This window comes from Dermacentor silvarum, chromosome 2, assembly GCF_013339745.2.
Source record: "Dermacentor silvarum isolate Dsil-2018 chromosome 2, BIME_Dsil_1.4, whole genome shotgun sequence".
In the NCBI taxonomy this organism is placed as follows: domain Eukaryota; kingdom Metazoa; phylum Arthropoda; class Arachnida; order Ixodida; family Ixodidae; genus Dermacentor; species Dermacentor silvarum.
Genome location: NC_051155.1, coordinates 114265824 through 114410002, shown reverse-complemented (window position 1 = coordinate 114410002; position 144179 = coordinate 114265824). Strand labels below are relative to the sequence as shown.

At 46.7% G+C, this 144179-nt stretch overlaps 1 protein-coding gene across 1 annotated transcript; it reads left to right on the top strand.

Annotated features, from left to right (window-relative positions):
• Positions 1–55024: 55024 nt before the first annotated feature.
• Positions 55025–124430, top strand: LOC125943512 (uncharacterized). Its single transcript, XM_049662861.1, has 20 exons — positions 55025–55334; positions 69395–69547; positions 70453–70564; positions 72126–72243; positions 75819–75922; positions 83420–83521; positions 88898–88960; positions 92847–92912; positions 92988–93053; positions 94163–94266; positions 97079–97179; positions 104626–104747; positions 106902–106966; positions 108023–108182; positions 110113–110183; positions 110690–110822; positions 113622–113826; positions 118878–119000; positions 119418–119493; positions 124229–124430. Exons 1-16 carry the CDS (start codon positions 55042–55044, stop codon positions 110748–110750), a joined length of 1761 nt encoding a protein of 586 aa, XP_049518818.1. The 5' UTR covers positions 55025–55041; the 3' UTR covers positions 110751–110822; positions 113622–113826; positions 118878–119000; positions 119418–119493; positions 124229–124430.
• The last annotated feature ends 19749 nt before the right edge of the window (positions 124431–144179 follow it).

The following is a 144179-nucleotide window of genomic DNA, read 5'->3' as shown; positions in this document are numbered from 1 at the left end:
GTCGCCGTCGCCGTCGCCGTGAGGTTCCGTATGACGTCATTTGGAGATGAAATCGTCGCCGATGATAAGTGGTTCTTGAGGGAAAGGGAAAGGTTGGCGCTATCTTCTGCAGCCCTTGAGGGAGCACGGCTCAGCGCCAACGTCGTCGCCGATGATAAGTGGTTCTTGAGGGAAAGGGAAAGGTTGGCGCTATCTTCTGCAGCCCTTGAGGGAGCACGGCTCAGCGCCAACGGGGAGGGGTAAGTGGGAGCGAAAGAAGGGATAGAGTGGAGTCGCCATGGCTGGGCGAAGCAAAACCGGCAGGCATAGGCGGCACGTATCAGGCCGAGATGGAAGGCATTGGTGTGCTGCAGAGTCTGCAGGGGTGTTGTGCCAGGCCGGTCAGGCCCGGGGTGGGGTGGGAGGCCGTGAGGCCTTCCCGCTTGTAGAAATGTCCTTAGAGGCGTGCGGAGAGCCCTGACGAGTCAAGGAACTCCACGACGCCTCGAAGTGCAGAAAGGTGGTGTCGGCCGGGGAAGAGGAGATCTTCCTCCTTGCCAGAGGGGAGGCCCAGGCGGCGGAACTCCTGCAGGAGTGGGCCCCGCTGCTGGAGGTGCGCCGGGCAGGCCAGGAGGAGATGTTCGATCGTCTCCGGCTCCCCACAGGAGCTGCCGAACGCTGTATGTGCGAGTGAAAGGGCGCGAGGGGCGCGTCTTTCACGGGGAGTGAACGCACGGCGGAGAACAAACGCGCGTTCTGCGCCGTGCTCGCTTAAGGGCTGCAGAAGTAGGCGTCTCTTTTCTCCTTTACAATCACCATATATGTAGAGCAAACGCGCCTTCTTCAGACGCGCGAGAGGCCGTGGGGGAGGGAAGGGAGGCGACGTTTAGCTGCGGCACCAAGTGCCTATTTATATCAGAGGCTCCAGCAACAGTCACCAACGCCGCACGCATTTTGAGCTAACGCGGGCAAAACGCCGATGGCGTCGACAACAGTTCTGCGTGTTGTTGCTACCAAAGCCGCTCACCTTACTTCGTATGACATTCATTCGACTGTTCATTCGTTATCTTTCCCTTTAATCATGCGTACCGCTACCACCGGGACCATAGACGTGCCCTGAATGCCATACAGTACAGCAATTCCAGAGGTTGCTATCGCATTCATTGCTTCGCCCTTAGGGCGAAACTGTGACATTTTATTTCTCATTCTTTAATAGTTCAAATAACCAATTACACCATCACATCTTATTAGTCATAATTGGAAATACATATTTCCCACCATAGTACAGCTTTGCTGGTCTTCCATCTCCACCCCAGTGGAAGGGCTGACGCTTTTTTATATTTAGTGGGGGTTAATATACCTTGTGATTTCTAGCAATTTATTTACTGGGCTTTGCAGACGACCTGTTAAGTGATTTGCGTAAGAACGTGTTAGCTTCGTGAAAAAGGTCACTTCCTTTCTTTCTTTTACAGTTGCACTAGTGTAGGCGGCCTAAATTATTAAATCGACGGCATTGTCTTGCATTGCGAAGTCATTATATAGGGGATAAACAAAAGTGAACCAAGAATTCTACCTTTCGGCACACCGTATACGAATATTCGATAAGATGGTATCTGGGTTTTAATGCATACACTGGGACTGCGATTAGTTAATTATTTATTTATAGGGTCCAAAGCAACCTTTAGCATTGTTACTTCTTTATCATACTGTTGGGATGAATGCAGTCAAGTGCTTTCTAACCATCTACCGATATGCCTAAGGACAGATTTTTATTGCGATAGCAATTATATGGACACTCAAAAGCAGATTTCTGCCGTCGGCGTCGCCGTCGCCGTAGCCGTCGCCGTCGCCGTCGCCGTCGCCGTGAGGTTCCGTATGACGTCATTTGGAGAAGAAATCGTCGCAGTGCTTGCAAGCTCACATAAACTCCGAACCGGACAAGCGCAAGCTTGAAGAAGCAATTCGGAGCGAAGAACTCGCTCCCCAACTCTGGGCCGTCCAGCAGGTCCACGACGCCGCCAGGAAGCTCAACCTCCCGGTTCCGTCGTGGGAGACGCCCGCTCCATGAGAGCCCCAAAGCTCTCGTGGCCTGCACGACCTTTAATAAAGTTGATTTCCTTCCTTCCTAGTCGCCGCGCGCCGAACGCTGTATGTGCGAGTGAAAGGGCGCGAAGAGCGCGTCTTTCACGGGGAGTGAACGCACGGCGGAGAACAAACGCGCGTTCCGCGCCGTGCTCGCTTAAGGGCTGCAGAAGTAGGCGTCTCTTTTCTCCTTTACAATCACCATATATGTAGAGCAAACGCACCTTCTTCCGACGCGCGAGAAGCCGTGGGGGAGGGGGAGGGAAGGGAGGCGACGTTTAGCTGCGGCACCAAGTGCCTATTTATATCACAGGCTCCGGCAACAGTCACCAACGCCGCACGCATTTTGAGCGAACGCGGGCAAAACGCCGATGGCGTCGACAACAGTTCTGTGTGTTGCCGATGCTGCTGCATGTCCAAGTTTATACAGCTGATAAAGCTAATATCATTACTCCGTATAGCTCTCTACAAGTTTGCTATCGCAATTGATGCTTCGCCTTTCAGGTGAAACTGCGACCACTTTTTTAGATATATTCCACAGTTTAATTTCTCTTTGGTAAACTTGGCGATTGGTTTGATGAAGGTCGTTCCACACGGATAATTCCTCGCCTTACATTAGGAAGAATTCATGACTTACCTTACGCTATTATGTTGGTTCACCTCAACTGTATTGGGTTGCAGAAGACCAAAGTAGAATTCTGGGTTTCACGTGCCAAAATCGAGATATGATGATGAGGGATGCGGCAATACTCCGGCGGATGCAGAAGACGAAAGAATGCTGGATACTCGGCTACTGAGAAAATTCGCTGCATTGCTTGAATTCCCACTGTGTGGTCTAAGATATCATAGCTTTTTTCTTTCTTTTGTTTTGCTGAAGAACGTGTTTGAAGCATTTGTGCGCCACAAGTATGATCATGCTTTCTTTTCCAATGACCTGTGGTTTGACAGCACTTCAGTGCACCGCTACCAAAGTTTAATCACAGTTCACTGGCTTAAGAAAGTAAGCATTTAGCAGAACTGTCCAACAAGGTCATTCAAAATGGCAGAAAATCAGTTTCTTTGTTCTTTTGTTTCTCCTAAGCTTTCACCGCATGCGCTGGTGAAACTAAGCGTCCTGCGTTAAGAAAGAAACTGACGATCCAATTGGAAGTGCTGTACGTGCTCTTAACCTTCCTTTTTTTGCCTTGGCAGTACAGAATGGCAAGAAAGGAGTACACGCTAGACAGGACTTGCAAGCTGAGCAATATAGGGCGAGAAAGTTGTGCTGTGTCGTCGACGTGGGAGGGCGCACAGGAGTGCCACTCCGTCATCGGACGAGAACATTCCGTGGTGCAGAATTCCTATATGTCGACAACAAAGTAATTACGGAGGCGTCAAGTTCTTGGTTTATCTTTCGCGCGTCCCTTCATTAACGCGCTTTCACTATCACGTCCTTTCTTGTGTTCCGCCTTCGGCAGCAAGTAGCTTGCATTTATATACTGTTTTATTTCAAGCACCATAGAGCGCCGGTATTTTCCGCTTTCACTTCCCGACTGTTCATTCGTTATCTTTCCCTTTAATCATGCGTACCGCTACCACCGGGACCATAGACGTGCCCTGAATGCCATACAGTACAGCAATTCCAGAGGTTGAGTGGACAAAGCAGATAATGATCAAGGATGTGAACGGCAACACTTTGAAGTTAACTTTCAGTGTAGTCACGGTAAAGCATCTGGAGTCACGCTATCTATTGATGGGCACTTGAAAACTTGGCGCTGAAACGAAGCACATGGATACAAAAAAGTTTTTATATACAAGTAAAATGCTAGCAAGGGCGGGGATCCTGTGCCCTATCGGCGGCCCGGTAATTTGCAGTGCGTGCAAAATTTTTCTACAGTAGCCACTGCTATGCTGGACGATGAATTATTTATTTACATGATATTTATGCTTTTCTTAAAGGCCATTAAGGTCCGCACATAAGTTCCCGTATGCTGTCCTTGGTGTCATGGTTTGAAGGCGTCTTATGCTGACAATGCATATATATGCGAAGCACAACTTCGTGGTTATCTTAGGTCTATTTACTCAACAATATCGATTGGTTGAAAAAGGTCGGTCCACCGACCGAAACTGTTGGGTAAATAAACCTAAGATAACCGCAAAGTTGTGCTTCCCGTTTTTCTAAATACGCTTGGCCTATTGAAATATTCAGTTACTATATATATATATATATATATATATATATATATATATATATATATATTGTGTTTCACTTACCTTAAGCCAAACATTGAAATATGCAAATGCTACGTGGCTGGACAGAACCAAGGTAATGTTGTTGGCCGTCAATTTTTTTTGCATTCCGCTTAACTAGGTAATTAGTCTTAATTATTGAACCTAACAATTAATATGCTTAGATTAAAGTGTCAGAGAAAATTTTAGAGCGACATGAGAAACTTCCGATACAGCTTTCTGTTGCTCAATGCGTGGGCCATAAAAGTATTTTTCCAAGCGTGGAAGATGCCCGCGACTACAAACAAATTGCCTAGAACTGCCGATAGCCCGGCAATTTTACGTGTATTCGCGGGCATCTTTCGCACTTGGGAAAACACTTTTATGTAGCACTTACGCGTATTCAGCAACAGAAAGCTCTATCGGGAGTTTTTCATGTTGCTGTACAATTTTAACGCGAAAGCGTTAAGGGCCCCGTGTCGTAGAAAATCCGGCGTCGGCGTCAGTCTTGGCGTCGGTGTCCAAGAAAATGATACCCAACGACGCAGGGCCTCAGAATAAATTTAGGTATATGTATATGCCACGCCTTGCTATATGACGTGTGGCATATGCTGGTTATATTGCCACACCATTCCATCACTAATGTTGCTCATACCTTGTCTTACATTCTTCGCGAAGCTATTCCTGGGAATTTTGAGAATGACAACCCACAGACAAATGTCATGAAACAAAGCACCCACAGCTCATGCCTTTTGTGTTAACTCTTCTCAGACTGAAAAAGTAAAAGTGCGAAACAAACACGGGAACCTGAAAATGATGTAATTTTTTGGCGCGGTTGTGCATTATTTCCGGGATCAGCCCACGCAAGAGGCCGCATTTGTACCAGAAAGCTCGCCTTCATGCATAGTGTTAGGCGTCAGCGTTTCACAGTAACCATTGAGGTTGCATAAGCTGCAGTTGTCAGCAAGCGTAAGAAGCAGTCAGGGATCTTTGAATGCTATCGCGTTCCCCTCTTGAAAGTGAAGCTTAGGCGTCCTCAAATTTTTCGCATTCTCACTTTTCATCTAATTGTAATAATTGCAAATCCGAATAATTAATTAAGACTAATTACCTAATTAATTAAGCGGAATGCAAAAATAAGCTGAGTATCTCGAAGCGACGGCCAACAACATTACCTTGGTTCTGTCCGGCTGTGTAGCATTTGCATATTTTTTGTTTGGCTAAAGTTAAGGTAAAATCATATATATATATATATATATATATATATATATATATATTTTTTCTTAAACACATATAACGTACATCATCGTTCTCATTTGTACATAGCCATCATCATCCCTGTTCTTCTTCGTGTTTGAGCCCGAGTCGTGCCTGCGGAATAAACGGGTCTGCCAGTGCGGCCTGTCCTGGTCGTCATCCGTCTTTCTAATTGGTGGAGGCGCATCAAGATCCCGACGTCCTCCTGCGTTCCTGCCCTACCTGGAGCTACGTTCCGGTCGCCGCTTGCTCCCGGCCACCGCTACAGCTATGGCCACCCCTACGTCGGCCGCTGGCACTATCGCTGCCCCTAACGCTCCCACACCCACGACATTGGCTGCACTGACATCGTGCACCATTGGCAGCCCTCAACGGGTTCCCCCAGTCCTTACGGGTCTCCGCGGGGATGATGTCGACGACTGGCTCGACAATTACAACCGCGTGAATTCGGGCAATGTGTGGACCGACACACAGAAGCTGACTAACGTCGTGTTCTATCTGACCGACGTTGCGAAGACGTGGTATTTTCACCACGAAACTGACATCGCCGACTGGTCAGCGTTTACCTACCAGCTTGCGGCAAATCTTCGCGCCTTCATCTGACTGTCCAGAAGTCGCCAAACAGAAGCTCGCTGCGCGTGTGCAACTTCCACAACAGCCATATACATCGTACATCCAAGATGTCCTATGCCGCCGCGCCAACATTAGAATGGCGGAAACTGAACGCATTCGCCATATTCTTAAAGGCATTGGTTCCGTCGCATTCAACGCCTTAGCATGTTCAAAATCCTACGGCAGTCCAAGAAATGGCATCGACATGCCAGCGCTTGGGCGACCTTCGGGCACTCCGTATATATATATATATATATATATATATATATATATATATATATATATATATATACAGACAGGGTGTTTCAGCGAACACTTTCACAAATTCGTAAAGGTTGCCTGTGGCAGATAGGACAATTCTAGTTCATAAGCTGGTCTACTCGAAGAGGCGGACATTACTTGTACAAGAAATTGAAGTGCATAATCGAATAATTAACAAAAATTTACTAATTAAGCTTTTAACTAATTACTTGATGGCCCATATTGCAATTTACAAATTGTAACCGTGGAGCTCGCAAGGCGGATCTACTTGGAACGAATTCTCGGGATGACACCAGTTTCGAGAGATTAATTCCCAAACTTTGCGGAGAAATGCATTGGCGTTCCAGTTAGTATCTGAAGAAAAGTCGCTTTATGCATTGAAGTACAAAATTACCTGGAACGCCCATGGATTTTTTCCGCAAAGTTCGGGAATTCATATGTCGAAACTGGTATCATCCTGAGAATTAATTGTAAGTGGATCCACTTTGCGAACTCAACGGCTACTATTTGTAAATTGTGAAATGAGCCATCACGTAATTAATTAAAAACTAAATTAGTGAATTTTTGCTAATTATTCGATAATGCGTTTCAATTTTTTGTGTAATGTCCGCCTCTTTGACTAGACCAGCTCATTAACTAGAATTGGGCTATCTGCCACAGGCTACCTTAAATAAATTTCGAAAGTGTTCGCTGAAACACCCTGTATATATATATACGCTCTTTCAAGCCCTTTTATCCCCTGCCAACTTCTACCACGTGACGTGGTAGAAGTTGGCCGGTCATGTGGTAGAAGTTGGGAGGGGATAGAAGGGCTTGAAAGAGCGTAGATATATATATATATATATATATATATATATATATATATATATATATTGAGTCGTATACATGTTTATCTTTCACCGGTGGCCGCTTTCCATCGACTAACAAATGTTAAACGCTATCGCTCGACGCAGGACGCGCCTGTATCGGAAGTTTCTAGAACGTTATCGATGCTTCTTTCCGTTGCCTGTTTTCACCAACGCCTATGTTATCTGATTTTATGACCAACGCGAATTGTCTAGAACTTTGTGGAAGACACGCGGGCACCAGGGAAAAATCTGGAACATTCGATGACTCATGTACAAAAGCCGACGCGTTTCGCCGCTGAGGAGATTTTCGATGATCGCCGACTGTGTTCGCCGCTATCATTGTGCTTTGAGTGTAGCTTGCTTTTGTGGGCACAGGTTCGCCCAATAAACAACCAGTTTCGTCAGATACAGTTTTACGACTGTTTGCTTCACCGTCACTATACTACGTGACATCTGGTGGAGATGCTAGTGCGTTCATGCAGCGAATGCCCCCGCAAAGCCGCGATCCAAGCCCGAAACCGGAGGATAACGCCAACGTCGCCAAGGACCATCGAGCAAGCCATAGGCAGCAAGGACTTCTCCCGGAGTACGGACTTCTTCCCGAGAAGACCACAGCGATCAAGGCCAAGTCAACGACCCCAATGGCAGCCCCAGCGTCCCTCATCCTGCTCCAACAACCTCGGGAGCCACCGACCTTCCGTGGATCATCGGCTGAAGACCCTGAAACCTGGCTGGAGACACTCGAGCGGACCGCGACGTTCAACAAATGGAGCGACGACGACAAGCTGCACCATGTCTATTTTTCGTTGGATGACGCTGCTCGGACCTGGATTGAGAACAGAGAGACCACCCTGGTAACGTGGGACCTTTTTCTGAGAACTTCGTGAGGACCTTCACGAGCATCGTACGAAAGGAAAGGGCAGACGTTCTCTTAGAAACCAGAGTGCAATTGCCGAACGAGAGCATCACGATCTTCACGGAGGAGATGACTCGCCTTTTCCTCCACGCCGACCCCGACATGTCTGAAGATAAGAAAGTTCGGTTCTTGATGCGGGGTGTCAAAGAGCAAATAATCGCCGGATTGATGCGCAACCTGCCCAAGACTGTCGCCGAATTTCTTTACGAGGCCACAACGATCGAGAAGACGCTTGAAATGCGCGCCAGGCAATACAACCGCCGTGCCCTGACCAACTACGCCGATGCTCAAGCACTAGGCGCCGACGACCTGCGCGAGACCATCAGAGCAGTCGTTCGCGAGGAGCTGCAGAAGCTCTTTCCCGGGTCGCAGCCTCAAGTGGCATCTATCGCCGACGTCGTCAAAAAAAAAAAAAACGTTCATCGGTCACTTGGAGTTCCCGATGTGCAGCCGCAATAGCCGCAACCCCAGCCGGAAGCGCTGACCTACGCCGCCGTTGCCCGTCGTCAAGGCCTCCCTTCAGGCTCGCGCCAGGGCCCCGTAACGCCGCAGTTCCGTCGTCCACCGCCGCCACCGCCGCCGCCGCCGCCGCCACCGCCAGCACGCCCGCCCGTCGCCCAGCGTAGCTACCCAAGACGGACATATGGCGGGCCCCCCACCTCCGCCCGCTCTTCTATCACTTCGGAGAAGCTGGTCATGTCTACCGCCGATGCCCATACCGCGAGATGGGCCTACGAGGGTTCGCTGTCAACGCGCCACGTCCACAGCTTGGCGAGCGGCCACGTGACATCGCCGACTACATCACCGGAACGCAGTGGAGACCCCGACGTCCTACGCGTTCGCCATCGCCAGGCCATTTCAACCTGTCGCCGCAGCACCGACCATATTCTGGCCCAGCCCGGTGCCTGTCCGTGAGCCCCTATCCGGGAAACTAAAGGCAGCAACCGATTAAGGTGCGGTTGCTGTACGACGTAATGCCGAAGATCCTCCGCCGACGACGAACAAGATTCGCGAATCATCACGACGAGGTATCAGCACGCCGCCTGGAAAGAGCCTTGAAAACAACACTTTGCCGCCGCAAGACCGGCCGACGCGATGTAGCAGCAGCGGAGCAAGCCGACGCAGCCGTGATCCGACGCCACGACTTAACGGTAACGCTAGACGACGTTCTACCGACTTACACGTGCTAATCGATGGTCATAGCGTCACCGCTCTCGTCGACACTGGAGCCGACTATTCCGTTTTCAGCGGCCCGTTCGCCGCCAAGTTGAAGAAGGTGAAAACGGCCTGGCAAGGACCCGATATCTGGACAGCGGGCGGCCACCTAATATCGCCGGCTGGAATCTGCACAGCGGGAGTCACGGTAAACAACCGCACATACCCGGCGAGCTACGTAATCCTGCAGCACTGCTCCAGGGATGTCATCCTCGGCATGGACTTTCTAAATCAACACGGTGCAGTCATCGACTTAAGGTCCAAGTCGATAACGCTTTCAACGCACAACGCGATACCACCGGCTACAAGCATAAGTTACAATGCCTTGAATGTGCTTGAAGAACAAATCACCGTTCCGCCTCGCTCCAGCGTAATGATTCCCGTCGGTACGGAAGTGCCTGCAGACGTGGAGGGCGTCATCGAGGGGGATCATCCCTTACTGCTCGACCGTGAAATTTGCGTCGCTAGAGGCATAGCTGAGCTACGTGCAGGGAAGGCAAGGGTGATGCTCACGAACTTCAGCCCCGAATACAAGCACATTAACAAAGGCACCACGGTCGCCTACATCGACTAAATAGTACAAGCCAGCAGTGCTTTCGCCTTCACGGATTCCAGTGCACCTGCAATGACGACTATAATACCTGAACCAACTTGCGACGTCAATCAGAACCTCCCTAGGCATAAGAAAGAACAACTAAAAGCTCTGCTCCTGCAATACAAGGACTGCTTCTCGTCGTCGTCAAAAGTTCAACAAACCCCTGTCGCCAAGCACCGCATCATAACCGACGAAAATGTCCGCCCACTCCGTCAGAGCCCCTACCGAGTTTCGGCGCGCGAACGCGAGGCCATAAGGCAACAAGTCGACGAAATGCTACGCGACGACATCATCCAGCCGTCCAAGAGTCCGTGGGCGTCCCCCGTGGTGTTAGTGAAGAAGAAGGATGGAACCCTACATTTCTGCGTCGATTATCGTCGCCTCAACAAGATCACGAAGGACGACGTATACCCCCTCCCACGGATTGACGACGCCTTGGATCGACTCTACAACGCAAATTATTTTTCGTCGATGGACCTCAAAACCGGCTACTGGCAAATCGAAATCGATGAGAGGGACCGGGAGAACACTGCCTTTAGAACACCAGACGGACTGTTCGAGCTCAAGGTCATGCCGTTTGGTCTTTGCTCGGCACCTGCGACTTTCCAACGCGTCATGGATACAGTACTGGCAGGCTTAAAGTGGCAGACTTGTCTCGTCTATTTGGACGACGTCGTTGTGTTTGCCTCAAGCTTCGAAGAACAGCTGCGTCGCCTTGAAAGAGTTATTCAATCAAGCAAAACCTTTGCACTCACGTTAAAGCCAGAAAAGCGCCGCTTCGCATATGAGGAGCTCTTGTTTTTGGGCCACGCCATCAACAAGTCTAGAGTGTGCCCCGACCCGCAGAAAACTGCGGCCATCTCCAACTTTCCTCCGCCCGCTGACAAGAAGGCAGTGCGTAGATTTCTTAGACTGTGCGCCTATTACAGGCGCTTAGTCAAGAATTTTTCACGGATCGCTGAGCAACTGACGTATCTCACGAAGGCCGACGTCGAGTTCAAGTGGGAGACGCCGCAAGTCGGAGCATTTGAAGAACTGAAGCGACGCCTACAATCGCCGCCAATACTTGCGCATTTCGACGAAAACGCCGATACCGAAGTCCACACCGACGCAAGCAGCGGAGGACTCGGCGCCGTGCTTGTGCAGAGGACTGACGGACTAGAAAGGGTTGTAAGTTACGCTAGCCGGTCGGTATCGAAGGCGGAAGCAAATTATTCACCAACAGAAAAGGAGTGCCTCGCAATCATCTGGGCTACATCAAAGTTTCGCTCCTACCTCTATGGCAGGCCCTTTAAGGTTGTGAGTGACCGCCACACCTTGTGTTGGCTAGCTAACTTGAAGGATCCTTCAGGTCGCCTCGCATGATGGAGTCTGAGACTTCAAGCATTCGACATCACCGTCGTTTACAAGTCCGGGCGAAAGCACTCTGACGCCGACTGCTTGTCTCGCGCCCCCGTCGAACCGCCGCCACATGACGACAAGGATGACGACACTTTCTTGGGACCCATCAGTGTCGACGAATTCACTGAATAACAGCGAGCCGACCCGAAACTAAGGAGCCTTGTAGACTACCTGGAAGGCAAGACCGTCATTGTGCCGAAGGTGTTCAGGCGAGGATTGGCGTCGTTTTTCTTGCAAAACGACATTCTTCTAAAGAAGAACTTCTCGCCTCTCCGAGCCAACTACATCCTCATGGTACCCTCAGGATTGCGTCCAGAGGTTCTCCAAGCTCTCCATGACGACCCAATGGCTGGACACCTCGGTTTTTCCCGCACGCTCACGTGGATACAAGAAAAATACTACTGGCCTCGCCTCTCTGCCGACGTCGCCCATTACGTAAGGACATGCCGAGACTTTCAGCGACGCAAAACACCGCCGACAAGGCCAGCCGGACTTCTACAGCCGATCGACCCACCTCGCAGACCGTTCCAGCAGATCGGGATGGACTTACTGGGGCCTTTTCCGACGTCAACGTCCGGGAATAAATGGATCGTCGTAGCTACGCACTACCTCACCCGCTACGCCGAAACAAAAGCCTTGCCCAAAGGCAGTGCCGCCGAGGTATCCCGATTCTTCGTTGAGAACATCCTCCTGGGTCACGGTGCCCCAGAAGTCCTCATCACCGACAGACGTACGGCCCTCACGGCTGAACTAACTCAAGCCATCCTGCGCTACAGCGGGACAAGCCATCGCCGGAACACCGCCTACCACCCGCAGACGAATGGCCTCACCGAGTGCCTAAATAAGACCATCGCCGACATGCTGGCAATTTACGTCGACGTCGAACACAAGACGTGGGATGCCATCCTTCCGTACGTGACCTTCGCATACAACACGGCCATGCAAGAAACAACGCACTTGGCGCCGTTCAACCTGGTCTACGGATGGAAACCGGTTACTACGCTTGACGCCATGCTACCGGATGTCTCCGATGAAGAAAATATCGACGTTGCCACCTATTTGCAGCGTGCCGAAAAAGGTCGACAGCTCGCCTGCCTGCGTATCAAGAACCACCAGTGAGCCGGCAGCCGACACTACAATCTTCGACGACGCTACGTCGAGTACCAGCCCGGAGACCATGTTTGGGTCTGGACTCCGATACACCGACGAGGACTTAGCGAGAAACTCTTACGTAGCTATTTCGGACCATATAAGATCATCCGACGTATTGGCGCACTGGACTATGAGGTCGTGCCAGACGGTATTTCGCAATCACAGCGGCACCGCGCACGACCTGAAGTCATCCACGTGGTGCGTCTTAAGCCTTTCTACGCCCGCTGACGAACTTAGGTCCTTCGTTGCTTTGTTATTTTTGTCCCTTTCTGTACGCGTGGTTTTGTTTTCGCTTTCGTGTTTGTAGCATCGGGACGATGCTTTTTAAGGGGAGGGTATTGACACGTATACATGTTTATCTTTCACCGGTGGCCGCTTTCCATCGACTAACAAATGTTAAACGTTATCACTCGGCGCAGGACGCGCCTGCATCGGAAGTTTCTAGAGCGTTATCGATGCTTCTTTCCCTTGCCTGTTTTCTCCGACGCCTATGTTATCTGATTTTTTGACCAATGCGAATGGTCTAGAACTTTCTGGAAGACACGCGGGCACCAGGGAAAAATCTGGAACATTCGATGACTCATGTACAAAAGCCGACGCGTTTCGCCGCTGAGGAGATTTTCGACGATCACCGACTGTGTTCACCGCTATCGTTGTGCTTTGAGTGTAGCTTGGTTTTGTGGGCACATATTCGCCCAATAAACAACCAGTTTCGTCACACACAGTTTTACGACTGTTTGCTTCGCCGTCACTATACTACGTGACAATATATATATATACGCTCTTTCAAGCCCTTCAATCCCCTGCCAACTTCTACCACGTGCCCGGCTTCCCACACTTCGCAGACACATACTTTTTTCACAGTTATTGGCAGTGCAGATAGCTGCGTGTCTTGTTTAAAACCATAAGAGCAACAGCATTCGCATGATTAATTCCTTTATTCCTTTCTCTCTTTTTATCCCTCTCGCAAAATAGGCGAATATACTAGTTTTATAAAGTCTAGATCATATCTCGATGTGTACGTAATGCATACATCTTTTCTAAGGAATGAATTAAGTGGTCGACAAACCCTATTTATGGAACACAAAGTATTGCACAGTTTCATTAAGTGGCAAGCATTAAAATCCAACTGTCGGAACAAATGGTTCCGACATATGTCAAATTTATGTAAGAAATAGTGCATACTACGCAGCACAGCTTCCGTAGTTACCTGTGTTTACGGCATGCTGGCGACATGAAATTAAGCGAAAAGTGTCAAGTAATTGCAACACATGCGGAACAAAAACCTACACAAAATTGTTCCAACGCGAAGTGGTGGTGAAAGAGAAGCTCGAGCAACAAGAATACTTATTAAGTGATATAAAAAAATTACACACGTGTACTGTGCAAATATTAAAACCTTTCTTCTATTGCTTGCCAGGCTGTCACGTGAAATGTGGTGTTTGTCAAGTGGGTTGGAGACTTCGTAAATTTTGCGTATAGATCAGCGATTTCAGCAGCAAGAAAACACTGCGCTGGTGGGCACTTGTAACGATGCGGGATATTAAAGCCAGTCGAAGAGAATCCCAATCGAGAAAGAAACAAACACAGTTAATTTGTCTCTGAAAGGGTAATCCACTTTGATGTGACGTAAAGTCAGAAATCGAATTTTGCGATCAGAACTATCCTTGAAGGGGGCTAAGTGCGTCAGATGCCGAAAACGAACGGTGGAAGGCGCCGGTCGATTTCTTTATTTTTCGGCGCTGTGATGTGAAAACTCGCCCACGTGATGGCACAAACTGAAGTAAATTTATCCGAGGTGCCCCACTTTTTCTACATCGAGTGGCTGAAGAAAAAGAGAAAAGATGTGTGCGTTCTAAAAAAGTAAAATGTAACATGCACATAGTATTTGCCAGATTTAAGACCCCTTGCCTTCGGGGGTTTAAGAGATCCAATTAATTTCGAGTATGCACTCGCCCGGGTCTTGACTTTGCCGATTTTGCCCATCCCAGTCCCCTTGAAGGTAAGTGGTATTGCTCTGAAAAAGTTGACGTTCTCAGGAGGCCTCTACAGTGCAGCAAAGAGTCAGACGTTGAAAGAGAATCAAGCACACTTCTCAAATGGATGTTCCAATATCCATTAGGCAAAATTAGGTTCTCCATAGAGGAAGCACTTGCAGGTGCTTCTATATGGAACACCTTTAGTAGATTGGTACTTCATAGCAGCAAATTCACTGGGGCAACCAGGGCCAACGTAAATGCATTGATATGCGTAGGATGCCGCTTTCTGGCACGTGGGCTCTTGCTCCAGTGCACCGTAAAAGACGCGCGGTTGTTTTACTGGCCTCCTTCTCACACCATCGGTTGCCAACTGTTTCTAGCAAAATGCACAGACATCTGTAAATTCCCTCCATGGCCCTGGAATAACGCGCCGTCGAAATTACACTGCAGTAATCTCCCGTAAAAATGCAAATGTCCGTAATTTCATTCCACGCGCCGCAATACCTGGCCGTCGTCTTTACAATTTTAGTATTCTTTCTGTAAATGATCGCACTGTGATTTTGGATAAAAACGAACCTGATACATTTATTATTCATAATTATACGAGGATCCCGTGTACTGGAAAAGTGTCCTTCAATAAACTTGCTGCAGTGTGCTCTCGCCTTACCAGGTACGCATTAATTTACAGTTTACAAGTTAAACATTGCATCTGAAGCAATAAAGATCAGAAAAAGAAAACACTGAAAAATGTGGCTGGCAATAAAACCAAAGCAGCATCTGATGCTAACATGAAAGTATATTAGCCTTTCTTTGAAGTATACGTACTACTAAAAGTCTCTGTACCTCAAGAAAGAAGACGGGGAGCAGTCTAAGGGAACAAATGGGGCAATTTCACAGAAAGAGTAATGAACAAGTGTAATTTTCTGGTGTTAGGCTACAGTGCACCAATACTTATCAATATCCCCGATTGGAAAACTATGTCCGAGTATGCATTTATAACGATGTGTCACGTGTCTATCAATCAACCCACGGCATGTTGTAGCAAAATGTCATTGCTTATTGCTATATATTGGCAGTAATTTTACCGTATTCGGGTCTATACACAAACACAAGTGGACAGCAAGCTTTTTGTAAGTATACGCCCGACATACTCATCGCCATGAAAGCATGAAGAGGCACCGTGTTCTGAAATACTGACAAGTGCCGTTTGCATCAGCAGAAATGCTGCTGACGTAAACAGCTATGATAAATAAATGAGAAGGTAGAAAGAACTGGTTTATGGCACAAAACAAGTTCGCTGGCAGTCTTCAATAAAAAAAAAGACATTTGTGGCTACAATGAAGCTGGGGGGCTGAGAAAACAGTATAAGTTATTGGGCATGAAACTTTTTGCGCAGGAGCGCTTTCACCTCGCCATAATTCACTTAAATTTTCGACAATCGAAGAAAGATGCTTGATGTAGAAAAAATCTGAGCACACCTAAGCACATCTTGTGAGTCGTGAATGGAAAAGCATTGTGGTCCAATTGAACGCCGTTGAGCGGTCCTTCGAGTTACTAAGTCCTCGCGGGCAAGCGAGCGCGTTCAGATGCTTAGCGCGTTTTTATTTGCACTTACCGAGGCGCAGTTAGAATCCAGGCGAGAACATGCGCGAACAAGCAACGCGCGGATAACACAGGCTTCCCAGATCTAGGGTGACATGGCGTCGCGGCAATGCCCTCGACCCTCACGCTATACCGCTCCCGTTCTTCCACTCTTCTTACATTCTATCCCCTATTCCCCGCCCCTCAGATGCTGAGCCCTGCTCCCTATAAAGGCTGCAGAAACATGCATCTTTTCTCTTTTCCTCAACCTCTACTCAACCTCTACGCTATAGCGCGGCAGTAGCTGTCCCTTTTGGCTCACTCTGCTCCGTCGAGCCGCACGCTTGCCGTGGTGTCGCAGCCAATGGGAACTCCGTCCAGGCGCGCTGATCACGTGGTATTGCAGCAAATGGGAATTTAGGTGCCGTTTTTCTGCTACAGACGTCGGACGCCATTTTTGCTCAATGACCTATTTGACGCTTTCGTATGAAAATATATCATACCAAGATGTCGCAGTCGGCTTCGAAGATCCGATGCGCATGGCTCGGCACCTTTTTATGACCCGGTGGTTCTGCCGTTGATTTTCTGCTACGACCTGGGTCAATCCCAGGCAGTTTTATCGAAGGAAGTAAACCAAATGGAAGAGAAACTAGAAGTGGAAGTTTATAAATTTGTTAAGTATGATCCAATATTATAAAATTTGAGCTCTTAGAAAACAATTCCGATGAAAGAGAACAATGCGCACGAAAGGCAGAACGCTTCAATAATAAAAGGCAGACAGCTGATGTTGCGAAGAATACACTGACCCATTTGTTGATAAACATTTGTACGCTGAAACCTTAATTAAGCTAGAGTGAGGGACCTAACTTACTTCCCATATATACATGTGAAGTTGGGATTTCTGACAAGACGAACAAAATTCCCTTCAAGTAGAAAATTTTCAATAACTTTATCATTATTCCCACCAACTCGATCATGCATGCTCAAGTCTAAACAACTGCGTTTGTGAACCTCGTTTCTATGAGTGCGAAAAATATGTCCACGTAAATGCAGCATAAGCCACGTTTTCGCGAGAGAAGGAAGCAGAAGTGCAAGGTATCTATACGTGGAATTACAGCTCTCGTTATCGAAATGAGGAGCATATCCCGAATGGTTGTCACCCGCCTTGGTTGCTCCGTGGCTTTGGTGCTGCGCTGCTAAGCATGAGGTTGCGGGATGAAACCCCGGCCCCGGCGCCCGCACATCGATGGTGGCGAAATGCAATAGCGCCCGTGTTACGTGCATTGGGTGTACGTTAAAGAACCCTTCGCGGCCTTAATTAATCCGGAGTCCCCCAATAACAGCATACGGCCAATGACAGTTTTTTTTTCTATTGCCGGATGCGGCCATTGAAGAGTGAGCCCTTAACAGCTTCGCTGTAAAATACCTTTGTCGCTACACTAAATCAGAAATTTGTTACGTATTATTGCGATAGCAACTATATGGACACTCCAAGCGGATTTCTGCCGTCGGAGTCGTCGTCGCCGTGAGGTTCCGTATAGAGTTAAACGGTGATGAAATCGTCGCCGCGCGCCGTATGCTGTATGTGCGAGTGAAAGCGCGCGAAGTGTAAAGTCAAATTTATTGCAACAGTCATGTTGGAGTTAAATGGTGACATTATTACAGCAGGAGGTCTCAGAGCTTCGAAAAAAACTGTCAGGGGGACCTCCTATGATTACGTAAATAGGGTTATTATACAAAAAACAGCAAACAAGTATGGTCACGTGAGCAATAATAATAATAATTAGGTAAGTTGATCATCTATAACAGGTAATTGGATACATAGGTTAATTGCAATGATAATAATTGAAAAATATGAAAAATAATCGACAGCGTGGAAACAAACAGAATAACAGCAAATATTAACAAGTATAATTAATCTGACATCGCAGACCAAACTTGTATTATCAATAATAACGATTTCCTATACAAAAACAAAACGTATACAGCAACAAAAGATTGATAATTAATTAGGAAATTCAGATGAGTTGGTTAATTCCTGAGTGAAATATTTCTTGGTGCGTGCGGTGAGTGTATTAACGTTGTGTGATGATTTTGTTTCGAGAGGTAATGAATTCAATATTGCTATGCCAGAAAAGAGGGCGGTGAACTTGCCGTAATTCGTCCTTACGGCAGGTAAAACAAGGTTATTGCGTAGGAAAAACCGCGTACTGTCACCAACTGCATAGTGGAGAAGCTACCCAGGCTCGCTTCGCTCGGCTGCTCTTCTAAAAACATATATTATCTATGTTAGCCTTAATGGCTGCCTGACATTCTTAAGTATCACGCAATAAACAGGAAAGCTTCGGAGAATATGCGAACTGAACGAAATCTTTCTTTTTCTTTTGCGTCACAACGCTTTAATATGCTTCTATGGTTTCTCTTGTGTTGAAATCCTTCAGGTTTTCTTTCACGTGTCATCGGGGTGCGCGTTATTCGTGCAAGAAGCGCGCGAGATTGCTGCGGCGAGTGCAAGCGCCACCTAAAGCGTTATCAAAACGGCGGGCCAAAGACGTTATTATTACACGTGCAACAACGGATGGCATGGCTAAAAGAATCGATGACGAGGAGGAGGAGAATGTGTAGGATACTGCTAGATAAATAAACACAAATGATAAGGGTGCGCTAGCGGAAAGACTTATGGTAATTTTCCTTCGACAGCAGATTTGTGCTGAATAATCGTCTCCCGTTCGAGACGTGCTGCTGACGTGGCGCGCACAAGCACGTGCCCCCCATTTCAAGTGGCTTCATCCTACTTGCCTTCCTTGATGCCCCTGGCACGTTTTCCATTGCTTGCGTACGGCTTAATCTACATGAATTGCATCAGCTTTAGTCCTTTTTTTTTACCTATACATGCATGTTTTACATTTTTTCTTAAATTCTTAAACCACTCGAATCGGCATAGTCCGGGAGCCTGAGGCGGGACAATTGCGAAAACATCCATTTGCTTTTCGTCGAAGGAGCACAACAAAGAAAAGGAAAATAGAAGGGGCTTTTGTGTGCAATTTAGGAGCCAACAATTCTTTGGCTACGTTAACAAAGTAAACAAACTCTCTGTTGTGCATCGGTCTCCCTCCTCTCTTTTATACATTATTGCTGCTTTGTTATGGCCTCCTCAAGACTTATCGATCTCTCTTTGTTCCGGTTTGGCCTGCGTACTTGCAAACAATACCTTGCAACAGTGTATCTGCTTCGTAGGGTACTAATGCCACAGTTGTCGGCGTTGTCCGTTTCTTTTTAAGATTCAGTTAGCTGACAAAAATAGCAGCAGAGAGAGAAGCTTATAGCGTGTGAAATGTTGTTAATAAAAAGGTAGGGATAAAATTGAGACTGTACGCTTTTTATTCCCGTAACTTATTGATGAAAGTGTTATTTGTTTCTTATTTATTAACCTATGAACACGCACTTAGTGTTTTTCTTTTTAATTGTTCTTTCTTTAGGGGGAGGGGGGGACAAAATAGTATTATACCCTTTTTAAACGTCGCGCGCATCAAACATTGAACGCTTTTGAAGACCAACGCTCACTTCACCCGGCATGTAGCTTCTAGGAAACATAACTTGGCTTACTGATTTATTGCCTTATTTTATATACCAGGTATTTCTGCGAATGAAGACATTTTTATCAATCTTTATCACTTTTTTAAGAAGTACCTGGGGCAGGCAGCACAATTCTAATCCTTGAGCTGGGTTATTCAAAGAGGCGGAAATCCCTTGCACGAAAAATGAGAAAAGCATAATTGTCTAATTAACAAAAAGTCACTGATTATGTTTTATTACTAGTTACCATATACAGCACAGATTTCAATTTACAAATAGTAGCCGGGGAGTTCGCAAAGCGCATACACTTAGAACGAATTCTCAGGAAGACACCAGGGGCCGTATTCTGAAACACTTCACTTCGGCGATAGAATCGCCTGGGCGAAAATATCACCCTCCGGCACGCGCTGACTGGCTGGTTGAGCAAAATTCGATGACGTCGTGCTCAACCAGCCAATCAGCTCATCAAATTTTTCTAAAGCAGCCACTTAGCGCGCGCCGTTGGCCAAGGCGATAGTATCGCCGAGTTGGATCTCTTCAGAATACGGCCCCGCTCTCTAGATACCAATTTCTAAACTTTGTGAATAAATGCATTTTCGGTACAGTTACTTTTATGCTTCGATTCATTAAACGTCGTTTTGTTAAAAGAGTAGTTGGAATGACAATGCATGTTTACCGCAAGTTTGAGGGCACTTCTCTTGAAAATGGTTTCATCCAGAGAATTCTTTTGAAGTGGATACGCCTTGCAAGCTTAGCGGCTACGATTCGTCAGTTGCCTATGTGTGCCGTAAAGTAGTTAGTTAAAACTTATGCCTTACTTTTTTAATTAGTCGATGACACGCAATTGAAGTTAGCACGTGCAGCCACGGTGTTTAGTAGTAGGTTAATCCCAACGCTGTATTGAAACGTTTCTCAATTATTGGCACATGTTTGTGTTTCTAGTGGAACGCAAGCGCCAATGGCGGGCGGATGCTGCTAACCACGATGCCGAGCTAACTCGAGATATTGAACGCATGTGACAACGGCGAGCTGAGGAGCCGGCCTTGCGGACAGAGCAGGTGCGACGGAGAGAACTGACGGCGCTGCCAATGGCGCGCGCGCTTAGGCGCGACGTAGAAAACGACGTAACTGGCGATGCAGCCAATGGAGACGTTTAGCGAAACATGGGACGAACGGTTTTTCGTTTCGTCTAGCCATATACAGCTGTCGCTGTAATACGTCAAAAGGCGCAACAAATGCGGTGTACTTCTTTGTGTCCTCAGTGAACGGACTTTGCCAAAACCCCTTACAAAGAGCGATGCTAGAAAACCAGTGGCATTCACAAGTTTCGTCTATAATGGTATCTATTTTTGGCAGTGGAAAAGTTATAAGTTCCGTTTGCTGGTTAAGGGCTCCATAATCAGTGCAAAGACATAAGTTGCCATCTTATTTGCGTCCAATAGTTATGGGGGATGCAAACGGTGATACGGAAGGTCAAATAATATTAGCCTCTAACATTGCTTGCAATTCATTTTTCAGGCATATCTTCTTTTCTGTTGACATGTTGCTTGGAGCTTTTCGTACCACCTTTTTGTCAGCAATTTCAAATGGAACCGCATGTGACTTCATCGCTGGTGGGTAGTTCCCACACACACGAGCTCAGGATACGCAGCTCGTATGTCTTCATGTTTAGGAAAATAACAGCGCAAGATAGACAAGGGCACAGGCAAAGAAGAACACTACACTGGTGCTAACGCCAGTGCCAGGGTCAGTGCCAGTGTATCGTGTTTTTCTTTGCCTGTTTACGCCGTTAGTTTACCAAACGTGAATTCCCACCAACTCGCCCATGTTTCTCTTCTATTACAGTTCTTATGTCTTTGTCGCACTGAATTACTCATAGTGGTCTAGGTATCTCAGCATTTCCCTTCACTGTTGATTCTTACTTTAACGCGCACTTTGTCGTCCCAATAACAATTAATCTTGAGTTTCTTCATGTCAGGGCGAGACAGGAAAAGTCATATGTAATATCTGGGATCGCTAACACGTGGCTGAGTGACTGAGTGAAATAACTTTTATTGGTGGTCCGGCGAGGGCGCGAACTCGTCGCACCCCCGGCTAGTCCCACGTTCTCCCCCATTAAGGATGGGGAAGAGGGACCTACGCGTGCATAAAAACGCTGCGAAGGAAGGCAGTTCGAAGACAGGATCCCCTGTCGAAACATTGGTTCCAGTGACTCTCCTTGTTTAAGGACTGCTCACTAGTTTGAAGTAGATAAGTGTGTTATGTAAAGCGGTACAGGTAATGAATGCTAAGGTTTTATCAACATACGTTTTAGTTAGGAATGGATAAGCGCATAGGGTGACTAGGACGTGAAAGAAGACACACACAAGCGCTACATACATATAGTGCTACATAGAAACACATCGTTTGTATGAGTCTTCTTGGACGTCTTTGTCATTAAGGCGCTTAACCGTTCAGAAGTATGTCATACCAACAAGGCCGAACAGCCACGCTCGTCAAGCTTATTTTTAGGCTTGCATAACGCTACTCCCATTTTTGGTAGACGTAAAACCATGACGTTGTACTGTAACGGATGGGATGGATTTATTTACAAGAATGATGTATCTGGTTGGCGTAGCACGTACAAGGGACAAGACGGTCATCTAAGCCCAACAGGCAGCGGCCAGCTCCTCGCGCACACTTCTACTTCCTCTTCCTTCGGCTGCGCCGTGCAGCGTGACAATTTCTCCGGGGGCAGACGAAGCTCGCCGAGCGAGTTACACAGCAGCGTGACAATTTCTCCGAGGGCAGACGAAGTTCTCCGAGCGAGTTACATAGCCCGATGGTGGTATTGTTTGAGTCGGGCGACGTGCACGACTTGCGTGTTACGTGACCGCCGGTTGTGCGAAGTCACTCTTGCGATGACGTAGGTCACGTCACTCAGTCGTTTCAGCATGACGTATGGGCCAGTGTATTGAGAAAGAAACTTCGTGCAAAGCCCCTTTTTACGCACAGGTGCCCAAAGCCAAACAAAGTCCCCAGGAGCATATGTGACGAACAATGTCGAGCGTTATAACGAGTCTTGGCACGATCTTGAGAGGAGAGAGTCCTGAGGCGGGCCAGTCGACGCGTTTCTTCGGCACGGCATAAAGTCTGGCCTAATGAGTAGTCATAATGTAGCCGACCAGGGAAGGATGGTGTCGATAAAGCTTTGGGGGTTTCGAGCATAGAGAAGAAAGAAAGGCGCATAGCCGATGACTTCGTGCTTCGCAGTCTTGTAAGCGTACGTTACAAATGGTAAGATTGAATCCCAGTTTTTGTGATCGGTGGAGACATACATGGCAAGCATGTTGGTAAGCGTACGATTCGTGCGCTCAGTGAGTCCGTTTCTTTGCGGATGGTAAGGGGTCGAATGCCGGTAATCAGATCCACAAAGACGTAGAAGCTCTTCAACAACGTCCGCAGTAAACTGCCGTCCACGATCACTAATCACAACGCGTGGACCACCATGGCGGAGAATGACAGAGTACAGCAGGAACGATGAAACGTCTGCTGCTGTAGCCGAAGCGAGCGCCGCCGTCTCAGTGTACTGGGTCAAATAGTCCACACACGCAATAATCCAGTGACGAGCGGAAGTATACTTGGGGAAGGGACCTAGCAAGTCGACACCAACTTTTTCAAATGTCACGGTCGGCGGTTGAACTGGCTGCAAGGTACCCGCAGGAGGCGTCGTTGGCTGCTTATGGCGTTGGAAAATGGCGCAGCTGGAAACATAATGCTTCACCGTCTTCCAGAGCTTGGGCCAATAAAAACGCTGGCGCAGTCGGTGAAGTGTCCGAGCAAAGCCAAGGAGGTCTGACGTGATGTCATCGTGCATGGCGTGAAGTATCATAGGCCTCAACGTCTGCATGGGGACCCACGAGCAGAAGTGGAGTGCTTTCAGGAGGATAATTCTTCTTATACAATAAATATTCAAAAATAATGACAGGTGAGCCGCGTGCAGGTGACCGAGCGGCGTCAAGAATAGCTCGTATAGAAGGGTCATGCTGTTGTTTGGTCACGCTTGAAGGCGGTGACATCAGGGAACTCGGCGGAGATGGCAAGGAGGTATTCATCTAAGTCATCGTCCCTATCTCGCGTGCTTGCTGACGGAAAGCGAACAGTCAGCATCGGTGTGACAGCGACCACTCCTGTAAGTAATAAAAAAGTCGAACTCTTGAAGCCGTAATGACCACCGAGCTAATCGACTAGATGGATCGCGTAGTCCAACCAACCAGCACAGAGAATGGTGGTCTGTCACTATCGTGAAATGGCGGCCGTACAAGTATGGTCGAAACTTGTAGGTGGCGAAGACTACCGCGAGGCATTCCATTTCTGTTACGGTGTAATTCCGCTCAGCCTTGGTAAGAGTACGGCTTGCGTAGGCGATGACTTCTTGGCATCCGCTGTGTATCTGTACGAGTACAGCTCTAACACCCAGACCACTAGCATCTGTGTGAAGCTCAGTTGGGGCCTCTGGGTCAAAGTGGCGCAAAATTGGAGCTGAGGTGAGCAGAAATTTTAGTTGACGGAATGCAGACTCACATTCAGTAGTCCATCTAAACGGTGAGTCCTTGTGAAGGAGTGACGTGAGCGGATGAGCTAGGCGTGCAAAGTCCTTAATGAAACGGCGAAAGTACGAACATAGTCCCAGGAAGCTGCGGAGGTCTTTCACCGTCTTCGGCTGGTTGAAGCCACGAACGGCCGCAAGCTTCTGGGGGTCTGGGCGGATGCCTTTCTTGTCGACGAGGAAACCAAAAACAAGCGTTTGACGTTCGCCAAAGTGGCACTTTTTGGAGTTTAGTATCAGTCCAGCTCGCGGTATGCAGTCAAGCACAACTTCGAGTCGTTGGTTGTGCTCGTGAAATGTCTTGCCGTAAATGACAGCGTCGCCCAGGTAACACATACAGATTTCCCATCGATGTCCCCGCAGGATCGTGTCCATGAATCGCTCGAAGGTCGCCGGAGAATTACATAAACCGAAAGGCATTACATTAAACTCGAACAGCGCGTCCGGCGTTACGAAGGCAGTCTTCTCCTTGTCTGGCGGGTGCAGCCGTATTTGACAGTAGCCTGAGCGCAGATCGACAGAGGAGAAGTACGAGGCAGAATGTAAACAGTCAATGGCGTCATCTATACGTGGCAGAGGATAGACATCCTCCTTCGTTACTGCGTTTAGGCGTCTGTAGTCGACGCAGAATCGCCACGAATCGTCTTTCTTCTTGACCAATATGAGTAGAGCCGCCCAGGGACTATTGGACTCCTGGATGACGCCTTTCTGTAGAATGTATAACTTGCTCGTCGATCACATTGCGCTCGGCAGGAGAGACGCGGTACGGTTTCTGTCGTATGGGCCACGCTGTTCCAGTATTGATGCGGTGGTGCACACGGGAGTGTGGTGGTGGCTGCAGACGCTCTTGAGCAAAGTCAAACACTGACGCTTAGCGGGCAATGAGCTCTTGGAGCGCTTGTTGGTGGGAAGAGGGGAGTGATTTATTATTCATGCTCCTCAATTTTGCAGAGTGGTCACTGAGTGGCGGGCTTGCGTCCATCGAAATAGCAACCGCACGAATGCTCGCAACACTATCTTCTTCAAAGCGTGCTACCTTCAATCCGGCAGGCAAAACAACCGACTCGGAGGACACATTCACCGTCCAAACGTGAGCACATGCTCCTATGACTTCGATCAGTGACCGAGGGACAAGTACATTCTTCTTTAGAGTGTTGACGTATTCAGCTTCAATTAATACACAGCAGGAACCAGTACGGACGCGCGACGAGGTCACAGGGATGAACATTGCCGTCTGCGCCGGCAAAAGTACATCAGTGGACACGGAAAATATTTCTTGACGATCGGATGGAATGTCGTCTAGCGCGAATGGTCTGTTATCGCTGCTGAGTGAAATTTCACCAGCCCTGCAGTCTAATGTTGCCCCACACTCCCGTAAAAAAGTCAACACCGAGAATTATGTTACGCGTGGCGCGTGTTAGTACAATAAACTCGGTTCGAAATGCCTTTCCATCAATGGTAATTACGACGTAACATACTCCCACAGGACGTAACAGTTCACCGCCAACTCCACGAAACGTGATATTTCCATCACTTTCGGTCCGAGGCGATTCTTGAACTCAAGACACATCACAGACACAGAAGCACCAGTGTCTACTAAAGCCACAGTATTAACACCATCGACACAAACACACACTTTGTTCTTTACCATGACGACAGACGGAGGCATTAGAAAAAGTGACCGTCCTGCGACCTCACCTCCATCGGTCGCACCAGCTAGTTTCCCAGCTGGGGCGGCGTAGATGAGCGGCGACGTGGACATGGCGATCGACGTGTCCGAGTCGGCGGTGGAGTCAGGCTGCGGTCGGACACGGGGGAGTCATTCCTTGGCATGTATGTGTAGTCTCGATGTGGCTGGCGGAAAGGGACAAATGGTTGCCAGGATGTAGCGTCTTGCATGCGAGGCGGATATGCGCGATCTCGCGGAGCACGCTGTGGGCGACGGTGGAAATACCTCGCGATGTGTCCCTGAGCGCCGCAGCTGTAGCACAAAGGTGGGCTGCGATTTTCATTGATGTTGGGTACAAACCTCCAAGGCGCATTGTAGATGGGAGACGACCCACGTCGAGGTTGTCTGTCATGTCGACGTTCAAAACTCGTTGCTTGTGGCTGGATTATGGTAGTCTGGGCATGGGCGTTGTCGGAAACGGGGCGGTCACCGCAGGCAGGTCGCGGCCAGGCCGCCGGCGCCTCCAATTAGCGCTCATCAACAGAGCATTGGTGCCACACGCGGTTGGAATCTGGGCCTTGAAAATGAGCCAGTTCATCTCTAATTATTTGCCGTACCAAAGCAGCCAGGTCGTTAGAGGCAGAGACGTTCACACTTGCTACGTTGGTCACGTTGTCCATCCGACCAAACTTCGGAAGAATGCGGCGTGTCTTCAGAGCCTCGAACGTACGACAGTGACGCCTTAAGTCGGACGCGGTAGTGAGGTCGTCCTTAGAGGTTAAAAAATTGTACACATCTTCGGCAATTCCTTTGCGTAGGTGTCCGACCTTGTCCTCGTCGGACATGTTTGCGTTCACAGTTCCGCAAAGCTTCAGGATTTCTTCAATATAGGTGGTACACGTCTTTCCCGGTAACTGCGCTCGTCGTGAAAGTGTCTGCTCAGCCTTTTTCTTTTTCGAAAGTGGATCGCCAAAGCATTTCTTTATCTCTTCGACAAAGCTGTCCCAAGTTGTGAGGGAGCACTCATTATTGTCGAACCACATGAGGGCAGTTCCCGCAAGGAAAAAGACAACGTTAGAGAGCTGCGCAGCCGTGCTCCCTTCATTGTGGCGGCTCACCCTCTCATAGTGTCTCAACCAGTCCTCGACGTCCTTATTCGCTTTGCCTGAGAATGTGCGTGCTTCTGGATTAGCTGTCCTGTAACCGGCTTGCCTCGGGCGAATGCTGTCTGCCGCGATTTCTTCGCGAACGTCGCCTCCGTCCGAATCGCTCGTGTCGACGTCTCCCGGTGGTAGCCCCGCCAACCGTTTGCTGCGTCGAAGGGGCAGTAGAGCTTGGTCGTCCAGTGTGATCTACCCAGCACCTTCCACCAAATTGTAACGGATCGGATGGATTTATTTACAAGAATGATGGATGGTTGGCGTAGCACAAGGGACAGGACGGTCATCCAAGCACAACAGGCAGCGGCCAGCTCCTCGCGCACACTTCTACTTCCTCTTCCTTCGGCTGCGCCGTGCAGCGTGACAATACATATGACGAAATCAAAACTGCCATAGAAAATTTTGCCGTGTCATATCCGTAGTTCGGCAATAAAAACGGAACTCACTCAAAATTACTGAAAAATTACATTTTTGCTTAGAGCTCACTCGGGCCTTGACTCAATTGGACCGGGTCAATTGGACTCAAAATCACCAAAATTCAGCTCAGCCGGCCTCACTCGAACTCACTTATCATAATCAGATTCAGGGTCGTCTACATCCTTGGACTTTTTTCGGAACACCAAGGCAACGCTGACTGTGATGGCGGCGGCGGAAATTCACCTATAGTATTCGAGTAATTTATAGTATACTACAGTATACTACGAATACTATAGTATAGTATTCATAGACGGCGCTGCGCTGTCGTCTACGACAGCGCAGCTGGAGGTCCGGTTTCGCAGTTTAGCTGCTTGAGTTGTCGGACACCGCGCTAAGCGCTGAGAATTTCTCAACTCCTGACAAATAAATAAACCTCAGTTTTGTCACCCCCACTATACTTGCCATAAGTTTGATGCGCTGTTCTAACAGTGTACTTGCACCCATATTTCTTGTCAGTCGCGTTGAACAAGAGATCCAAGAAAGGATGAAGGAAAAGAACCCGGAGGGAGCTTCAAGTGACGATCTTGAAATGTAGTCATAAATGTATAATGAAAAATGGAAAAGTCTAATGAAAAATACGCCCTCATCAAGGTGCGCTGTTATCTATTTTCCGCTTTTGCGGCCGCAGAACAATGAATAAGGACACGTTGCTACTGCGAAGTTGGTGTATTGTATAATATTCATTTGCAGGTGACGCTGCAGCTCGTGTTTATTGTGGGGCGACGCACACGCAGAGCGTTCCTATATATATAGTATATATGTGGCACGTACTCCTCCCGTAGCCTACGACCTTACGACTGGAAGAGCGCCGAAGACGCACAACGAAACTGAAAACATTGTGTTACGGGCACCCGAGTGACACGGGCCAACCGCTCACGACAAAAAGCTGCCGCTTCGCCATTATGGGCTCTCATCGGCCGCTATGATCTCTTTTGAGGAAGCTTTAGGACGCGGTAAATAGTGCAAAGCTCCTCCTTGTCCGTAATACTTACGTATAGACACGTTTAGAAGCAGGGTGGCACGGCCAAGTCAGGCATTTCCTCGGCCATTAGCCCTGTCTCTCAAGGCACTTTTGTGCCGACTTTGCCTTGAATAAACTAAAGAAACACTATGGGTCAGACAAACGTGAGAAAGACGCTCTCGTGAGCATGTTTCCAGTGACATCAGATTTCCCGCATCTCAACTTTCCTTTGAACAACAAATGGTGCTTCACACGAAAAATTGTAGCAACGATTACGAGACTGCGGTGCCGAGTCTCCCCACTGAACTTTAACCTCCACAGGTCTGGTCTGGCTCTGTCACCTTTGTGCCTTTATTGCAATGAGAGTCAATCTCTGCAACAGTTCTGTGTGACATGCCGGTGGTTCATCATTCAAAGGAAAATATTATAGAAGAGCCCTTCCAAACCTTGGCTAGATTTTGACTCTTCCAGGACTTGTTTCCTTCGGGGCTACCGTACTGGGTTACAGCCACAGGAACGTCTGTGAAGCCTACTGCATCTTTCTGCGTGAAAAAAAAAAGAATGGCATGCTTTAATTCTTCTTGATTCTTATTATGCTTGCATAACTTTTTTCTTTATACTTAAATATTTGATCATTAATTTCCGTAACGGTATACATTAGGTGCCATTTACAAGATACTTATTTCATTTCAACTTACTTTCCTAAAAAATTAATAAGAGTTGTTTCACTGCCCGGTTCATAGCCGATCTTCCACAGCTGGTTGCGGCATTTCACTATACGGAAGAAGAACAAGAACAAGCTCCTAAACAAAACTTTGCAATATAGTGAAAGCGGTGTAGATCAGGGATCCTGCAACTCAAAGAGGTGCAACGTAAGCTAACGCATCTCTCTGGCATTTACCGCTAAATCGCCAGTGCGTTTCTCTATTTGCATAAAAATTACTCAAATACTATAGGTGAATTTTCGCCGCCGTCGTCGCAGTCATCGTTGCCTTGGTGTTCCGAATAAAGTGCAAGTGCGAAAATATCGCGGCCTCGTGCCGTTGCAAGGGTTTCCGTGCAACGGGGGGGGGGGGAGAGGGGGGCGAAGTATTGGATATTGATGTTAGGCAACGCGACATAGCTAATCACTTCGCGTGCGCGGTGTTCTCGCCCGCCTAGTTCGCGCTAAAGTAAGAGGCAGCAGGAAGGAAAATTAGCTTGCTGCTGCTGCTGCTCTTCATCCCGTTAGCATACTGCTAGCGAGTGTTCGCTGTTCTGAATTGAGATGTGTTCACATTTGGCTCTGTCTGCGCGCTTGACACAATGCTTGACAATTGAGTTAGCAAGCAATTGTTTTGCGGCTGTTAGTACGGCCGATAAAACTGCTACCCTGAAAGATCCGTACCGCTGTCCAATAATTTGCTTTTGCAATCAATGCTTCTGCCATTCGGGCGACACTGCGAACCTTTACAGCGAAGCTGTATCTGGCAGCCGATTCGTCTGACGGTTACCTGTACACTGAAAACTGTCATCATCACCAATGGCTCGAGCGTCGTCGTCTTCTTCCACAGCTGGCTCGTTGTCACCCCTCGACGCAACCGCGCGCACGCGCTCGTGCCCCTCCTCCCGCGTTCGTCGTCCTCTTCTTCCACAGCTGGCTTCGTGTCGCTCATCATTCCAGCGTAGATTTTCACTTCTCTTCTGTCGTCGTAATAGGGAGGCCACGTTTACGGGGTTATGAGCCACTGCTTAAGGGGATATGAGCCATTCATTGTCTTACGTGATGGACAGATTTAATTTTGAAGCAATCGCAAGCGGCAATGCAACAACGGCAGACTGCGGGCATACGTGTGTATACCGTCAGTGGCGTCGTACTCTGTGTCGCAGCCGAACGTGTGTGTAACCTCATTAAGAAACACAAAGACGCAACCAATAATCGAGAAAGACTTTAGTGAACTGTCGGGATTAACCCAGTGATAAACACCGGGGCCACACGTTTCAGCTTCGCTGGTTAACCATCTGTATGCAGTGCTTGGGCGGGGATTTTTCTTATGGCCCAAGTTTATTGAAAAACATTTTTAACGGCCAGTTCACCTGCACGAATTCGCACCATCATGGCCGATTGACAATAACTGTGCGGACGTCTTTTGTAAGTATCTATACGAGCCTCACACCATGATGGTAACTGTGCCTTGTCCGCATTGAAGTACCCAACAGAGGCTGAGAAATACCTCACTCCCAGTGCCTTAGGGTAAAATACAAAGACATTTTAAAGTGTGTACTTTTTAATTGTCTAACCCAGTGTCATGGTGTATGCTTTGCAGCTTTTTAATGTGCCAGCATTAGAGCTGTCATGCGAACAAAACTTGTCTGTTGGCTTGTGTGCTGCAAAAGAGGCGATAGGAGTAAAGATGAGGATGACGCAAGAGAGGAGAGAAAATGGGCGCGCACAGCGCGCTGGAATATGGACCCGCACTGTTTGGGCTCGGCCATAGATCAACTTAAGTATGGGATCAATGAGCTAGGCTAGTACAGTAGACGTCTCAGCCTGGAAGCACATGGCTTACCCCATCACGCGAAGGAAAACCTTCTGCAAAAGGTCAACAGATTGGCCTCAGATCTCGAGCTTCCGTCCCTTTCCGAGTGTGACGTTGAAGCCACCTACCACGTACCGTCTAAGAATGAGAGAAATGGCGAAAAACCTGCTGCTGTGATAGTCAAGTTCACGTCCTGCATAGTAAAAGACAGATACCTTGCTAATAAAGGTGAATTGCGGAATGCAAAGTCAACCATCTTCTTCAATAAAAACATCACGGCATAGCGAGAAGAAGCTTTTCTCGCAATTGAAATCCAGGGCACTTGAAAAACCCCGTTCGCATGGCACAAAACTAGAAAGCTCCTTGTGTGTTGTTGCGGCTCGAGGTGGCGTTTGGGCCAAGGAATCCACCAAGCCCATTGAGGAGTACATCCAGTAGTCGGAAATGAAGGAAAAGGTTTAATTTACATTATGTACACTGGCCCCTGGTACGGAAGCCGACTCCATCAGGAGCACATTCAACGTCTGAGTTCGTATCAGGTCACGTCAACACCCCCCGCACTGCACCACCAGTCTCCACTTTTAATCCCTTCGTCTTCCCTAGGAGACTCGGCTGGGGAATCTGCTGACCTTGGTGCGGCCAATCAGAGGGGTTGTATTGTTCACCCAACTCCTCCTCTACTGTGGCATCCTCGCCCTCGCCTTTGCTGCCACTGCGTGGTCACCTAGGAAACCGAGATTGTTGTCATTCCCACGGTAGTAATATCTCAAAGTTGACCTCTTGCCTCAATCCGGTCAACTCGTCATGGTCGGTGTTGGGCGGTAGCACCGTCTGGGCAACGCTGATGAAAGGCGCTGCCTCGGGGCAACATCTAAAGGTTCATACTCCCGATTTGGGGCGCTTGTCTGCCGGCCACCGTCGGTTTCGAGCACTGTCGCCGTCTGGGTGACGCTGATGAAACGGGCCTCCTTGTGGGAAATGTCCAAGTTATACGCTGGCCCAGGTTGAACGTAACAGCGTCTTAGCCCCGTGATCGGGTAATTAGAAAATTTAAGATAACTGCCTACATCTGGTGATTACGTGGTTATGGCAAGCAACCACAAATTACGCTACTACGATGCAAACTATTTCGCACAACTAAACTCCTTACGCCACCAAAAGCAATTATACTTGCTTCACATAAATTCGCAATTTTCGGGAGGCGCAATGCCGTAATAAAGACCGCACGGGTGCCGCGTTTCCTAATTCTTTGTATTCAACGAATAAAACTGGAATAGTACCATCTATTCTCAGACTCATTGCAATATTCATCATTAAAATCAGGCATGCATCACCACCGCAACCAAAAAAAAAGAAAGACAAACCTTCTCAGGGTACGTCTTAGTACAAGGAAGCCAAGCGTGAAGAAAAGTGGGTGAGCGCTATAAAACCAGAGAACAGGGTTACATTGGCGTTATTGCGCCTTCTCTAAGTAAACGTTGTGTTGCCGCTGCCATATTAGCGCTGCGTTTCCTCAAATAAATTCCCTTTGAGTTATTCTATACCGACATTACGATCAATATCGTGACATTTACTTTACTACTTGCGCAAGTTTCAAGACTAGTCTTGTATGGTATCGATTCCCGAATCGTAGGGAACCATGTAGTTTTCCTTTGCTACAGTGTGAGAAAGGCTCTTGTTCCTTGATTCCCTTGGCATTTTAAATCTCGGTTGAGCTCAGCAAATCGCAATTCTTAGAAGCAAAGACGAAGACCACAGAAGAAAAACAACCGAAACGATTATTGATCCCTCATTTGAATCACTAAACAAGTTTGAGTTCCCGGGCACAAGGACCAATTTCTCAACGAATTGACAGACTCGTTAGCAAAGACATTTCTGAATTTCCCGGCTACTCCAGTGCTGCCATCATTAGATTTCTACACAGGGGCTGGACTTCAGAGACAGATGAGGCCGCGTGGATTTTGTGCCCCGCCTCTAACAATCTTCCCAGATTTTGAGCACTTGTCACATTCTTGGAACAGTAACTCTGTCGAACGTGAGTACTTGAAATCGTAGTTTGCACTACTGAATACAATTTCTAAATTTTTACTTATACAAAGCTGGTCCAGCATCCACACCTAATGGATCTTTTAATGTGACACATGAGACAACAGATTGTTTTTTTTTTTCATAGCGTGTCGATGGTACTATAATTTGTTCAAACAACTTTGGAAAGCTAGTCGCGGATTCAAAGATCACACTTAACTGTTATGAAGTTCTTCACTGTTCTTGGGGACGTCGACTCTAAAAGAAAGCATCGGTGAGGCTTGCGCTGCCATCCAGTATTTTCTTGTCGGGTCAATGGCATTTCGACTAATGACATTTGGGCATGATGTCTGAAAAAAACCCGCTTGGCTTCCTTGTACCAAGACGTACCCTGACAAGGTTTGTCTTTGCTACATTACTTACGTTTGGCACAGTCACTGTTCCAAGGGTATCACAAGTGCTGAAAATCTGAGAAGATTGTTAGAGGTGGGGCACAAAATCCACGCGGCATCATTTGTCTCTGAAGTCCAGCGCCTGAGTAGAAATCTAATGATGGCAGCACGGGAGTAACCGGAACATGCAGAGATGGCTTCGCTAACCAATCTGCCAATTCGTTGAGAAATTGGTCCTTTTGCCTGGGAACTCAAACTTGTTTAGTGATTCAAATAAGGGAGCACTAATCGTTTTGTTCTTTTTTTTTCTTCTCTGCTCTTCGTCTTTCCGTCTGAGAACGGAGATTTGCGGAGCTCAACCGAGATTTAAAATGCCAAGGGAGTCAAGAAACAAAAACCTTTCTCACACTGTAGCAGAGAATTCCTCAATTTGATTCTATCAAAAATTTAGGCGTAATAGAATGCTACATGCGCATTTCTTTTGGACGATGCGAACGAAGAAGGCCAACTGCCCCTTGAGCTCGGTATGTCGGCTGAACTGGTTAGCGTTGCCGTTGCTTTAAACATATTTTAAATAGTCTTGAGTATATTTGATCACTCGCTCACATGGCAACATGATTCAGCACTAAACTGGCGTCATCACATCAATTATGTTACGTTTAGGCCATAGGGTGCTTGTGATGATGATGATGATTTATTGGCATCCCCTTTGAAACGGGGCGGCGACAAATAGTCACCTAGCCTGCTTGGTTTAATCAGGTATACTATACATGTTCTTTATCTTGCATTTTTGTATACCTATCATTATTTTTCTTTTTCAAAAATTTACCTTGTACCGCTGCCTATGATTTTAAGAGATCAGGTCGCATCCATCTTTTCCCTACTTTTTTTCCACCAGTACTCTAATCGTCTCTTGCTGATCTCTACGGCTGATCTGTTTATGTTTCCTTCCACTTTAAACCCAAGCGCTTCTGGGAGTTGCACGTTACCTACGGTTCTCGCTGGGTGGATCCCGTCGCATTCCATTAGGATGTGCTGAGTGGTCTCTGGATCTTTACTGCAGCATACACATGTCTCATCTAATTCCGAATATTTGTTCCGATATGTTTTCGTCCTTAGGCAACCGGCTCGAGCCTCAAATAGCAAGGCACTGCCCTTTGTGTTATCGTACAGATTTTCCCTTCTAATTTCTTTCTTCTCATTCTTGTAAATCTCCATTGTCCTTTTCGTTTCCATTCTTTGCATCCAATTCACGGTCTCTGTTGTTAGCTGAGGGACTAGCGGCACCTGTCGGCAAGCGAGATAAATACTTCGAGCGACTGGCGGGCGAGGCGGTAGAAAGGAGATCGCGTGACGACGAGCGTTCGAGGCGTGAAGACGCGCACGCCGAGATGCTGATTATGTAATCCGAATGCATCGTTAATAAATCATGTTGTTTTTGGTCATCGATCGAGCCATCATATGCGTCAACCACTGACATGCTCTTTGAATGACACGCAAACTCGGCCCCCCGCCACTCTGGAACACGCAGCAACACTCTCATCCTGACTTATCTCATCTGCGTTCCACCGATACTGCTATTTGCATGCGTACAACTCTGTGGTGGACCAGCACACAAAATTAACCGTGGTTCTTCTAGAGCAAGAGTCTCATAATACTTGCGTTGGTTTAGAAAAAAAAAAATATTTCAAAGAACGTTTTCTATTATTACGACTGGCCTCTGTGAAGAAAAATTTTGTGTCACGTTATCAAAGCCACGGCGGAAGTCCCGACGTTTCAAGTACGCCGAACCACCCACGACCGTGGCAAGAAGCCTATAGGAATCCGCAACGGCTAAATGACGTTAGCCTTTGTGCGCGCATTCTTGCCTCCTTCCCCTCTGCGTGCGCTCCTGTTGTGTCTTCAGCTTTAAGCTAATGAGCGTTTGTGGCGCTATTCGTCACGAAGCTTGTATAACTGATGGCTCTGTAGCGGCATAAATAAAAGTTCTTGTTGCTCGCTACGTCGTCGCCGTGTCCTGTGCCTGGTCCCCTCTGGACTCGTGAGCCGCTTCAAGGTGGAGTCAGCGGAACGATCGTATCAACTGGGCCCCTCTCTGCTGGTCAAGCTCCAGATCTCTAGACCCACGCATCCACCATGGCCCTGGCTGCTATCCTTAAAGAAGCGCGACTGCCTACTCAGATTACACATTCTTACAGTAAAATAGACATTTCGAGATTCACTAATCCCAATTATAAGATTTCAGCTTGTATTTATTAATGAAACGATATAAATTCTTGGTGAGCCATTGTCCCGCTTACATACACCACAGGTTCTGTTGGAGCAAAATCAGCTAAAGCTAGAGCCATCAATGCCCATGGATACAGCTTAGTTTTTGTAAAGTTTGAACGTGACTTTATATTTACGTTCAATGTTCAAATCTTGCCCACTTCATATTTAGGTGCAGCGTTACAATAGCATTTAAAGCAATTGTGAATCATTAACAGAATCGCGACAGATGCATCAATCTGTGAGGCGAAAGCAGGTATGGTTGTTTTCTCGGAGTCATTATTCTAGCCTTATGCATTAGGCCTACAAGATTTCGCGCCCGTACTCAAGGTTGACAGATATTCTAGCTATTATTCTACCACTTCTAAAAACTCTGTTCATTTTTTCAAAGGCTATTTGCATGGTTGGTACCACGTCAGTGTTCAACCTTATTTTGTGCAAACCTTCAAACATACTTTACGCAAAAAATTCACCGACAATTACGATAATCCCCAATGCGAAATTTAAGCGCAGCTCCATACGTGTTTTCATTTCGCGATATATCGGCTGGCGCGGACAACCTGTCTCACGCGGCACGCTGCAAACTGAGCGAAATGTGGGGCGACTGCGTCGCTAATCTGGAGATCGAGAGAGCCAGAGCGTGGGAGAAACGTGGGTGCGATTCACAGCAGCCGCCGCCGCCGACAGACCTACCGGACGACGCGTGCTACTCTGTGCCATCTCGTAACCATCGTCGCCCCACTACGCTTTTCTTCTCACGCTTTCGCCATAACCTCCTCCTCTTTCTGCCTCATGGTTCCTCTACAGCCTCCTCTTCACTTTCCTCCACGAGTCTTGCACTCCCCGCCGCACTCGGCTTTCGCTTTCATCTTTCGCTTTGCTCGTTCGCTCGTTACGACGCCGGCGCCGACGCACGCCGCAGGAACGGGCGCCTAAGAGCGGCGCTCTATAGCTATTTAGCGAAATGAATCGTGTTGCCGTTCCATACCGCGTTATTATTATCAATTCTTCATATTGCAGCATCCATCCCTTCACCTTCAGACAATAGTGTGTTGAATACACTCGAAGTTTTTAATTCTTCCAAGTTCTAGACTGGTGTGCTTGATATTGGCGTTAGGTAATCGTGGGTTACTTTTAAACAAAATATATCACAACGGAAGAATTTTGTCCAATATGGTGACATCGACTTATGTCACTGCGGCGAGGTTTTTGAAATTTGCTCTTTTCTAGGCTTATACAATACTGAAAATTGAACTCCGCATTTAGCCATTTGTTTTTTACATTGAACAATCACTGGTGTCTCACATGTGAATTGGATATTTCACTTACAAAACTTTCCTACCGTATCCCATAAATAGGTTTTAAACGCGCAGCATTTCATGGCGAACATCTACCACTTTAAGAGTACCCATCTATCTATCTAGCCGCGTACGTCTTCGTGCTGTCATTGTCATTTCGTTAACTTGGTACGTAACAAAATTGGAATCGTATGATAATAGTGTGTGACGAACATAAATGATAGGATATCATGCCTCGTCCCTTCGGGATCGGGAGCTGCCGCTCAACGCTGCCGTTGCGCTTCGACTTTCCGAGCCCGGAGTTCGGGGTCGGCTTGATAACGCCGACGTTCCACTTCGGCGTGCCGAGCCCGTGTTGCTTCCGTAGAAGTTTCCTGCCGACGTTGACGTTTACGTTCGGCTTCCCTGGCCCGAAGTTCGGGGTCCGCTTGCCGACGCTGACGTTTAGGTTCGGCTTCCCGAGCCTTCCTCTGCTCCGCGGCGGTGGCGCTGCCGCTGCAACTAGCGCCGACGTTGACGTTGTTCATGGAGTTTCGCACATCGTTGCACAGAGAGAGAATGACGGAAGCACAGCGAACGTGCGCTTTATACTGCGCCGCGACACTTGCGCCGCCTACAGGCGTACCTTTAGAGAGAAAGGGAGAGAGTGAGAGAGATAGTTATATGCAATGATTTGCTGTGCCACACCTGTGGCGGAGAGGGGGAGTGGGGAGGAGGAGAGCGCACACCTGCGCAGGAGAGGAGAATGAGGTAGAGTTGCGCATGCGCAGTATGGGTGTGGACGCCGCAGAACGGACACTGCCCCAAGCATAAGATGCTCTCGCATCTAAAAAGGTTATAAAGCCACGCTTGCAGAACATGCATTCATGCGAACCGTATGATTGCGTTCGAGCGTCGTCGTCTTCGTCCACAGCTGGCGCCTTCGCGCTCGTGCCAATGCTCTGCGGGGTGGACAGGTTTTGCGCGCTCTGCTCCGGAGCGAGATAAAGGAAATGATAGCTAGTGAGAGAGAGAGAGGCGCATTCACGGAGCGGGTCTGCTGGAACGCGTTGTCGGCATTGGAACGCGGTCTTGCTGTTGCAAGGTGCGCTATGCAACGCGCAGTGATGGCCGTAAGTCCGAGAGAGAGAGAGAGAGAGATACGCATTCATGAAGCGGGTCTGCTGGAACGCGTTGTCGGCATTGCAACGCGGTGTAGTTGTTGCAAGCTGCGCTATGCAACGCGCAGTGGCAGCCGTAAGTTCGAGGCGCGCAAAAAATTATCATCATCATGAGAAATAAGCTGAAAAGTTCGCGCGCACTTCCGGAAATGCTGGGCTACGATCGCTCAGCTTCGCTGTTTTAAGCGTTGCGCGGCCGAGCGCAAGGTTAAGCGTTTTTTTTTAATTTATACAGGTCTGCAATGGCATTGCGCCCTATATGTTATACCTGCCAGGAAGTTGGCACTATGGACCATTTTTTTCGTAACCTGCCATTGATTTGCAGGACATTGGGAAAGAAACAAGATATTTCGGACATTCATTCTAACAATTAGGTATCCATGTATATTCTTATAATATTCCATCCTTCGGGGTTTCTGTATCATGGTCATTTACGAATACCTCTGCGACACAAGGATCATTCCAGCTAATTTTTAAAATCAATATTTTGCTCTCTCAGAAAATTCCCGATTGTATTCTGTGCTTAGTATTACCGCCAAAATACTCGGTCTATATGAATCATACATCCTAAAGAAATTTGTCTCTCAAACCAGTACATTTCATTATTGTTTAAATATTTTCCGATTCACGCTGCCTTACCTCCTCTTCTAAGCTTGTTCTCCCCTTCGACGTTTCACCGCTAGATGCTTGACCAACCCAATGTAGTGGGTAAGTGCCATGGAATGAGGAGCTAGCTAGCAAGCAAACCGGCGCGTGGTATTGCGCCTCGCCCCAGCTCGCGACTCTAGCACCCGTTGTTTCTGGATATTGACATTCGCAAGTCTCAACCTCGAGAAAGACGTCTCCCACTCGATCGCTACCTGCCTCTCCGTTTAAACTCCCGTTTCTCTCCGACAGTCTCGCAACTCCTGAACCACAGTGATCAAGCCTGACGGCACCTTCGCGTTGAGCTCCAACCGGCTTTCGGTCAAGACCTTCGCCTCTCGTTGGGAAAGCTTCCCTGTGGTCCTGCTACTCCTTTCGTCGAAAGACTCAACTAGGAGCCTTGATCAACCATGAAACCAGATTCCTATCCTCAGCAGCAGGGTTATACGGTGAGCCTGATGAACTTTCTTCTTTATTTCATCCCAGTGGTGTGAGCACACAGATTTTCAAGAATGTCCATGCGCGTTAATAAACGCGTGCTGATCGCTCCGCATCCCCTTTTCCCTGGCCTTCTAATAAAGACGCAGCTGTTGCCTGCGGATACGTTTGGCTGTACCGACTAGCCACGACGTTTTGCTAGACCAATTCTATTAGCGGGAGAGGGTGTTGATAGCGTGCGTGTACAGTACGTGTTTCACACCAGCATGCCAGAGATTTAATGAATATGACGCGATGCGCGCATTTCAAACTTCTGTTTAATTCTAAAGCATCGTGCCTCATTAGGCGAAAATCTGGCTCGCCACCGAGCGATTGTACCAAAAATGGCCGAAGGCGCAAAGGGCAGGAACACGCCAAAATGCCCGGATTGACGTCAAAGTTCTCAGGGGAGGTTCCTGTAAACAAAGCAAATCAATGAGTTCAAAAAGAAAATGCGGCAGATTTAGGTCTGGGTGTGAATCGAACCCACGCTTACGGTGTGCGAGACGAGCACGCTTGCCCGACGCCACAGCTGCTTTTTTTTTCTTTATTGCCTTTATTCAATTCACACAGAAATACGGTGTACATTCATATCAGCACATCAAGGGCTGAAAAGGGGAACAATCAAAACTCGGGCAGTACATCAGCCCTTCTAAACTAGGAAGCCAGTCTGGTTCGGGTTCATGAAGTTTATACACTAAACCATTCTGCTAACAGATTCACGAAAGTAACTCCTTATTGGCCGCGCGTCAATATCTGCATGACGATAGGCCATTATTGACAACCAAATACTATGTAGGCCCAGGAGCATTATCATGTCGGACGCCACAGCTGCTCCACCGTTCTGGTTGACTAAAGTTGTGCCTAGTGCGTGCGTGATTGCACACTTCGCGTCGAACGGTGTGAACTAGTGCGTGCGTCATTGGGCACGTGATGGCATAACCAATGGGAAGGAGGTGGCGCCACGTCATAGGTGTATAAATTATGTATAAAATAAAAAAAATCACTGGCCCTTCCACTCCGTGAAGCTGGTCGAACAGCGAAGCTGTGTTAGTTGCACCGAGTGTTACATGTGCCTGTGTTGCACGTGATGCCAATTGCGCAGACACAAGTAAACACAAATCTACAACAGGAACCTACCTACATTATATGAAAACATTGCGAGGCGTAAAGAGGCAGCTACTTCCGACGCTGCTCCACGAATGTAGTTCTGTAGTCGAAACCTACCGAACCGCCGCCAGATGCGTCGGCTGCAGTAAGGAAGCCCGCGCGCGTTCGGCGAGAACGCGGCGAAACGCGGACGGCGTTGGCAGCAGCTCCACGCGTTTCTCGTTGCCCGAAAGGGGCGTGCCGCACAGAAACACTCTCTTATCGCCTCTCCTCCTCGCGCCCCTAGCGCGACCCTCTTAATGGTCGCCTCCTCGCCCTGCGAGCCTCTCCTCTTCTGCTGGTCACGTGACCTAGCTGCCCTCCCCCGGCGAGGTTCTCATCCTCTCCTGGACACGTGGCCTGCGTGACGCTGTTAAAGCATTATTGTCCAATTCAACGCTGCTGAGCGGTCATTTGAGTTACGAGCTCCTGCGGCCAAACGAGCGCCTCGAAACGCTTGGCGCGTTTTCTTTGGGCTTACCGAGGTGCAGCTATAAAAAACACCGCATATCCACGGGGTGAATGATGATGAGTGGGCGAAGCTCCGGAGGGAATCATCGGTAAACCGTGAATCTTCCGTGTAATTCGCCAAGTCTCGCCGCACGAAATGGAACGATTGACTTCCCCCAATGGCACGCGCCATATGTGACGTCATTCCTATTCTATAATAGCGCCCTTCATTATAATTACACCATCTCCCGCTTAAGGGGACGCTAGCACAAACGCGCTAGAAACGTGCAGTACTCTCTAGTAAGGGGGAGAGGCCACAGCGTCTTACGCAGCCGTTTACACATGCCGGAACGTGCACCGCGTTTGCCGATGCCATCACATGACTGCTGAGAGAGTGTAACCCCCGTATTCATAAACGCTCCTCGACTTGAACTTGACTTGCCACCGCCTTCAACGCGTTTCGAACGCGCTGCCCAAGGCGGTGGCAAGTCAAGTTCAAGTCGAAGAGCATTTATGAATACGGGGGTAAGGCGGAGAGGCCACAGCGTCCTACACCAGCTTCTTACACGGGCCGTAACGCGCTAGCACAAACGCGTTAGAAACGCGCAGTCTTTCGTTAATGTTGGGTATTTATTGTCATCGTGGTGCGTGTGTCCATGTGCGCTTCGTGGCGTAGTGGCTAGCGCCGCGCGTTCGGAAGCGAGGGGTCCCTGGTTCGATTCCGCGCTACGGACGCAACTTTCGAATTTTTTTTTTCATAAAAGCAGACGTGGCTACCTACTACGACGACGACTACTACTACATACTACAGAGGAGGGACAGACCCACACCCTAAGGAGCTTTGCCCCTAAAAAAAAAAAAAAAAAAACTCGGCGACAGCCTTTCTTGACATTGGAGCGAAGGGGGCTTCCGCACATTTGTGTTACTACGCAAGTGGTCCGGCAGCTTGCAGCCGATTTCAGTTCCAGTTTCGGTTTTCGCTAGCTCGCAGCGCTAGTGTGCTTTGCAAAACGTATGCATGCACAATGGGAACGTCAGAGTTAAACTTTGATGAGTGTGCATACATGCAGCTAATTACTGTGCTGTATATATACTGGTACACAGAAAATTTTCCGCTGTTCAGAAGGTTTTCCCAGCATTATTCAGCCTTTATAACAGTGAAGCTTAGGTTCCGTGTTCAGTCAACAAAAAGTGTGGCAGCCCAGGATATACGGGTACGCGCCACACGTGCTTCAATGTTAACGTTTACAGTATTAAGCCCTGGTACAGGCGAAATGGAAGGCTGGTTGCGGCACGATCCTGCTATGCGCGTCTTGTTTCAGTTTTGCTGTATTCGGTTTACGCCCACAGAGACTGTCAGCAATCATCGGCGCAGACTGCGCCTCAGTGTTCGAGAGGCTTCACAATTGTAGTACATCGTTTTGTTAGGATTGCGCGCAAGAGGCGAACAGTCAAGCTTATTTCAGAGTTTGCGCGACCACCAGTGATGAGGCTGGAAAGTTCGATGCGTGATGTATAAAAGACGGCGCGTCCCAATGATGATCAGCTTTTCTACGACCGATGCTGTACTCGCCGCTATCAGTGCCAGTGTGTATTGCTGTAATCTGACTTTCCGTTTACGGGCCGACTGCTGCCTTCGTCAACGTCACGACCCCGTGACAATATAATAGCTATGCAAATTATGCAAGGTGACGAATGTCGCCAAGCACACACCGCAGCTAAAATACGCAAGTACCATGATGCCGCTGAATGGGAAGATTTTGAGAGCTTACGATTAATTGAATAGAGACTGATACACATTCTTTTATCGAGCTTCGCTGGTCAAGCACCTTCATGTAGTGCGATGGCCGTCGATGTTTTTTTCATCCCTGTGCATGCAGTATGTAACAGGTATTGTCCATAACACCAATTGTGATTGGTAGAAAAAAAAGAATGCATACAAACAGATCATATCTTTTATTGCATCACAGCCATACGCGAAAACTCTCCAGGCCCGTGTATTTAGATTTAGGTGCACGTTAAAGAACCCCAGGTGGTCAAAATTTCCGGAGCCCTCCACTACGACCTCTCTCATAATCATATCGTGGTTTCCGGACGTTAAACCCCATCAATTATTATTAACATAACATTTTGCACTTGTGGCACAGAACGTGATAGCCATAACTTTTTGCTGGCACTCCATGTCGACATAACATTTTGCACTTGTGACCAGAACATAACCATATAAGTCGTGGCTGGAACTCTATGTCAAATTAACATTTTTGCAATTGTGGCACAGAACGTGATAGCCATAACTGGTTGCTAGCATTGCTTGCCATAAGAACCATTTATAATAAACAAATCAAAATAGGCAAGAGCAGGAACACATTGATAACGAAGAATGAGACGGTAGAATACATTAGGAAAGGAGTAAATGAAAAACAAAACAATGACAAGCAGCGGTAGCACACTTTCAGGTCCCATTCAGACAGCAATGAAACAAGGCATCAAACACTATTGGCATGAGATCACACAGAAAAAGGAACACAATTTTAAACACTTCAATCCTCACCTAAGAAATGTGGTTCTCGCTGATGCAGCGTATAATGTAAATGTTCACGGCCGTGATACATCATCACATCACAGCCGCCGTGACAGTACAGTGCAAAGTACACGGCCGCTGACACAAAAAGCATAGGTTGGAGCCTGTCGCATTTCGATGGGTCAGAAATGCCAGACGCCCGTGTACACTTGTTTCGGTGCATGTTAAACAACACCGGGTGGTCAAAACTTGTGCCACCCTCTAGCACGGCATGTCGCATAATCACATCGTCGTTTTGGTACACAATATCCCATCAATTATTATCACATCACGGTAACGTAACCAGAACATAAGCGAAGTGCAACGAAAGATAGAGAGATCAGCAGACTAAATTAAAATGATGTCAATAAGCAATAAAAGTGTAAATAAATAGCAGTGACTGATGGACCTCAAATACAATATCACAGTTTCTGGTTAAGCACGCGTGTAATCCTTTAGTTGAAGCTTTGAAAAAGCACACATGGAGATGCTCATGGGAGTTCATCAATTCCGCTCATGCTAGAGCTGCTCGACTCATCAGAAGTACTCGAATCTGTGCCCCCCAGAAATTATGAGACTTTCTCTTAGCTGTCTGTAATGCCATTCCACTCCCATGCCTCATCCTCAATCAAGCCTTATCGCATGAGTGCAGTCTCGGAACCAGTTTTGCGGAGTCACACCTGCGATTCCTTCCAGCAGCAGCTTCTCGACTGAATTGATCTTGAAGTCATTGTTCTTCGATGCAACATAGCCTTTGGCCTGGCTCCACACGAGCTCAATTGGACTGAGCTCGCAGTGGTAAAGAGGCAAGCGCACAACCTCATGACCGGCAGCGCTGGCAAGTATGTCAATCTGGTAAGCAAGGAACGTGTGCTTATGCTGCTTAACGAGCTGCAGCAGTTCGCACTTCAGTTGGTCATCCGAAAAAGGGATACTTTTCGATTTCAACCAGCACTAGATGTCGGCTTTTCCTGATGATGAACTTGGCACCTTTTCAACTTGAGCACTGTGATACGACGCATTATCCATCAGGATCACACTGCGTGGCTTGATGTTCGGTAGCAACTGTTAAACAAACCATTTTTGAAAACGCGGAGCATTCATTTCTGCGTGGTAATCACCAGCGTCCTTCTTGGCACGAAACACTAGAGCGGCTCCATCAACAAAGCCTTCCCCACTGTCAGCATGCAAAACAATTAGGCGTCCTCCTTTACCGCTCGGTGCACGGAGACCTGTTGAGAGGCCTTGACGAAATGCGTCTTGCCGGGACATCACTTTGGTGTCTGTCCATACAGGTCTCCTTAGAGTGGCCAGCGTTTACCCAGGTCTCATCAAGGTAGCATATGGCCCTGTAAAAGAAAAGAAATCGGTCGTGCAGTTGAGTGCTTACCTTTACTGGCAACAGCCCATTAATAAACCAGCGGCCTTGATTCAAGGTTATGCCTCTGTTACAGCGCGAAGAATCCACTGACAAAACTCATGTGAATACATATAACAAAGATGAGCAGGCGAAGCTCCCCTGAGAAAGACTGTAGCGAATGTTTACAAAACATGTTTCAGGCTGCTCATAAAAGCTAATTAAACCACATCCCCAATTATATGCACAGCATATTCGCTGAATAAAATTAGGTATTCTTTTCTTCAAGTCATTTATATTCCTTGCTCCTACGCAGAAAAAAGCAGTAAATCTTCCCAAACAATGCGACGGGAAATTCTGCGATAGCGAAACGCTCAGTTACATCTTCAGCACAGATCATCGCATCCTCGGCTGATACTATTTTCCACCGCACAAGCGCAAACATGAACAGCTACCTTATTTTACTGGGGAATTTCGCTGCGACTTAAGTTAGGACTATGTAAGGCTTTCGATCACCCGCGTAACAGCACACGTTGATGCAAAGCATACCTGATGCAAAGCATACCTCTCATTTTCGCTCACCGTTAGCTACAGACGCATACTCACCATTCGCCTCCACACTTTTACCAACAAGCACGCGCAACGAAAGTTTGCAGAAATTAAAAGAACTCAAGAACTTACCGCTGCTGCTTCCGCATTTCTCGGATTGTTCGGAGGTACTTTGGATGCCAAGTAACGATGTCGTCTTTTTCGAGCAATGCGGAATTGCTTTTTCTCTTTCGGAAGACGAACCCCAAGACGTTCAGCATTCGTTGCATCGTGCGAGTGCTGATTGTCGGCATGCCCATGTCAGGGTCACTGATCACCTCGTTGCGTAGCTTATCGGACGTAGGCAGTTCATTGCGCATGAAATAGCTGTGCACTTTGCGCCGCAATGCTGCCAACGCAAACGTGTCGTAACGCAGCAACCTCGTCTTGGCGGTCATGCGCTTCCCAGCTTCGCCCGAGAAATCCAGTTTCTTACGCTTTGGAGAGGAGAGTGGGGCCCGCAGAGCTTCAGCCTTGATTCGAGTTACCGTTCGCATACTCACTCCGGTGAGCTCGGCGACAGTCCGGCACGCAGAATTCGTCGACCCAGCTCGGGCTGACGGCGCCTTACTCCAGCGCAGACATTGCAGATAACCTGCTTGGTTTGTTTGGAGACCCACTTCTTGTCACATTTAGAGTATAGCCTCCTCGGAGAACAAAAAGGAGAGTTTGCAGCCACACATGGTACTGCCGGCACCGGGGACGCCTTGTTTACTGCGAGAGCAACCAGCAGGCGGTGCGGAAAACGTGGTGCCGTCCAAGAAATAAAAAAGAAAAAAAAATAAGGCGCAGGATTACCTTTTTTCCATGAACAGATTTCCATACTTGTTCTATATTTATAATTAAGAAAGTTTTATTCATTCGGGCCAAGTAACTCTTAGAATCAGAAAATAAAATAGGTACTATTTCCTGGCACGCGCGCATGCAGGCGGTTCGGCTCTGTAGCTTCCTCAGTGCTGTCAAGAAAACCGGTCGCCGAGTATAGAAAGCGGACAAGGAACACTCGGGGAAAAAAAACAACTAAATTGGGTGCCACCGAACTGTGTGTGTGTCGCATTGCACGCGATGCAAGTTGAGCGAGAAATGAATGGGCTTTTGTTTTTTGCTCCATCCGTTTGTCGACAGCGACTGGAGGAGGAGCGCAAGGCCAACAAGAAGACTGGCCCGTCCCCCATCACTATATTCCTGCTGCTCTCGCTCATACCTGTGATGTTCTGCACCGCTCTGGCCATCCGCTATGTCACCCGTGCTCCTCACGTTGTGCACAACGACAACGAGGCAACCACTACATGTAGTACTACTACAACTAGTACTACTGTTTCTTCTACTCCTGCTACTACCACCAAGAAACCGTTTATTCTGACTGTGCCATACAAGCCGACTCCTGGCACCGATCAGCATACCGGAGATTTGCCTGATGACGTCGAACCACTGCGCTATGACATCACGATTATCTTAAACGGTGAGGACGCCATTATCTATAGACGCCGGCGGCTTGCGTTCCGAACAAGGAGGTTGAAAAAAAAAGATTCTGGAGTGGCAATGCTGCTTTGAAAGTGAATCCAGGCCTCCGCCATCTTACTCAGGTCACGAAGAGACATCAGGGAATAGTGGAATATAGGAAACGCCTGCTTTCTGCCTCCTTCATATTGGACATGGATAATTTAGGTGTAAAGATCCTATTAAATGTGACCTTTGTTTCACAGGCTTTAGAAGCAAACCTGAATGCCGTGGTGCATTTTCTGAGAGTTCTTGATATCAAACTTTAGCCAAATATAATATTTTAGATAGAAACAACGTCCTTTTATTTTACAATTACCCTAGCGTTTACATTCCGACAACAAAATCACTTAAGGTGTGCGTGGACTGCAGCCTGCGCGGCACTGTTTCAGAGGTGAAGTCAGGGCAAGCGCTGGCTTCACCCCTTCTGGTAAACATTAGCGGGCGCCGCCACTCCAGAAGTTTTTTTTTTTTTTCAACCTCCTTGGTTCAGAGAAAACGTGGCCTATTTAGGCGAAAGCCTTCTATGTCTCATCATTCAGCCGAGCTTCAACGTTCTTGAGCGAAAACCGTGTTGTCGAAGTGCACGATGGCGACTCGGTGTAGTAATTCACTTACTACACCGACCCGGCATCGTGTCTTACCTATATGGAAACGCTCACGCAACAATTCTGATGGTGCGCCTGTCAAGCAAGCAGCACTCATGCAACAAATATAGGGGCGAAGCACCTTGGGGCCGAGCCTTGTCCCTCGTCATCCGTTGTCCGTCCGTAGCTCTGGTTTGCATGGAGACCGCTAGGGGCGCTGTGGTGCACAAGGGCCAGAAGCGCTTGGATTTAAAGTGGAAGGAAACATCAACAGATCAGCCGTAGAGATAAGCAAGAGACGATTAGAGTACTCGTGAAAAAAAAAAAAAAGCTGGGAAAAGATGGATACGACCTGATCTCTTAAAATCATAGGTAGCGGTACAAGGTAAATTTTTGAAAAATAAAAATAATGAAAGGTCTACAAAAACGCTAGATAAAGAACATGTATAGTATGCCTGAATAAATCAAGCAGGCTAGGTGACTATTTGTCGCCGCCCCGTTTCAATAGGGATGCCAATAAATCATCATCATCAGCTATATAATAGCTGTCTATACTGTACACATGCACAGTCTATATACATACATATACATATATTGTACATGTGTACAGTATATACAGTGCTTATACAGTATATACAGCGCCCCTTGTCCACCGCAGCACCCCTAGCGGTCTCCATGCAAACCAGAACTACGGACGCACAGCGGCCGACGTAGGCTCTGGATATATATATATATATATATATATATATATATATATATATATATATATATATATCTGTACGGGGGATTCACGGTTACGCGAATGATCCCCCGGTGCTTCGCCCACTCATCATCATTCATTTCATGGATATGCGGTGACCTTTTTTATGGTGCGCGGGTGACCGTTGTGATCGTGTTACGATGGTGTAAATTCAGGCACTCGAACCCACGACTTTCAATGAGAGTCGTACCGTCGAGCTTATGTGGCAGTCGAAGCCACTGCCTTTGGCGTTAAGGCGGAGTTAAGGCACAGATAAATAATATGGAGTTAATTATGGCGTTAAGGCCCAGTTAATTGCGGGACATTTTAATATTCTGGAGGTAATTAGGGCACTCGAACCAACGACATCTAGTGGGAGTCGCACCCTCTACCTTTGGTGGGGTCGAATCCACGACCTTTGGTGTTAATTCGCGTGAGGTTAAGGCACAGTTAATTAGGGTAGCGACAATTAAGCCACCCGAGTGCGCTACCTTTGGTCGGAAGAAAACAAGTCATAAGAAATAGCGCATTCGAATGAGAATGTCAAAGTAATTTGATGAATATCTCGTGAGGGCGCAGGCTTTCGCCTTCGCCCTCTTTCGCGTATGCTAAAGTGACTGTCAATTTTGCGATCGTTGAGCACCTATAACGATTGTTACGTTTCTGTTCTGCAGATATTTTGTGGAGAAATATTTGGCAGATGCAACACACATATTCGATTCTGCGGGAAGCAAAGCGTTCGCGAAACGCGTCATGAAATTCTATAAGATTGCCGATTTCCTTTCTGCGTCTTTAGCGTAAAGAATACTGGGGCACGCATATGCGCTCTCGAGCACCAGTGCTACGTAATGTCACCAGTGGTGATCATCTCAAATAGCCAGTTTGATATGGCACAATAGAAGTATACGTGTGGTCTTGAAGGCGTCCTTGTACTCTACTACATGGGTAACAAAAAAAAAGTTGCCTGAGGAATGATTGTACCCTAATGGTTAGAGCATCGTGCTCCTGCGCTGGAGGAGGGAGGTTCATTCCCAGCATCGGGCACGTAGATAACTTTTTTTGTTGTTTGAGGTATTCAGCACGTTAAAGAACCCCAGGTGGTCCAAATTCCCGGAGTCCCCCACTACGGCGTGCCTAATAATCAGATCTTGGTTTTGGCACGTAAAACCCCATTATTAATTATTAATTAATTTGGTATTCGGCAAGACCCCAGCATCACCAAGCAGCCACGGTCGGGAAAGTCCAGGAAGGTACGCAAAGAAACCTTCGCTTTAACATTGCTTATGGTTCGCGCCAATAAAGCCTATAAATAATCATAATTAGCGTGCGTAACTCTAAAGTGCTTGTTGCCGCAGGGATGTGTGTTCAAATCGCTGTGGCGACAATGGGGCTCACGTGTTGCCACAGTTCGTCGTCAGCATCCAATGTTTGGAATGCCGGAGGTGTTAGGCCTCTGTGAAGGAACCGTTGAATTTCAAGCTGCCTTCTATTTCCAGGTATATGCGCCATTCATATACCATGATAGGACTGTATAAGAGACCAAACATATGCTCACTGGCACTACCATTTTTGTTTCAAATGGTAGTTTGTTTCAAGCCGGCGCGCGGCGGCGGCGCGCCGCACTAGGACGTGGTGAGACCAAGGGACGTTCGCACTGCCGAGGAAGAAGACGCTTACCAAGAATCGCGGCTCGCTGCTAAGCGAGACTGCCAGCGTCGAGGGCGGTTGCACTACCATTTGTTTCAAATGGTATAGTGCCGCCGTTGTGGCGTAGTGGTTATGGAGTGGCGCGACTGATGCGGGCACGGGACTAAGCCGATGAGGGCACTGGACTGAATCCCGAGCGCGACGGTGTCGTTTCCATGGGGTCAAATGCAAAAACCCCCTTGTACTGTGCATAGGGTGCACGTTATAACAGGGTGTTCATTTTTAAGCTTTACGGTATCTTTAGAAATCACCTGTGGCAGGTAGCATAATTCTTATCATGAAGCTGGGTTATTCGATGAGGCGGACATTAGCAGCACGAGAAATCGAAACACATATGAACTAATTAACAAAATATCACTAATTTAACTTCTTAAAAAATTAAGGGGCTTTACGTGCCAAAACCGCGATCTGATTATGAGGCACGCCGTAGTGGGAGACTCCGGAAATTCGGACCACCTGGAGTTCGTTAACATGCACCTAAATCTAAGTACACAGGTGTTTTCGCATTTCGCCCCCATCGAAAATGCGGCCGCCGTAGCAGGGGTTTGATCCCGCGACCTGGTGCTCAGCAGCCCAACACCACATCTACTGATCAACCACGGCGAGTAATTAACTTTCTAGGAAATTACTTTACGACACATTGCAATTTGCAAATTGTAGCCGGTGAGCTTATCAAGCGTATCCACTTGCCATTAATTTCCAGAATGACACCAGTTTGGAGATATGCGCCATCAAACTCGCCTTTAAATATGCACTGTAGTTCGGCTCACTTTTTATTAGTGAAGCTGTTTCTGCCGAGCATAATCTGTCTGTCTTATACAGAAAAAACTCCGCGGAGCGATGACGTCACCTTGCGTTGCCTAGTAACCACACGGCGCAGGTGCGCGCTCGCTTCGCCCGACACAGACACGGCTCCGCCAGCTGCGTGCTACTGCGCATGTGCCGTGACGTCATCCTGGCGCGTCTGCGCTCGCCGCCCGTACACTGTGCATAGCTTTCACCCCACTTCCCCTACGACTACGCCACCAGCCGCGCACTACTGCGGATGCGCCGCGAGTCAGAAGTGACCTCACGACCGACTGTGCATGCACTTCCGTATGAAAGCCGGTGCGCGGCGGCGGCACACCGCATGCGGACATGGTGTGACCAAGGAAGGCTCCGATAAGATCCCGAGGTGAGAGAAGCCGAGAACAAACGATACAGGAAGCGATAGTTTTCTTAGACACACCATTCTTTACAGCCGTCGTGCGAGTTAAATGTATGCGAGACCCCCTGTATGACGTGGTACTGGGAAACATTGAGGTGCCCGTATAACTTAGCATCACTTCGTATAGTCAGGAGCAGCTAGAAACCAATCAGCTCCGCTGTGTCGTTAGCTTTGCGCCACTAGTGCAAGCTACCCGAATGTTATTTAACAAAATGCTGTTTTATACATTAAAGCACAAAAGTAACTGGAACGCTCATGTATTTCGTCCCACACTTTGGTAAATATCTCGTAACTGGTGTCATCCTGGAAATTCATTTCAAGTGGATGCGTCTTGGAAACTCACCGGCTACAATTCGTAGATTGCAACATTTGTCCTAAAGTATTTAACTATGAAGTTCATTAGTCAATTTTTGTTATTAGTTGTATATGTGTTTCGATTTCTCGTGCTACTAATGTCTGTCTCTTCCAGTAACCCAGCATAACGATAAGAATATTCTATCTGCCACAGGCGATTTTTAAAAAATCCGTAAAGCTTAATTTAGAACACCCGGTAGAACCGCACGTGGTCGAAAGTTATCGGGAATTCCGGACTACGGCTTGATAGGGGGAGCGGCTCCAGTGCGGGAACACCGCTAAGGATTTTTTTATTGAAAAGTTGGTGGCGCCACTGTCGCCTTCACCTGAATGAGCGGCCCCGAGTCCCGGCCGGACGCTTGTCACTTCACGAGGCCCTACCGCAGCTGCATGGAGCTTTGTCAGTCGTTTCACTCGGCAGCATCTAGTTTTGATACTCGGTGGCGGAAACACATTTCACTTACCACCTATCCTATAGTAAGTATAATGGAGACAGAGCGATAGACAGACAGACAAAGAACTTTAATGAAGGTGCTGAGAAGCTCCGTTGCCCCCTCTCAGCCGCGGGCCGCACCCACGTCGGGACTGGGAGACCGAAACAGAGCGATGCAAAAAAATCCAAACGACGCAGAAAAGACGGGGTGTCGAGCAGACGACAGCTACTCAGCCCATGAGCACGCCTTAGCCAAAGGGCGCAGCTGCAACAGCCGGAGCTTCAGGATAAGGCGACGGCAGCGCCACTGCAATTTCAGCGTTTTTTGCATCACCCTCTACGCTTTCGTAGGCTTCCGCTAGAGCAGCTCCCCTATTCTTGTGCACTCTACTATGACGTTCCTCATATTCAAATTGTTGTTTTGACACGTCAAAGGAAGGAAAGAAAGAAAGAAAGAAAGCAGGTGCGGGGGAAAACTGTGCACGCGCAGGATCACGTGACGCGCGCAACCAATCAGAATCGTTTGATGTGCGGCGGGGAGGAAATGGTAAGGAAACGGGGTTGGCGCGCGCTCCGCCGGGTTTCGCTCGCCTCATATCAGTTTCGGCGCCTGTATGGGAAGGCCCGCGTGCTGCTTTCCGCCGAGGAGCAGGCTGTGTTTGAGCAACGGCACCGCGAACGCGCTCGGTAAAGGACTCGTCGTCAACGTGCCGATTCTAGCGTGAGGGCTTTCGAAGCCAAGGTGAAACGTCAGTGAAGAGCCGCGGACCCCGAGTTGCGGGAGCGGGATGTGGCGGTCAAGCGTCAGCGAAGAGCCGCCGATGCTGAGTTTTGGGCAAACGAAGCGGAACGACTGCGACAGCGTCGTCTTGTCACAAGCTTCGCTTAGCCCCATTTCTCGACAAGGGAAGGGCTTTAGATTATTTTTACTCTCATCTCTAGCCTTTCACTCAACACGCAAAAACCAATTTCTTCCTTCTGCACGTTGTGTTTCACATCCCCGGCATCCGGTAAGCAGGTTACGAACACGTTCAGTGAACACCACTCAGCCCATGACCTACGTTTTACCAGTTCTTCGCAGGAGATGTCGGGCGTAGGAGTACAGTAGTAGAGTTACTGTATAGGCTCCCTTTAGGGAGACAGAGTTGCGCCAAGGTACGCCATCTTGGGTTGCAAAGTTGTACGGGAAAGCCGCTCTCCGTACGCGTAGGAGCCACGCTCGCGTGGCACTGCCAGTAACACTTTTTTTATTTCTTTCTATGCTTCTGCTAATCTGCTGTAATCTACTAATCGCAGTCGAGAATTTTCACACGGAGCGGGCTCGATAAGGGATTGAAAGTGGCCGTGTGAAACAAGTGTTAGGTGTGCATGCATGCGAACACGGCTCGCGACAGCTGAAAATGTGAATGCGTGATTCAACACGCTGTCGCGTCCAACATTCCTTGTGTTCAAGGTATGAAAGCTGAATTCAGGGGAATGACGCGAGCACTCTTAAAGCACCCTTGCATGCACTCTTAAATTCCTTGCATTGCGCTGCACCACTATGTTGATTATAATGATTGCAGTATAGCTTCCTTGTCGCGTTTTACACATCACGGACAAATTTATATGTAGTATGGGTCTCATCTAGCCGACACACGCGCTGACTAATGCTGCATGCGTTACGTATTTATAGTTCGTGGTACATTAAACTGTGCAACTTCTGCATTGCCGCATTTAGGTAAAAAAAAACATGCTTTTATTTCTTGCTTGTTGAACCAATACATCCTTATATCGCTTTGACAGGAGCATGCGAACAGCAGGTTTACTGAAGCTATCCCATAGCCATTTGCCAAGGATAATTAAGCGTCACAGTACAGGTGGTTTCTAAGAATTTTTACACACATGCTGAGAGTGCTGCTGATAACGCGAATTAGGATGGCCACCAATGTTTGTTAATGCTACGCCGCTATTGGAAATTGCCAACGAGCAAAGCAATAAGATGCATTTTATTGCAATTTCTGTTTTCCCACGCAGTGACGTGAACTAAACAAAAACAAAAGCACACTAACGAATCAGAGTCCTCGAAAGCCAACTAACAGGTGACAAGCAATGACGCAACAAACATCCCTATCACGATAAAAAGTGAATGAGACCAGCAATACGGCAACTCTTGATAATACAAGGTTGCTAACTGTTACCGTTACCCTGTAATTATTTTCATAAACTTCCACTCTGCGCTCCTAAACAAAGCAATTTTCACACTTCACCCGAAAGCATGAAGACAAACACTTATCCTAGACACGAGCACAGACTGAGCCTTGATACAGACGGTAATATCTATATGAATACAAGAACGACATACATATGGAGCAAAGGACAGTTAATGGCATATTCTAGGTCTTTTCGGAGTCCGCCTGTCATAACCCATAGGCAGCAGCCACTGGAGTAGGCTCGTGGCACTGCAAAAAACGCCTTGCAATTTTCGGTGCAGTTGCGACAGTTCGGCACTGTCAATGCGTCATATGACATTGGTTCTACAATTCACCTGGGAATACACTTGCGATCACGCGTCTCTCGACCAGCAGCACGTCGGAACCCGCGGAGTGCTGGCATCGCCTGCGAAGTGTTGTCTTCTCCACAGCGCAGCGGAACCACTTTTGACCACGTGATGGCGCTCGGCGAATAGTGGTGCTGGAATCACCGGAGGCCGAGCGAGCGGCGCGCGGAAAGCAGTGGCGCAACTCTCGCTCCCTATACAGTAACTGTATACACTAGTTCTCCGCTTGCACTTGCATAATTGCTAATCTGGTTTGTGACACCACACTTGTTTTTATGTTAGATGTGAACCATTTGCAAGGTCGGATGCAATTTCTCAGATATACATTAACTGCTGAGGTGAGCTAGCAAACACGCACAAGAAAATCTATCTGTGCCAGCACATTTACGCCAATTCGCCGCTGCCGTGAAGGTGCGTAATACCTATTTAAAAAGGTGGTGTAAATGTTATTCATTGAGGTAGTGGTGACAATAATAACTGGCAACAACAAATACAAAAATTTTCTCCAGAGTTTTTTTTTTCTCTTCTTTTTTTTTCTTCGTGGCAGGAAGAAGCCTGGCGGACGGCGCCATGAATGTGACTGGCAGGGGAGAAGCCTCGCTCAAGGTAACGAAGGCCACCTCGAAGTTGATTTTAAAAGCCAAGGCAGAGACCGTCAAGGAGATGAAGATGGCACTACTAGAAGTTCCAGCCGATGCGGGAGCAACGCCAAAGGGAGTGAACATCTGTACTCTGAGCACTAGCAGCCCCTACCTCATCGCGGGGCTGGAGAAGCCGCTGGAAGTAGGGAAGGCGTACACTTTGGTAACAGAGTACCACTACGACAAGGCCGCCCAAGGTGGACCAATCTCCCTGTCAGCCGAGTGAGTAGACCGTTTTAGACTTTGTCCGTACACCATCACGTAATGCCTTGTTACAAGCGATGTGGACGGCAGTAACTGTATGGTATCAACTAAAACAATTCAAAAAAAAATTTCACAGCATATCCACGGGGTGAATGATGATGAGTGGGCGAAGCTCCGGAGGTTCATGACTCTTCCCTGAAAATTCGCCCATCGTTCCTGATGGCCGATACCGTGACGAGGTTGTTGGCAAACCACAATCTGTCGCAGACATTGCAGCTGTGGCCGAAACTGTTGTCTAGAAAGTCGCGCTTGAAACGCGCGTCTGCGCCTTCGGGCAGAGCTCGCTTGAGGCGCTTGGCAGCAGCTTCCCGCGCTCGCGCAGCCTCGGGATCCGCCCGCCTGTACGCGCGTTTCCTCGCCGCTTCTCGGGCTCTCACAGTTTCTGGATCCGCTTCTCGGCGTCGCCGTGCACCTTCTGCTTCGCGGGCCCGAACGTCGGGATCCCTTTCTCGGCGCCTCCGTGCAGCTTTGGCTTCGCGGGCTCTCACCTCCGGGTTCTGTCTGCGAGCGCGCGCTGCAGCCGCTTTCCGTGCCCTCCGCTCCGCCGCCTTGTCTTCCATATGGCGCAGCGACTCCGAGCGAAAGAGGAAGCGCGCCAAGAGCGAGCGCATTTTATAGCTCTCACCCCTAGCGGTCTCCCATCGCACTGCATCGAAACATCACGAACGATCGCCTCCATCCACTGATCTAGTGATCGCTCATCACACTATGGGCTCCCATACATCTGAAAGGAGTGAGCGCCGCAGCGCCATCTCGTAATTTAATGCGTCAACTATGCTGCGCTAGCGTCATCTAGTGATATCCCGTCACACTAGCCTTTACCATGTATCTCTATGGAGCGAGCGCCACCAACGCCATCCAGTGATCACTTCACGAACTAGACGAGGTGGCTACGACGGAGGAGAGACTGACCCACGGCGTAAGGAGCTTCGTCCCTAAAAGGATGTGGGCACGGCGGCCGTATTACGATGAAGGCGAAATGCGAAAACACCCACGTGCTTGGATTTAGGCACGTTTCAGAACCCCAGGTGGTCCAAATTATTCCGGAGTCCTCCACTACGGCGTGCCTCATAATCAGATCGTGGTCTTGGCACGTAAGACCTCATGCATTAAGTGCATAGATGCATATGCGCTTTGTTTTGTTTCTCTTCATTGTGCTATTTAGTTATTTCGCATAACAACCAAACTCACCCAACAACACGCGTTGTAAAGAAAAAACTACGCTTGTACAGGAGTGGCAGATGAATTTCATGTTTAAACTAATTCATAAGGAGAGAGACGTTAAATAGCTGAATAATTATAGGCGCATGAGCTTGCTTTGAGTATTCCACAAAATATTCATTTAGGCTAGTTCCAATAAAACTAGGTCAACCCTTGACTTCAGCTAACAGCACAGGCTGGTTTAGAAAGGGGTATTCTACAATGAATCACATCCGTGTCATCGATCAGGTAATTGAAAATCTGCGGAGTACAACATCCGTTTTATGTCTTTCGCATATTATGAAAATGCATTTGATCCAACAGAAATACCACCAATTATGGATGCTTTGCGTAATAAAAGTGTGCAGGAAGGCTATGTGCACATTTTAGCAAGTATCTATGGGGACTCCATAGCTGCCTTGATCCGCCACAGACAAAAAAAAAGCTGGAAAATATTGGTCAAAAAAAGGTCAGCCAAGGAGACACAATCTCTCCAATGCCATGCACAGCATGCTTAGAACTACTCAAGCTAAACAAAGAAACATTAGGAGTGAGGACCGCAGGTGGAAATCCCAGCTACCTACGGCTTACAAATGATTGTTCGATTCAGAAGCAATGGGGGCGAACTGCAAGGCCAGATTCAAGACCTTAGCGGAACAGGTGTAAGAGTAGGGTTGAAGATTATTATTCAGAAGACAAAGGTAGTGTTCAATAGCCTCGCATGGGAACACAAATTGAGAATTGGATGTCAGCCTCTATAATCTATGCTGGAACATTTTGTCTAGGTTGATGTTTAAAAGGAAAACAGATAATGGGAAGGAAATTTACAGAAGAAAAATAGGTGGGAGCGCTTACGGAAGACATTACCAAATCATGACCAGCACGTTAGTGCTAGTCTTCAAAATAAAAAGTATGCACTCGTTGCCTTCTACCTGTACTAACATATGGGGCAGAAGCTTGGAGGTTAACGAATAGTCTTGAGTGATGAAAAAAAACGTGTTAGGTGTAACGTTAAGAGAAAGGAACACATTCGGGAGACAGGGCAGATAACCGGTGGCCTTTTAGAGTTATAGAGTGGGTGCGAAAAGAAGGGAAGCGAAGTCAAGGACGGAAGACTATTTGGTGGCATGAAAAATTGTAACATTTGCAGGAATAATTTGGAATCGTGAAGCTTAGGCAAGACAGCTTATTGGAGATCCCTGGGAGAGTACTTGGTCCTGCACGAAGCACAATAATAAATACGCTGATGATGATGATGGGTGAAGTAGTTGATGATGATTTATTGGCATTGTATTTGAAATGGGGCGATGACGAATATTCGTTTAGCCTTTTTGAGCTAATCTGGTATGCTACTATACTTGTTTTTCAGCCTAACATTTTGTGTACATCTCCTTAAAGGGGACCTGAACCACTTTTTATCGAAATGTAGAAATACATTTGAAGTGAAACTAGGTTATTTCAGAAGTACTTTGCCGCAAAAAGTACTTCAGTGTGTTCAGCAGAAGCAGAGTCATTGGCAATCAAACACGGCGTCCGTTGTGGTCCCGTTCCTCCTTCAATGCCTTGCACTGCGAAGGCTACGGCAGAGTGGGGCGTGCGCGCAGAGCTCCGCCTTCTAAATGTAACCGTGGCGCACCGTTCATATATCATCCACGACTTCCGATTTTGGTGACTACGACGCATTAAACGTAAGCCAAACGCGGCTGTTCTCAGCGAGCCGGAGTGAGCTTAGCCAGTGTACTCGTGGCGGCACCCCGCGGTGGCCGCGGTATCTACGCTGCGTAGCCGACCACAGCAACCAATAGTAGCCGTCTAAGGGAATGTGCTTTATGATAAATTTAAAAAAAATCACAGCATATCCACGGGGTGAATGATGATGAGTGGGCAAAGCTCCGGAGGAAATCATCGGATCTCCCGCTTAAGGGGACGCTAGCACAAACGCGTTAGAAACGTGCAGTACTCTCTAGTAAGGGGGAGCGGCCACAGCGTCTTACGCAGCCATTTACACATGCCGGAACGTGCACCGCGTTTGCCGACGCCATCACATGACTGCTGAGAGAGTATACCCCCGTATTCATAACGCTCCTCGACTTGAACTTGACTTGCCACCGCTTTGGGCAGCGCGTTCGAAACGCGTTGAAGGTAAGGCGGAGAGGCCACAGCGTCTTACACCAGCTTCTTACACGGGCCGTAACGCGCTAGCACAAACGCGTTAGAAACGCGCTAGAAACGCGGTCTTTCGTTAATGTTGGGTATTTATTGCCATCGTTGTGCGTGTGTCCATGTCCGGTTCGTGGCGTAGTGGGCTAACGCCGCGCGCTCGAAAGCGAGGGGTCCCTGGTTCGATTCCGCGCTACGGACACAACTTCGGAATTTTTTTTCTCATTTTTCTCAGACTGGTTACACACTACTACTACGACGACGGGTACGGAACGGGTGCCGCTATAAGGAGCTTCGCCCCTAAAAAAAACACACAGAAGGGAGTGAGGAACCTGGCTTCTGTTGAAACGAGAGCGTTTCAGAGAAAGATGACTTCGCGCTCCGCTTGTGAGTCCCACGCGTCACGCACGAGGGCAAAAGTTGGCCGAGATGTTCACAGCAGCATATGCCATCCGCTGAATGTGTTTTTTCTCCAGGCCCGAAGGGTGGTTCAGGGCCCCTTGAAGCTTTTTTTTATTGCGATAGCATTTATATGGACACTCCAAGTGCATTGTTGCCGTTGCCGTCGCCGTGAGGTTCCGCATAAAGTCCAAAGGCGATAAAATCGTCGCCACTCGCTGTGCGCGAGCAAAAGCTTGCGAGGGGGACCCGGCAACCTAATCTTAATCTCGCGCATGCGTGAGAGTAAGGCGGCCGGAAACGCACGGCCTTCGTTCATGCGCGAGGCATGAGGAGGATGCGACGGAGACAGGAGGAATGGGGGGTGGGGAGGGGGGTTGCGTTCTGCTCCCGCGGCTGCTGCTCACGGAGCTATCTTGAAGGCGATCTGCAATGCTGCCGAAGTGCGCGCCCGCGGGGCCCTCATCTTCAAAGCGATCTGCGATGGGACAAAGAGCATTCGCCGAGAACCGGTAGCGTCGTATGCCCTGCGCTTTCGACGTTTAGTTAGCGTTGAAGCGAGAGCCAGCGCGAAGGTCAATTTGCTCGCTTCTGCTGGCGCGCTTTCTCACTCCAGCGTTTTCACGAGTTTCCGCGGTCATCGAGTGAGATGTATTCATGTTTACCTGTGCACGTCTGACACAGTGCTTGTTTATTTAGTTAGTAAGCGAATATTTACAACTTTATACGGCCGATATAACTACTATCCTTACTTTGTATAACTGTCTACTAATTTGCTATCGCAGTCGATGCTTCGCCTTTCGGGCGAAACTGCGAGTTGTTTTTCTCTTCGCTAACACTTCTACATCAAATTTGCAGCGTTGCCTATGCCTGTAACGGATCTCATCCTATCACTCGTCCGTGATTTTAGTGCGTTAGCATTAGGAGTGTCAAAGCCGAAAAAAGGTGTCTGTGTGAGAACTGTGGCAAGCTGGTCCCGGGGTAGAGGTATAGGTGGATTATTGTCATGAGTGAGTGGACAGCGTCAAAGCACTGCGTAGGAGCGTCTGCGCCAAACACCATTGAGTCGCCGACAAAGACGATGTTGGCGGGTGGTGGCACGAGGGACCGGACGAGGGAGAAAGAGAATCGACCAATCAGTGGTGGACACGAAACCACAGGCTGTGGTACGAGGAATGAGCAGTGAGAAGAAGAGACTGGGACGCTCGAAGAGAGATCGCTCGGAGACGGGGTGCAAAGATCGCTTGTGTCGAGGTCGGTGTCGTCGGGGTCCAGACCCGAACCCGAGAGCCTCAACAGAACCAGCACGACCCTGGCTGTCCCTGGGGAGATCCGCCGAGCGTAGGGCTCGGTTATTCCTGCGGCAGCTGCTGCTGCTGGCGTTCGTGTTCTTGCTGGCGTTCCTGTTCCTGTTGGCGTTCCGGTTCATGTTGGCGTTCTGCTGCAGCGGCGCCGCGAACGCGATGCTAGCGCGAGGGCTTCCGAAGCCCAGGCGGAACATCAGCGAAGAGCCGCGGACCTGAATATAGGCCACGGAGGAACATTATTTAGGAGTACAAACTCCCGTCAGCGCGGGCGCTCGCGTGCGACCAGATAACGTCACATTAGTATGCGCCGACGGGGGCGCATGCAGTGGCGGCGCCTTGCGGCGCGTCATGCAAGCAGCAGCGAAAAAAAAAAGTTGGCGCAGTTTCACCTTAAAGGCGAAGCATCAGATGCGATAGCAAATTTGTAGAGAGCTATACGGAGTAATGATAGTAGCTTAATCAGCTGTATAAACTTGGACATGCAGCAGCACCGGCAACACGCAGAACTGTTGTCGACGCCGTCGGCGTTTTGCCCGCGTTCGCACTGAACGCGCGCGGCGTGTTTATATAAATACGCATTTGGTGCCGCAGCTAAACGTCGCCTCCCCCCCCCCCCGGCCTTTCGTGCGTCGGAAGAGGGCGCGTTTGCTCTACATATATGGTGATTGTAAAGGAGGAAAGAGACAGAGACGCCTACTTCTGCAGCCTTTAAGGGAGCACGGCGCAGAACGCGTGTTTGTTCTCCGCCTTGCGTTCACTCCCCGTGAAAGCGCGCGTCCCTCGCGCCCTTGCACTCGCACATACAGCGTTCGGCGGCGCGCGGCGACGATTTCATCTCCATTGACGTCATACGGAACCTCACGGCGACGGCGACGGCGACGCCGACGGCAGAAATCTGCTTTGGAGTGTCCATATAACTGCTATCGCAATAAAAGCCGAAGCCCGGTGGTGCTGCTCGGGCGCGTTCTCTTCGGCGGCGCCCGTGTCTCCCGCTCAAAGCAGACCACACGGGCGTTCGCTTCAGCGTGCACGCCTTAACGTTGGTTTTGTGGGCGTTTAAGTGAAACAGCAACTGTTCTTGTCGGTGTCTGTTTGAGGGCCGTAATACTTACAGCGCTGATACATGCAGTGTACCCTTGTTCGGAATTTGCTAGCCTAAGATGGGACGCAGGTAGGACGCTTGAGTGCCCTCAATAGAACTTGTGGCGGCGCGCGGCCGAACGGGAGCAACGTGCGCGGCCGCGAACGGGAGTAACACACGTGAGCGGTTGCCCTGGCAACCAAGACGGCAATAATTTCTTTCTCGGCTGCCAGGTGCCGCCAGCATGATAGTGGCTCCGCGGGCTTGTGACATTTTCTGGTTGCCGCAGCTGGCGGAGTTTCCACTCCTAAAGGTTTCTTGCTCCGTGATATAGGCCAAACGAAGCGTAACGCCTGCGACAGCGTCATCCTGCCACAAGCATTGCTTACCCCCGTTCTCTTCATAGGAGAAGGGCTCCGAATTAGAGCACTGCACGGGCCGATTTTTTCAGCCCGGACCCGGCCCAGGCCCAATTTTACATCGGGCGGCCCGCCCGAGCCCTTCCAAAAGTTTTATGGCGAGACCCGGGCCCGGTCCGGGCCCGGAAATAATCTACGTTACCCGCCCGGCGCGGCCCGCCACCCCTTTACCTTAGGCCCGAGCCCGGCCCGAGCCCGGCCTGAGCCCGGCCCGAACCCGGCCCAAGCCCGGCCCGAACCCGGCCCGAGACCGAAAAAGACCACCGAGTGGCATTAAAAAAATAAACTAAAGAAGAGAATGAAAGGAATTTATTCTTAAGGCATAAATACATTTAATATGCAATATGAACACAATTTGAGCAGTCTGAACGCTAATAGCAGTGCGCGAAGTAGTCCGAATGACCCTGCCGAGCAGTATCGCCAGCCGTTTCTAACGGGGCTACTTTGATACCGCGCAATCCACTTATATCGCCACGCCCCCACAGTATTTTTCCACGTCAGGCACCTCACTGCAGAGCATGCGCCGCCCCAGCCGCTCGTCCCACTCAACCGTATTGTAGCACACTCTAGCCGAAGCGCAGCCACGACAGGTCGTGAGTGCAGCGCATGGATGGAGTCAATGGAGAAAGAAAGCTTCTCGTTCCTCCATGGTGCAGCGTAATGAGCTGCTGCTAGGCGGCTGGTTGAGAACATGCGTGCAATCATGGATGGACGCAGTGCCATATTTCAGCCGCGTGACGAATTATCTTACCAGTCATGGCTTTACCAATTCGCCTTTGAAGAATCAGCAAGTCGCGAACGCGCTTACACTGCGCTGAAAGCATTAATTACATTGATTTAGGTAAGGAATACAATGGCATCCTTTGGTTTGAGGCGACTTCCGTCTTTCTGGACTTTTACATTCTGTTGAAACAGCGCAAAATATGATGGAAGAAGTAAAGGGAAGTACGCAGGCGTAGCACTGCTAGCTTCCAGCTGCGCCTGGGCAACATGTTTTTCAGAGTCGAGACGCGTGAGGATAACTCGCTGCACGTTACACACACCTCCAGAAAGTCCGAGCCCGGCCTGGGCCCGCGTCAAAATACCCGGCCCTGGCCCGGATCACAAAGCCCATGCCGTGCGCGCGCCCGGCCCGAGCCCGTAAAAAAACTGCCCTACCCGGCCTGACTCGGCCCACGGGCCGGGCCGGGCCCGGGCTTTCGGGTAAGCCCGAGCCCGTGCCGTGCTCTACTCTGAATTACTTGCTACTGTGTACTTCACCGTCACTCAAACAGGACAATATATATATATATATATATATATATATATATATATATATATACAGGGCAACAGGCATTGGACTGCCCGGAACACCGTCAGTTGCACTTCGCTCTTCGAAGAGGCAGGACGTGTGTCGAGAGCCCTCCTGCACAACAATTTGTAATGTGGTGAACACGGTTTAACTCATAAATCCGGAATCTCAAAAAGGTGCACGTAATGCTGCGGAATTTCTTTCGTATTTACCGCTAAGTTATTCCTTACGTCTTTTCCACCGATACTGTAGACGTTTCTTGGTTATTTCGACTGCCTGACCGCTAAATACTTCCATCCAATTTAAATACCAGCACTCGCGCTTCTCGCGCGGTGCTCTAACAATACGCTGAGGCGGTACTTCCGCCCGTCGCTGCCCGCGAGATAACTGCTACTGTTAATCAGGAACAATGTCCTGGCAGCTTTCAGGCATCTCAGAATGCTGGTGCGGTTACGGAGCGCTGCCACAGGCGTTGCAGGCACCACAATCTCAGTGGTGCACGAGATGAGACCGGGGGAAAACATACAGTGTCTGTAGCTTGAAGTTACTATCCGTTCGGCTCAGAGCAATGTATGCAGGATTGCGTGGTATGCACACAGTTGCCCAGCTGGAGCGCTGGTGTTTTCACGCAGAACGCACACGCCAGCAAGTGGAGCGGGGAGCGCTGGCTTGGCTATGCTGCGGAGCCGATTGAGAGGAGAGTGTTAGGGCGCGTCCAAGCGACTGCCTTCTTTCGCACGCGCTGAGCCGTGCTCCCTCAAGGGCTCCAGAAGATAGCGCCAACCTTTCCCTTTCCTTCAAGAACCACTTATCATCGCACCTAAGTGCCCTGCACCTAAGTGCCCTGCGGAGACCTTCTAGGCCTGCCTGTGCAACGCGCGTGCCCTGGATCACGTGACAAGTCGATGGCTCCGGCGAAATGGCGCCTCGTGCGTCTGTAGGTATAAAAATGCTTTCGCACTAAAATGCGCGCCTGTATTTAAAGCATCCCCACGTTTGTAGCCCATTGCAGTTTCATATATCCTGTCCTGCTCTGGACGGCACGGTCACTGCCGGAAGGATAAACCAAAAGCCTGACACAGGCGTGGCCGACCATAAATTAGAAGAAAAAAATGCGCTTATGTTGGGTTGCGTCATTTGCTAGATTCCTTCTTTCTGTATTTATTGCTGCTTCCTGATCCCCATTTTCGCTCACGTAGCAGTATAGTTTATGGTGCAAACATTGAGTGTGCGAACGGTTGCTAGTTTTCACGCCCTGATTGTGTAGCGATAGCCAATTTATTGGTCTGGTGTAAAATAACAAAAAAAGCTCCCTAAATAGCACGTATAAGAGGTTGAAATGTGGTGTGGTGGGATAGGTGGTTACATTGGTGGCTTAAATGGCTCCGTGTGCAAAATTTTGGCTAAGCGATAACGCAGACGGACGTGAATGCGCGCCGATTATGAAAGATCGTGGCTTGTTTTTGTAAGCAAGACGTGATTTAAAAAAAAAAGCTAAAGTCGAAGTGGGAGAAGCAGTGGAAATGATGCAATCAAAACACAAATATATTTAAAAATATCCCTGTGGCAGAGACCGCAATGTTTCTTCTTGTACTAGATTACCCGAAGTGACAGTCATCGCTATAGCGGGAATTCATGCAATAATACAAGTCTTACATATTTATTTATTTAGTATACCTTAGGGCCAGAGGCATTTCACACGGGGAGTGGTTATACAATCAACAAGAAACAATGAAGTGGGCTGTAGGTTAAAGTATACACAAAAAGCTTAGCTGCTAATACAATGCTAGAAAATTACTAATAACAAAAATTGTGAGTTTAGAGCCAATGACAAAAAAAATAAGCGAAGTAATGAGAAATATGCTGTGCGTAGTACAAACAATAACTATTTATACAAAGCTAGCTAGTGCTTGGGTATGGTTATCGTTTATTGAAAAATGTCAGCAAGAAGGTGGTTCCATTGTTTTGATGTTCGAGGTAGAAAATACATTGAGTTTTGCGTGTTACAAACAGTAATCCCGGGCTGAAGCGTCTATGGGCAGATGAATGAGATCGTTTCGCAGTATCTGGTAATGATAACCTATGGAATAGTGGTAATGTGGACACCTTGCTGCGCTGACTTAGTAATTGCGATGACAGCATAGTTTTCACGGCACTTATGCTTAGATTCCTATATTAGTTAGATAAAATGAAATGAACGAAGTTGTACTGAATTAGTTCAACTAGATGTAATAAGATTGCCAGGATAGTGGATCCCAAACTGTCCATGCAAAATAGCTAAATTTGTAAATGTAGTGTTAGAAAAGACAAAGACAAAGTAAGAGCACACCATGAGCGCTTATTGACAACTGAAGGTGTATTTCAGAAGAAGAAAATACATAGTAGGACTTACGTATGCATGCGGAGAAGAAATTATTACAACGATAACATAACCAGAAGAAGCATGAACATCAAAACAGGGCTCTATCACACACTGAACCAAGATACGAAAATGTGGTGATGATCCCGCCCCAAAATGTAAGAAAGACAGCCCTTTCTCATGTAGCACTATAATGGGTTGGCTGACACATATTCCCATTTTAACGCGAGAGCCTTAAGGGCCCCGTGTTGAAGAAAATCCGGCGTGGGCGGGCCGGCAGTCGTTGGTGGAAATAATCGTCCCGAACCACCCCGACCACGCAGGCCGTCGGCGTGGCGCAAGGAGTTAAGTGAACACAATTGAATGTTTCAAAGGAAAATTCGTCAGAAAAATCGTAAAATACATAACCACAACCTACAGACTTGACAGCGTGCGAATGCAATTTGAATATGCAGAGAACATAATTCTCTTACGCCGAAACTCAAACACAAACTCCTTTTCCAGCATTTCTACAATTCATACAGCGGCACGCCGCGGTTTCTTTCTCGCAAAAACACCATCCAGATGGCGCTCGCCTCCTCGGCAGTCGCGCGCGGAGGCGAAGTTAAAGAAAAAAAGCTGCAGTTGCTTGGAAGCCTGATAAGCAGCTAGGGATATTTGAATACTTTCGCGTTCGAATCTTAAAAGGCGAAGCTTAAGCGTCCTCCAACACTTTTCTTAATTTTGTACGCTTCGCTGTTTTTACGCGTGTTGTGGTCCACATGTAGGAACAAAACCGATATCCACCCAATATCTGCGGTGCCTCTGCAGTCTCGCCAATGTGCCGCCAAATGAGAGAAACACACAGGCCCTTTCGTTGCGTTAAGGTGCTCTTTCAGGCCCACATTCAAACATCGGCGAGTTCGTCCGACGTACACGTGGCTACACTCGAGGGGCGGCACATAGCTTTGGCGCATCTCAATTGGCGGCACCCCATAACCAAAACCGCGGATGCTCAGCAGACTTTGGGCGGACATGAGTTTTATTACTACACGTGGACCAGGGAAAACAGCGAGGTTTGCAATAAAAAGAAAAATGGGAATATATGTTGTGTCAGCCAACCTTCTAAAGCGCTACATGAGAAAGAGCTGTGTTTCTTAGATTATAAGAATTTCTGAATTAAAGCGACCCAGGAAATACACATCAGCGCTGAGATTTCACCATAGGCTGCATGCATGCCCAGGCCTTCTTCAATGATGACACCCCAAAACCGATGTCGGTAATTGAGGAAAAGGGAGGCTGCCTTTCTAGCGATATTGCGGGTTCCATGCTAAGCGTACTAGCCTAAGTACAAACGCCGCCAGCCCAAATAACCGTTGCGCTTTCAGGACAGGATCACGTGCTTTTGCGAATTGCAAAGTTTATTTACAAGACTGCACCTTAACTAAAAATTGGATACAGCACAATTCCCCATTGGACTACCATGTAAAAATCCTCGTGATCAGATTCCTTCTTGTTCCTGTGATGGTTCGTGTATATGATATCTGGCTAAGGTATCCTTGCGAGCATCATATTGCGATAGCGACCAGCACGTTAAATTGTTATGGAAAAGTTCAGCAGACTTGTGCGACCATTAAGTATCACAACCCATTTTACAGTGCATTCTTCTCAGTAATTCTATGAGCGATATCAGATACTTGTAATTACACTATACGTTGGTTTAATACGTGGCCTGCATGCTACCCACGTGTTTCAGATGTAGCCGGAACGCTTTAGAGTACTTCGTTAAACAATTTTAGCCAAAGATCTACTTCACCCACATATTCCTTAACTTCGCATGCACGTCATCCATAATAGCCTGCCTACAATTTCCACAAATTAGGTTTGGGCGGGATTTGTGAGGGAGTTTTAGATTTTGCGCACCCAAACAGAATTGTTGTACCCAAAGGGGCCATTGCGAGCCCAAAACGCCTCACCCTGCTTGTGTTCCTTCTTTTCCCTTTTGCTCTCTTTTGTATACCTTTTTGCATTGTTTCTTAAACACTGAAGTTTGTGTATAGACATCTCGGGTGCGAAAATTGAAAACTCCGTATTGTCCTCGAAAGATTATGGGTTAAATTCTGTCATTCCTAAAACAAACTGGACGAGAATAAGCGGTAGAAACACGGATTGTGACGCAACACCCCCGATAACTTTCATAGATAATATAAAGAAAATTTAATTCTGGTTTTTACGCGCCGATACCACGATCTGGTCATGAGGCACGCCGGAGGGGAAGACTCCGGACCACCCAGGGATTATTTAACGTGCACCCATCTGCCACACAAGCTTTCTTTTGCATTTCGCACCGATAGAAAGGCGACCACCGCACATACGTAATTTACTGCGACTACCGTAATTCCTGAAAATAAACATTCGGTCTCTGGCATCGTTTGGAGCTAGCGTACTCTTTCTATTTCATGAATACATTCTTTTCGCTGTTTCATTTCCGCATTTCGCATGTACTGTCTGAATTTAACAAAGCGAAATTTTGCTTAATTTGCCATTTCACAAAGTGACAATTCCCAAGCTACTGCGTGCTAACTTATGGGAATGTTTAAAACTAGCCTGTGGCAGTGAGCATAATTCTTGTCATTGAGCTGGGTTATTCAAAGAGGCGGACGTTATTATCACGACAAATTGAAACATATATAAGGCTAATTAACGAAAATTTACTGAATAACTACTTACTTTACGGCACATATTGCAATTTACCAATTGTAGCCGGTGAGTATGGAAGACTTATCCAATTGAAATGAATATCCAGGATAAAACCACTTTACAGATATGGTTTCTCAAATTGTGGGACGAAACACATTGGCGTTCAAGTTAGATTTGTGCTTCAGTGCATCAAAGAGCGTTTTGCTTAAAAAGAAAAACGTAACAGTGCACTTTTACTACGATTCTGATGGCGCATATCTGCAAACTGGTGTCATTCTGTAAATTCGCTCCAAGTGGATGATACGCCTTGCAAATGTACCGGCTACAATTCGTAAATTGTAATATGTGCCGTAAAGTAATTATTTCGGAAGTTATTAGGGTAATTTTTGTTCCTTAGTTGAATATGCGTTTCGATTTCTCATGCAAATAATGTCCACCTCTCTGAGTAGCCCAGCGCATGAACTAGAATTTGTTATCTGTAACATATTATTTTTAAAAAATTCCATAAAACTTAGAAATGGTCACTCTGTGTGTTTGTAGAGATGTAATGTGTTAAAAATATTTAAGGAGCAATTTGAGCTCAACGTCTCGTCCCGTGTCACGTAGCTTTGGGGAGAAATATGGCTCATATAATAAAAAATGTAGATTTGCAATTTCGATTCCCCTGAAGGGTACTATTGACTTAAGGTCTGCTCCTTCTATGAAAGAGCTCCAAACACGCTTAATCGACTCGCCATCTTCGATAAATGGGCTGCAACATTTATGCATTTTTGCTATTGAAATCAGGATTGTTATTCGCATTAGTATTTAAAGTCCTTTTGACTTACCGAATCTCTCGATCTAAAAAAAATAATTCGCGCGTATGGTCACCTTTGTTAAATCCAAGTTTAAATGTAATCAGACTGCAAAATTTGTCTCGAACTAAAGCTTCGCACAAGCATAAACGTATTTCAGCCACGACTGAAGCACCGATGCATCCTGTACGGCTTAAACTATCAGCGGTCAAACTGCGATTTGGCCGGTGACCACATTCTGTTTTCTTCTGCACTGAACGTGTATACATTGCGAAAACACTGGTAAAGCTTTACCGTGAAGGCAAACGTCCGAGTTGACAACGACCCAGGTTCGCCAGGATGGATCTTTACCCGGAAAAGGCGCACGCCGCCTTCCCATGCTTCGAGAAGGCCGGCTGGAACATTCCCATTGCGCTCACCCTCCAAACACCCAAGGATCTCGTCGCTGTCTCCAATGCGCCAATGGACGGACAGCCAACAGTGTGAGTCCACGGCAATCAACTCGCACAACTGCGGATCTGCCGCCGGGGACCATTTCAATGCCGCTGCAGCGGGCGTTCAGCTGTCCTTACCCTATGCTGCAGCCTGAAAAACATGATAGTTCCGGCGGCTCCTTTGTACCAGCGTTACTGCTAACCCTACCCTTCAAGTGAATTTAATTGCTTGAAGAACCCGATATTACTTGTACAAAGAAACTGAATGCGTATAGCTAAGTAGCTAATAATGTTTATTTACTTTCTTTTTTTTTGGGGGGGGGGGGGGGGGAGTCCTTACAAAATGTCGGTTAATTCACGAAGAACTTGTCTTTGGAACGAATTTTCAGGATAGTACAAGACTCCAGATATGTTTCCGAGGTGGTGCAACCAAATTAATTACGGTTTTTTTTTTGTCGTCCGATACCTCAGCATGGTACGTTATTTAAACAAAAGTAAGTGGAAGAGCTAATTCTATGCGAGTGAGACGGCGTTTACCTTAAATTTCGTATTTTTAATATTGTTCGATGAGGATCTATCTGTTTCAACTTGTAAAGTGCAGTGTGCGCTCTAAGTAACAAAAGGTCACAGTTGAAACTTTTCTTCAATTATTTAATTATGAAGTCTGAGTTCTTGCCCAAGTAATGTCTGCCTCTTGAAGCAGTCCAGCGCAATGATTGAGCCATATGCCACAGAATATTAAAAACATTGTATTAAGGTATTTTGAAACATTCTCGCTATTAACAGACTTCCGACCCACTGATGGGATTACACTTATCTCTTCTTCTTGTCGAGCCGAGTGAATGCACTTTCAGAAAATGGTCGCGGATAGGGAGGCTTCTGAAACCAAGCCATTACTCTCAGTGCCAAATACTAGAGACGAAAGTGTACACAATGTCCTTTTTTTTCTGTAGTACCGGAAACATGAACTCGCACAAGTTCAAGGCTACGCCGGCCATGCCTACTGATATGCTTGCCTGGGCCGTTTTCCCGACCAGCCTGAAGTTGGCCGCAGTCATTCCAAACGTACGTATAAGGTTATATTTGAGCAGATTATAAAAATGGTGCGACGCGTTATTCCTGAGCTTGGCCACCTAAAGTCACAGCGAAAAAAAAGGAGCGAGGGCGTGATATCTAGGTGGGTGAATCTCTTCGTCGAGGATATGTGTATTTGTTCTTACCTGCGAATGACAATCCACGAGAAGTAGCTTGGCGTCTCGGTTCCTTTATAGTGAAAGAGCGCAATCATAAAAGTTGTGAATTTTCGCCAGTGCGCAAAATACTCACACTCTAACAGTGCAGCATGTTAACAAGTCTAAGCGGAATAGCGTATCTCATTGGCTCTGCTGGTCCGTTTTATAGCTTTAGCTTAGCTCATTCTGCAAGTGTCGTTATCATACTAGAATACTGGCGCGCCGACGATAACGTTTCTTGATATATTTAAATGAAACTTGATATAGTTCAGACGAACAGCGTGGTCATTTAGTTTAGACTGCTGTTGTAATTAACTTCCTCTGAGGCATGCTTCTTCTATCCACAAGAAATTGTTGGAAACCCTTCATTTTACGAACCTTGTGTATATTCGCGATATTCTTCACAATAGTTATTTATTTCGCGATGTCCTTTTCCTTCGCCAAGAAATTTTACATTCACCAAACGCCCATTATTTGTCCTGATTAGTCGCCTGCGACCTAATGGTTAATATACGGGCAATGTCGTACTGTGTGCGTTAGTTGCAAGCTAAATGCCTCACGAGTTATCTTAGAGAATACTAAAGTTACCTTTTTCAGCCCAGATTTCTGAACAACGTATGTTTGAGTTGAACCACTGCATGGGTATTTGGTTTCTGTGATGCATTCTGTATTGGTTTGATGCATGTTTCGTGTTTATATATCTTTACATGTACAGCCGCTTCTGAAAGCGCCGTACACGAGCATTCAGCCCTACATTTCTTAGTTTTTATTCACGCCTTCTTCGCCCTGGTTTGTACTGTAAGGAATTTCATGCTATTTAACACATACTGATCATCTTTGTCTGAAATTTATTCTTTAGCGTCTGATATGCCTACTTCTGTGTGCTCCATCCATACCATACTCAAAAGCACCCGCTGTCACTCCTAGCCGCCTAAATGCCTTTCATTTACTCTACTCTATCTTCCCATCTGCGTTCTTTTCGTGATGCTGTACTCGTTGGCGATTCTCATGTCATGTCCTTCTTATGGTACTGTATACACTCAGCAATCCTGTTCTTCTAGTGAACATTTACTGTCGATATAGTACTGTGTAGCCCCTCCAGCTTGTGTTTGGTATTGCTTACTGTGTGTGAACAATAATTCGGCTTTGTAGCTCTCCAGATCGCTTTGCTAACTCGAAGCTCGCCTCGGAAGGTGGTAGAATGGAACAAACGTAGCGACGCGCACCGGTTCAACAACGAACTGCTCTATTAGGACGTGTATGTGCATTGAGCTTTTCACTACTTATTAGGTTACTGGTAGTAACGTGTACATTTAGCGAACTTCAAAACTTGGGCATCGCACTATTGCTATGCTTCTTTAATAGACCGTGCGTATTTATTCATCGCCTTCCAGAAGGTAACCACGTACATGGAGACTGAGAAAGAGGACCTCAAGGCATCGGCCAAGACGGCCTTCGAGTTTCTCCACAAATATTTCCAGGCTGCAGACACAGAACACGTCCCAAAAATTGGTATGATCGAATATCTATGCACCATCAACCCGAAGTTGAGATTACGTTTGGTTAAATTTTGCACGGCTGTTGTTACGGAATGATGTTTGCGTCTAAAGTGTAAAGTACTCGGAAACGTGCAGTATACATTGCACATTGTTCACTGCACTGTCTAATTGCCCCATAAAGATATACTGATGATGCATTGGGGTGGGCTCGGGAAAGAGGCTCCGTCTCTAGTATCGGCGTTACCATCGTTATGATAAAACAACTAGGATATAACAGGGAAAAAACGGCAACTAAGAAGTGAGACACAGCCATAATATGAGGGACACTTCGCTGAATACGATCTAAAAGGCTTATTACATTCAAAGTGACTTGCTAATCTAAAAAATTAAGGCGTTTCACTTGCCAAAATAACTATATGATATAAGGCATGCCAGACTGGAGTGCTCCGGAAGAATTTTTACATTAACGTTCACCTAAACAGAAATACCAGGCTGTGTCTTGCTTGTTGTCCCTATCAAAATACCATCGCCTCTGCAAGGATCAACCTTACGACCAGAGGCTTAGTAGCACAACGCCATAATCATGAAGCTACCACGGAGGGTAAGTTTTGCCCTTATAGTTGCATAAATCTCCAGTAACTGAAGTGATCACTGTAAAAGAGAAAAAAAGAAACCTTGTTCAACTACTATTGCTTATTTCAAGCCTTTATTATCCTGCGCGCTTGTCTTGTTCAAATGAAACGATAACCGAGTCCTGAAATAATCGCATACGTTTTCTTTTAGCGTGTTCAGTGTACTTGTGCCATGTATGTTGTCGAACATTCATTGATTCGGGCTTTACCAATATCCATCTGAATTTTATTGCGACAGCAATTATATGTACATTCAAATCAGATTTCTGCCGTCGCCGTGAGGTTCCGTATGACGTCAAACGGCGATGAATGCGTCGCCGCGTGCCGTATGCTGTATGTGCGAATGAAAGCGCTCGAGGGATGCGCGCTTTCACAGGGAGCGAGCACACGACGAAGAGCAAAACGCGCATTCTGCGCCGTGCTCCCTGAAGTGCTGCAGAATTAAGCGTCTCTTTCCTCCTTTACAATCACCGTATATAGAGAATCCACGACTTCTTCCGTCACGCGAAAGGGCCGTGGGGGGGAGAGGGAGGGGGGGAGGCGACGTTTAGCTGCGGCACCAAATGTGTATTCTTATAAAAAAAAAAGTTGTCGCAGTTTCACCCGAAAGGCGAAGAACCGACTGCGATAGCAAATTAGTAGAGAGCTATACGAAGTAAGGATACTAGTTTTATCAGCTGCATAAATTTGGACATGCAGCAGCACCAGCAACGCGCAGAACTGTTGTCGACGCCGCCGGCGTTTTGCCCGCGTTCGCACCTAACGCGCGCGGCGTTTTTATATAAATACGTGTTTGGTGCCACAGATAAACGTCGCCTCCCCTCCCTCCCTCCCGTCGCTTAAAGCCTGATGATAAGTGGTTCTTGAGGGAAAGGGAAAGGTTGGCGCTATCTTCTGCAGCTCTTGAGGGAGCACGGCTCAGCGCCAATTTCGCGTGACGGAAAAAGTTGCGTTTGCTCTCTATATATGGAAAGGAGGAAATAGATGCTTAATTCTGCGTCTTCAGGGAGCACGGCGCAGAACGCGCGTTTCCTCTCCGACGTGCGTTCGCTCCCCGTGAAAGCGCGCGTCCCTCGCGCCCTTTCACTCGCACATACGGCGTTCGGAGCGCGGCGATGGGCACATACAGCGTTCGGCGCGCGGCGACGGTTATCCCTTCTTTCGCTCCCACTTACCCCTCCCCGTTGGCGCTGAGCCGTGCTCCCTCAAGGGCTGCAGAAGATAGCGCCAACCTTTCCCTTTCCCTCAAGAACCACTTATCATTATCATCGACGATTTCGTCGCCGTTGACGTCATACGGAACCTCACGGCGACGCCGACGGCAGAAATCTGCTTTGGAGTGTCCATATAATTGCTATCGCATTAAAACGTTGCGAGGCAAGAAGGTGTTAAAGGCGTCCGACGCTGCTTGACGAGTGTCCTATTGTGATCTCGTCGAACACCTCTGAGCCGCCCCCACAGGCACCGGCAGCAGTCACAAACGCCCGCGCGCGTTCGGAGCGAACGCGGGCAAAACGCCGACGGTGTCGACAAGAGTTCTGCTCGTTGCTGGTGCTGCTGCATGTCCAAGTTTATACAGGTGATTAAACTACCACGGCCTCTACATAAATAAAAAAAACATTTTTAGGGGCGAAGCACCTTATGGACGAGCCTTGTCCCTCGTTGTCCGTAGCTCTGGTTTGCATGGAGACCACTAGGGGCGATGGGGTGTACAAGAGCGTTACAAGGGCGTTCGTTCTCAACGCGCGCTCTCTTTCTCTCTCGTCGGTAGCTAGTGGCGCTGCGGTGCACAAGGGTATTCGTTCCCGATGCGCGCTCTCTCTCTCGTTCCCGATGCGCGCTCTCTTTCTCTCTCGTGCGTAGCTAGGGGCGCTGCGGTGAACAAGGGCGTAGGGTGCCTCGATGCCCAGCGCCGCCGTCCAGGGTGGGGACAACCCCGCTGGCGCCGCCATATTGTGTCACACGAGCTGAGACTCAGCTACGCTTGCGTTCATAAAGTGTTACTCGCGGCGCGCTTCCAAGTGCTTTGCCTTGATGAGGATTTTTTTATCGGTGTCCCATCTGCATATCTTTATAACCAATAGCCGTTAACTCGTCGAAGGTCGAAGACGTAAATGTATGCCGCCGGGAACATGCCCCAAGTTGCCTAATTCAATCACATTTAATATGCCGTGTGTATGTTTAAAATACGCACTATTTTTTTTTGCGCTTCGACGCTTGGTATATAAGGTTTGCGACCCCCTGTGTGTGGAAGTTTTTCTTTTTCGCTGTTGTATTTTGGTTTACACGTCACGCCTCCTTTACCGTAGCCAGCCACTCGCACACGGCGGTTAGTTTCCCTTGCGTTGCGCGTGCTCTTCGCGTTCGTTGCAATTATTTGACGATATCTACGCGCAATTTTTGCTTTTTTTGCCCACAAAACTGTGTGCTGACAGGATTAAGCTGGTGTAAAAATAACTGCGATGTGAAAATAAGGTTTAGTTAGTGCTGTATAGAAAAATGTAACGTAACTTGTCTGTGTCAATCTTGCGTAGTACACACAAGAAACCAAACGATGCACAAAATACATTTACTTATAATGTCTAGTACAATCAATCATGAAAGAGATATGTACACGAAAAATTATATGTACTGTGTGGCGCCTGAAGGTTATGTTGAAAGACGAGATAAAAAAATTAATTCGCAAGGTAGGCTCGACACAGAATTCGGGATAGAGAGTTTTTTTTTTATTTATTCATTACATGGGGGGGGGGGGGGGTTAGCGAAATAAAAACGCTACGCACATTTGTGGGGTGTACCCAGGACCGTTGCATGCGAGATTGTTTAACGCCGGATCCCAAAGATAGAAAAGTGGTCTGTTCAGGCGTGGAGGGTAGCATCCGGACCTTGTTGTCTGATCTATAATCTCATGTTCTATTCTTGCTTGCTAGCTTAATTTTCCAAACAATTCTTTCAGACATGGTGTTCGCTCAGGCATCAGAGGAACAGGAGAGCCTTGGATTTATTGTACTGGACGAAAGAACTTCGGCCGATAAAATATGCAGAACAATTGCGAACCAGGTGAGCAGAGTACGCATACCAGGTGTCATGATAGGGGACTTGGTACTTATTTGATTAAGAACTTGAGAGGAGCTCCGGTAGCACAGCACATAAAGATAAACAGTAGGCTCCAAATCCCTCCAAGGTAAATGGGTTACAGTGCATAATAATTATACAGTTGGGACGCACATTTCAAAATGTACTGCGGATGCGTTCCTACATCACAGTCGACTCATGATCATAAAGCCCACTTTGCTGCCACCGGCTTAAATAAAGGAATACTATGCTTCGTATAGGATATTTGTATCATGCATGTATTAATAAGTACATTCGTGCATTGCGTAAACGTTCATGCAGTACACTTCAAAGGCGCCGTACGTACTTGCAGTCCAAGATGAAACAAGCTACTCGACGACTCGTCAGGCAATTTTATGTATTCATGTTTAATATCGCAGTTCTATCATTCAAATTTCACAGAAGCATTACAAACGGTTCTTCTGCGGCATTACAGCTACACTTGCTACACTATCAACACATCCTCATCTCCGTTATTAGCTGTGTTTTGAGCGTGTACAAATTATAGAGCTTATATTTTGCAGATACTGCAGCTAGTGTCTGCAGCAAGCTTCCTGGTGACATAACTTCGTCATCATTCATTCAATTTTTCTGATTAATTGGGGCAGTATTTCTTTCTGGTTTCTTGAATTTATATAAATTACTGAGAATAATGTCTTTCGCATGCGCATACTAAAGAAACGGTGCGAAGTACATGTATTCTTTGCGACTCCTGAGTGTTTTCTTTAATGATATACACTACTTTTAGTGCCCTTTTTCTCTGTGTTTGCTTATATTGTCACGTACGAGTTTGTACCGCTGTGGACAAAATGACGTTGGTTGGGGAAGAAGAGGCTGAAGTGTCTCGGAGCTCGGTAGATGGTGTCACCCTGGCCACAGAGCTACAACCCTCTAACGGTATATATTGTAAATACATATATTTTCTCCCCGTAACATTTTGGTGGAGGTGCGGGGTAATCTGTCCACAAGCCGGCCCTGGATCTTCGCAGCGGGCGTCACATCGCTTCCGCTGTTATGGCTACTGACGCTGCCTCCTACGCTGACGCTGACTCCTCCGCTCAGACACCGGCGGAAGTGGTACTAACCCAGCTACGTCACCAGGGAATCTTCACTGGCACTGGCAAGGTCGACGTCGAAGACTGGCTGACGTCGTATGAGCGCGTCGGTAAGCACAACAAGTGGAATGCCACACATTTGCTGGCCAACGTGATCTTTTACTTGGGAGAAACCGCGAAAGTATGGTTCGAGACGCATGAAACCGAAATTACAAGCTGGTACTCCTGCAAGGAAAACCTACGCGATCTTTTCGAAAGACCTGTGGGACGTCAAATGGAGGCCAAGCAAGAGCTAGCGTCTCGTGTCCAGACACCAACCGAATCGTACGTGGCGTACATTCAAGACGTTCTGGCTCTCTGCCGTAAAGCGGACGCGGACATGCTGGAGGCCGATAGGGTTGGACACATCTTGAAGGGCATCACGGACTGTGCGTTCAACCTCCTGCTTTGCAGGAACTGCTCAACGGTTGAATCCATCATAAAGGAATGCCGGAATTTTGAGCAAGCGAAGAGCAAACGCATCGTACAACGCTTCGACCGACTTCCCAATACGGCTGCCACTTCCTCCTGCAACGACCCTCCGGCATCACATCCGCCTGCCACGCCAAGCTTGACACAGGTCATCCGCCGCGAACTTGAGGCTATGGCTCCAAGTTTTTACTGTCCCCATACGCACGACAACATGACCATCTCGCTCATTCAAGCTGTTGTCCGCCAACAAATTGCAAACATGGATATCCAGTCTGCCGTCCGCCCATGTCCCACCCCTACCGCTCCTGTCATTGCCTCTGCTGCACCTCGCCAATCGTTCCCGTATCGATATCGGAACCCCTCTGAGTGGCGAACACCGGATGACAGGCCAATTTGCTTTGCTTGCTCCCGGCGCGGTCACATCTCCCGCCACTGCCGTAGTAGCCGCTGGTACTCCTCGCCTCGACCATACGCTGATCGCCGCTTCGACCGAGACCCTTTCTCTGTCGCTCCTTTCTGAACAATACCATGCCGGCCTTCCCTCTCGGGGAAACACCACTAGCCGCTCGCCCTCGCCGCAACGCCGTCAATCCCGCTCACCTACACCTCGCCGTCCCTCGTCCCTGTACTACGCGGGCCGCTTCTCGGGAAACTAAGCAATGCAGCTCCCGGAGGTGAGGCTGCGTTGACGACTCGGACTGCAAAACCTCTGCTGACCCCTGCTGCTCGACCGAACCTTGTTGAAATTTTTGTTGATGATGTACCCCTTCAAGCCCTCATCGATACTGGCACTCAGGTGTCGGTTATGCGATCAGATCTTCGTAGCCGTCTCCGTAAAGTCCTGACACCTGCCGAGCCGCCTGCCGTCCGAGTGGCTAATGGCAGTACAACACGCGTGATGGGAATGTGCGCCGCCCGTGTTACCATTGCCGGTCGTCCAGTGTTAGTCCTGTTCACTGTACTGCCGAGTGTCCCCACGAAGTGATTCTTGGAATCGACTTCCTGACTGCTCATTCAGCACTTATTGACTCTGCAACCGGTACCCTTCGCCTTGAACTGACCCAATACTTTGCCGACCCGACCGAAGACCACAAGTCCCGACTTCGTTCTGCTGAATTTGTTCGCCTGCAACCTGATGCTGCGACCTACGTCCTCATGTCGCCTTCTCCTCCACTTCGTGATGGTCCTTACGTGGTATCCCCACTTTGCGACGTTCTCCTGGCACGCCAAATAGCACTACCAAGCTCAATTGTTACTCTTGTTAACAATCGAGCGTGGCTTCCCCTTCTGAACTTTGGTTAGTGTCTGCAAGTGCTTCCTGAGGGTGTATCTCTCGCTTTGCTGTCCCCTTTGGAAGAGTGTGGAGTAGGTGCTCTTACGCCCGAACCACGATTCGACACTGCTGCAGCTTCCGACCGTCTTACTTCAAGCAACGACAAGTTTACGCCCATGATAGCTACTGACCTACGGCCTGCTTACGCCGACGCCCTTCGTCGTAATCTGATGTCCTATGAAGACATCTTTGATTTTGGAAATCGCCCGCTAGGTCGCACCCGTGTCGTCACCCATCCCATCCCATCCTCACTGGTGACGCTCCTCCTATACATCGGAGGCCCTACCGTTTGTCAGCGGCTGAACGCCAGGTAATCCAAACGGAGGTGGACAAAATGCTCTCCAAAGATATTATCGAGCCTTCCTGCAGTCCATGGGCGTCACCTGTCGTTTTGGTTAAAAAGACGGACAATACCTGGAGATTTTGTATCGATTACCGTCACCTGAATAAGATTACGAAAAAGGACGTGTATCCGCTTCTGCGTATTAATGACGCGCTGGACTGCTTACACGGTGCCAGTTATTTTTCATCGATTGATTTGCGCTCCGGCTACTGGCAAATCGTAGTGGATGAACTAGATCGCGAAAAGACCGCCTTCGTCACCCCAGATGGTCTCTACCAATCTAAAGTGATGCCTTTCGGACTGTGTAATGCCCCTGCTACCTTCGAGCGCATGATTGACTCTCTTCTGCGCGGTTTCAAATGGACCACATGACTCTGCTACCTTGAGGACGTCATAGTTTTTTCACCGACGTTTGAGAGCCACCTTCACCGACTCTCAGCTATTCTTGATGTTTTTCGACGTGCCGGCCTACAACTCAATTTTGCAAAATGCCATTTCGGCCGCCGCCAAATACGAGTACTTGGTCACTTGGTTGACGTGTCTGGCGTCCAGCCTGATCCTGACAAAGTTCGTGCCGTTGGGGAGTTTCCCCTTCCGCGTTCTCCTACCGATGTCCGCAGTTTTCTAGGGCTGTGTTCCTATTTTCGGCGATTTATCCAGAACGTTGCCGAAATCGCTCGTCCTTTCACAGACCTTCTGAAAAAGGACACCACTTTTCGTGGCGGACCCGACCAGGCTGAAGCATTTTCAACGCTTATCAGTCGCCTTACCTATCCACCCGTGTTGGGTCATTTTGATCCGCATGCCTACACCGAAGTTCGCACTGATGCAAGCGGCCATGGCATTGGCGCTATCTTGTCCCAACGACAGCGGGACACCAATCGCGTGATCGCGTATGCTAGCCGTCTTCTTTCTGCACCAGAGTGAAACTACTCGATAACAGAACGTGAATGCTTGGCCCTTGTTTGGTCCATCGCTATGTTCCGCCTTACGTGTTCGGTCGACATTTCACCGTCGTGACAGATCATCATGCCTTATGTTGGCTATCCTCACTCAGAGACCCGACAGGCCGTCTTGGCCGCTGGTCTTTACGCCTGCAAGAGTACACGTTTTCCGTGTCCTACAAATCTGGGCGGTTACATAAGGACGCCGACTTCTATAGTTGTATATTTGCTACCCAATGTGTAATTTCTCACTGGTACTATGCATGTGCGCACTTATTCAACTTTGGTGACGCTTTTTTTTTTGCGCAACATCAGGATGTAGGAACGTATACGCACCGCATTTTGAATTGTGGCGTTCAAACTATACAATTTGATCCCATTTGTTTTGAAATTTTGATGGTATTCTGTTCTCTTCTAGTCACGTTTAGATTAACAAAGAGAAAGTTTTCGCATTAACAATCTGGAGAATAAGGTTCATTGGCTTCCTCCACCGAATCTTGCTCCGTGCATATAAATGCACCTTCCTACCAAGCATTCTCTTTTTCGAGTCTGGGACGACTCGTTGGCAATCCAAACATAATTATGAAAGCTCTACAAGGCTTTCTTTGCTTGTAATGCTTCTCCTTGTAGTTCATTTTCCTTTTTGTGTCTTACAATTCCATTGTAGGTCTACCAGCGTGCTTTTAAACGATCAATAGAAGGTTTCGTCAGTTGGCATAGGCCACAAAGTTAGGTTGCTTTTTGTTTTTAAAAATTTTCATGGGAACCGTCTAGGCTTTCGAGCTTTCCCTAAAAAACACTTCTCACATGCCCAACATCCTTCTCGACTTTTTCTTGCGTTGTAGATGATATGAAATTGTTCTCTTAAAGAATCATTGTCGACGTTAGAAGTGGTCTTTATCACATTTTGTTGCATTACTTTGCTGTAAAAGTTTTCAGGAATCGAAGACGCCTGTTTCAAAACGCAGGGAACCTTCTGCTTCGCAAATATAATTTTCCGCCGGTCGCCGTTGTTCGGCAGCAGAGCCCATACTCTCAAGTAAATTACATTCTCCTGGGTATATTGGACGTCGAAACATCGTTTTTGCACCTTTACTATAAAATTTAGAAAATGTGCGCGTTCGCTAGCAGACCGCGCTTAGAATACCATTTAGATTATTTTAGGTTGCTAAAATGGTGTTCCATGTGACACATACACCTTGGGCGTATGTTCCACACCTTGGGTGTATGTTCCACACCTTGTTAGACCTTGGATGTATACACCCTGAGTCAGTTGAACATTTCGAACCAGTAAAAATGCACAAGTGTCTGTCTCAGAGCGGTTTGCGTGAAGTCACCGTTCGAGCACCTAATATGGCCCCCGTAGGCTATATATGTCTACGTGCTACTTCATCTACATGGCGTCCACGGTGGTGAAGTGGAAAGTCATAACTTTTTTATTTTACTCCCTAGCCTTCCTTTCTCTTTTTACCACTGGCATTGTTTAAGTTGTTTCATCCTGGTGATGTGCACACATCAGCTACCAATCGTCAGCGAGTCATAGCGCGTCAGCCAGTCATAGTTCTTCTGGCACATGTTCTTTTTGGTGTAGCATCTGGACTGGCCGATTACTAGGCACAGTGTGTCTTGCGATGGCTCATGCTGTATCAGTTGGAAAAAACATTTGCTGATGCATGCGCAGCAATCTTTTACCGATAAGAACACAGCATTTATTGTATAGGTGGCGCGCCCCAGCCGTGAAGGGGAAACACCAACTACTTTGTCCTCTTCTCTTCTTCCTGCCTTTCACGTCTTATTGCTAGCTTCACCTAAATTGTTTCACCTTGGTGCTGATTTATAAACTCCTGCACTGAAAAGCGCGGCTTCTACCTATCGGAGCAGGTAGAGGCGCTACTGCCATGCACTGTTACATTGCTGTATTATTCCCTGTGAACATGTAAGTGGAGTGGTTGAGAGGTAACACTTCCCACTGGTAATCTGTAGGGGCACAGTTAAAATCAAAACTGCGCAGCTTATGCTTTCATCACATTTTTATGAATGTTTCGTAACACACTTCGGGGTTACTTCGACAGGCATGCCGGAAAGACTAGGGTAAGGATAGAGAGAAAAATATCTATGTAAACGCAAGACCTAGTGTCCATTTCCCCAAAACACACAGTGTGGGAACGTGTGCAATTAAAAAAAATACCCTTTCAAATGGGTGCATTACTTCATCTAAACAGCCATTTATATTGATTAAAGGAAGTGAGTTAGAGACAAGAGACAATCCCCTAAGAGTTCATTTTCTTTATTGTGCAGTTTTCAAAACTATGCTTAATTAACAAAAAAAAAACAGTATCCTAACATTGTGTGCGTGCGTATTCAGTGCCCGTGTGATTCAATATTCCAGCGCTCTGTCTGGCCTTCAGGAGAATCTGCTTATATAGCCTATCGGAATAGGCAGTTCAATGTTACTAATCACCTTATAGCCGCGCATACTGATCCTTCAAATATGCTGGTATACCTTCCACAAAATTACGAAATTCAAAGAACAGTACTTCAATTACCACTGTAGCAAACATCCGCCTTCAATTAAGCGCACAAATATTTACCTTCCGAAAGGCTTTATCTGCCTTCGCTAAGGATTGCAGCGTCTGCTCGGTCTATTTCGCGCCAAATATATGGTCTGATCTAGGAGACAGTGCTAAGTACAATGTGTGAATCCCGGAATGGGGTTTTCAACAAAAGCAAGGATCAAGTAAGCCCTGTTGAGACCGCATGACAGAGCTTTCAGCTGAAATGTCCAGGAAATTTTCATCCTTGTGTGAGCTTTCACATCCTGGCTGTCATTACCTGCTTGTTCTTGGGAATACAGCAGACGGCTTGCAGTTCGATATTAAGGACAGTACTACTTGGGACGGGTGAGCTGTTGAAAGCTTATTCGCCGGAAAAGGCACGTTTGGGAGCGACGAGTTCGATTGTAGGGTCTCTCTCGATTGGAAGGAGTATGCGATGTTTTTTTTTTAACTTTTTTTTGTAGTGTATTTCCCGGTCTTAGGCCGTTTTTGAAAGGGCGAGCAGTACCGAACAGTAGTGTTCTGAAGCGACGATCTTCTATACTTGCACTAGCCATTATGGAGACTTCATAATCCATGCAATTTTTTGCGAGTGTCCCTGTGGAACCACTGTGAGCACCTTGCCTTCTTGTCATAAAATGCAAGTATTGTTGTATGTTGAGAAAAAACAGTGCATCTTACCCTATGCAGCGGTTGCAGATAAAGTTGCTCATTAAACTCCGGGTTTTTCCGATCATCACAGTGGACCTACAGACTCATGCGCCAGCCGATAACTCCCACATGGCTTGCCTCAGCTGGTGTTACCTACCTCTGCCGGCTGGCTGGAACCGAGGAAAGCAAGCTGGTGAGTGGTGCTTGTTGCGTATTCTCAATGGCAACTCTGAGTAGTGTGCACGCAACCGGCAGAATTGAACGATTAGGAAAGCGAGGTCTATTATGTTTATGCCTAAACTCATGCCTTGTACAAGCTCAGTGTTTTCTTCAAGAAGGCGTTTGGCGGTTGCTCCAATTTAATACGAATAAACTAAATTCTGGAGTTTTACATACCCATACCACGATCTCATTACGAGAAACGCCGTAATGGAGGACTCCGCCCTAATTTTGACCCTCTAGTTACCGTGCACTCAATGCGCGGCACACGGGGGTTATTGTATTTCTGCTTCATCGAAACACGGCCGCCGCGGCCGGGATTTGATCCCACGACCTCGTGCTTGTAATTTACTACGATGTTTGCGTGAATTATTTACAAGTTACATCGAGAGGAAAGCAGAAGCGTGTGTCGTCTCAGCCAACACTATTGAGAAATGCCGACGTTGAAGAAACGGTGCGGCAGCACCACCTACGGAAGCTTTAGCTCTGGACCAACTCAAATTTCGTTTTCAAATAGGCGTGCAGCATGTATATACTTTTATTAGTCAACAGGTAAATGGATTGGAATAATGAAATTTGTTGCATTTCAGAGAAAAAGCTAAATTATCGCACCTACAAAAGCAAAAGTTTCAATAATGGCGGCACAAAAATTACACAAAATTCGTAATTTAAGAAAATAGGAGCACAATGTTGATAAAAGCCCAATTCCGCGATAAGAAAAAAAAAGCAGAATTCTGTAAAGTCTAGCTGAGAGCATCTTGAACAGACAAGTGCAATTTCTAAATTTACAGTTCACTAGCATAGCATCAACGTTTTTGAGCGTGTTACAGAAGGCCTATTCACGAAATACTGGTATATATCAAAGCAGTGTCTAACACAAGGATTTTGCTCACTTGAGATGTGTAAGATGCAATTTGTAGAAATGTGATACAATTTTTATTGACGAGTTAGAATTGTAAACTTGATCCTTGAGTTTGTAAAGTTATGCAATTTTAAAGAAGTTAGAAGATTATTGCAGAAATGAAAGATGTTCTTGATGTGGTTTCTAGATTACAACGTCCCCTTTGAAATTCAACAACCCTCTACAAGATCTGCGCTGTCGTTGCGAAAAAATGGGATTTCTCCTTTTCCGTGTATTTAGAGAGGACCTATCGAGCTAAAGCTTCCTCTTTTAGGCTAACTGCAACAAAAATGCGTAAGAATTAAAAGAAAACGCTTGCATTATCGCTGGCCGTAAGTGACGCATGACCTTGAATGTTCGACTCCTCGTCATGACCTCCGAGCGCGCTGAGGAACAGTGGGGTCGACATGGAACATCAATCACACCAGGTGCCCACGTCGTCTGCTTAGGTGTTCTTTAGAGGTTGCTGATAGGAAAATTACACATTTACCAGCCCTGACGCTTTGCAACGGTTACTTTGATGGCTTATACTACTTATTTTTAAACAATTAGCCCACACTGAAATATCGCTGCAGTTGGCCTTTAAGCACTGCGCGCGGCTGTTCCATTGCTTTTCTGCGATCAGTTAGTGTAGCTGAAACTAGATGGCGTCATTTGTTTGCTTTGTGCAGGCTTCTATAAGTGGCCTTCATAGAGTTAATGTAACCAACGCTAGAGGAAGGACTTCACATGGCGCTTACGCATTGAAATCGGTAACCGCAAGGGTACGACCATGTTGCTACTCCCTTCAGGCGCGCCGGCACAGGCGACGAGGTATAATTCAGACGAGAAGCCCTGCCAACACAATCGAAAGTTTCCCTCAATGTGGTGGCGTGATCTACTTGAGGTGCCTGCAAACGCATCCTTTCATGGGCTGCTTATTTACATTGAATTGTGAGTAAAGGCAACTAGGCAACCAGTAGGTAAGCTCTCCCAAGTAACAGATACATAATACAAAAACGAAAAAGCATGGAAATGTCCCACTCAAGAGATCAAATAGAATTCGTTGAACTCTCAAGACTAATCGCCAAGAAGAAAGCAAGGGATATTCGAAAGTATGAGGGAAAGATTGAGGAAGCAGTAAAAAATGGCCGCAGCATGAAATCAGTGAGAAAACTTGGCATAAGACAAGGCAAGATGTATGCACTCAATAAAGATTAGCCGGCTAATAACACCAGCAATTTCGATGATATAGTAAAAGCAGCACAAGAATTCATTACTGACCTGTACAGTTCCCCATATCAGTCAGGCTACCTTTATTCGAAGTAGTGATGACAGGATACAGAGGCTCCTTCTATAACTAGCGATGAAGTTAGAAGGGCCTTACAAAACATGATCCGGGGAAAATCTGATGGAAAAGATGGAATAACAGTCGATTTAATAAAATACGGAGGAGATATCATGCTTCAAGTGCTTGCGGCACTTCAATACCTCGTTTTCTTCAAGTCTGGAAAAATTCCAACATTATACTAATCCATAAGAAGGGAGGCATTGAAGGATTTTAAGAATTATAGGCCCTTTAGCTTGCTTTCAGTATTGTAAAAAACATTCGCCAAGATAATTTCCAATAGAATCAGGGCAACACTTATTTCAGCCAACCAAGAAAACAGGCTGGCTTCCGGGAATAATATTCTACGATGAGTCGCATCCATGTCATCAATCAGGTAATCCAGAAATCTGCGGAGTACAATCAACCTCTCTATATGGCTTTCATAGAATATGAAAAGTCATTGGATCCAGTAGAGATAACCAGCAGTCAGAGGCATTGCGTAATCGAGGAGTACATGAGGCTTACGTGAATATCTTGGCAAATTTCTTTGTAGACCTTGGTTCTCCACAAGAAACGTAGAAAGTTACCTATGAAGACAGAGAACCGGCAAGGACACACAATCTCTCCAATACAATTCACTACATGCTTAGAAGAAGTATTGAAGCCACTAGACTGGGAGTGTTAAGGAGTGAGAATCAACAGCAAATATCTCAGAAACCTTCTATTTGCGGATGATATTGTCCTGTTCAGCAACACTGGGGACGAACTACAACAAATGATCCAGGACGTTAACCCAGAAAGTGTAAGAGTGCGGTTGAAGGTTGATATGCAGAATACAAAGACAATGTTTAACAGTCTGGCAAGAGAACAAGGACTCATGAGAAGTTACAGAAGAACAAAAATTTGTTATAGTTGATGCGGCAGGCATTGCGAAATCTTGACTGGGAGCTTACCACTGTCGTTGAAAAGAAGAGTGTGCAATCATTGCATTCTACCGGTGCTAACATATGGGGCAGAAACTCGGAGGTTAACAAAGCTCGAGAACAATTTAAGGACCACACAAATAGAGATGGAACAAAAAGTTTTAGGCGTAACGGTAAAAAACAGGGAGAGAGTGGTGGGGGTCGAGAACAAGTTAAGGACCACAGAAATAGCGATGAAACAACGTGTTAGGCGCGAAGTTAAGACACAGGAAGAGAGCGGTGTGGATCAGAAATCAAACAGGCATAGCGAATATTCTATTTGAAATTAAGATAAAGAAAATGAGCAGGGCCGGGCATGTAATGCGTAAGGTAGATAAGTGATGGACCATTAGAGTTACAGAATGGGTGCCAAGAGAAGGGAAGCGCAATCGAGGATGGCAGAAAACTAGACGGGGCGATGAAATGAGAAAATTTCCAGGTGGGAATTGGAATCAGCAAGCGCAAGGCAGGGGTAATTGGAGATCGCAGGGAGAGGCTTTCGTCCTGCAGTGGACATAATAATAAGCTGATGCTGCTGCTGATGATGATGAAATTTACATCAAGATTTCACAAACAGCCATGTGGTCTTTCAGAAACTATACAGAATTAAATTTACGCATTGTCTATATGTACTTCCTATGTGTAAATTCTTTTTTATTGCATCATATTTTGAATATCTAAGGCGTTGCGCTGCTGAGCACGAGGACGGGAGAACACGATGAGCATGTGGTATCCAGAAACTTCTCACTTTAGGCTATCTTGTACTTCATAGTACAAGTTTCATCGATATATGGTGCAGTTATAAAACTGCAGCGTCGTAAACACGAATAAATTTTCTGCCATTAAGTACTCTTCGTGCCCCCGTCCTCGAAGCCGTATATCCTTGATGTAGCGTAGGACAGGTTCTGAAACTTCACATCTTTCTTTGTTTGCCACGGAATCAACGTTGAGCGGGCCAGCCCCGCAAGTACCTTATAGGCCAAGTTTAGAAGGATGAGCTTCAATATTCACCAGAGGAATTTAATACCGCATTAATTAATACCGCAATATAAATACCGCATTATTGCAGAAATATGAAGACACGAACACCTCGACATGCACTCTTGGGAGCTACGCTTTGTTAGCTGTAGAATAAACTAACCTGCCAAGGACAGTAGTTTCAGTGTCTCTATTCAACTGGCTCTACGTAAGGCTAGCAGGCGCCATAGCACAAGCACTACTATGTGGTATGCCAGCTTTAACGTTACAAATAATTGAATAGCTGCACATTTTGTAAATATTCCATTCATATGCAGTTCAGACAGTCGCCGCCCATTTTCCGGGGCGTATAACACCCGCGGCTCTGTTCGCGGTCATATACTGTGGTGCCGAAGCCAGCTTTCCAAACACAAACCACATCCGGTGCACCCACGTGATCTAATATACATGTGCACATGCAGCGGTGATGCGAAAGGCCCATAATACTTTTCCACAAATCAACTGCTCTAATGACTGTCAAAGCTCGAGAAATAAGCAAGAAAGGAAAGTGTTCACAGCCTCCCAATTTTGACACCATAAGGCGCCGAAAATACCGAGTGGATGTTGCACCGCGTTTTGAAAGTACCTCCATCAGGTGCGCTAGAGGAATTTTAGGTGCACAGATTACTACACGTGTGCTTTTGGCACTTAAAGCGTGTTTACCAGTGGAAGAAACAACAACCTTCGCACAAAAGAGCGCTGAGCTAACCGAGACTGCTGGGCACCATTACATTGAGTGCCCAAGAAGCACAGCCATGGCCGTATAGCGCAGGTCAAACCTCCAATTTTTTTCCTTGGGGCAATGTCCAAAAATCTTTCAACAGCGGCGCATGATGATACAAATCGTGCATCTAAACCAAAATGCCTGTAAAGGATGGATGAGCAACATGAGAAAAAGGTGAGAGCAGGAGCCAATGTTTCGTCAAGTGAGCTTGACTTTTTTCAAGGCGACATACGCTCGTCTTGAATTTCATTCTCCCGCATTCTCCGTGTTTTCCTCGGCAAGGTCGGAGCTGCACAGTGCACCACCTTGCTTGCACTGGGCATTCAAGCTCCATTTTGTATGTATCCGCTTTAGAAATACGTGCACACACTGTTTCACAAGGCTAAATTCTTCAGAATCATTTTAACTTTTGTATTTATTCCTCTATTTGAAAACAGCCAGCTGCGTTCAAGGAACATCTAAAAGAATGTATGAAGGACAACCCGACGCCTGGCACAAGGGTGAGCTTCCTGTTGACTGTATACACGGATGCCTGCCGCAGTTGCTAGGCCAGGCTCAGTGATTCTTCGTTTCGGCCCTAAAGGCGATAGAGAGGTCCATGCCTATGCTTGTTGGCGAGTATTCCCCAGGTTTTGAAGTATTCGATAAGTAGTTGTACGGTGGACCTCGGCTAAGTATGATGGCCGCAAAACAATACCGTTCTCAGAAGGAATGGTTAGGCGATGTTGGGCGACTGATTAAGTATTGAGGCTAGCTAAAGAAAACAAATGGAGTCAAGGTGTAAACGGAACCAGTGCTAACTTGCATATCGGGAAATAAACTCGTAGTCTGTTACAGGTTTGATCGGAGGCTGTAGCAATACACATGTCAAGAAAATGCGCTGCCCTGGACGTTAAGCCCGAGATGAAAAGCTTTATTTCACACTGAGACTATTTTATGGCGAAGGTATTCTGTGCGAACGGGTGCACATTAACGCAGTATTTTTCATATTTCGCAACACTGTCTCTATTTGCCGTAAAACTTAAACACGCGATGTGTTCTTTGCTTGAAACACCTCATTTTGACGTGTTTTACGATTCTCTACAACCGCCTACTGAATATACTGACAATTAGAACAATGAAATTTATAAAAGTGCATATAAATAAGCAGTTGAATGTGAGTACTAAAAATTACTGTAATTTTATCACCAAGGTCGAAACAACGCGCACAGTCTTATTCACGTATTTATATCTGTTTATAGTTTTCTTTTTTCTTTTCAATTGGAATCGTGACAGCTGGGACACCCTGAATAGATGCAAACACAAGGTAACTTATGTTCTCAGCTCTGAGTGTAACTTCGACTGAAGTTGTCGGGGGCGAAGTTTGTGTTTGTCCTGTTTACCGTCGTCTCGTACTTTTTGCATATGCACTGATAAAAAGTACAAATTGCACTTTAAGATACATAGGGCCTATACCTGATGCACTTATTTTTCCACTAAATTGGAGTTTAATAGGCTGGAAGACAATGAAAAATTCACGTCACTTTGACTACGTTGGTGTGTTGATCCGAGTACAAAATTGTAGAGGGAAGAGCTTGACAGATATTTGGCTCCCTCGTAAAGTGAATCGGTTCTTGCTGAAAACGTGCAAATACCTAAGAAATGCTATTCTACCACCTACAACTGCTTTAGTACTCCTGTTCTATTTAACAACGCATTGAGCATAGTTCTAGCGGTTTGTTACACTCCTGGTTGTTCTGTTTCTTTCAATGCTCTTTTAATATAGTGCGTTATGTTTAAAAAAGTCCTAAATATACACGTCTCTTTCTTTACCAGCCTGTATGACTTTACCATTTCGATGTTCGACACTACAAAAATCAGCACAGTACGGTACGATTTCAGTACTGAGGTCGTTACACTGGGCACAGCTGCCTTTAAAACGCACCCGTGGATGCGGCAGCAAATAATGCGTGCAAGCGGCGTGATAAATCACGTTGTGAGACAGTGATTTACACTTACAGCGGAGTGGATCGAGACTATGCCTGAGCAGTAATTGAACAAGGGAACTAATCTTCGCATACGCCTGGAGACTAGAAATATGAGCGTAAATAACCATGATGCTGGTCATCGCGATCTTGCCAAGTTATATTTACGCTTGGGCTTGGGACCGTAACTTAAATACTACGGCCCCTTCAAGAAATTCCGCAGTTGTATAACGCAATCGAGGAGAGAGAACAAAGGTGGTGTGTCCGAACTATTCCACCTGAACTGATTACGTACAACGGATCTTTTTTAATATTTTGTTTCATCTGCTATTTCCAAGCCCATCACTGCAGTTTGGTTAATGAACGAGGCCAACTTTTGCTTAATCGTAAATGCAAAGTTTTGGTGCCCAACCTATTTAAAGCTATCTAAATAGTTAACCCTGCCACTAATCATTCAACTATTCTTTGTGGCACGTCATGCAAAGTGAAGAAAGTAGGTCGGTTATAATGAAGTCATATTCAGTGCAGAAATACAGGAACCACTGCCCCAATTTTTGTGATATACACCTTTTTTTATTTAATTTAGTAATTTTTTATTTCGAGCACATTCTTTTCTAAAGATCACCTGGAGCAAATGGCGCAATTCCGCCTACTCGGGTGGACTGCATAAGAGGTGAACGTTCCTTGCACGACAAATCACTAACAAAGTGGCAAGTCAATATATTACTAAATAACTTTCTCATTATTTACGAATGTTTGTATTGAAAAATTAGACCCGAGCACTAGTAGGTTGATGTGAAATTACAGAAATACTCAGACTCAATATTCATCCGAAAATCTCTCGATATAATTTCATCACGTTGGAGTTATCCTAAAAGCTTGGCGCAAGTTTTGCGGAAATATTAGATGGAATGCGAATGCATATACACATTTAGAGCCGGACCTGTCTAAAATGGTAGAAGTGTGGCAAATTCAGCTAAACGATCATGCGGCTTCCGTACTACTCAATCGCAGTCGTACCATGTGTATTAAAATGTTTAAATGAACAATTGAACTGTAAGTACGGTTTAGCTACCTGGGCATTTTAGTTTCTGATGCAGGAGTGCTTCCGTTTTTCAATAATTAACCAGAAGAGGTTCAGAAATGTTTTTTTTTTTGTCGCAGGCGACTTACAACTTTGTTTGAACAACACAAAAAAGAGAAAAACGCAGATGGCTATGTTTTTAAAATGTGGAAGACAAACCTTTGATGTTACATGTAACATTGTCTCTTACTAGGCGAGCTGATTCCCATTATCCAAACTATCCAATGCAAGCGTTTGGACAGAATAATTGGCCGGAATAATTTCTACACCTTCGCATACGAGGCGCACTTGCGCGATGAAAATCTTTGTCCTCAGTTCATTTTCACCTGATTAGATTTCTAATTACTTTGAATAAGTGATGTCTGGTATCTATTTCATGCTCGCATATGCTCCAACTGGTAAATTCAGTGGCCACGAATTCTTGCCATCTTCAAGGAATTTATTTTTAACACGAAAGTGTTTTATGCCGGGGTCCACCAAGACTTCACTGACGTATTTCCGTCACGGAAATACGTCATAGAACATAATACAAAGAAAGAAACCAGAAGAAAAAGTTCTACAAACATGCAAAATTTGGAAATCGAACCCACGACCTCTCGGTCCGCGACGATAGATCGCCGAGCGTTTAACCCATTGCGCCACAAACGCATTTGCAGAGAGCTACACAGACGCGCCTTATATATCTAACACTCCTCCGTGTACCCGCGCTCTTGCTCGGGGCGGTGCCGCCGCCTACGAGCAGAAAAGAGAAGTACTGCATTATGACACTAACGCGCACCGACAGTGAACGCTTCGGTGGTAGTATTTCCACTACGACGCCTCGATGCCAGCATTCGAAGGGACGCTGGCATCAAGAAGCACTACCAACGCCTAGGTGGCGTTCACCGTACTCAGCACAGCGGAGCGTGGCCTCCGCAATTAGCTCTGAAAATGTTTCTGAAGTTGATCGCAGAGGCTGCAATTACGACGCGCTGTACGCGCTGATTTGACTCGGTGACGATTCAGTTACGTGCTTTGTCTTGCGCGTTGTATTAGTGTGTCAGTTACGTGATTCGTCTTTCGCGTTGTGCTAGCGTGTGCAGCGTAGTGCAGCTTCCATATGCACGACGGTTGCTCATGGTCATCGACGTTCGTAGTCGTGATGGAGGAGACGTGCCACCAGGCGTCAGCGTGGGTGCATCAACGCCTAAGGGCGCTTTAGCCACAAAACACCAATAGACATTATATATCAATGTGCAATAAACATTACACTACTTCTGTGAAGACACGTTTCACTTTCGTGTTCTATACCGATTCCTATATAAGAGGGATCAACCACATTTTTTATCTTCTCCGCAGGACCTACTGGCCTTCCGTATGGTGCATATCATACTCGGTGACGCAGCCACCCAGCTTGCGATACAGGTATGCTAACTACATGCGCCTGCTGTTCCTGTCCTTGCGATCTTATTAAACAAGCCCACTTCGTTACACCCACAGAAATACGTGACCGCACACGTCTTCAAGAGCACAGCCACTGACGACGAACTGGGTGCGTTCGATCCGGTAAGAGCCCTTGCGTGGGAGAGCAGTTTTTTCGCCCCACTCCTCAGCATAGCTTCCTGAAAAAATTAGTAGATGGAACTGCGCCAATAGTATGTACCGGAGGGGGAAGTATGGCCGTTTGGAAATGAAGGGCAGTGTATGAAATTGCCTAAACGGGATCCTCTTCGTCTCAAGTGGCTCTGGAACATTGAAAAAAAATCGAGGCGTTGTAAATGCAACAATTTTCTACGTATATTTGTTTTCGCAAATACTTATCGACTTCCATCATATTTCTACACACCTTTCGATGTACTCGCTTCAGAGTTCTTTCTACTAATTTTTGTAGGAAACTGTTCTTCGAATGAGCTACAACCAGCGTAGAGACTAAATTGTGCAGCCTTTCTTCAAGTTCATGGTAGGCGTTGTGTACCGTATAGCGGTACCCAAACATACAAGTATAGAGGTAGGACCGGCACAAGATCTTTTGAATTGAATTCTGCGGTTTTACGTTAAAAGGCCACGGTCCGATTATGAGGCACACCGCAGTGGGGGACTCCGGAGTATTTCTTACCATCAGAGGATCTTTAACGTGCGCCTAATGCACGGGGCATCGCGTGATGAAATTAGGAAATTTGCAGGTGGACATTGGAATCAGCTAGCGCAAAACTGGTAATTGGAGATCGCAGAGAGAGGCCTTCGTCCTGCAATGGACATAAAAATTGGCTGATGATGATGATGAATTCACGGGACACGGGCTATTGTGCATATTGCCACCCTTCGAATTTCGGATGCCTCGGCCGGGATTTGATCCCGCGACCTCGTGCTTAGCAGTGCAATACCATAGCCGCTAAACTACCGCGGCGGAGGACATGATATTTTGGTGTTACGGCTTCGTTATAAACTGCGCAGGCCAACTGGCCCATTAGTTCGGCTTGTTACTTGCCTTCTCGTGTAATGTGGCTTCAAAAAAAGTCGCGTCAAATTGGTCGAATTCACGCTACATTTCTTAAGAACTATACCTGCCACTGAACGGCTTCCATTGCTCGTAATGTGCGGAGAGCCAAATAAAGACAACAGGTCGTTGTATGTCGTGGAACGCCTTTGGTGACAGGACGCATGCACCCACGCAGAGTATTTCCAAAGACAATCTGAAGGCCTGGGTAAAAGAATCCTTCAAGACAAAGCATCTGGAGAGGGCGCTCACACCCGTAAAGAAGATCACATGGAAGGAAGCGTAAGCGCATGTCTTGTACTTTTTTGAGCCCTTGTTTTACGCGCTTCGCTTGCAGAAAGCGTATGCAACCACCTTGCCAGCTTGCAAGTGCCATAGGCAGATTGCAGAAACCATTTTCTTTCTTTGCTGTCTCCTAGAAACGATCGCTGTTGCCTAAACTCTCCGGAGTCCAAACTCATTTGTGCAGCCGGGCTAAGACTCCTTGCTTCCTTCATGCTCCTGGTATTCTAGTTTTACTTGATAAACTAGCTCGTGCATCACGTGTTGCGTCCCAGACACCTACGTGGCCTGTCAATCAACATGTACCTTATTATTTTTCCTCCGAATGTGTCTCAGGGAGTGTCATCAATTCATAGGGGAATAACCAGGCTAATATTAATTCATTCTATTTATTTATGTGTTTTTTTAAAGTACCTTGCAGGTCTATATTTGAGTCATTGAATAAGTAGGGCTAGTAGAATAATATGGGGAAGCAAAGAATACACATAAAAATTGAATCACCGACACAATTCTAGCGTAAATTATTACGCTTCAGGTGAAGAAGCTATAGTATAATGTGCAAGAGCTACCTGAAGGTGACGTAAACGAAAAAGAAAAGTCTGCATTCTCATACGGTTCTTATAAGTAAGAGAACTAAGCTAATATAGAGGTCCACTGTGGATGGCTATTTCATGTTTACCAACGAGAATGAATCTTTGACAAAGAAACCGAAAAATTACCGATAAATTCTGCTGATCTATACGGTGTTTATTTAGCTGCACCAAACTTTGTAAATAGTCAATTCTAACCTTCGATCTCAATTACTCAATGAGCCACCGGCCATAACATCTACAAGAAATCGAAATGCCAAATTGAATATTTAACATAATTACGCTAATTAGCATTCTTTATATAATTACATTGCGGCATATATTTCAATCTACGAATTGTAGCTAGTGAGTGTACAAGGCATATTGATTGAGAACCAATTCTGTGGATGACACCGGTTTCTTGGAAAGCGCCGGCAAACTGGCGATAAGAAATCACTGTTATTCGAATTACTTTTTAGGAAACATGCGGTTTATGTATTAAAACACAACCGTAACCGTAACGCCAATGCATTTCTTTGGACACGTCAAAAATTATCTCGAAACTGGTGCAGTCCTGGGAATTCGTTATCAATCGAAATGCCTTGCATACTCACCAGCTACAATTCGTAGAATGAAATATATACCGCAATGTAATTACAGAAAAATGCTAATTAGCGTAATTATGCTAATTATTCATTTAGGCATATTGATTTCTTGTAGAACTAATGGCCTCCTCATCGAGTAATTTAGATCGATGTTTAGAATTGTGGTATCTGCCACAGGCAATATTTAAAATTTGGTGCAGGTGAACAAATGTCACTCTGTATGTCGTCCCGTTAAGTACGTTGTCAGAAGTTTGCGAAATATCCGATTATCAGCATTTCGTCAACTTTAGGTTCTACAAATTGTATGCCGTCACTAGTATTATGCTTAATTAAGTGACGAATACAGACAGAACAGGCGTGTACGGTTCACCACTGTACTACTCAACTGTTTAATTGATCCATAGCAAAAGTGGCTAAGGTGATCAATGTGCTACAAATAAGAAATGTGCAATTTCTTGGTGAGTAGAAAACGAGATAAATTTAGGAGGTCAAGCTGGCCTAACAAGTACCACTGTTACATTTTGCAGTGTACGAGAGACCTGCTCAAGATGGTTGTGCTTTGTGGCGAGTATTTAGGCATCGTGCGCTTAATACGCACTTGTAACTACGCTTTAAAAATTGGCAACTCTTACAAGAGCGAAAAAAATAGGAGTATATTATTATGCGTAAGTTTTCCATGTACTGCAGTGACAACAATAAGCGTCTAACTCGGCAGAGCGTTCTTTATAGCCTACTGCCATATTTCCGCCGTATTTCTGCTGATATACAATGCCTTGCGGATGTGGCTATACCAAGATGCACCGCCCGGGGTACTTTCTCTCTCGTGATTTAAGAACGATTACGAAATAATTGCTTCCTTGCCTACTGAAAGTACCCGTGATGTTAGGGGCCTGGAAAAACAATGGAATACCTCATTAGTGCACAAAATGACGGAACTCGCTAAATGCTTCAGGCTTTTCATAATTTCACATTCGGTTTCTGCGTTAAATAACCAGGGATATAATACAGGCTTGCGCGTAAGGTGCGAGGTGAATTTCTTTTATGTCCAAATACAAAGAAAGACGGGTCCTGTACATTCTGCACGGTAAAAAATACAGTTTCCTCGACTCTTAAAACATGACCGCAGACCATGTACTTTGGAGTTTCAGGCAAGGACTATACTTCTTATGGAAACCTACGCCCTCGATCGAAGCACATAGAATAACAAAAGTTATTGGAGTGAACTTACCGTTATTGTGTAAGGAATTTACTTTCTGACAAACGGCTTTCTCAAATGGCACTCATTTGACGAATGTTCGACAACCTGTGTTCGTGTTATAAACTCAAGAATTCGCAATAATTACGGATGTGCGCAGAGGCCTACTGCCACGCTGTGTTTGGAGAGCGATTAATTGGATATTTAGAAAAATATATTACTGTAAATAGCGTCACAATATCTGAAGCCCCAAGCATGGAAGTGAGACAATTGCGTCAAGTAACCACCATTCCAATGGCAGCTGAACAATCTCAACTCCAAAGTTCCCTCTAGTAACTTTTGTAGGCAGGGCTCCACCGTAGCGAATAGCGCACATAACGCAATGCCAAAGTTCTTTCGTGGCTATAATACACACTTCAGTGTTGCGGGGTTGCCTTCGGCAGAGACGACTCTACGACGCCTTTCGCCACGGCCACCGTCAACAGTGCCATCTCTCTGCGGGCGCCCACTCCAGTCGCTGTTGCTTGGGTGAAAAAGACAAACGGTAGGTGCATGAGCGCGGTCGATGAAGGTAACGCCAAACACATCCAATGCCATAACTGTGTGTTTTTTACACCGATGAAATATTCTGTGCTTTTTTGGAATTCAATGGCCACTAGATAACATGTAACGTTTTCCATCGATGTTCAAAAAATCAAAAATAAAAAAGGAATTGGAGTTCTGTCACCCTGCACAGTTACAACCTAATGTCCAGCGAGGCTGTTTATTTGGCGCAGTTTCAATGACAATGTCTATTGCCTCTAATCAAATAAAGTGTTCAAAAAGGTTGTCAGTGTATGACTGGTTTGTTTTAAATCTGGACCGCGTGTAACCGCTGTCGAAGACTTGTTAAAATTCATCCATACAAATTTTACTTGCAGACTTCTTCACAAATTTTTGCATCGCGCGACGACCGGCCAATATATTCCTCAAATTTGCACTATATGGGATTTTGCGGCATACGCATTTGCTGCAAAGGTCGTGGCTTGTACGTATTCTTTGAACATCCGCTACATAATTACCCTTATCCTGCCGCATACTTGAAATAAATATAAACAAGTGCCTTTCTTATTTCGCTTGGCGAAACCTGTGACGTAATCTTTCGTCATATATTGCACTTATAATGACCACTATTTCCACCAAACTTACACATGGCGTGCCGTAGAGTTATCTTGGTACATCGGTAAGAATACTGTATCTAATAACGACAGTTTCATACTTTCAAACACTTCCATAAGACATCTTCAGCAGGAAGTATTAAATCCCTATACGTTCCTATTCATGCGCAGATTCGCAAAAGCCGTTGCCCCATTTTTTGCTAAATTTTATCTTGGTGGCAATTGCAGTTCTGCCATGAAAACTGGCTAAACGCTGCGTGCTCATAAACCACCTGAAACGCTCCGAAGCGCTTGAAATATTTATTTATTGCAAATGCTGCAATAACTTCACCTACTTTAAACTTTGCCTGTACACCACTGATTATCTGGTCCTTACTTTCAGTGACCAAAGAAAGCGCCCCATTTAGTTCACCCAGTTTACCGGTCAAGTGTCAAAAACGCATGCAAATGTCTAAAAAGCAAGGGCGCGAGAAATTTTTACTACTTCTAATTAGGCCAGAAACTTTAACGTTTCGCGTCATATTGCAATTTATATGCCCGGTATTGTTCTTCAATATTAATGTCGTGAAACGCAGAGTTATTTCGGCAGGTCAAAACGTAAACCGTAGCGGAAACGGCAGCGTAACACTTTCTAACCGTTGTTTGCAAAATTTCTTGCAAGAACCGCATTTGATTCACACAGATTTCCTATAGCTAGGCCAGTTTTGCTATTTTCGAATTTTGTGGCACTTCTAGTTATCACTGGGCCACATGCTAAATTTCGGGCCACTCGCAAAGTCAGTCATGTGGCGCTACGGAGCGCTTGAATAGATAATTTCTTGCCCCGGCTGTCATTAACCTGCACACTTCGTATTGATAAACCATAGCATCTCCTTTATGTTCGCTAAATATAAACTCTTTGGTACATAGTTCCATTGCAACAATGACAAACATCGTTTGAAATGGCCATATATAGTTTTCAAGCACATGGTAATGGATTAAATTACAAACACTTTGTTTGATCCAGGTGCTTTTACATTCGTACAGGAATTCGCGAGAGCATTGCTCTCATGTTCGTTAAAGTTATCTTTGGGTCAATTCTATTTAAGGTAGGATTGCGTGTTAAATGTGGCGCCACTTCTAAAACACGCTCATAGCACTTCGGAGCACTTTCACGCGTAATATTTTCCGAAGGTCGCATTTATTGTGCGCAATTTTACCATTTCGTATGTTTTACCCATAATGTTCTTATTATTCTCGCTGAGTATGGACAATGTGCCATGTTTAGCTTATCGCCGACTCTGGAGAAAACAACTGCTAGCCTCGTATGATACATGAAAATAAGGAGATAACGAGTTTTTAGTAAATATTTGAACTCTCCTAATTAGGGCACCTGTTAACATTTCGCAACAGATTGTCATTGTCTAATTTCGGCTCAAATAAAATTTGTTTAGCACCGTTCTCTCGAAACTTAAGGAAAGGTATATAGCTGATCATGACAGCGTCACACTATACAACACTTTCATGAGAATTTATTTGCAAAAACTGTTTTTCATTACAACGCCTTAAACGTCCCACACAGCTTTGTCATAATAGTCATCCCAATTTCAGTAAGCTTGATTTTGGTAGCATTTTTAGTTAGTTCGTGGATGCGTTGGAAATTTTGCGCCATTCAATCACATACGCTTGGAAGTTTTTGATTACGTATTTTATTGCACAAGCGGCAAAACAATTAAAATTTTGGCAACGCGAAACCCATAACGTGTCTCATAATTTCAAGATATGAGACTTGTGGTAGATATAGGGTTACACAGGGCCACTGGGAAATATACCGTAAAATGGTGATGTAACACTTTCGACCCCTTGCGCAAAGTTTTTTTTTAAAGGATGTTTTCGATGCACATTCACTGACCTTGCCACAAAAATATGCCATATATATTCAACCGTTTTCAGTAAATATTATTTTGGAGGCATTTGTAGTTTGTAGGCCCGCAGGTTAAATTTCACACCACCCGTAAAACAAATTGACACCGGTCCGCAGCACTTGTATACGTGATTCATTCTAAAGGCCGCCATTAACACATACATCGTGAACTTTGCCTGTGCATATTACCCATCACGATTACTTCATTTATATATATATATATATATATATATATATATATATAATATATATATATATATATATATATATTATACCAAGGCAAAGAGGAGATAGAAAAGGAGGAGAACGAAGAACTCAGCAGCCGCCACGGCTACATTTCGGTGGCGACATCGTGGCGACCTGTTATCCATGCTGGTCTTCATCTGTGACTAAACATCGATCATCCGTAACAGTTTTTGGTGGAAGGTGCTGGGTACTCCCGACCACCACGCAACACGGACAGCAAGGTTCTCCAACCTCCTTAGTTGCCTCGAAGCCACCGAATCACTGGATTGGCCGCATTACTTCCGCTGTTTCAGATGTCCCACACCGAAGCCAACAGTCGCACGGAATCAGCGGCATCTTCGACCCAAACGATGGCTAGTCCGTGTAAGCGCCATCGGGTAGAGCCTCACACATTCGGAGGGAAGCTCGGCAAGGACGTGGAAGAATGGGTTAACCACTAGGAACGGGTGAGTAAGCACTATCGTTGGGACAGCGTAACGCGACTCTCCAACGTAGTCTTCTTTCTGATGGACACGTCGCTCGTGTGGTTCGATAACCATGAGGAAACTCTGACAACGTGGCATCGTTTCACGTCCGAAATCAAGGAGCGTTTCGGCGATTCAATCGCTAAGAAGAAGCAGGCCGAACAAACGCTCCTTCAAAGAGCACAAGTTCCGGGCGAGACGTGCACGACCTACATCGAAAACGTGCTCAAGCTATGCAGGACGGCCAATCCTCGCATGTCAGAGGAGGACAAAGTTGGCGATTTGTTGAAGGGAATCGCGGAGGACGTTTACAACTTCCTCATTGGTAAAGAGAACCTTGGCTCAGTCACCGACGTAATACGTCATTGACGTACCTTTGAGGCTCTCAAACTGCGCCGCATAATCCCGAAGTTTGGCTGGATAGCAAACGTCACATCTGTTGCAAGCATTGAAGACGACATCCCATTAGTCGATCTGACGACGACAATTAAACAGATTGTTAGCTAGGAGTTACATCGTCGCACGCACTTGAACAATGAGTTCCGTGATAGTCAACATCCCTACAATCCTCCACCAGCTCCTCTTTTCATCGCTGCAACGACTGTTGAGGAGTACCGCTCGAGAAGGCCAATGAGAACGCAACAAAACTACCACCGGGAAACCGGCCACGAGCGTGCTGAGGGATATGCCCGTTGTTCAGCAACGGCCTACTCGGAGCCACAGACATACCAATCCTACCCGAACGTTAGCCGCGAGCCTCCCGTGTGTTATACCTGCGGTGTCACAGGACACATCTCTCGATTCTGTCGTCAGTGTCTTTGGGCACCGAGGTGGTACGAGCGTCCTAACTTCGAGAATTCGTGGCCTCCATGCTCCTTTACTTCGTTGATGACCTTCCCCATCAACAGTCCTCGACAGAATCACCGCAGCGACTCGCCCGTTTCAGAGCCCTAGTCTCACTTCACCGTCTTCACGTGAACGTCGCTCTCCTTCACCGAGACGACGTTCATTCTCACCACAGCCGCCGGGAAACTAGACTGCGCGGCCGATGGAGGTGAGGTCGCCAGACTCGACACGACACTAATACCTCCAGCGGTTACAATGTTCAGAAAGAAAGTGCAACTGATAATTGATGGTATATGTACAATGGCACTGGTGGACACCGGGGCTAGGAGATCAGTTAATGAGCCTTTCTTTCAAGAACCGGCTTCGATGCAAAGTGATGTTTTCCCTCGACACGCATGCTAAATTCCGCAGAGTAAGCGGTGAAATATTGCGTCCCCTTGGCGTTTGTGCTGTAAATGTGTTATTGGCGGACAAGAGTTTAACAAAGTTTGTGATTTCGGAACGCTGCAGGCACGATGTTATATTAGGAATGGACTTTCTGCAGACCTCCGGGGCTTCATTCAATTGTGGTGCCGGCGAGCTTTCGATAAATAGCGGAAAACCTGGAGTCGATGCTTGTCAGGATCCGTCATTATCAGACCTCCTGGATCAACAACCCGCTGGACAAAAGACATTTGCCGTTGCTGAGGGAATGACGCTGCCTCCATGGTCTTTAGCACCGGTATCCGTCATTGCATCTTGTACAGACGCTTCATTTGACGCCGTGGTAAAACCCTTTGGCGACTCTCGTGGGAACAAAAACCTACTGGTACCCAATAGTATCGTATCTGTGAACAATGGTAGCACGTTTTTGATGACGTTAAATTGTTCTGCCGTCCCTGTGCGTATTCCCTAACACATGAAGATTGCTGTCTTCGACGACGTCACGTGCTGTTCATTGATGGTCGTCAGGGACGAGGATTCCACTCAAGGACGAGCCACTTGCCCTTACGAGCAGAAAATTCTACGCATGGTCTGCAAGTCTTTGTCTTCACGTGAACGGGACACCTAAGTGCAACTGCTATCCCAGTATGCTTCCGTGTTCGACTTCTCTTAAGATGAGCACCGTACAACTATCCCATCTTCGCGTATTCGTCATCGCATTGACACAGGATCGGCACATCCTCTTCGGCAGAAGCCTGACCGAGTGTCTTCATCAGAGCGCAAGATTATTGCGGACCAGGTACAAGAGATGCTGAGGAAAAATATCATTCAAGAATCAAGACCGTGGGCCGCACCTGTCATCCTGGTAAAGAAAAAAATGTCACAGTTTCGCCCTCAGGGCGAATCAATGAATGCGATAGCAACACAGCAATGTCATACGAAGTAAGGTGAGCGGCTTTGGTAGCAACAACACGCCGAACTGTTGTCGACGCCATCGGCGTTTTGCCCGCGTTAGCTCAAAATGCGTGCGACGTTGGTGACTGTTGCTGGAGCCTCTGATATAAATAGGCACTTGGTGCCGCAGCTAAACGTCGCCTCCCTTCCCTCCCGCTCCCCCATGGCCTCTCGCGCGTCTGAAGAAGGCGCGTTTGCTCTACATATATGGTGATTGTAAAGGAGAAAAGAGACGCCTACTTCTGCAGCCCTTAAGCGAGCATGGCGCAGAACGCGCGTTTGTTCTCCGCCGTGCGTTCACTCCCCGTGAAAGACGCGCCCCTCGCGCCCTTTCACTCGCACATACAGCGTTCGGTGCTCCCTCAAGGGCTGCAGAAGATAGCGCCAACCTTTCCCTTTCCCTCAAGAACCACTTACCCCCCTCCCGGCGACGATTTCATCTACAAATGACGTCATACGGAACCTCACGGCGACGGCGACGGCGACGCCGACGGCAGAAATCTGCTTTTGAGTGTCCATATAATTGCTATCGCAATAAAAAGATGGCTCGTGGAGATTTTGTATTGATTAGAGGCGACTAAATGCAGTTACCAAGAAGGATGTGTACTCACTCCCGCGAATTGACGACGTAATAGACTGCTTAAATTCTGCCTCCTACTTTTCGTCCCTCGATCTACGTTAAGGCTCCTGAGAGATACATGTGGATCCCGTCGACAAAGAGAAGACCGCCTTTGTTACACCGGATGGTTTATTCGAATTTAACGTTATGCCGTTCGGGCTCTGTAATGCGCCCGCAACGTTCGAGACATTCATGGACACAATTCTCCGCGGTCTAAAGTGGGAAATATGTCTTTGCTACGTGGATGATGGTGTTATTTTCGGCCGCACTTTTGAGGAGCATAATTAGCGCCTTAGCCTGGTTCTGAAATGCATGGAGAAAGCAGATTTGATTCTCAACTCTGGAAAGTGTAGGTTTGGAGAGCGACAGACATTGGTTCTCGGTCCACAAAGTTGAAGACTGGCTGGCACCTTGGCGCTCGTGAGGCGGCAGCCAATTGCGACAGCCGAACTGGACAGTTCACTAGGTGGACTCTTATAGAAAAAGTTGTCGCAGTTTCACCTGAAAGGTGAAGCATCAATTGCGATAGCAAATTTGTAGAGAGCTATACGGAGTAATGATATTAGCTTTATCAGCTGTATAAACTTGGACATGCAGCAGCACCGGCAACGCGCAGAACTGTTGTCGACGCCGTCGGTGTTTTGCCCGCGTTCGCTCAAAATGCGTGCGGCGTTGGTGACTGTTGCCGGAGCCTCTGATATAAATAGGCACTTGGTGCCGCAGCTAAACGTCGCCTCCCTTCCCTCCCCCTTCCTTCCCTCCCCCACGGCCTCTCGCGCATCGGAAGAAGGCGCGTTTGCTCCACATATATGGTGATTGTAAAGGAGGAAAGAGACGCCTACTTCTGCAGCCCTTAAGCAAGCACGGCGCGGAACGCGCGTTTGTTCTCCGCCGTGCGTTCACTCCCCGTGAAAGAGCGCGTCCCTCGCGCCCTTTCACTCGCACATACAGCGTTCGGCGTCGCGCGGTCATTGGCGCTGAGCCGTGCTCCCTCAAGGGCTGCAGAAGATAGCGCCAACCTTTCCCTTTCCCTCAAGAACCACTTATCATCATCGCGCGGTCACGATTTCATCTCCATTGACGTCATACGGCTCCTCACGGCGACGGCGACGGCGACGCCGACGGCAGAAATCTGCTTTTGAGTGTCCATATAATTGCTATCGCAATAATACCCCCCCCCCCCCCCCCTGCGCTGAGCACTGACAAAGCATCAGCAGTCGCTTGCAGGGTGCAGTGTTGTCAAAGAGAAAACCGCATATTACGCGTTCACAACACAGGGTCGCACTGTGCGTCGTCGAGCAATAACGGGAGCAAAGTGCATTTCCTGGCAATTGCAGCATAGGATAATTAATAAATACTTTTTATGCTGCACCTACAGCTGACGTGACGATAACGATAGACGACACGAAGCCGCTGTACGTGAACCCCTCCATGATGGCGTGCTACGGACTCAAGCTGGACTCTTTGTCTTGGTCACTCATCGGGAAGGACATGGAGGCGGTGAGAGCAGTTTTATTCTTCCAGTGAGATATGGTGTACGACAAAGGTTTGCGAGCGCATGTCTATATGATACAGAAAGCTCATAAATCATAATCGCTGGTTTTAACTGTACATAATAAAGTTTGACTATTCCTTAACGCAACTCGAATTTGGCGTAGTTCGTCCATTTTGGAGTTCTCACTGTGTAAAAACAGTTACAAGGTTCTGTGCCGTCTTTATCATGAAGTACTGCTGGCATATACGAAAGAAGCAAGAATAGGGCGGCATGGTTCACTGCATACGTAAATGTCTTATACAACACTAATCTCGAAGACACTGCATTTCACAGGCGACAGTACTTAACGCTGCTACAAATGTTTAAGCGCCGACGTTGTTGCTGGTTATAATTTTGGTATAAAATTGATTTGCACCAGAGAGTTGTGCAGATAATGCAGCTGCCACGCAGACGGGCAAGGACAACGATATAACTGAATTTAATACTAACAAGAGAGGTGTGTGCGCCACTTATTCTATGAAGAAATGAGCTACGAATAAATTTTTACAGTCTTAGTACACATAATTTTGTGTTCAATCTAACTCAATAAATACGAGGGTGAAGGCTAATGGCTAGCTGTACTTTATGGTAACTGGCTTCCAGTGTTCACATGCTTGACAGTTATTGATAATGTGGCGCTCTATAGTAAGTAGTACGAGCTTGTTTTAGGACGGCTCCGCCAGGACTCAGTGACGATTTAGCTTGTGCATGCCGCTTATAAAACATAACCGAAATTCGCATTTATTTCTTCTTTTCGTTTTGTAAGTTGGCACACAAGAACACCGCATTTAGTAATATAGCGTGAGAAATGTTCAAATCAAAACAAAATGCCACTCTTATGTTGAAGTAGTTGTTAAAACGTGCTAAAACCTCAACCTTCACACGTGATGTAGCTTACGCGTCAGTCAGCCTCTGACCGTAGGTGGCGCCACCGTGTGTCCTCGCAATGCTTTTTATAAATCACTGGGTTTCTTAATGCGAACAAATGAATTATTTCAAGGAGGTATGTCCTTTGTCCGATACTTGGGTGCGAAAAGATGGGTAAATGTATTCAAAAGAGGGCGGGGCGCACCCTGCTGACGCAGCCAAAGACGACGCGCTCTGAAAGACTCACTACCTCAGTATCGACGGGAGGCCCCAGCCCGCCCTCACAGGCCTGCATCGAGACGGCTGTACCAGTCTCCAAGGCAAAGTCCGACAGGGACTGTACAGCTGTCACGGTCACCTGTATAGGAAGAAAGATCTACTCCTCCGGAGAGCTTGCAGTGCCCCGATGGTGGTTCGGAGCATCCTGGAGGCCTGTGCGGTCTCAGAGCAAGGGGTGAATGGTGGGCGGGGGTGTCGACCTTAGCATGTCGAGTACTTAGCCCTGGGTGGTTGCGTCGTTTTGCGCAAGTGGTATGCGCTTCGCCACTGAAGGTGCCTTTGATGCAGTGCTATATCTTCGAAATGCAGATTAAGTGTAAATGAATACCGTGAGGCGAGCTGCCGCCAGCGCGTGAGTGATACGTTTAATATGAAAATGTAGCTCTTTATGGTAGTTTCACTCTACTAGGCAAGCACCTGCTGCGTGGTAAATTAGCCGAAAAGTCTGTAAATAACAGGAGTCGTATCATGTTCACATTTTTTTCAGGCTAATTTCAGGGCGAAGCATTGCGTTCGTAAGAGCAAGATGTCCAACATCACGACTGGCCGGAACGCCCGACTATTAACAAGACGGGGCTTATATTATCTTAAGACTATTGTTTCTGAATGCAGACCTTCGTTTCGCATTCTGAGCCTGTAATGCCAATACAAAAGACCCACCACAAAGTTTTGTGGCTCGGTGCGCATTGGAAGCCTCGGAACGAAGCTGCTTTTGAGAGTGGAGCTCAAGCATCACAAACCCAAAACGCATGACACGGCAAGCTGCGACAATGCAGGATATATCTCGGCGCTGGCATGTTCGTCAGTCAATTCGAAATCAGTCACGCTTAGCACAAAATTTCGGGCTAATAGCGGCGGGAACAGAAGACATGCCTTGAGTTAATTTGCGCAAGGATGCCGCCCATTATTGCCTCACATAAAATCACTGTAACGCACTTAGAGCTACCTATAATGCTTTGAAACATTTCTTTCAGACCCCTCCGGACGTCGTCAACGGTTGGTACCTGCTGGGCGAGGCGGCGAAACAATACAAAACAGTGTAAGCGCTTGTGAATTGTGGTTTGAGTTGCACCATTACATTTACCAGTATCCCCCTCCCACGACATATTTTGACCACCTATACAGACCTCCTTTTTTAGCCCTTTCCTATGTCAGCGTATGTTGTAGAGTTGAGAAGTGATGTGTTCTTTCTTTACAACAGCAATTCGCTACCAAAGGAAAACACTATTTTTATCAGGATTGTAGCGTTTGCATTAGCTTTCTTGCATCTGCTTTTTGCGCATTGATGTACGTCTGAAGCCTCACTGCTTGATGCAACAAATTAGAGGGGGTCAAGGATCCCTCAAGCAGCGTCTGTGCGGCTTTTTGTCGACATCAACATTCATAAGTTGTGTATACAGAAAGTAAAAAATAAAGCGCTGTACATGTTAAGAAATAAAACGTAGTGTATGGGGACAAAGTGCTATCGCCAAGAATTTGACAATGTAGGTGTTTGCCATTGCTTTCTATATACAAGATAAACCACTGATCCTGTTTTTCCAACGCGTAAACTTATGCAGGAAGTTGAAAAAAAGTGCTGCAGTTTCACCCGCTAAGGGAAGCATCACATTGCGATAGCAAATTATTAGACAGCGTTAATATGTAAGGATAATAGTTTATCAGCAATGACAACTTGGAAACATTCGCTTAATAAGAAAATTAAGAGGCATGTTTAGAAGCATTTGAAGAACAAGCACATTTAGAGAGCTAATATGCTCTCTCAGCCTGATGCTCAGACACCTGCCACTCTGGTCTAAGTACCGTCTGCCATAACTGATTGGGATCTGTTACACAACCCCTTGCACACAGGACACAAACAGAATGTCACAATGAAACTTTACGTTCACAGTGCAACTTTACTACCCTGCCCAACTTGCCGCATTTGACAATAAATTGCCAGCTCAATTTGGTCATGCCTCGTTTCTATAAAGCGAGCGCACACGGCGCATTCTCGTTCAGTAGTTGAGCGTTATGTTTGGGTTTTGCAGCTTCAGGCTCTAACTAAACATAGCGCAGTCTCACCACCGCGGTGATTGTTTTGTTGTGCAATACTCAGCCAGCGGCCGGGCGACTTCAGCGGCTTCATGTGGACATGGGCGGCGCTGAAGACTGGCAACGAGCAGCTGTGGGACGAGCACGTCAAGCAGTTCATCGATACCGAGAGCCAGGCCTACTCCATGCTCACCGGCGACGAGACGCTCGAGGAAAAGTACAAGGTGCGTTCTTGCACTAAGCGGACGGTCAGAATGGTTCATTGACCATTCACCTGGTGTAGGACTAGAAAACACAAAGAGCAGTGCGTACATCATGCCGAGACGATCATTCTTGAAACGTATTACACCGATGTAAGTACGTAGGCAAAAAAAATGAACTCCTGGGACGATTACGAGTGTTTAAAGCAATTGTTCAAGCATTCGCTCAGGTGACTGCTCGGTGTTTTCACTTCCGCTCTGAAGCTCGCCGTATCAATTGGTCGTCTGAAGGGGTAATTTCTTCTGTGACATTCCAGTGTGAATGATGGTTTTGTTTTAAACGACTACGCCCGCGTTCCAATGCTCGAGTGCTGACTCGTAGAAGCGCATTTCACTTACGAAGCAAGCACTGGCGCCGCCGGGCCACGGCAGCACGCCGAGTGAGGCAGCCGACGCCATCATTTTAAGCACTATCTGGCTAACTTGACGTGGCCCGCGCCGCCACCGACTCGCAAAGGAAAAAAAAATGCGACGCGGGACCACGTAGCTATGACGTAGCAGCGAAATTCCAGAATACTACCGGGGCCAACGATAGCTTTCGCTGACCGTGAAGCGCGACACTGCCACAAACTGCCGCGCCGCTTCGTTTACGATTACTATCCAACTAAGCGAATAGCCGAAATGCCTCATGTATGTGGCAGGCGCTGCAGGTGGACTCCCTTCTCCTCTAATACTTAGACGAGCACTGCACGCGCTCGGGCTTACCCGAAAGCCCGGGCCGGGCCGGGTAGAGCAGTTTTTTCAAGGGCTCGAGCACGGCGTGTGCTTTTTGACCCGGGCCCGGGCCGGGCTCGGGCTTTCTGATGGTGCGAATGTAACGTGCAGCGAGTTATTCTCGGGCGTCTCAACTCTGAAATACATGTATTTTTTGGTCTCGGGTCGGGTTCGGGCCGGTTTCGAGCCGGGCTCGGGCCGGGCTCGAGTCTAAGGTAAAGGGGTGGCGGGTCGGGCCGGGCGGGTAACGTAGATTATTTCCGGGCCCGGGCCGGACCCGGGTCCGCCATAAAAGTTTTTATCGGGCTCGGGCGGGCCGCTCAATGCAAAAATCGGCCCGTGCAGTGCTCTAGCTTAGACAGGAAGCTTCCTTCAATGGTCGCCAGAACTTGCAATACTACAAACATCGCTTTGGACACGAGCGATGCAAGCTCACTGCATCGGCGATTTCGAGAATTATCGAAGATTAGTCTAAACGACTAGTGACGATCACTTGTACCCTTGTTTAGGATATAGAGGGTGGCATATTAATTTTATTAATTTGATTTATTTTTCAATACTGCAGACATACGGTTCAAGGACGGTGGACAATACAGATACAATTAAGTCGCACAAAAACAACAACAAAAGAACAACATCAATGCAGGCTCAAAAATTTTATTGCGCATACTTATCACTTGCTTAACTAAGGCAGTTCCATTCACGTATAGTCTTTTTATAATTGATACCTTTGAAACTTTATGCACGGGCTGTTTCTTTTCCGGCATGATGTCCTAGCTTACAAATTTATCTCCTGGTCCTGGTCAATATATACGAAGAAGTCATTTAGTCTGAATGTCGGGACGCGCAATGACACTTCCGTTATGAGAAGGGCAATCGGACTGGCGTTCGGCAGATTTACTGCCACTACAGTGTAAAATCGTTTGGTGCAAACTACTTCAGTTTTATATCCAATGTTCTACCTCCAGATAGCACATGCATTTGCACATGTATAAAAATACGTCAGTATCATTTCAGCCGTTTATTCAATCACAGAAATATTATAAACATCACGTTTAAGGTCGATGAAAAGTGTACCTGAGCCTTTCAAAATGATCCGTATAAGTAAACTTTCGCAATAATGTCCAGTAACGGCGCAAAACAAGTGCAACGACGATGTAGTTCATTTTCCTTCCTACAGAATCGCATCATCGCCGTGATAGCAGCCAGGCTCAAGGCCATCACACAAGCGAACATCATTCCCGCGAACAGGTGAGAGAAAAACATGCTGGCGAGCTCTATCTATGTATTGTTGAAATAGCACACTTACATATATACTGAGATAGCAGGGAATATACTTCATAGAACATCTGGACACTCTGAGTGGTCCGAGTGGCAGGTGTGTTTAAGGGCGATGGATCCTTTTGTATTAATCTTATTTGCTGGTAACGAACTTTACGGTGGTTCGAACATATAGGTATGTCTCTTATGGGCTGCGCACTCCTGCTGCAAGAACTTTCATTGCGTTCTTTCACTCAGTTATGTTAAGAGCTTATACACTTGGGACGTCGTCTTTGAGTTTTTTCACAGTCGCTTACAACACGGTCATGCGACGTAATACCGACTACGTCTTCTCTTAGCCAATGATGTTCGCTTTCTTTTGCCATCAATGCTACTTTCTGCATTGGGTTCGTGTCGATTACGACGCGTAGCCAATTTGCTCGGAAGCATGCATGCCTTTCTCGATAGTCTTATTCCTTCTTCCACTCTCCACACAGAGAAAAACCTTCCGTCCTCCTCGCCAACCTGGCATGTGCGATGAAGATGGCCAGTATGTGAAAGTCTTCTGCCAACAATCACCAGCACCGCCATCAAAACCAATGGCTTTGTCATCGGCAAAACGTTTGTGCAGTGAGTAAACCAACACTTCAGCAGCTTAAACTGGCAGCGTATCGCTCCTAAGTTGCCATTGTTTTTTTTTTCTGGTTAGGTAGCACCTGATATTCATCATCGTGACTATGTGATTGTTGACTAACGGGCTTCAAAACTGCGGTACTTCTGTGAATCGCGTGTACCTTTATTATAGCGTTGTTTAATGAACACGATAACACGAGCTGGTAAAAACTATTCAGGAGCACTCCATTATACAGCATCTACAAAAAGTGCTACCTACGTCACATAAGACAGGATAACAAAATATCATGCATAACAGAACTACAAGGCTCTCAAAATGCTCGTAAGTGTCCTTCAGTGTTCACGCTCATTGCAAACAAAAGTAAGCCGACTTTGCATTAATACGGTAGTAACGCTCCGAAATATGATTTTAACAGTCAAAATTACGTACATTACCAAAAATGTAATCTTGCACGATGCGCAGTGCAGTGTATGTAAAGTTTGTGCGACATCGTTTATCATCGTTTCCGAGGATTGCCGTGTAGTCATATCTAGCAAAGCCTTATTCGAATACTAATCTCTTCAACACTTTAGTGAAGGAGTGCTACCTGCAGGCGCAAAAGTAAAAGATATCTGTACATAATTTGAGTCTTTATAATGCGGCATTTCTGGCTAAATGATTTCGGTATATACACTGAATGACAGGCAGCCAGCGTTATTTGTTAGAGTAGGGATAAGAGACGAGGAAGAAGTTGGGCTCGCGACTCACTCTTCATGAGGGCACTGGTTAGAGAAGAATGATGAATGCAATATCACTGGCTGCAGTGTGGTATAACACAAATAAGGCAGAGGAAATGCAGGACACCCTTTGTTTTCGATTCGACGAGAACTGGTTGTACAGGCATCAAATGAAGCTATAAGTGGCTTGGGGTGAAGCTCCCATTTTGTGTTTTGCGTTCTGTTTGGTTTTGCCTACACGATGCAATCCAACTACCGAAAACTTATTCGCAATATTTTGATAGCGGTGCATCTCATACTTCGGAAGTGATTGTCGACGTTAGCGCGATTAGCAGTCTACAAATCACATGGAAGTATAACTGGTGCCGATGGTGGACTGGTTATGCGTAATTACCAGCGGCACATACTCAGTGGCAAATACTCGGAAAGAGAAAGCGAGCTGTTCGCCCATGGCCAACGGAAATGCTCACGTGTCCTAGTGACAAGCGGCTCAATTTACCCTCGGCTATTCAGTTCATCCACGCTTAGGGGTTATGTCGAAAACCTGTGAGAAAGACTTCCAACTGCTGAGAGGTATATCACAATAACACCTAAAGATAGCGAGAAGTGTGGACCCAAACCGGCTCGGATAAATTCCAAATGACCATAACTGATTGACATAGAGAATAGGTCCACGACTGTTAGCGCACGTGAGCACCGCCTGTTCACTGTGAATTGACGAAATTTGCCAATAGACCCTCTGTAGATTTATTATGGGCAATAAACAAATCTATAAAAGGACTCTCTAAATTCACTTTTGCTACAGCTGCCCTTTCGCTCACAGTGTTCATGAGAAAATTTCATCTTTACCCTATAGGGCCAAATACTGCTAAAACAACAAGAAAACGAAAGGAAAACTTTCTTCCAGCGTAAATTAAAGAAAAAATTTACGAAATGTAAGAAAAAGTGTATTTTAATTCATGACACATTTTTGTTGTGAAAATGCAATTTTGAAAAAACTTATTTTTAATAGTGTACTTCAAACTATTCGTGTCCGTACTCACGTGCCAGCGCTTGCGTAATCTCTACGTCACAATTTTTGGCCTGAGATAAGGCTTTTAAAGAGGGCAACGCGAAGCGAATCAATTTTTGCACACGCTCGCCGTGACGACATAAATGTTGGTCTACTAAGACCTAGGAGCCTGTGAATCGGTGAGGCAAAACTTTATATTGGAAAGAAGAAATGCTTTACCTAACAACCTATTTTAAAGGGACATTGAAAAAAAAACATATGCAGTCGAGCTATATTGTAAAATTAGGCTTCTCAAATAATTCCTCATTCGTAACGGGAACAGAGTTTCTGTAGCGAGAAAATGTGGAAAATACAATATCAGAGCGGCGCCACCTGTTGTAGACTATGGCAACTCTTCTATGTTATGTCAGCTGGCTGATTCACAGAGAGCGGCTTCAAGATGTATGTCCCATCACTGCGAGCCACATAGCTTTCCTCTTTACAACTGTCCGAGGCGGTAATCACCCTCGTCCTCTGCGGCCGTTGAGAGTCAAGTGACCATATTCGATATCCTGAACACTAGCAAACCCGCAGAGCGATTCACGCAAGCGGCCCACCCGGAGCCTCCAAGCAGTACGGTTGCTATGTAGGGGGGAGGTTATGCAGAGATGACGTCCAACTCACCTGTTTTGGTGCAGATAGTTCAAATTGCGGAGCAGCAGGCAGGAACTTTCGCAGCAATTTTGTACGCAATGAAGGCGCAAAAAAAAAACGACGACAGACTTCTACACCAATACTGTAATATTCAAGCATGCACGAATAATATTTTTGGTTAGTCTCACCTCAGAAACTTTTGGTGTGTGGAAAATGGCCAAACAAAGGAAAGTCACTTGCAATACGTATATACTATGTACACTCGCTGACACATGATGGAGTGGCCATAAGGGAATCGCAGTGCACTTGCGAAATCAAAATTTGGCCCTGCTACCATTCAGTGCTGATCATTGACTTCCATTGGTGAGACACCCGGGACTTTAAATCCGCTGTTTTACCTGATTCGCGCCTTGTCCGCTACATTTCTGCTGCAGGAGTTTCACCGACCCTCTGTCCCCCGAGGCTGTGGCGTGCTATCTCGGCTCCAAGGTGACACAAGAAACAGAATTCGACAAGATTCTACCGCCGAAAACACAGCCACAGACATCGGCCGCAAACGGACAACGAAGCCTCCTTGACGGTTCGCCTGGCCTTCTGCGGCTGTGTTCCCAGCGGGGTAGCCGAGGCCAAGGTCAAAGCGTAAGTGCGCTTCTTTGGGTTTGAAAATATCGCTCTTTTATGAACAGACACTTTTGTTTTTCATACCTTAATGTTATGTTACTAAAACATCAAACACACAAAACAAAGAAAACGGAAAGAACGTTGGTGAGTAAATTTTGGACAAGGAAGCAATTGTATGCTAGGGACACCTTTTTTTTATTATGTACACGAGTTCGGGCGCTCCTGATTATGCAGTAAATACAGTTCAGGAGCTCACTCGACGCCCGTCCTGCTTCTTCTAGGAGCGAAGTGCAATTGATGGTTGTCCGGAGAAGACCTTGTCCGGAGAAGACAACCGTCAGTTCCGCACACACACGCACGCACGCGCGCGCGCACACACACACACACACGCACACGCACGCACGCACGCACACACACACACACACACACACACACACACACACACACACACACACGCGCGCGCGCGCGCGCGCGCGCGCGCTCTTCTATACTCTCCCATCGCGCTCCTGCTTGGGCCACTTACCCGGCTTTCCACAATTCACACACGTGTACCTTTTTCCTCTTTGGCACTCTATCGTGCTAACATATTAAAAATGTCGGAAACATCATGCCTTTTACCGTGAAGGTGTACTGAAGAAATCAGTACAGGGTGACTGCTACGCATAGTGAAAATTCAAGACCACAATTGATGACACCGGATTAGGCTCCCTTGAAAGGATAGTGTATTAAACGCAAATTGAGAAACACACTTTTCCAAGACTGGTACGGGCACCGTAAGTCTGGACTTTTAATAAATGAAAAATGCCTTTCTATGTAATATTTACTGGAGTGTCTCAAGAGAACTTGACAGAACACCCCATCAGTAGTCTGAACAAAGACCGAGCGAGCGCAAGACATGATATCAGCCATCGTCGTTTCCCGTTTTCACAGTGCGTTTTGTCTCTGCTACTGGTTATATTTTTCGGTGCTAGGACCCACCGTGGTGGCGTAGTGCCTATTGTGTAGCGCTGCTAAGCCCGAGGTGCGGTATGTAATTCGTACCGCGGTGGCCGCAATTCGATAGAGGCTAAATGTAGAAACACCCGTGTACCGTGGACTGGGTGCAGGTTAAGGTACCCCAGGTGGTCAAGTTTAATCCGGAGTCCCCCACTACGGCATGCCTAATAATCATATGGTGGTTCTGGCACGTAGAATCACAAAATAAAGTGTCATTAGGATTTACAGGCTGAAAACGTGCACCTCGGTTCTTCTGTGTTAAATACTGTACAGGCAAGTCCGAACCAGCAGAATTACCGTACTACAATGGTGTCAGCTTAAGTCGGGATGGTAGGCACATACGGGTTGTCCGCGAATTTGTAAATTTTTCTCGTTTTTCCTAACTAAGAATTCTTACAAGTCAGAGGTGCTTAGAAAAGGCGTTCATCATTACTCAAACAAAGTTCGTACTAAAGATATTGAGGAGTGTTATATTTGTAAGGTTTCATATTGTTACGGGGATTATTTACTTAACAGTAAACGGCTAGCACTTGTCTAGTCAAGACATGCCCAGAGCGCACAGGTTTCAGCAGGTTTTCAGTCCGACAGGAGAGCCTCTGACCCAGCCTCACTACAACGTCTTTGGATTCGCCATTGATCGTTACATTATCCCCGGCCGGTGAAGCACCGTCCTGGTGCTTGTTGTGTTTAAAAAGGGTTATTACTGTTGTAACGCTTGAGGCGGGCAGAATATACGATGTCACTTCGTGATGTGGCAGTCGATGAGGTAGATGCCATGGGAGTTCTCATAGGTGACAGGAGTCACCTGGCACAGCACGCGGTAGGGCCCAACCTACCGCGACGTTAACTTTTCACAGAAGCCGACACGACGAGATGGGAGCGAGAGAGCGGCGAGAAAGCCCGGTGGAAAATCAGTATCCATGTGGCCGACGAACAACGTAGAGATTCATCGTTGCTCTCTTATTGACCGTCTACAATCCGGCACCCTCGACCCTTCCATCAACATGTTCTCACTTCGGGATAACGTTCTTTACCGCCGCAACATGCACCCCGACGGCGCAGAACTCCTGCTCGTTGTCCCGCATCATCTGCGCAGGGATGTCCTCGTCCAGTTTCATGACGCACCGACTTCCGGGCTCTTAGGTGTCTCCAGAACTTAAGATCGCATACGACGATGTTCTTTCTGAAAGGGCCCTTATCGTTCCATTCGCCGCTACGTAACATCTTGTCACCTCTGTCAGTTGAGTAGCAATATCCATCCTTTTACTTCTTTGATCAAGGAGCATTTAAACAATAAATAATGAACTGACTGCGTTGAAGCTTTGAAGAAATGAATTTTTAGGAATTAAAAAAATCAATCACGTTGTATTTCGTCTAAAATAACATTTTCGACACTGACATCTTTGTATAAGAACATTTGGAACAGGACATTTTCATTTAAGAACATACTTAAGATAATATAAATGTTAAATTTCATGAGGGAAATAAGACAAATTGCAATAATTGGGCAAACCTAACAACTTAATTTTTTAATTGCAGAGATAATGTTCATTTTCTTCTTATTATTATTATTATATATTATTAATATATGAATAATGATATTATTATTATTATTATTATTATTATTATTATTATTATTATTATTACTATTATTATTATTATTATTATTATTATTATTATTATTATTATTATTATTATTACTTCAAAGGGGGCAAGTTGGCACCATTTACTGTGATCTCAGCAAGGCTTTTGATGTAGTCAGCCACTCGCTGCTTCTTATCAAGCTTACGCACCTTGATGTTAACTCGTCAGTTGTGAATCTCTTGCGCAGTTATCTTCTTGATAGATCGTGTTATATTAACGTCAATGGCCAAACATCTTCTTCCTACTTGGCAACTAGCGGCATCCCTCAAGGGTCAGTATTAGGACCACTCCTTTTTTTAATTTTTATTAATGACGTTCTTTCTGTTATTCGGAACTCTTCTTTCTTTCTATATGCCGATGACATCAAGATTTTTAAGAAAATTCACACTGTTGATGACTGTCACGCCCTGCAGTCTGACCTGTTTTCCTTTTCTAAATGGTGCAAGGATAATAACCTTACCTTGAATGCTGCTAAGACCAAAGTCATGACTTTCACACGCAAAACAGCAAGTATTTCTTTTTCTTATTCTATAGATTCTGTGCCGTTAATTAAGGTCTGCGAGATCAATGATCTTGGTGTACTTTTTGATGCAACCTTACACTTTTCGGCTCACACTAAACGTGTTGCAATGCGGGGTATGCGCTCTCTTGGTTCTGTATGCAGACTGTCGAGGGAATTCAAGTCTCCTACACCGTTCCGCAATATATACACAACCATCTGCCTTCCTCAACTCGAATATGCGTCGGTCGTCTGGAATGGCTCTTCTAGATCCAACAGTGACATTATAGATCGTGTCCAGAAAAAGTTTCTAAGCATATATAATCACCGCTTTGCAAACCTGGACATTGCACCCTGTACTAGCACTGTTGGATTGTCATTGCCTTCGCTTCGCGACCGACGTAATCGCGCTGACCTTCTGTTTCTCTTTAAACTCCTTCACGGTAACCTCACGTGTCCCGAACTTCTCAGCTGTGTCATGTTCCGCATCCCACGCAAGATCACCAGAGAACATAGACCTTTCCATGTGCCTGCCTGTCATCACGAACACTCAACTGTCCACAGAATACAGAATCTTTATAACGCTTACTTTCGTGAACTTGATATCTTTCATAACTCCTTGTCATCGTTCTTGTCCGAGCTTTGCCTTGTATTATAATATCATGTATTGTTCAAGTGTCCTTCTCCTCCTTTTTCTTTTGTATTTACTTTGCGCTTTGTTGTCCGTACTCTCTTCTTTTCACAATTTTTATTTTTATTCATTTATTTTTTAATGATTTTTCCCTGAGTGTCTTGTTTTTGGTTTGTAATGTATGCGTGCGCCAGCACTCAGACCTTAGGGTTGTTCCTGGGCACGTTAAATAAACATGATTGATCGATTGATTGATTATTATTATTATTATTATTATTATTATTATTATTATTATTATTATTATTATTATTATTATTATTATTATTATTATTATTAAAGTGTTTAAGAAATCGCGTGAAAGTGTTCAGTTGTCAAACGTCTGGCCCAACAGTTATCAGGAACATAATTTCTCACATATTTTACCTGTAATTTCATTGCAACATCTGTCGTGGCATTTCAAAGGAATTATTTGAAGTAAACGTTGCAGTAAATTATCCATAATCTGACGTTTTACAGGAGGAGGCCCGAGGAAAAAATTGTTAGGTAGAGCTCCTAATAAAAAGTGCTCAAGTAGATTGCATAAATGGCTGACTAGTGGAAATATATCAGCATTAAAATTATCGAGAACAAAACGTTGCAACAGTAAGTTACTCTAGCTTTCCTGTTTTGATTGCTTTCGAGCAACTGAGCCGTCAGCAACATTCATGGGGCTTGACCTCGTGAGCGGGGCTTGACCACGTTGTTGACAAAGGTTAGGCGTATCGGTTTCAGCAGAAATTACGCCTTTTCTTGAGGTTTTATACAAAATAGGGCACACCTGCATTCTGAGCGTTGCACGGGAATATGACAGCTATGATTTATTAAATATTTTAGATAATTTTAACTTCGATGAGCGAAGTGGCTAATGCGCAAAAAGCACAGTGCCACAAACGATCAGTAATGTCATTTTCAATGAATGTTAAACTATGAAAAGCCAAACCCAGGTATAAAGTAAAGATAGCAATTATAAACGCAAGAAATACAACTTTTTCATCTTTCTAGCTCTTTTGGGTGGAGAAAGAGGTGTGTGAAACCGCTTTGAAGACAGGACGATTTTTATACGGAGGAGATAAGTTTGCCGGCTCGTTTGAAGCGCTTATGGTGCTCGTTACGGCTTGAAATCTGCAGAATATATTCTTCTATAAATACAAGTATAATTCAGTTGAAAAAAATAGAAAAATCTTTATGAATGTAAATGCCTACCATCCCCCTTAAGAAATTGCCGCGTGGTGAGAGTTACAGATATTGCTTTGTTCGCAGAGTCTACGATGAGGTACTCTTAGCAACCTGGACCGATATTACTGCCGCTGCCGTCCGAGTGCCGTATGGCCTGCGCAAGAGGACGCGGGAGATCCTGACGGCAGCTTCGCCGAAATTTCCTGCGTGAGTGTTTGTGCTTCCATATTGGCACTGATGAACCATTGCGCGCGTACGCGCACACATCGGATAATTAATAAGTTTACACACCGGCTACTCATCAGAGAATTCAAGGCGTGCCTCGGATGCACGAAACGAAGCAAGCAATCAGGAAATGGTAGCTAAGGAAGGTTGCAGAATGGTAAGTAAACGCAAGCTCTGAGATGTTTGTACATGCGCTTGCGTGAGCGTACCTCTCGGCAATTCGCCGCAGTGCCGTATTAAAAAAAATCGTGCTGTCGATTTTCTCAACAGTTATAAACCCTACAGCGCAACGTTTCTGTACTGCACCTGCGAAAGCGATGCAACCCTACAAATAATTTTTGGGAGAAAAGTCCAAACAATGTCCTAATACTAATTATATTCTTTTTTGTGTGTGCACAGGTCGCAGGAATACCAAGTCGCACTGAATACCGCTGCTATCCTCAACCTCCTTCGCACGAGGGCCGATTTCGATGCGGTTAGTACCTCTTCGCGGCGTGCGAACTCCGGGCTACGCTGAATACGTACATTACTGTGTGGCATCACTACATAGCAATGGAATGGCTGCCCGCGCAAATATCTGGCACATAGTTGACAGACATCCGAAAAGAAAGCTAAATAAGCAAGATAGCTCGTCCAACAAAACCAGAAAGTCAGCGGAATGTTTCTTATGCTGAATAAATTCAAAATTACGATTTGGTTATGGGAAAGAATATTTGCGCGTCATGTGCATGGTTAGAGAGATGGACTGAATTTAATGAATATTCTGGACGAGAAGTCACGATAATGTGATTGAGTAAATTCTGCTTTTGGTGAAGCAACGCGAGTTGGTACTTACTTTCTGAGTGACAAATATCAAAAGTAGCAAAATGCGAATTCTACAAGTGGCATCAATAGTCGGCAAGACAATTTCTGTCGGATAGGAATGTCAGCTTCTACCTAAAACGCACATGGTAGGCTCACGTAACATGTGTTAAATTTGTGTATTTTATTTCGTTTTAAGTGATAAATGATATTTTGAGCTCAAAACAAAACCAGGGCAGCCAGAATTGCTCATAAAAACAGTACTAGTCATCTCGGTGCAGTCAGTCTGCGATTGCTGCCTTCGACTAGTCTGGATACTAGAGTACTTTAACAATAATCTGTAAAAATTAGTGACGCTGGAGTATGGATACAAAGATCTAAATGCCAGGGAAAGAATTGAAGCAGAAGAATCTTGAACGAAAGTTCTTCAACGCAAACAGGAGCATGGCAGGAATAATAGCATGTCTGATTTTTTTCCTTTTTGCAGCATTGTCTATCAGGTGATTATTCCTGTCCCGGTTTGTATGTGGAAGAAACCTTATGTACGAACATCGTGTGCTCTGTCACAGTGTTTACATTTGCTAAAACAGCGCGTGTGAAAGCTTTTTATTGCGATAGCAATTATATGGACACTTCAACCGGATTTATGCCGTCGGCGTCGCCGTCGCCGTGAGGTTCCCTATAGATAAAATCTTCGCCGCGCGCCGTATGCCCGAGCGGAAGCGTGCGTGGACGGGCGCTTTCACGGAGAGCGAACGCACTCAATCTCCCACGCGCAAGCAAGGAAGCGGGAAGCCAGCGCTGGAGGGAGCGGGAGGGGGGGGGGGCACTTTTACTTTGCCAACAACCGCGCTCGTCGCTCGCTCGCACCGTTGCTTATCTCCACACGGCTCTGACCTTTATGCGCCGTGCATTCGCCGCTCAGTTTCCGTTGAAGCGATAGACCGCACGTACCTTCGCCCGCTGCGGCGTATATGCGCTTGCTGCCCGCGTTTTGACAGTCGTTGGCTGCAGTCATTCAGTGTGATCTATTCCTGTTTGTTTGTGCGCGCTCACACCACGCTTGTTCATTCAGTTAGTAATAGTCGGGCCACATTTTCCAACGCACCCTACGCATGCAATGCTGCCCGGGTCGGCAGTGCAGCGCATCAGGTGTGTCCCTTCGCACGCGCTGCCCACGGGAAGCGCTTCTCATCAACACCACCGTTTCACACGCGCCTTCTCGTGGTCATCGAGTCTCTGTTCATGTCGGTCTACTTACGACGCAGCACACCTGCTTACTTAATCAGCTCATGTTTACTACAATTCATATTGCTACCAAAGCCGCTCACCTTACTTCATATGACATTTCTGTGTTGCTATCGCATTCATTGCTTCGCCCTTAGGGCGAAACTGTGACATTTTTTCTGCACATTCTAACATCAAACATTAAGAGTACTACAGCAGGACGCTATAAATACCGTGTGACTAGGCGTCCGCTATTATTGCATCAGTTTCAGTCCTATCTTTTCGCTTTCTTTCATAAACTTGTTATATGTGCATAAAATATGCAAACGTTATTACAATAACACGAATAATTACCATTAGCATAAATTCGAAAAATGTTTTCTTGCTACCAGTCGCGGTTGCTCAGTTCACTAAGGCGATGCGCTGCTGAGCACGAGGTCGCGAGATCGAATCCCGGCCACGGCGGCAGCATTTAGATGGAGGCAAAACGCAGAAACGCCCGTGTGCTTGCGTTGTAGTGCACGTTAAAGAACCCCCGGTGGTCAAAATTGATCCGGAGCCCTCCACTACGGCGTGCCTCATAATTAGAACTGGTTTTGGCACGTGAAACCCCAGAAAGAAGAATAATATTTTCTTGCTGCTATAATTACCTACAGAGTGTGTGAAACCTCGTGGAACATAAGAGAAAACTCCGACAGCAGACGTTCGTAACAGTTCCACGGCATCCTTTAGGAAACTTCGCGCAGGCGTGGCTGCAGAGTTCTGTCCTGTTAGCGTTGCGAATAGCTCCTCAGTCCCAGTTATTGTACTACCAGAGCGACTTTGAGTTCGACTAGGTATCAGTGGAGTGGCTCGCTCCAACAGGTTAGGGCATTCCCGTTGGAAAAGGCTAGGGCATTCACGTCAGCACTGAACTGTGGTTGCTGCATTACACAGGTTGTCGCAACTATCATGCACCAAGATTTTAAAATATGCAAATGCCACGTAGCTGGACAGAACCAAGGTAATGTTTTTTGCCGTCGCTTGGAGATACTCAAATTATTTCTTCCATTCCGCCTAACTACATAAATAGTCTTAATTAATCAACCTTTCAATTAAAATTGGATCAAAAGTGTCCATGAGAAAATTGCAGAGCAACACTACCTGTTGCTCAAGACGTGCTAAATAAAAGAGTTTTTCCGAGCGTGAAAGACGCCCGCGAATAAAGTCAAAATTGTCGCGCGACTGGCCGCTCGACACACCTTGCGTGTATTCGAGGGCTTCTTTCACGCTCGGAAAAATACTTTTATGTAGCACGTACTCAGCAACAGAAATCTGTATCAGGAGTTTTCCATGTTGCTCATACAACTTTCTCATTAAAAATTTCCATTTCATTATAATATTTGAGAAGTTGAATCATTAGGACTAATTATATAATTATATAATAATTCAAATATTACTTCAATAATATAATTATTTAATTATTTAGTTATATAATTATTTAATTAATATGCGCCGAATTTGGCAACGCTCTGCTCCTTCAATGATCGGCTTTCACTGCTCCAGCTCGGACCCAACGAAACCCTCTCCCCTTGTGCGTGCTCCTCACCTCTTGTCAGCCAATTAGATAAGAACCTGTGAAGATGGCAATGCTAATCGCATTGAGAGCAAAGGAAAGGGAGGTCCTATAAAGGAGGAGGGTGTTTTATTGGACTGTACGAACAACACCGCGGGTCACTGATCGATGCTTGCGCCGGCTGTTAAGTGAATTTCACGTCAGGAGATTTAGAAATTGTAACAATGAAATAGTCGTTATAGGGCCCATGGCGTGCTCCTAAAACAGAAACACACGAACAGGCGCCCATACAACTGGATGCAATCGTCCGCGTTCGCTGCTTGAAGCACAAGCTTTCACCGTTTTGAAGCGTCCGAAATGTCCCCGAGGCCCGAACGATGGTTTGGAGCACCTAGCATTGTGTATGGCCACATCACATGACTAATCAACTCGTATTTATTCGGTACATGAACAATCAACTTGGGTTATAAGAAACGGTACTCAACCCCTCGAGCATTAATGGCAACATTAGACGTACACTAAGGATTGTATACGAACAAATCTGAATATTGAATTGCGCACGTCGGAAGCAGCATGTTATTGAAGCTTTTTAGTGGTAGAATGATTACATCCGACGTGCGCAATAAAATATTCAGGTTTATTCGTGTACAGTCCTTATTGTATGCAGCTTCGCCAGGTATTAACAGCAGGAAGAGCCCCGGGCAGTGACAGGGACAGATCTGGCAGAGATAAGACGTCCTAAAAGCGCTTTAGCAGTGGAGCGCTTATCTCTGATAGATGTAAGTCACGAATATGAAAGTCCACGCAGTCGCTACATTGTGCTGGCATACCTGTAGCATTCGTATTTCCAAAGCTGCCATTGCCGCGATTTCTGCACTTCGTAGACCAAGCAGCATCGGGCGAAATGCAGAAAACACACGTGTACTTAGATTTAGGTGCATGCTAAAGAAACCCAGATGGTCCAAATTATACCGGAGTCACCCACTACGGCGTGCCTCATAATCAGATGGTGCTTTTGGCACGAAAAACCCTATAAATATATTATAATATACATTAACCTTTGTGAGAGTGAGAGGATCGCATTTCCAGAATTTTCAAAGTGCAAGCAGTGGCCAAAGACAAGCAAGCTACAGGACCATTATTGTACTAATGTCTTAAATTGCTGTCTAGTGTTTTATGACTTTGCCATCTTTTTTGTCATCTTTCTTGTGCACACGTTCATAAGCACCTAGGAGGTTCAGCAAAAAATGTTTTGCTGAAAGTCGGTAATGTTTTGAAAACATTACCGACTGATTATTGATAAAACCTAAACTTGTAGCCTGCTAAACCACAATTTCCAGCGCTTGTGGTTGGTAGCCATCTTTTGCCTGACACCACGCGAACTTGCGCAATGAGCGGCCGAGCTGTCTGCCGCCAGTGTTCGCTCGTTATAGCTATCGTCACCCATGGCGCCATAAAACCAGTAGTTGCTGCTCAAGCCTTGCCAACAGATGGTGACAGAATCTGTTCTAAGTTGCGTTTCACCGCACAACTGATATAATTCAAATAAATTTGCACGCCTGCTTAAGTATTTCTATTTGTGCTACCTGTCCCAACAAGGCGTGCTCATTTTGTCGTAACACCGCAGGCTAAGGCATACGGCACGGCAGCTCCTATAGGCCTGACGAATGATGCTTTCCAAGCACTGGAGAAACAGCTCGTACCGGACAATCCGGACTTCAAAGCCTGGATCGACTACTTACCGGCACACACCTGAGTGCACCTGCACGAAGATGGCCAGCTGCTTGACGATGTCCACTGCCAGAGACCTCGTTTAAGCCGGCTTGATGCTTTATGGCAGTGCAAAAATAAACAGGCCAATTTCACGCATGTCATGTGCGTTCTGTGCTCGCTTTCTGCCCTATATCTACACATACCACAGAATACCCCCACAGGTGACAGATGAAACCCTACGGATGATTCCGGACTGAGCTGAAAGTTTCATGCTGGCCTGCAGAACGACCTGCCCAAACGACGTAAACACGAGTACCAGTGTGCTGCGTGATAGCTGTAGCAAAAGTTATTCTATACTAGTCACATACTAAACTTCTGCCTCTTTCGAGCTATTTCTGCAAATGCGAATATCCCGTTGATTTCCACTTGCCGCAATAAACAGTGTATGCGCTTGCGGTACCAAATTGTGGCATATTAAAGGCAACGGGCCTCTGAAAACATTTACCATGGCCCCCAGTTATGTACCTCAAAAATTGTTGCCATTGCAATGGCAACACGACTTTCGGAACGTCGCCACAATTATCAGCGCATTACAAGTTCACAATCTGGTCTTACAGAACATGTCGATTTCAGGAGATTGCGACGAACTTCACGTGCTGAAAACTCCACGTACGACAAAATGGAAAACTTGAGGCAGCGGGCCACTCTATCGGAAATGCGTATGCAACTTTTTAGGAACATCGGGTAAGTACAAGTTTTGTAACTAACTTGTTGATCAACTTCTCGAAAGAGTTATACAGCTGTTACCCAAAAGATAACAGTCATGTTCTGGTGGGTTATTTGTAGGAGGAGGGTTTGGCTGCCAGCGGCGGTTGGCGGTAATCTAGAAAGAGTAAAGTTCTTTTCGTCCACTTTTCGTGGCCTAGTCATCTTTTGGCTTCATGTGGTTGAGACTAGCATAAATCTGGCCCTTCGTTCTACCCTACGTTTTAGCCGCCATGTTTCCATGAGCCCTATGCGACCTCTACGCCACACAGATCATTTTCGCTTGAAATCGGGCTCTTTAAACGGCGAGATAGTGAGAATTTCCGGAATAATTATGATATTACAAAATGACCGCCGATTATAATTTATTCTTCCCATTATCATGGCTTATGTGCAACAGGTTGGTTCCTCGGTGTCCTCATTAAGATAAACGAGGCAGTATTTTTTATATTTGGTGAAAATAAAGAGCAGGTTATAGGGGACGAGTAGGTGAAGTTGAAATTGTGCTTGCTTACAGCCGCCTATATACTGTTTATAGAAGCGCCAAGGAGCGTTATGTGCAGGAGTCTAGAAAACAGCTAACGTGTCATGGTTGAACTACAAGTACCATTAGGATCAATATTAGAGAAAATGGGGGAAACATATTGGCCAATGTGCATTTGATATTGAACATGTATATAAAAATTACAAACGTTACACCATTTTGAAAAACAGTATCTCGAAACATTACCTAAACGTATATTTACGGATATTGCAAAAATGTTGCTGATGGTGTGTATATGGAAAATTGGAAATGTGTGGAATTGTTTGGTCTTAGCAGTAAATATCGGATGTACCTCTCGTCAGTGTTTCAACTGAGTTTTACCAAACCGCGTATTATGCAGCTAGCTGCAAAGGGAGAACCAGAACCACCTGTCGAGATTAGGTTTGCTGAAAATGAGGCAATGTTATGGCTGATGTGCACAGAATGTTAAACGTGTATGCGCCAAGTCAGGATATCGCTAGTAATTCCTTTACAAAGTGATCAAGAGCGAAATATGCGGGCTCATTTGAAAACGTTCCAACAGTCCAACAGCCTGAATTTTTATTGCGATAGCAATTATATGGACACTTCAACCGGATTTCTGCCGTCGGCGTCGCCGTCACCGTCACCGTCGCCGTGAGGTTCTGTATAGATAAAATCTTCGCCGCGCGCCGTATGCCCCAGCGGAAGCGTGCGGGGACGCGCGCTATCACGGAGAGCGAACGCACTCAATCTCCCACGCGCAAGCAAGGAAGCGGAAAGCCAGCGCCGGAGGGAGCAGGGGGGGGGGGGGGGGGGCACTTCTCTGCCAACAACCGCGCTCGTCGCTCGTCCGCACAGTCTCTTATCTCTCCCACGCGCAAGCAAGGAAGCGGGAAGCCAGCGCCGGAGGTAGCGGGGGGGGGGGGGGGGCGCACTCATACGCTGCCAACAACCGCGCTCGTCGTTCGTTCGACCGCACCGTCTCTTATCTCCACACGGCTCTGACCTTTATGCGCTGTGCATTCGCCGCTCAGTTTCCGTTGAAGCGATAGACCGCACGTACCTTCGCCCGCTGCGCGGCGTATGCGCTCGCTGCCAACGTTTTGACAGTCGTTGGCTGCAGTCATTCAGTGTGATCTATTCATGTTTGTTTGTGCGCGCTCACACCACGCTTGTTCATTCAGTTAGTAATAGTCGGGCCACATTTTCCGACGCACGCTACACATGCAATGCTGCCCAGATAGGCAGTGCAGCACTACAGGTGTGTCCCTTCGCACGCGCTGCCCACGGTAAGCGCTTCTCATCAACACCACCGTTTCACACACGCCTTCTCGTGGTCATCGAGTCTCTCTTCATGTCGGTCTACTTACGCCGCAGCACACCTGCTTACTTAATCAGCTCATGTTTACTACAATTCATATTGCTACCAAGGCCGCTCACCTTACTTTGTATGACATTGCTGTGTTGCTATCGCATTCATTGCTTCGCCCTTAGGGCGAAACTGTGACATTTTTATTGGACCGCTTTTAAGTTAGATTCACTTGTTATTACTCATTTTATATCCGCAAATTTTGAAATACTCTCTACAAAAATTGTTTCTTATCATTGCTTTTAAGGCGAAAGCCTTATATGCCCCATAAAGCGAAATATTAGGCGAACCTCCGACGTTAACATTGGATGACAAGAAAACTCACGTGACCAAGTCAAGATGTCACGTTCCCGGCACTGGACCTTCTGCCAGCTCGGACTGTGAAATAGAGATGGGCAAAACGGCTCACGTCAGTGAGCGGCTCGGAACGGCTCAGCTCACTGAAATCAACCGGTTCACTTAAATGTTTAACCTGTGTTATGCATATTGCATGGTTATTTGGCTTTGAAAATAAACGATATGTGGGTAATTGAATAACCGTGTTATTGGTATTTTTTCTATGTTTAGAGAGTATTTTACATATTTTTGAAGCGTGAGATTTTAGTTGTAATGAAACTTTCTTTTCTGTTATGTGGGAAAATTTTTATTATTCTGTAACAGGCAGAATGCTACGTACTTGTTTCAGAAAAAAATATGCAACATCATCGTCATTACAGGAGCTTTTCTGTTTATGTGGTACTTCGGTCAAACTAAGAACAGAAAATTATTGTACATTTCTTTCAACTTTGTTATTTATTCACGTACGCACGCTCACTATAATAGGAGTGAGATGTAACGCCATGCAAAATGAATGTCGACATCATTTCAATGAAGTACAATGCAAAAATCATACGAAAGACCCACAAAAGTGCCGCACGTACCTTTCGTTTTTTTTCGTGTTTTTTTTTCTCTTGGACTTACCTCTCCCACTATCGTGCGTGACTCTCGCTCAGCCGTCACTAACTTCAGCAAAGGCCGTATTTCCCTCAAGCTCTTCGTATCCTCCGCCAGGCACCACACTTAAAAGACAGCATGATCTCCCTGACATGGATCCCGGCCCATGCGAGGCCTAGTCAACCGCGCCGGAGACACTGGAGACGAGTTGGACACCAGGGACAATATGACCACTTATAGCGATACCGTTAAGGCATTTTCCTCAGTCGCCGAACCTTCCCCCCATTTCACGTTCAGCCGGGCGCAGGCTACCACCCTGCGTCTGCTACAAACATACGTACCCTTCACCCGCCCACCTCCACCTTATATTCCCTGAAGTGTACAATACCCCCAACAGCCGGTGCTGTGGCACTCACCCGGCTACGCTTCCCCATATGCTGTGGGAGTGCCCAGCACAGTACACACACACCCTCTCGTCGAGGTTGCTTGAGGCTCTGCGGTGCTCCGCCCTCGACGACCAAACCTGGACGACCTAGCACGGCCGTGAGGCGGCGGCGATCGAGGCAAGCCCTCGACGTCCCCTCATGGGAGACTTAGGCCCGGCCATCATAAAGGGCTGGTTCTACAATAAAAGTTTATTCCTCCTCCTACTCTTCTCTTGAGCAAACGCGCTATACTGGCGATCATGCCATCATGCGCCAGAACCAAAAAAAAGAAAAAAAAGAAATGAAGTTCTATTACAACGCAACAGATCACTGGCCTCGTTTTATTGAAGTGCTAATGATACACTCTCAGAAAATGCACAGAAGTGGATCGATACCATGGGCGACATTTTCATGACTTGAATAATTAGCCCAAATGAAGACCAGGACGTTAAACCTACGTTCACCTGTTGTCTTTAAAGACACGGCAGACCATCTTCGAAGTGTCGCACCAGCGCCCTTTGAGCGATCGGTGAGAGTCGTGAGACATCATTCGAGCAGCAGCAGGCAACGAACGATAGCATACTTTGCCAATTAAGGCTTCTTCACTTCTCCCTTCGGTGGCATCGGGCGCCACACCATAAGGACGCACAAAAAACCAAAGGGACTGCTGCGCACACCACACACTGCGAGCGAGTTCGAGTAGTGCGAGTCTGCCCACGCCAGCCACCACTCGTCGGTCAGAAAACAAAACCTCAAAACCCAGCAGAAGATCCGGCTCTGATGGAAAATGGTTCGGCACGGCTCACTGAACGAGAGAGAACCGGCTTCCTCTCTCCAAAAGAATCGCCGCACACTTACTGAACCACGGCTCACTCGCTCTTTAATAGAGCGGCTCAAAAGATCCGGCTCGCACCTGAGCGACCCATCTCCAGGCGGAGTGGTTCATCACGGCTCACTGAACGAGAGAGAACCGGCTTCCTCTCTCCGAAGGAACCGCCGCTCACTTGAAGCACGACTCACTCGTTCTTCAAAAAGAGTGACTCAAAAGACAGCCGAAGGCGAGGGGAGGGAGTCAGGAATAATTATTTTTCTTTAGTGTGGTTTAATCATGCATAATCAGTGTGTACACGTTATATCATATGGGGAGCTATCGCAGGTTTTCGTGACGTCGCGTGAAAGACAGACGAAGCTGGGAGTGGCTCGACAATGTTTTGACCAATCGTGGTGGGCTAATTTCAGAATTGGAATAGAAAAGTTTGGAATAGGTTTACGTTATAGTGCCCCATATGTGTGAAATGTGCCACGCAATAGCGACAGTTTTTCTCGTGGAAACACTTATACCAAAAAGGGGGCTTGTGTGCAGTGCGTGACATGGTGCGGTGTTTGGAGACAAACAAGAAGCCGACGACAAGCAATGTGCGCGCGGAGGCTAATTCTATGCTGGTTGAAAGACGACAACGTCGAAGACCATCCTGCACGTGAACACGCGGCGCAAAAAGAAAAAAAACAAAAGAAAAAAACAAAAGGTCAGAAAAACAAAAGAAAAGGACATCCAATTGCAAGAGACCACGAAGCTTCTAGCGGCCAATGAGCAAACGACGAATCGGCCAGAGCGGCAGAAAAGCGAGGCGAAATTGGCAGAAGAGGGGAGTTCCAGTAAGCCACGCCAGGAGAAGTTCGGCCACCGGACCGGGAGTTGAAGATGGGCCGGCGGGTTCCAGGCCCGAGCCACCAGGACTTCACCTGACCGGGACCTCCTGTCAACTCGTTCCTGGGCGTCGCCACTCTACCCGATCGTGTACTGCTGCCCGAGGCCGGTGAGCTTCGGCGCCCGTGGGCAGAAGGTGAGCAGTCGGGCTACAGGCCTGAGTTCCACGCCCAGCTGCCTGGCTAGAACGCCGCCGCGGTCTGCCCGTGCCGCCAAGATGCCTGCCTTCTCTCTCCAAACAAGAGCTGCCGCGCTGTGGTAGCCTAGCCAATGGTCCAAAACACCGACGTTTGGTAAGACGAATGCCACGTCTTTCATTGTTTCGCCGCCTCCCATCCTCTGCGAACTAGTACGCGCCCTCACACACGACCTCAGCACAGACGCACCTGCTATTCACACCGTGAGTGTGCCTTGAGCGGTTTTGCCAGTGATATTTCTTTAAGTGTATTTTATGTATTTTTTAATTCTTGTCCTGGTTACATTAAAAGTTTTGTGTGTGTGTTCTGCAAAAAACGGCTTTATCCTCAGTTGGGTTCTCGGAGGTTCCGGCTCAGAGAATCGGCTGAGTCATTAAAGAAAAGAACCTGCATCACAACATCACGGTCGGTGTGCTCTACGACTCTAAGAGCACTCATAGACAGTTGTGCATAACAGCGGCCGATTGCATGAAGATGCTGGTTGCTTGTCGCGCCCTCCAGTAGACCCACCGGAGCTTCCGGACAGTTGCGAGTATACCTGCGTGCTCTCGCTTACTGCGTTTCAGAACATCGGAGATCAGCAACCCCATGACCCTCATTGCGAGACGTCATTCTCCAGCTGACTGCTGAGACACCTTCCCCTTCTTTGCATATGTTTGTGTTTCAGGATGGCGTATTGTACCGGTACAACATGCACCCGGACGGTCCTGCAATGCTCTTGGCTATTCCTACACACATGCGTCAAACTGTCTTCACACAGCTACATGAAATTCCTACCGTGGGTCACCTCGCAGTATCTCGGACGTACGACCGTGTTCGACATGGCTTCTTTTGGCCCGGCATTTACCGTTCCGTCTGCGTTACGTCGCTTCCTGTGAAAAAGTACCAGTGCCATAAAAAACCAGCAGTACTCCCAGCTGGCCGCCTTCCACCCCTTGACGTGCCATCGCAGCGATTCTTTAGGGGTGGTCTTGACCTTCTTGGCGCTTTCCCGCTATCTGTCCGCGGAAATAAGTGCATAGCGGTCGCTGCTGACTACACGACCCGGTACGCGATCACTCTGGTGCTTCCAACCACCTGTGCAACCAATGTCGCCGACTTCCTGCTCGAAGACGTTATATTTCACAACGGTGCTTCTCGACAGCTGCTCATAACCGGGGCCGCTATTTCATATTGAAGGTTGTTCAGGACATCTTGCACTCCGGCGCTACGAAGCACAAGTTGACAACGGCGCACCACCCTCCGACAAACGGGCTCACTGAGTGTCCTAAAGGAAATATCAAAGACATGCTTGCTATGTATGTTTCCACCGACCATCATGACTGGGACGCCGCTCTGCCCTTCATAACACTGGCCTACAATTCCTCCCGACATGTCTCTGCGGATATTTCTCCGTTTTATCTCTCGTACGGAAGAAATCCCACGCTGCCATTTGACACACTCCTTCCCGCCGTTCTTGACTTGTCCTCAGAATACGCCCGTGGCGCCATTTTCAGAGCTGTAGAGGCACGCCATATTGCACGCCTGCACCTTACCGCTTCGCAGGAAACGCAACGACGCTTCTATGATGCCCGCCACCGCGATGCCCACTTCAACCCTGGTAATATGGCCCTTCTTTGGACACCGTCACGGCGAGTTGGCCTTTGCGACAAGTTGATTTCGCCCTCTGGCCCGTACCGAGTCTTGTGCCAAATGACCGATGGCACATATGAAATCACGCCCGTCGAATCCACCTATATCTCGACCTTCCACCGATATCGACCACGTCATGCGCCTCAAGCGATACCACTCGGAGGATATAGCAAGCACCGGGACGGCGCCTTCGCCACCGGGGGTCATGTCACCAAGCACTGCATGAGACAAAGCTGAGGACACTACAGAAGACGACGACGCTCTCTGATGTCGAGCGGACGAATTTACAATTGTGTATGCATCGCATGCCAGTGGACGAATTGTAAATTTCCTGTAAATATAATGTAAACCTGTCTTTCCTCGTAACAATATAATGTGCTGGCCGATATCCTTAAATTTGGTTAGTCAATAATGTGGCCGCCAATACGAAGCTCCCTATTTCTACTGAAATATTTCCACAAACAGTGTTTAATGACACACTGATGACTTTATTAGGCTTGGTTTAACATGGACAAGTTGAGCACTGGAACGTGAACTCACACGCAAAAACACCAGCATTTCAATTGATAAGATGCATCAGCCATTATTACTTTATGTACATGCAGCATCAGCTTCTTGGCTTGGAAGAATTTCTTGCACTTTCTGAAAATAGCTATTCGCCCTTTATAATCAGACGAAATCTTTGTGATAGCCTTTGTCAAAAGCTTTGTGAAGCAACGAAACTCTTGATTTCGCCCAAGCTCAGGTTAAGAAAGAAAATTGCTAAAGGCCGACCAATTTACAAAGTAACGAGATAATACTTGGACAACACGACAAAAGGCTAAACGAACTTTACAAAGCGTCCTGGTAATTGTGCAGACATTTTAAGCTCTGTGATTATGACACCGCTTTTCTTCCTCCTTCTCTATTTCCTGACCTTTATTTCTTGAAAAAAGTTGAATTTTAGTAAAGCATAAATATCCCGCAGCTGGGGATCTATGGGAAGTATACTCAGAATCTGGCCGCAGAACGGCGAAGAAAAGCGACAGCCATGTGAAGACATGGCATAAAGGATAAAGGTTGTGCCCAGAATTCGGTGTGCGCGGAGAAAAAAAAAGAAAGACACGGAGCATTTCAGTGACCACGTGCAAGAACGGAACTTCCTGCCGCACACCACGGATAGAAAAGGTGCTAAAGAACGAAAAACTTAAGTGTAGGTGGCACAAGAACGAAATAATCTTGAAATCAGGCTGCGAGGTTATGCCGTGAAGCTTGCTCCTCGAGTAACGCAAAAACCGGGAGCGGGGTCGCTTCGGCGGAAGCGGTTCAACCCCAGCAGGGCAGAGCCTATCAAGCGCGGCGCCTCCGCTTACATACGACGGTGCTCTCTAGCCGATTTATATTTCCTAGAGCGCGCCTACCTAGGAGAATAATTTATGACGTGGAAATAGGCTAAAGCGTGTGTGTAAGAGCCCAGAGGAATAGAGCTCACCGATGGGATTGGGTAAAGCAGGAAAGAAGAGCACGCGTTTAGTACAATCGATCTCGCGTGCGGGGCCTTCATAACATATTGGACCTCAGGGCCTTCAACTTATAGCCCCGGCATCCCTGAAACCTTTCACCTTCGACGTCCCCGAACCGTCACCTTCGGGAACAGAGATAGTGCTTCGCGAAAATTGCAGCTCCCTTACGTCGTCGCACTCAGCTATGTCGAGAGAAGACTCAGGATGAGGTCGTAGAAGGGGGTGGTGAAGTTGAAGTTTTTGAGTCGGGCGGTTGATTGCATTGTATCACAGGAAGATTTTAAGTGCCACCGGATGATTTGGGTTATGAGTGAGTGAGTAATAACTTTATTGTACGATGAGGCGAGGTGTAAGGGAGGCTGACAATGTCTTGATTACACAGAAGGGAAATCTGCAGAGCAAACTGCGAACTATTATACCCTGCATCAAAATATTTCCACTGTTTTTATAGGAAAACTCGATATGGTCATTTCTATAATAACGAAAATGTGTCTAACAGAACAATATGGAGAAATAACCCTCTTTATGGTCAGGCGAAGCTTAAGAGACAACTGTGCTACAGTCTGCAAAACCCTACCACTGTGTTCGCTTAGAAAAAGTGCCGCCGCACAAGAATAACGATGTTGTCTCGTACGCAGAGTTCACAATAAGGTACTCAAGGAAACACCAATACGACTGCCACTGCTGTCCAAGTGCCGGCCAGAATAGGACGCAGGAGATCCTAGTTTAAGGCAGCCTCACCGGAGTTTCTTGTAGCAACATCTATACATGAATAGCACAATTCCTTTCTTTAAGTAAACCTTCCTAACCTTTCTACGCCTACTCTGTTAAACATTAGGTAGGCACAAAATTCCAAGTATCAATGTCTTGCAGATTTGCTTGATGCGCTTTTTGTGACGTATGTACGTGGAAGAGTTTCTTGGTCAAGCTCGGCATCAAGCACTTTCCTGTTAGAATTTACGATGGCCCTTCCTGTTTGACAATGAAAGCTTAACGAGTTCTTGTCTTATCCGCCATGCTTATTTCATGACATTTACTGCAACAGATTAGCCATGAAAACTTTGCTTTCGCTAAACGCACGTTACTGGAAATGCCTCAGTGCAGTTTACTGCCGAGCACTTCTTGGGGAGTAAAACTGGCACTATTATGAAGAAAGTGTATTTACCTCAAAACATGCTCGGAAAACAGGTGCACTCAGTCAAGCAAGTTTATTATCTGCAGCAAAGAGAGAGAGAGTGAGTCAGGCAGGCACCAATGGTACAACCATCGGGTTAGTACCGTGAAATTGCGCTGAGCACTTTTTTCAGGAGGTACAACGGGTGTTTGCCGCCTAATGAATCCAGTGCACTCAGCGGATGGCTTACACGGAATATAATGGCGTTGTCTCTTGTGATTACCCGTTGTACTTTTACTCTGTACTTTCTTGTTTTCAGGACGTCATACAGCTTCACGTCCGCTTAACATGATAATCAGCATTGTAAATAGTGAGCGCTTAACTTGACTGCATTCCGCCTAGTGAGACGGGGCTGTAAGTGCCCGGGACGCTCTCTGTTCTTTTCTCGTGCTTTTATCCTCGTTTTGCGTGGGTACAAATTTGCAAATAAAAAAAAGGTATCTGCGTCGCCGCGCGACTTATCGCGACTCGCTTCATGGCGTTCGCTTCCTCAGGTATGGTAATTCCCTCTGCAACGTGTTGTCTGCGTCTGCCATGCTCCTTTAAAAGCCTATTTGTTTATTTACTTAACTTCCTGGCCAAGTCAGAGGTGTTGGTGCATTCCGAGATAGCTCGTGAGCTTTTTGTTTATTTGTTAACGCCCACTCAGAAATTCAAAACACTACATATCTTTGCCAGCAGAAAACAAACAAGGGGAAATGGCATTTGTTTATCTTGCAGAACACGTAATGTTGTTTGGTGCAGCTGGCCTGCAAGGTATGACATAAAAAATGTTTGTAACAAGCTTCGTAACGTATGCCGTTTAGAGAGTAAGTAGAGCTGCTGCCAAAGAACCACCTTTCAAGAGAGATAATGAACAGATTTTTGTCATAGCTTCGCAAGAACCATCAGAAAGAACATTAACACAAGGATATGTACCAAGGTGTGTACATATCCTTGTACTACGTATTTACTACGCCGAAGCAGATGTGCTGCTTCGGCGTAGTAAAAGTTACTCAAGGCACAAAGTGAAATGTTTCACGAAAAAGGAACAATGATTGCAGACTTGGTTGTACAAGCGATAAGTAACGCACCCTAATTTTCCCCTAAACGACAAAGTATAAATCCTAACTAGAGGCAGATGTGGTTAACATGTGCACTTTTGCCTACATCATTGTTCATTGACGTGGCTGAATCCATGATAAAATTTACGTTGTGAAAAGCTTTACAATGTTTATTATCCTATACCAAAATATTTTGGTGTGGTACTCATTTCTTGATTTTAGGTTGTGAACAAGCACATTACAGAAAAAAAAAACATTTCGCCACTGAGAAACGCAAGACGGCAGCAGGAAAAAGTTCAGGTAAACGTTTGGCTTGCGATAAGGCTTCAGCAACTTTTGGAAACAATTGCGCGAGTGGTTCCTATAAAAATTCAGCAACTGATAATTATTATATACCGTGCATATTTTACGTAAAATATAATCAGTCTCTTTTTGAATTCGATAGACATGTCTGCTTATTTTATGTACCCCTAAATTATTCTTTGGAAACTATATTTTCAACTGTATGTTAGACATGTAGTAGACAATGTGCGCGTGCTGACATTAAAAACATTTTAAAGTAATATCGCTACTGTACAATCATAAGCAGTCTAAAACACTATGTTTAGCGATATTTGATTCTATATTGCAGTTTGAAATACGTATAGCATGGTCTGTGTATCGAAGGCATTACATTCAGCACTCAAACCGCACTGTGTGTTTTGCCCGGTTATGTGGACGACGCTTCTAGGTAAGTATGTAAGGGATAATCATTAACTTCCGAAACGCTTAAATTCGGTAATATGCCGGTACCCGTGTCTGCGAAGATGGTGAGCAGCACAAGTGCAGAAAAGCTCGCCAGAAAGATTAGGGTTGCCGAAACCAGGGAGAAACTCGAAACTACATGGATAAAAAATGAACACAGGATGAACTTGCTTCACAACAGGTAATATATATCGTTCATTCGGCGGTCTATTTTTGTTATAGTACTCCTTTATTTCATGGAAGTGATCATCAGGGTGCTGCAAGAGAAAATCAGGGTGTAGCGTGCAAAAAGATTGTGCAAACTGAAAGCTGACGACGGTATTAAGTTGCATGTCTAAATATGAAAAGAAGTGCTGGTTATCAGATTTATTAGATTACTGCGAAGATAGAACAGGAAATGAATATCTGAATATGAAATTTAAACTTTAAAAATCGCGGTGCAAGGCCTCCTGTAGAACTGGCGATGCATTCAGAATGCAGGAAGAAAATAAATGGAACACCGGACATTTTCGAAGGAGATCGCTGCACACGCTGACTGGCTTGAAACTGTGGAGCGAAGAATGACGTGGAATTTCTTTCAAATGTGGCTATTTTAAATTCAAGATAAAGAAGAGAAAAAAATCGGGGACGCTTGAGACAAAAATATTAAACCTAGTAATTCCATGCACTCCTCGCCAAGCGCCTTGGCAATCCAAGCTTGCCGTATCAACGCCTCCGTGAGCGGCATCAGCAGCATGAATACGAGGGACGACTTCCGTTCTTAGTTTCGTGCCGGAGCAGCGAACTCCACTGCATCATATTTGCGCAGTGTATCAAAAAGTCCTCCGCGAATGAAACATTTATATAGCAATCTTCCGCTTACCCCAGCTGGGAAAATAGTAGCTATCACAAGTTTCACTATTGATCAGCTTTTCACTCGCTACAGATATTGTTAGATCATGACAAAATATCATTCTCTCCTTTTTTTCAGTTTCAGGAAGGCAGAACAGTGGTCAGCTTCGTATAGTAAAATGAAACTAAGCGATTGTGTGCGTCATTGCACTGCACTCTAAAAACTTTTTACCCGCTTTGGGACATATCGTTGTCCAAGAACAGCAATTGTCATCTGTCTCGCAAGCGTTTCCGTTCTTCAAAACTCTACACTCACTACTACGCTGATAACATGCATACCATTCGTGACCTGGAAGTATCGGGCGCCCATTGCTACAGAAAGGAAGGCACTCAAAATATACGACGACCAATGTTGAGGGAGAGATAGCGATAGCGAGAGAGAGAAAGAGAGCAAGGAGAGGAAAGGCAGGGACGTCATCCAGACGAGCGTCCGGTTTCCTACCCTACACTGGACGGGGGGAAATGGAAAAGGGGAATGGAAAGAAGAAAAGCGGACGAACTGAGTGCACCTGGGATGATGCACAAAGACGCTATAAGCAGTCTCTTAAACCGGTGCACTTCAAGTAGTTTACTAGTGAACGAATTACTTTTTGCGCCAGTGACAGCTGTAGCCACGATCCGAGTATCTTTGACTCAAAAAACGCTCTCGAGTCGGTTAAAAAGTTTCCTGAGAGAGAGGCGTTGTACGTCGTAACGAAGACAGGTACACAATAGGGACCAAAGTGAGCCCAACGTCTATATAATGTATTAGATAGTTCGTGTAAATATGGAAAATTTTTCAGAAGCATTTAACCACAGTAATTTGATAGCTATCTTGTTCTCAAACAAAAATCTAAGGGGACAGAGTGAGAGAGAGAAGCATGCTTTAATGAAATGCTGGAGGGGAAACCTTTTAATGTAGCAGTGTAACAGCGTGCTATGTAGTTATGCACGTTAGATTATGGAATGGTAAATCAATAGATCGCTGAAACTGACACCTAACATTCATGACAACTGCGAGATGGGATATCCTAGTACCACTTAAGGAATGTGCTCGTGATAGTAATTCAGATTCTGCTGTTGGAAGTCATATGGTCAAACAACTTCACAAATTAAAAATAAATGGCAGGGTTTAACGTGCTGAAGCTCCAATTTGAATATAAGGCGCGCCTTAGATAGGGGGGACTCCAGTATACTTTAACCTTCTCTGGTTCTTTACCATGAAGCAAAATCTAAGTACAAGAGCGGTCTTGCAATTCGGCGAAATACGACCACTGTGGCACGGATCGAACCGGCATGCCTCAAGCTCAGCAGCGCAAGCGCGACTAATATGTTATCGCACAGAATTGCCGCATGCAATTTCTACGCCACATACACTCGGAGTTTGGTCGTGTCAATGTACGTATTTTGAAGGCTAGATCAGGAAAATAGCAGCAAACGAAGATGAGTTGCTCTCAAAAAAAGGTGATAGCAGCCATGAGGATCTGTAGCTGTCGCAGTGAATACGCTGAAAACAGGAGCAACCACTGAAGTTGACCTATTTATTTCATAAACCGACATTGGTCTGACTCCAACTTTAAAAACTTATGGGGTTTTACGTGCCAAAATCATGACCTGATTTTGAGGCACGTCGTAGTGGGGGATTACGGAATAATTTAGACCACCTGGGGTTCTTTAACGTGCACCTAAATCTAAGTACACGTTTGCCTAAATGTAAGTAAGTGTTTTCGCATTTTGCCATCGAAATGCGGCCGCCGTGGCCGGGATTCGATCCCCCAACCTCGTTCTTAGCAGCCGAACACCATAGCCACTACGCAACAACGGCGGATGACTCCAACTTACGGGCGTCACCATCTGTCATGTTTTTTTTTTTCCTGTGGTTTTCGTCATAATCCTTCCTTCTGTAGGCACTGACAAGTATGAATTTTGTATCATAATTATGAACAGCTGGGCAGGTTGGTACGCTTACATTCCCAGAACCCGCGCAGTCTTCACGCATTTACACTCTCCCTAACTCACCGTCATCCTAGCTCACACTCGTCCCGTATTTAACTGCGCAGCTTTCAAGAAAATAATTTTGCCTCGTGCGCCGATATGAGTGCTATCGTTGGTGAGCCCACCGGGTGTCAATATGAAAAATAAGCGTGGAATAGAAAATATTTGTGAACAACGTTTGAAGTTGATTCAGAAGAACAAGGCAAGAAGCATTAATACGCACCCTGCAGCAATAAAGCGGCGTGCTGCGTTTGTTTAGCTACACAGAAAGTCAAATAAAGGGAATCGTCCGTATTGTTACGGGTTCTTCTGTTAGGAGAGGGTTTATTGGGACACAACGTACCCGACGGTCTTGAGCGCCAGCCTAGGTTCCGTGATCCCTTGGCAAAACGTCCTTTTCTTTCACGCCTCCTATCTGCGTCTCACTACAGCTTATGGCGCATGCCCAAATAACACAAGACCTTCACGCTTGTAACACATCCCCCCGCGCAGACGAAGCCCACAGGGCAAGTCAAACAGCATCTCGACAGGTAAAGGTCTTCAAGCGGGCAACATGAGTCACTTCAGTCTTTGAAGAGCGTCGACCATTTGAATGGAGGCGCGCTATACGGTAATTCAATTCGCTTATACGCTCTAGAACAACATAAAGTCCAACATAGTGTGCCAGTAGTTTTTCGCACAACCCACGTTTTCTTGTCGGCGTCCATAGCCACACTAAGTCACCTGGATCATATGTGACGTGTCGGCGTCGGCGGTCGTAACGTGCCTTTGAGCGATCTTGTGAAGCAAGAGTGCGCAAATAAGCAAGGCGTCGCGCTTCTTCTGCACAAAAAATGGTCTCAGATATGCAGGCATCATCGTGGTTCATAAATGGGAAAATCGTATCAAGGGTATAACGTGGCGGCCGGGCGTAAAGGAGAAAGAAGGGGCTGTAGCCGGTAATTTCGTGCTGGGCGGTGTTAAATTCATAAGTCACGAAAGGTAAAACACTGTCCCAGTTCTTGTGATCAGTTGAGATGTACATGGACAACATGTTCGGGAGAGTTCTGTTAGTGCGTTCCGCAAGGCCGTTCGTTTGGGGATGGTACGGCGTAGAGTGTCGAAAACTTGAACAACATAGACGAAGCATCTCTTCCACGACATCTGCAGTAAACTGTCGCCCACGATCGCTAATAACAACTTTAGGAGGCCCGTGTCGGAGAATGATAAATCGTAGCAAGAAAAGGCACACGTCGGCTGCAGTAGCCGATGGTATGGCAGCCGTCTCACAGTTGCGTGTCAGGTGGTCAGTGCACACAACGATCCAACGATTTCCGTTAGAGGACCGTGGAAACGGGACGAGAAGGTCGACGCCGACTTGCTCGAATGGAATCCTTGGGGGTAGAACAGGGTGTAATCTACCGGGAGGAGTACTTGTGGGACGCTTGCGACGTTGACATTCGTTGCAGCTAGACACGTACTGCCGCGTTGTCTCATGCATATTAGGCCAGTAAAATCTTTCTTGAAGACGGCAAAGTGTTCTAGCTGCTCCCAAATGACCGGAGGTTGGGACATCATGCATAGCCCGCAAGATGGAAGTGCGTAGACTTTTCGGGACCACGAGGAGATATCGTGAGCCTGTGGTAGAATAGTTCTTATATAGGAGCCCATCACGTGTGCAAAAGCGATTGGCTGTTGATTGCTTTTTGACAGCCAGCAGTTGCTTTAAAGTGTCGTCGTTTTGCTGCTCAGTCTTAAAGGCATTTAGATTAGGAAATGCTGGCTCCAAGGATACGATGTAGTGGTCGAAGTTGTCCGCGTCACAGTCCGTTGTGGGAATCGGTAGCCGCGAAAGGCAGTCAGCGTCGGCGTGCCGTCGACCGCTTTTATAGGAAACGGTGAAGTCGTACTCCTGTAGACGGAGGGTCCAACGTGCGAGCCTACCAGATGAATCACGCAGATTGACGAGCCACCACAAAGAGTGATGGTCTGTGATGATCGTGAAAGGGCGTCCGTATAGGTATGACTGAAAGCGCTGTACTGCGAAAATCACTGCGAGACATTCCTGTTCCGTGACGGTGTAATTGCGCTCCGGCTTGCTTAGAGAGCGACTCGCGTACGCGACGACGTGTTCTTTGGTGTCGAAGCGTTGAATAAGAACAGCGCCGACACCAATACCGCTAGCATCCGTGTGTAGTTCTGTTGGAGCCGCAGGGTCGAAGTGTTTGAGAACGGGATGGGACGTCAAACGGAACTTCAGTTCACGAAAAGCAGACGCACATTCTGGGGTCCAGTCAAATTGAACGCCTTTCTGAAGCAGACACGTCAGTGGATGCGCGATGTGAGCAAATCCGGGAATAAACCGACGGAAGTATGAGCAAAGGCCCAAGAAGCTTCGCAGCTCTTTTACTGAGCGAGGTTGTGGAAAGGCTTCGACCGCCGCCGTTTTCGCTGGATCAGGTCTTAAGCCCTCTTTGTCGACTAGGTGACCTAGAACCAGCGTTTGGCGTTCGCCAAAGCGACACTTCTTGGAGTTTAATACCAAGCGTACTTTGCCTAGGCACTCTAGCACAAGATTGAGGCGTGCGTTGTGTTCACAAAACGTGCGTCCGAAAATCACGACATCATCCAAATAACACATGCAGACTTCCCACTTAAAGCCACGCAAAATGTTGTCCATGAATCGCTCAAAAGTGGGCGCGTTACACAGCCCGAACGGCATCACATTAAATTCGAAAAGTCCGTCTGGTGTAACAAATGCCGTTTTTTCCTTGTCTGCCTTTGCATCGGAATCTGCCAGTATCCGGACCGCAAGTCTACACTCGAAAAGTATGAGGCCGAAGAAAGGCAATCGACAGCATCATCAATCCGTGGCAAAGGATATACGTCTTTCTTGGTAACGGCGTTGAGGCGACGGTAATCAACGCAAAATCGCCATGTGCCAGCTTTCTTTCTGACTAGAATGACTGGGGCTGCCCAAGGACTGCTCGACTCTTGAATAACGTTTTTCTTTAGCATGTCACGGACTTGGTCATTGATCACCTTGCGCTCCGAAGGGGACACCCGGTATGACTTTTATCGCAGAGGCTGGTGAGATCCTGTGTCTATGCGGTGTTGTACACGAGAAGGGGGAAAGGATGGTGGAGCTTCTCGCTGGGAAAAGTCGAACACCGCGACGTGCTTTCGTAGAATATTCGCGAGCTCCTGACGTTGGTTCGTACTGAGCGATTTGTTTACCATAGCCATTATGGAAGTGTCCGTCACGCATGCAGCTGAATGGGACTCATCCGTGGCATCGGGGCCTTCTGCGAGGTAGGCGAGCGCCAACATTTGATGTTCACGATTAGCTGCAAGTTTCAGACCCTCTGGTAGTATTGTGGGTTCATTGGAGCAATTTATCGTCCATAAGACAGTACGCCCGTCAATAACCGACAGCGTGCAATAGGGGACCAGAACATTCTTCTTAATGCAACTAAGGGGGACGGGCTCTACGGTAGCATCAAATGTTCTGTCGGTTGCAGGAGAACAGGCGACTGGGACACATTTCGCAGACAACGGCAGTACAACGGTATCTGCCGACACACAAAGGGCACTTTCACTTTCCTAACACGGCGGGTGATCCACAAATACGGCCGGAAGGCTCGAATCTACAGTTATTTCACCCGTTCGGCAATCAACATTGGCACCACACAGCTTCAGAAAATCGAGGCCCAGAATAACGTCATGCGTACCATGGGGTAAAACTACGAACTCCGCGTTATATGTTTCAATGCCCAAGCTAACTTTGACACTGCACAGACCTACGGGGTATAATAGTTCTCCGCTAACTCCACGAAACATATCGGCACGGTCCCATGAAAACACGACTTTTCGTCCTAGCAGGCGTTTGAATGCGAGACTCATTACTGAAACGGTCGCTCCTGTGTCCACTGAGGCCATTGCTGAGACGTCGTCTACACGCACACACACCTTATTTTTAAACATGCAAATGGGCGGAGGTATTTCTGTCAAAATCGAAGACTGTCCAGCGGCCTCACCTCCAACGACCGCGCTGACTAGCTTTCCGGCGAAGGCGACGGGTAGCGGCGCCGGGGAGACGGCGACCGGTGTACGCGAGGAGCAGGCAGTGGTGTCAAGCTCCGATCGGAGGCAGGGGAACGGTTTTGCAGTGTTACCGGGGTCTCGTTGTACATGCGGCTTGGATAGGTGTACGCACGGCCAACGCGTTGCTGGCCAGGTTTTGTTGATCGTTCGTACCTCGGCGGCTGGCGGCGTGGTGGGGCCGCGTTACAGTACCTGGCAATGTGGCCCTCGACACCACAGTTGTAGCACAAGGGAGGAGGGCGATCGATGAAATGTCGCTCGAAGCGCTCAGCCGGCAGAGGTCGTCGAACTGGATACATCATGTCAGTACGCTGAACAGGAGCCGTATGCCACTGTGCACCACGGTTGGGTTGAAAGCGTTGCCCATATCGCTGTTCTGACGGACACGTCTCCGGATGTGCCCACGTAGTGCTAGCCACATCGACGTCCGTGACACACACAGACGGTGGAAAAGTAGCGCATGGTGCTGCGGGCGCTGAGTGAGATACTGGGTACGTAGCCGGCGGTTGAACCGTGTTGTACATTATTTCATTGTGCCGCCGCAGTTCTTCGCGTACTATTTCCCGGATAGTAGAGGCAAGGTCGGTGGACGGGCTCGTATCGACGCTGGCGGCAGTGGGCACGTTTGCCAGTCGTCCAAATTTGGGTGCGATACGACGGGTCCTCAACGTCTCAAATGTGCGGCAGTGACGCAAAACATCAGAGACTGAGGTGAGGTCTTCTCTACATATCAGGAAATTGTAGACGTCTTCCGCGATACCTTTCAAGAGATGTCCGACTCGGTCTTCTTCAGACATCCGCGGGTTTACGATCTTGCACAGCTTGAGCACCTCTTCTATATAAGTAGTGCACGTCTCTCCCAGACTTTGAGCTCTTTGGGCAAGCGTTCGCTTCGCACGTTTCTTTTTTGCATCACAGTC

Bases quoted from the DNA above. Each gene is read 5' to 3' on its own strand.
- LOC125943512 (XM_049662861.1), top strand. From the start codon at position 55,042: ATGAATGTGACTGGCAGGGGAGAAGCCTCGCTCAAGGTAACGAAGGCC. The intron at 72,244-75,818 runs GTATGATCGAAT...CAATTCTTTCAG, and splicing joins AGAACACGTCCCAAAAATTG to ACATGGTGTTCGCTCAGGCA. The intron at 104,748-106,901 runs GTGAGAGCAGTT...CATTTCTTTCAG, and splicing joins TCGGGAAGGACATGGAGGCG to ACCCCTCCGGACGTCGTCAA.